Below are 102,912 nucleotides of genomic sequence, written 5' to 3'. Positions count from 1 at the left end.
CACAACACCTTGCCAGATATATGTTAGATTCTTCGGATATTAAATGTCATCATGTTGCCTAGGTTAAAATGACCAATATTTAGCATTTATCACCTATAAGACATTCTAAAAGTGTCAAATCATTTATAGTCATGCTGAAAATTCATGGGGTGGCTGTATCTCAGGGGGAAGCGCAGATCATCTACTAATGATAATGTTGGTGGTTCAGTCCTTGACTGCTCCAGTTTGCAATCCACTAACTATAAGTTGGTCTCTGGCACATCCAGCTAAGTATGAATGTGTGTGAATGTTAATGGATCAAAGTTTGAAGATATCAAAAATTGAATTAAAAATGTTATATTTACAGCAAGATATGTTATGACCATCACCTAAGAATATGCTGAAATAACCCATCTGTAGTGTTTGACTTCCCAACAATAACATCTGCTTCTTTTAGATGTTCCCTTATTCACAAGGTGTCCCCACAGCAGATAGCGCTACATATTTTGTTCCTAATGGGAACAAGGAATTTGGGACTCGTCCCAGGCTTGAACTGAGGATCTTTTACATTTTTGGCAAATGTGTAAACCACAGCACCACAGAGCCACTGACAACAATATCATCTAATTTATGAAATATTGAATTTCTGCCCAAACTGTAACACTCACAGTAAAAATATTACATCGCATAATTAGAAAAAATAACTTATGAAGTCTATTTTACTGTAGTTAAAGGCAGTACTATGTACCGTTATATCATGATTTTGAAATTTTCTAAATCTAAATGAGATATTATTGTTGTAAACTTAAAATTATATACATTTTTATAAGGTATTAGATGTGTAAATATTAAAAATGACTCATATTAGTCTATTGATAGGCATTTGCTAGTCAACATTACATATTATTATTGACCTCAAATTAAAATACAATGCTTTTATAAGGTGCTATTGATACATAACACAACACACACAACAGTAATGTCTCATTTCTATACCCAGAACTTCAGTATTATGGTAAACATGATGTAACCACATTGCCTGGCAACCACCTGTCAATGGACTACAGTAATATTTATATAGTGAAGCATGTACTTCCCCTGCTTTATGTAATGGTATGTTTTTAAATGCCTTGCTGAAAATTTTACACCTTTTAACTGTGAAAGAGTTTTATAATTTTAACTGAACATTTCCACTCCATGCCCCAAACAAAATTCTAAAGTCTTAGAACATGAAACCTTGTCTTCATGGCTTGTTGACATGTAACATCCATCCATTTGCTTCCACTTATCCTTTTCAGGGTCGCGCAGGGCGCTGGAGCCTATCCCAGCTGTCTTAGGGCGAGAGGTGGGGTACACCCTGGACATGTCGCCAATCCGTCGCAGGGCTAACACATAGACATAGACAACCATTCACGCTCAACGTCACTCCCGGATTCACACCTATGGGCAATTTAGAGTTTCCAATTAACCTATCCCCACTAAGTGCATGTCTTTGGACTGCACTGTGCAACCGTGCTGCCGACATGTGACATGAGTGAGAAAATATACTTTTGTTTAACGTTAAATCCTCCCGTTAATATTTCCGTATAATGAATTTGCCCAAAAACCCAAAGCAAAATAAAAAATTGACAACAAACAGAAGATATGTATTACTTAAGAGTAAGCAGTGTTGTCCATAAACACAGTGTCTACTGGCAAAACAGAGGTTGACACAGTTTTTAGAGTTCATGCTGTGGGTTTTACTTTGGCGTTACTACATCGGTCCACTTTCTGCTGAGTGTGAAAAGTCCCACTTTACTTTTCCCAGTTTACCACTTCTATAGCTGAGGAGGCAGTGAGAAGCAGACAGTGTAGAATAAACACATATATTCATCCTGCAAAACTTTTAAAAGATAAAATACATCAACAATGCTGGAGAACAGCAACTTAGAACAACATAAAGAGTGCATGAGCCTGGTTTGTTCTTGCAGAGCGCTATAAAAAACACACAGCCTAGATGCAGAAGTTGAAAATATTTTTATAGTGTAAAAAAAAATTCTTCCAAAAGAAATGTATGTCACACGGTCACACTGACTCTCCCTGTCTCCAAGAAAGCAGACTTGGCAAAGTTTTTTTTCTGTTTTTTTTCTTTTCTTTCTTTTTCTCTTTCTTTTTTTTAACCAAAAGTGAGTCATTGTGGTCTTCCAAAAGCATTCCTCTGTTGCCCTCCATTTCCTGAATTCCTTTTTTTGAGGAGTTTTGGAGCAGTTAAAAGCAGATGAATCCTATTTTTTGGCCTAAATTATTTCATTATGGGAAACGTTGTTTTTGTTGTATTTTCACACAGTTTGTTCCTTTAGGAAACCAGGAACAAACAGTTTCATATCAACTTGCACTATTGCTATTGCTTCTTCATAGTAGTGCAAGTTGATGGGAACCCTGCAGCAGGCATCTGCCTTTACTTAATGAATCAGATTCAATTTTATTTACTCCAAGAGTGGCTGTTGCTTTCAAACAAAACATTGTGTAATATTAAAAGCAGAAGGTTTTAGGTACTCCTGCCTTGAATTATATGATCTTAAGTCTTTCTCACATTTAGAGAAACTATCAAGCATTAGTAGATGTATACTGAAGAATTATTAAAGGAAATGACAGCTGTTATAGCTAAAATATTCACTTTTTGCACTATTTTTGCAAGTGTGGAAGTAGTTCTGTGTGGGCTGCTAGATGTGTTTGTCTGGACAGCATAAGAAACTTGAACTCTGATGCCTCAGCTCTCTATGTTACTCATTTGCCACAGTGACCTTAAGGGTCTGGCCATGAGCGCTAGGGTTCTACCTCCAGAAGATAAAATATGCCACACATTCATTGCTATGATTAAGTTACAGCTACGAAGATGACCTTAAATGCCCTCAGGAAAAGATCAACAAATAAAAATAATTCATATCACGCCAATTACCCATATACACCCATAGATAGCATTCGTTTCTCTAGAAATGGCCTTTAAATAAAGCACTATGCTAAAACTGATACACTGAACTTCAGTTGAACACATGGTTGCATGAGCCCTCGCTTAATATTGCAGTTTCTAATCTCCAACGGGTTTTGTGTATATCTTTTAAACCACCAGAGGGTGAAAAGCAATGAGGGAAAAAAGCGGAACAACTTCTCAGGTGTCATTATGTGATATATGCACGTTTTATGATGGAATATGTAGCCGCTCTCTACGCTGCCTGTCTCCTGGTTATGTTCTCAGGTTACCAGTGATCCACTGGAACGCTAACTGTAACTGAAACCGTTGACAGCCTGTAACACTGAGTGACAGTTCGGGAGGATGAGGCAGTAAAGGTTGGGTGGCTTTGCATAAGCACTAATTTTACCCGGTGTGTGCATGAGTGTCAAAGCAGGTCAAGTCTTTGTCCTCCCACCTCACACACAAACAGTCCTGTTGATTGCAGCTGGGGATTTGAGAGCTTGTAATATTTTTTATTGAGTTAACAACATCACAAACTCTTGCTCTCAGGGACTGAGCCAAACTGTGGATGGAGAGCGGCAGCCTCAGCTGCTCTCCTAAATAAAGATCATCCTCTGGGCATCTAGCTGCCCTGAGGGATGTTTCCTTTGGGTTTGAGAAGGTGCAGGTGTGATGGAAGTTGGAGTGTTTTTCTCTTATCCACCATGAAGCTCCAGGTGCATTTCAGATAAACAAATGCAGGAGGGAATAGTTTCCTCCCCAGCTGAACAGTACGACAGTTATAGCTTTAAGCCCCGTATCTTTACCAGAAGTAAATGAATGAAAATGTTAAAGACACTTCCTCTTTCAGTCTGATCATTTGTATCTGTCTTTAATTAGATGATATGAAAGTGAAAAAAAGTCTTTGATGTTGTGCTGAAACATTTTTTCTCACAGTAGAAGGGATGGAAATTTCACGTGTCAGTTTCTAAAAGGGCTGAATCACAGCACAACATCTGCTTTATAGTATCGCTGGGGCAAAATGTTCTCAGACTTGCCAACGTGTTACCATAGTCCATGAGAGCATAATAAGTGCCTCAGTCTCAGACAGCTGTGCTCTGTGCTGTACCCTGTGTGCTCAAATAGGATATTAATTCTTAGGATTCAAAGCAAAAAGAGATGAATCATCAAAGAGGAAACTAAGTCTGAAGTATTTGATGTCATGTGGCATTAGATCCCAATGCAGTTCACTTTCTTATCATTTATTAATCATCACTGGCTATTTCGTGGTCTTACCACTTGCTGTCCATGATAGATTGAATTGTATTAGGGAGTAAAATTGCTTTGCCAGCCTGGTCGCTTGCTGTAACACTTTTGGCACTTCACACGATGGCCTACATTTTTAGCACTGGATTTTCCACATCTCCCAGGTGCTGAGTCATCAAAACTTCATACATGGAAACCCAGAGCCCACCAACAATCCCCCACTTGACGCAGACCGTTCATAGTTGTAACTCCAACTGACCCAGCTGCTGGGTTGTGGGTGCGGGCAACATGCATGGAGAGAGTTCATCTTTTATGAGAAGGCCCTGCTGCATCATATGGGTAGTCTATTTAGGTCTGGGCTACTGGCAGGGCCCCTGTGGGGCTTAAGAACCAAACTTAGTAGAAGAAGCCACCCCGCTGGGGAAGCTGAACACTAAAAATATATACATTAGACTCACATTTATATTGTTATTTTTCTTCTTCTTCTTTTTATTATTCTTGCACATTGGGAATGCAGGGCAGAGACAGAGGAGGTAGGAAAGAATGTTTTGGTTTCTTCTTCTGATCTGAGGCCAGAAGGGTTTTGGTTCCAGAAACCAAAGGAACTATCTCTTTAAACAAAGAAAATAACAGTTAGTAAGCTGTTTTCACTTAAAAGAATCAGAATTTCAACAAGCAAAAGATGTTCATAGGATCTCTTGCAAAGAGGTTCTTTGATGCTTAGCTGGGAAAACCTATAAATCTCATCTGTAAGTGATATTGTAATTGCATCATCTGGTGCTAATGATGATACTTAATTGATATTCAGTACCTAAAAAATATTAAGAATAAATCCCTGTGGGTGTAGCTTGAAATTGCATACTGTGCCTGACATGTCTTCAAACCTAAACTATAAAACACAGTTTGTTCTGATTCAACATTTTATGTTCTGGTTTTCATTTCAAGCTAGTAACTAACCCCCGACTCCTAATATTTATATTCCACTACAGTTAAAGTGCATTTTCCAGGATTTGATTAGTATGTGATGTTTCCAAATAATGAACATATCTTTGCTATTTATATATTGTTTACATTAAATTCTATTCCTGCCATTACGATATCACAGCCGAAATTGAGACTGAGCAAACCAGACAATGTTTTTCCAATCTTATATTCTCCAATTTTAGTGAGAAAGTCCAATCCAATCCAATCCAATCCAACTTTATTTATAAAGCATTTTCAAACAGCCAACACAAGACCAAAAGTGCTGTACAATAAATAAGTTAAGAACAATAGATAAAACAAAATGGCAAAAATAAAATCTAAATAAAACACATAATACGTAAATATTAAAACAGCCATATATTAAAAAAATATATAAAACAACATACATTCAACTAAAAAACAACTAAAATAAGAATAAACTAAAAAAACAAAACAAAAAAAACAGGCCAGGGTGAAGGTGAAGTGATTTAAAAACAGGCAGAAAAGAGGCTGCCTAATCTCTAGCGGCAGATCGTTCTACAGTTTGGGAGCTGCTACAGCAAAAGCAAGGTCTCCTCTAAGTTTACACTCAGTACATTCAGCTAATCAGCTGACCTGAGAGAGCGGGTGGGTGTATAAGGCTGTAGCATCTCAGAGAGATAAGATGGGGCTCGGCTATGGAGGGCTTTTAAAGCAATTCAAAGAATTTCAAAATGAGCCCTAAAAGGAATGGACAGCCAGTGAAATGAAGGTAAAACAGGGGAAATGTGCTCAAACTTTCAAGTTAAAAGATGAGCTGCAGCATTTTGCACCCTGGAGATGAGTCATGGATGAAGCACTGACCCCTGAATAAAGTGCATTACAGTAATCCAGCCAAATGGTAACAAAGGCATGGATAACTATCTCAAAGTGCTGCAGTGAAAGAATTGGCTTTATTTTAGCCAGCTGCCTCAGCTATAAGAAGCTTGATTTAACGACTGCCCATCTGGCAAACAACAGCCGTCCCACATTCAAAATCACTTAAGTCACCTTTCTTCTCCATTATAACGCTCGGTTAGATATTTGCTTAAACAGGCAGCTGAACAGGTGTGCCTAATGAAATGGCCAGTGGGTAGAGAAGCTTTAAATGTTGAACAGCTTTGTGAAAATATCCAAACTTAGCACAAAAAACAAGGAAATTTGTTTTTGGCTGATTATTTCATTGTTGTAACAATTCTTTTGGCAAAAAATCTGATACTGTTGCCACATTTATAAGCAAAATAAATTCATGGGTTTAGTAGCAGAGTTGAGAATGTGGGCTGTGCCCATGGAAAACTTGCCAAATCTTCTCTAATATATTTCCAAATCTAATGCCATAGAAGAAATAAATAAAGGGAAATTCTGCACTATTTTTCTTTGTCAATCACAACCACCATACTAATCTGTTATTTGCCCCCTATGATATAGTGGTTACAAATAATTACATTTCTTCTCCATGAAAGGAGAAAAAACAACCCAACTGACATGCTGACATGCTTAGCAATGTTATGAACAAACTGATCTTGCCATTTGGTTTACTAAAGCTGTGCAGTGTTTTATGACTTTTTGGCTCATTTTAAACGTCTGTTTTGTTCATAATCAGAGCTTCTATTAAACTCCTCGTGCCAAATATCCATCTTGGGTTCCTACATTTCTTGCCTGCCTAATGCTGACACAGGGTCTAATGGTGTGGAATCGAGCCCGGCAGAAATGGCTAGAAGGTGATAATAGGCTCTGGACGGGGGTCATGGAACCCTCTGGCGGAACGGGCAGCTGTCTTGCCTACGTGCTCATCATCTCAGCCTCAGTTGGGTTGGCTGTGTTCACAACAAAGAGGACAAGAGACATATTCATCTAGGAGAGGTGTCAGATAGCCTGATGTTAACAGTGACGGTAAAGGTAAGCACTGATAGTGGTGTCATAGTGTGTGCGTTTTCACTTTCTGGCCAAATGTAATCATTTATAGGGTGGGAAAGCTGGACGTGAAATGATGGACCGAAGTGGGCATTAAACGCAAAAATAACAAGACTGTAAACACTTGTTGTATTTAACAGCGATATTTGCGTTGAAGGATTTGCAGCTATTGAAAACCAGCCTTACAGTCCATAAAATCTTTTAACACAGAAGATATTTTTTATTAAAAAGTGTTGTAATGTAATTGCTATATTAGCACCTTTACAGTATGTACAACACAATTTTCAGCGTGTTGTGCTTTTACTGTATAACAGATGCAATTATAATCTCCTTACTCAAGCGTATTAATTTGTTAGCTGCAGATACATTTCAGGTTTAGATTTCATATGATGAGCATATGTAGATCATGCTACCAAACAACAGTACATGTATTAGTTGTATTTTAGTTATGTTGGATCTTAAATGTAGAACTTTTTAAGTATTTTTTCTTAAAACTGAACACTTTCATAACCATGAAAACTGACTATATGTTATGCAATTTCCTTTTATATGCTAAAAAAAATCTTCCTCAAATCATCAAGCTTAGCAAGCATTTCTCTCTATTTTTAAAAGCTGACAGTTGCATCTCAGAATTGCCCAGGTTGTGGATTGTGAGAAACTGAGCTGACTCAGAGCCTGGAAGTAATATGTGAACTGGTACAGACTGTGTCAACTTGCTTGAGTCATACTGACACTTTTCCCGACTTTTCACAAGCTGCAGTTTTTTTTTTTATCAGCACAGGGAGTAAACGGTTTGGTTATTTGAATACGGGTATTGTGAAAGACCAAAATAGTTTTTTTTCTCTTTAGAACAATTGAGGCTTTATTGTAACAAAATTGCTACCATGGTGCCCTAAAGATGAATAAGGTGGTGATTCAGCCAGAAAGAGAATTATTAGAGGAGTTTGGCTCTTTACAAGAAGTAACCACAACCAGATGGGTTATATCAAAATACCGTTATGCAAAAAGGCCAGCAAGGAATCATCTAACAGGCTTTTTTTGTCTCTCAGCAATATATTTGTTTACCTGGAACTACTTTGTTAGATTTAAAGACCTTGAAAAATAAATATCTATGCTATATCACATAATATTTGAACTGTGTGTGTATTTTAAAAAAACAAACACACTCCAGCGCAGCCAAATAGACATAGAGATCAGGTCATTTCACATGTGCCATCTGTGTGTAACGTATGGCTTCACAAGCGTTCACAGTACACCTCTGGGGGATTTTAAGTGCAGTTATTAGGAGTAATGTTAAAGCTCTATGTGTTCAGGCATGTCAGCAAGGAGACAGACAGCTCCAACAGGTGGGAAGGATATAAAGTGGGAGGAGTATGAACGCTTTTATCCAGGCGCAGAGCGAGAAAGTGGTGTCAGAGGGATTGCCCAAAATAACCTGCCTGGTGTCTGGACAGTGGTGATATGATGCAGAGCTGCTGAGAGAGATGGCTGAGAAGGGGCCACAGGGCACACTGAGTAGGTGCTAAAGGAAGGCCATCTCAGATAATAACAATGAAAATGTATTCCCTGAAAACCCACTATTTACTTATTTACATATTTTAACATACTGTATCCTGCTTTAGGTTAGCCGGGGGTTTTTTAACGTTAGTTATATTCACGGAAATGGACGTGGAAGTGGAAATATTTGGTCCAAAGTTCATGGCAGGCGGTGTCACTCAAAGCCACAAATGCAATCTTGATTATGGTGCTAGAGGAAAAGTAAGAAGACCACCAAAGTCACTATGATTTCATCCTTTGGGAAACATGAAAGTCTGTGCATAATTTCTGATGAATACTGCTGGCTACAAAGTCAAACAAATCTCTTGTTCATACTAAATCATGAATGTTGGTGCGTTGCTTTTTCCAACTGCAGAAATACCTATGTCACCATTTCATACTGAGTACTGTAATTTTGCAGCAGTTTACTTCCAAAAATTACTGTATAATAAAAAGTGTAATTTGTTGTTAAGTGATATGTTAATGTTGATCTTGCTGTTGCAATTAAGAAAATGTGTGGTTTTCCCTGGAGACTGATAAATTGCAGGATGACCGTCTTAAGTTTGGGTGTAAATAAGGAAGCATAATAAATATCTTTCAGTCACGCTATTAAGATTGGAAAACAGGACAATACTTTTAAAAAAACATGTACACAACTTTTTTGAATACACACTGGTGAACAAATGTAAGCTCCTTTGACTCCTTTGCTTGGCTTATTTAAACAAATACAGTTAGTCTTATCTGCAGGATAAGCACTGGGCTTTGACAAACTCAGTAGTCACTTTTATATCACCACCAAAAAAAACATGCAAACACACCACTTCCTGTATTATCTTCCTCGCATCATCCGATCACGCTGATGTTTAATGATCCCAACTTTACTCGACTATACCGCAACTATTCTGCTGTGTTATTTTCCTGGTAGTCGTATTTTGAATAAGTCAAATAAGCAGGATGTGCAAGGTAATACGTGCATACAGTGGAGCATTAATGGTTGAATTAATTTCCATTGCAAATACACCTTCTCATGAATTGCCATTAAATAGTTAACCTGGATAGATCAGATGAGTATGAATGAGATACTTCTTCGACATCCGCATGCAATTACTGATACAGAAGCAAGTCTTCAAACAGGCAGTGTGTGCTACTGATGACCTGCTGAAATTTGACCCCCCCCCCACAAATGTAACAATAAATCGCATGATAATAGAAAAGAACGCTTTCGTTGGAAACTCAACCCAATATCCCAATATCCCAATATCTGATGAAAAGACAAAGGCAGGGCAAAGGAAAGATTTCTTTAGAAAGCACACTCTGCGTACTTAGATACAATCAGACCAGCAGATCTAGGGATTTGTATTGTACTATTACATAAGTATCAAGCTTCTGTTTACAGTAGTGTTTCTTAGTGAGCCTTTCAAGCATATTATCACCTTGTAAATGTTTGTCTGGTCCTTATTAAGTTGTAGGCTGACTCTTGGAGATCAAAGGTTCAAATCCATGTCTTCACGTTCATGTCCAGAAATCCCTAAATGTACTGCTTTTCCATACAGGCAGAAGGCTATTTGTATATGGAAAGTAGCTGATAGTGATTTTTTTTTATCATGTTTGGTTTATATTATTTCAGCAAGTACAATAATTGGTTATATAGCTCATAAAATGACCAAATAAAGTTACACAGCAGTTGGATGAATTCTGTCCCTTTGCACCGTTTTAGATGTAAAACCTATGTAAAATATGTAAATCACGAATTCTGGGAACAGGTGGAGAAACCCAGAAGACAAAACATCCAACTAATGTGTAGCCTCTAAAAACTGCCTGAAAAATTGATGGGTTGTGTAAATAATTAGTCTGTAATAAAAAAATAAATAAATGCACCCAAGATACTCCCTTAAAACAGCTGACAGTACTATACAGTATGTTACATTATGTGCTAAGGATTTGAGAAATAACACCAAAAGCAAAATGTTATAGATAAAGAGATTAATGTAAGATTTTAAAAGTGTTAATATTAGTGTATATTTTATAATGCTAATGGGAAAAATAGAACATAAAGGCTTGTGGATGTCGGAAATCATCAGTGTTTAAAAAGGAAAACCTGAGAGATCAAGTCCTACATATCATATCAGTATGTTAGTTGTTTACCATTAATTTTATATTTAAACCACAGATCGTCTTTATTTTAAATTGATATGAATAAAATCAGAAACATGTCTTCTATTTAATATTACACAGATGACCTGAAACTCATTAGCATTCAGGGAGCTGAATGGATCCACTGTTCCCAGTGACTTAGTCATACATACAACTGCAATCCATTAGACTTTGTTTCCAATGCCAGTCCCCTTATTTTTCCTCTGTTGTTATGAAACTCACTATGTTGGGCTGACTCAAAACAGCATTTCTTACAGCCGGGTTGATTTCACAATAATCGATTACAAGCCAGGTTATTTAGTAATACTGAATTTGTCCCCTGAAAATAATACGTCACACTTTTATTTTTATTGTTGGCTCACCCTTAGTTTCTTCAGTGGTTGCTTTATGCCAACTACAAATGCATTTGCAGGAATTACTGGTTCCATTTACTGAACAAGTGTATCAAATATGGAGTGAAATTGACCTTATGTGTGTTTCACATACAAAATTTTAATCTTCAGTCGCTCAATTGCTTTTGAATGATCTGGAAAGGACAGGAGGCTTTATTTTTAAACATAAGTGGATACTTAATTGAGCTATCAGCTGATGGTAGCAAACATGTATAGCAAAGTGCATCAATAGATTCTAAGAGTGCAACACAGGTGCACATGTTTGCGGTTTAGTGCTAAGTAGCATAAAAAATATAATTCAACGTTTTCGTTACAAAAGCTCGAGCACAGGCCCTTGGGTGTGTAGTAGTTAGTTTGATTAACCGTGAAGAATCCCATTTTATTTGCCCTGTAAAGAGTATTTTTGCATTCAAAATACTCCGAAGAGTACCACAACCACAATCAAGAGCTCTTATTTCATGGCCAAAATTAGCTACAGGTGCCTGCTTCCGCATCCACTTGTCAGTCAAACTGGCCATGCACCTAACATTCAGTGTTTGAACTAAGCGCCAACCAAGAGAGCTGAAAAATAAGGCCAAAGCCTGCTGTTCCTACAGTGGCCACTTGAGGCGCTCTCCAAAAGACAGCTAAAGTTGGGTTAAGTATCCAAGTGGCCGACTTCATGATCCACCACATCCATCTTTTAAATCATCAGTTATTGCTGCGAAAAGGGTAACCTTTTTTAAGGATTTTTTTCTTTTTAACCAGGGTGATATTAGCAGAGAATTATAAGGTAATTACCGAAATGATAAAGATAAAGGCAGCACACATCACTTCATAGTATTACCTGTTCAGGCTCGCTTGAAAATACAAGCAGTAGAGCAAAAACAGATTTTAGTATTCATGCTGTTAACTAGCTGGTTAGCGCTCAAAACGAGTGATAAGTCCCTAAATGAAGCCCCCCCCCGCTCAAATATAATACCTGCACAGTGGAGTTGTAATAAATTGCACAAATCATCACTGTGTAAGACAGAAGCTGCAGCAGGGACAACTCCGTGTAGGAACACAAGCTTTGTGCAGTGAATTGTAGTCGTGGATTGGGCTTTAGTGAAAAAAATGATTGCATTAAAAGGACAGCAGACATATTAGCCTAATCCTAACCCACTGACTACAGAACTCTAATCTCGTTCACTGCAAGGTAGCGAAGGTGTTTTGACAAATCGTGGCGAGAAGGCGGAAGGAAATATGAACTTCTGAGCAGCACGGAGCTGTCACACACCCTCCCTCTAAACACCGCAGACACACACACACACACACACACACACACACACACTCATACACACATACACACCGTCGGGTACAATAGAAGAGACGAGCTCGCCAAGGAGTAAAAGTCTGCACTCATTTCTACTATATTTTACCAGGGTTCGTGAATGTGACGCGACGACACTGAAATATAACGCCGACCCGGTAAGTCTTAGTCTTTCCTATTTTTTGGCAACAGTTTTTTGAAGAATAGAGGTAATAGAAATATTATGATTTTCAGAGGCAGTGAAGTGTAACACGAGATGTAGCGTACAGTAAGTGAAGGGGAAGTTGAGCAGCGCATGAATCATCTGTCGCAAAAAACAAAAAAACAAAACTATGAATTTCTTTGCCGCGAAGTGAAGTTCCTTCTCGGCCAATATACCGCCATTTCAAACTAGGCTGTAAATATTCATTAAGCAAATAAAACATTAGGGGTCTATTCCTTATCACGATGACTTGTCTTTCTTTTGGTTTAAATGACCAATTTTTCTGCGTATATGAATGTTTTCTAGGCCACAGAAATGCATTCACTGTCTCATTGAGGATATGCACCACTCTGATGCTGCCTCTCACCCCTGTCACTAAATTATTTAAAGATGCATATAGTGGTTGTCACTGTTAGAGCCCTGAAGCCTTTTTTAGTTTCCCAACGTGCGTCCTCAGACCACCATAGATTTAATGGGGACTTCAGTAAAGTGAGCCATTTAATTTCACCAGATGACTGACTGTTGTCTTTGGTGGTTAGCCCAATGAAAGAATGACTTTTGTGATTACACGTTTCTCTAAGCTGTCCCTCCACCTACAGTAAACAGCCCCAAACTGGAATCAAGCCTGCCAAGTCATATATAGCAAAAAGAACTGCGTCTCTAGTTGTCTGTTTGGGGTTTGAGATCCAGCTTGAATCTATTTCTATGGACCACAGAGACAACAAAAAAAAAAAAAAAAAAAAAAAGGTTTAAAATACTACCAAGCCTGTATCCTGCTGTACTGTGGCATCCTCTATGAGGTTAAGCCTTCTTAGCAAACACAAATGTACAAAGCACACAGACACACACACAGACACTGACAACAAAAGGTGTGCCGTGTCCAAATATGCTGTCCGGGAATAACATGACATAACAAGTAATTTAGTTTTCTTTTCGATATTGTGTGAACTCTATCTCTGTGATTGCTATCACTGTGGTGGCTTCTTTTATGTTGTTTTTAATGAGCATAGAAACTACTACTTTTTACAGATTGCTGTAATAACCTTTGCTCAAATAAATTAGAAATGAAAACATTCTACCACTTAATTAACAACAAAAACAAACGCAGAGATTCCAGCCCACAAGAACATAAACAACAGCTGAGTGTATTTTGGAAATATAAGGTAAAAGTATAACTCATGATTTTCCAGGCTGGTCCCAACTTACCAAAATAGAGAGGACCTTTTGCTGATGAGTTCCCCCTTGTATGCGGGAGAGGTCCATTACTGTGGTGATGACAGACAACTGCAAGCATGTGATTGTAAGGATGCCACTGTGACACTCTGCCGTCTGCCATTTTTTTCTGGCAGGAGAAGCCTCATATGTGCCAAAAACGCTATTCAATGGCATTTGTTAGTCTCTAAACTACCGATTGTTGTCATCACAGTATAACTGCATGAAAAAAAATACTTTAAAACAAAATTTCCCCCTCGTGTCACGTCTGGTTAGCACTTTGCAGAAAGCTAGCTAAAGGTGTTGGTGGTAAAGCTCAGTGCCAAGTCGAACAGTGTCCTGATCTGTCGTTGTGGATCATTAGTAAAGAATAATGCTGCAGGAAATCTCGGCAACAAGTCATCATTTGTCTTTCGAGCAGCAACAGTAGCTCCTTAATGACAAACAAATGTCAGACGACTGTTAGAGAAACAGTCTTTTTCTTTTTTTAAGTTATCAATCTCCTAAGAAAGCTTAAATATTAATCCCAATCTTAAATTGTCCTTCCAGTGACTTTGTTATCCATCAAGTGCTCTGTGAAGCGCCTTGAGGGAATACTAAGAGGGACTGCCACACGTCAATAACCAACACTGTGCCAGCGACAGTTGCTGTGGCTTTTTTGGAAATAGAGAGAAGAGTGTCTCGGGGGCACATATAGATAGCAAATGTGATTCCAGCTGCCACTGTGGCATAGTAGTCTTAATGATAGGGCAGATGATTGAGCGTTTCTTCTCATGCTTTGAGCTATGTATCATGTTGCTGTACCATTGTTGGTCGGAGCTACTTTTGCTGTTATATGAAATAAACAGCTGATGAGGATTACACAGCTGTCATTCACTGCTCCAAGGGGAGCCTTAATAGCACGAGTGTTTGTGTGTGTGTGTGTCCACATGAATACCAGCTGGTGTTAAACAGACATTTTAATGTTGTTCATTTTTCGAGCACATCTATTTAGCACATCGTTCTACACGCGCTTCGCCAACATTGTTTCTCTAGCAGTGTGACTGCAGACCTGCTTTTCTAGTTTTGCATGCTGTTCCTGTTGCGTTTGTTACAGAAACCTTGCTATGAAAACACCCCTCAAAACTCTGGATTGAAACCAGTAAGACTCAAGTTAGACTTTAACCTTGGATTTGCTTATGAGCAAACAAATAATGAAAATAATCTAAGTTGTTGACACAAATGTAGTGGGGATGTCAAAAACATAATGATAGATTCATTATTAGGATATGGATGAGGAAGCAGGCACGTAAACATACTGGTAATAACATTTGTGTGGATTTGCATGCATGTGTGTCAGTAAGAGTAATGTTGTTCAGAAATCTAGTAGTTAGTGATTAAAGGCCTACTGCCTACTGCCTTTCCAAGAGGGTGCAATCTCAGTGATTAGACTGTCGACCACACATTGTGGAGCACAGACAGCTGCAGCTGGTTATCAATTGAACTTTCAGGGTGACGCTATTGAAACAGATCTCGTTGTCTTATTCTACCGGCTACAGGGAAGAACAATGTTATGGTCACACATCTAATTTTATGCATACGTGTTGCTGAAATAAGGTTGTGGTGTGATAATAACACAGTCTTAATGCAATGAGTAACCACAGCTTTGTAGAGATCTTTTGTGCATAGTTTCTGCTGAAACTCATTCAAAAGCTAATATGAAAAATGCCCAAAGCACAGATGAGTGTGTTTTAAAAACTTTATTACAGTAAATTAAAAACAAATATCTTCAGTTCAAGTTTTCCTCCACATTTGGTTACACAGCTGACATCTTTTTTATGGTTAAAGCAAAATTAAGAAGGTTGTCACAAGTAATTGATTTTACTGTTTAGCCACCAGATGCTGCAAAGAACCACATCTGTGTGCCTTTGCTGAAATGTGTACATTAGGCTAAACTCAGCATTAACTGTTTGTTTAGGCTGGACGTTCAGGAAATTATTCTCTGAAAGCTAAAAAACAAGCTGCCAGAAATGAGGGAAGTGGGAAGTTCATAGAGCACGTGGAAGAGTTGTGTGGGGGTGGGGGTGGGAGGGATTAGATCTATTTCGATACTCTCCAAAATAGTAGAGGGGATGCACGCTGGGACCACCATGTGATAGCATGCGCTGCTTTTGAAATCCATGTCATGTGTAGCTTGCAATTTCCTCCTTCCTAAATCTCTGAAGATGATTCTCATAATGAAAGATCAATTATTTGATCCCTAGCTTTTACTGTACTCTGAGGATCATATGGCACAGATATTGCCTTGTGGGCCTTGGAAGGGAATAAACTAGACTCCTACTAAACTCCTCCTCTCACTATGAAAGTGCAATTCGGGGAGTTTGCAAGCATAGAGCTGAGTTCAGAAGAGTCACCCTTTGAAGTTTAATGTTCATTGAGGTCGGTGTGCGCAGACCATGCAGTGAGAACATCCAGTGAGAACATCTCTGTGGTGTCAGATTCACAGCAGAGCATTAACCACAAGCAAATTTCTATGTAGCTGCAGACGAAATCAACTGGTTTTAGCTGGGCAAGGTGTAGGTTAAATATTTAACAAAGGACCGGGAAAGGGGCAAGTGTGACATTAATGAGAGCTCTTAATAAGTTATGAAAAGGGGAAAAACAACACTAAGCGAGGCTTGTGTTACTGTGCATTTTATGTGAATAGATTAACACTTGACCACATATGATGCTATGGTGTAAAAATGCAAGTAGCAGCTCTTGCATTTAACATGGTTAGCATGGCTTTTATGACTTCCTCAGAATAATCCCTTGTACGCAGTATCTCTAGCACATCTTTTCACATGTAAATGTCTCTATATTTCTCTATTTTATATGTATATGTAAATCTATACCTATATTTATCGATTTATCTTAATATTTATAAATATCTCTGTTTCTACACTCATTTTATATGAGTGCTTGATGTTTGTTGTATATTTGCTGCCATGACAACTCAATTTCCCTCTGTGATTAATGAAGTCTCTCTGATTCAGATTCTGATATTTCATACACTCATACAACACTATTCATACACTCAGTGAGTTTGGTCAAGAACAGTGGATTTCTCTCTCTCTCATATGAGAGAGAGAGAGAGAGAGAGAGAGAGAGATGTTGTATATGGAGATATTTAGAGATATGTTGGTGCCAAACACTCAATATACTGAATTTAGTGGTTTGTCTTCTTGATTATGTTGCCTTATTAAAAAACTGGCAACTTTTTCTTCTGCATAGTCAACTGAGACAAAACATGTCTGTCGCCACTTTTACATTATTTTATGTTGCTCTGCAGGTCTTCTGTGATAAGGAAATTGAAAAACAATCTATCATACTGATAGCTGTCTATTATATTATTATTTTTTATAATAATATTATATTATCATTTCTGACTAATTATTATATAATATTTTTGGTAGGCTGAAAAGATAACTAGTCAGGTGACTGATAAAAGACAGCCCTCTATGCAAATGATCAGTGAGATAAATAAAACTCCTTCTGTTTAAACCCTACACTATTACAGATTGGCCTCTTCCTTTTTCACAGCTGTTGTTTTTCTTCACGCAGCTTTTTCTTTAAGACTGTTTTTGAAGCTCATTTTGGAGGGTTTATCTCTGTTGGACATTTTCATTTAAGGGATTTTTGACTCCCAGCTTTCCTAAAATTTGTTTATCCTTTCTTGTATAGATCATTCAATTGTTCCTGCAAATGAACAGGTGATGTCATAATTCTTTTTTAAACAGGCGTACCGAATACATATTCAGCAATCCTAACTTGACTGTAAAACACTTTTGTGTCACAGCTAGAGGTAGGCTGAGTGCAGTGATGTCCAGATCCACAAAATCAGCCTCGAGATCTCGGAGCCGCTCGAGGTCCAGGTCAAGATCCCGTTCCACCTCCCGCTCCAGGAGTCGCTCCAGGTCTCGGTCCAGGAAGCACCGTTATAGGTATGAACAATCCTCCGTTCACAAGAGCTTGTTAGCAGATAAGCTGCATTTGCCTTGATTGCTAAAGTTGCCGCCTAGTTGCCAGTTCTGTGTTGTTAAAGTAAAATGTAAAAACTCATTCTTGAGATCACTGTCCACTTTCATCTGTTTTGTGTAGCAAATCTTATTGTGGCTGACTGGAAACACACTGTGTATTTTTGTGTATATTTGATTGCCATATGTAGGATTTAAAGAGTTTGGTTTTCACATGAATAGACAGAGCTGGTGGAGCATATTAGAGCCTTTGAGTCCTACCCAAACTCTTGAGTCAGGCTCTGTATCCACAGGAAATTAATATTTGAGAGTTCAGCTCCCGGTTAGTGAATTTAGTTAAGGTAGTCTAATACAATATTGTACAGTGGCATATGGGAATGTTTTGTACCACATTTCACGGTATTTTGAAAGGCATTTTGTTGATGTGCTTTTATGTCGTGAAGCTCTGACTGAAGGGTTTCCTGCTGACTTTGATGTGCTTTCGTAAGAAACAGTAAGGCTTCAGTCTGATGCCTTTGCCGCTACTGGTAGAGTGACGCCCGAATGGCAATAAAATGACAGGCTAGCTCATTTCCTGGCAGTGTTACAGCTTGTATTAAAATTAGCATAAAGAAGAGTCATGGAAGGAATTTAATGGTTTACTCTTCCTGAAGCCACCTTGCATGTGTGCAAATAGCTTTGTGGGAAGGCAAATCAGGACTGGAAAAGTGTGAATGCACACCTTTGTACAAGTTTGAGAACAACAAAAATTTAAATACAAAAACAGAAAAAAGCATATCCCCACCCACCCTCTACGCACACACAAATAAATAGTTAGTTTCCTGCATGTTTTACATGGGTAGCATGTCGGAACAAGAAACAGTTGTCAGGTTAAAGAGCATTTAAAGGTGCAGGTTTGACAGTCTGCTGGGTGGAAACATGTTGTCAAATGTAGCCAGTGTGAAGCTTAAACTGTTTCTTTCCAACATTACCTGATCTTGGTATAACACACTTAGTAATTAGAGCCACAGTTTACAGAGGTACATGGTCTGAGCTCTCGCTTGGCTAATTTTTTACTCACTGACAAGTCATAGCAGGAGGAAGCTGAAACAAAATAATATCCACAACAATTTGGTGGAACAGATTAGTCATGTGTGACACAATATTCTGTTATTAGTCCTCTCCAACCTTGCTGAAAAGCCCTTTTAACTGGCAGGCATAGAGTCAAACAATTCACGCAGTAGTAGATTTCCCACCCTTATACGGTCCATGTGACTCCCTGTTCCACCAGAGCTGGGCAGAGGAGATGCAGTATTTGTAGCTCGCACTGTGAGTGTGCAGTGCTGCTCATTGCGCTGCCTCTGTATTCCAATGAGAAAGCACACTAGGTGAGTTACATGCTTCTCTTTTTTTCTTTTTTTAAAATTTAAGTTCATTTATCTAGTTTAATATTATGTTTGCATGTACTTTGGCACAGCTTTAATTCATTAATCTAGAATTTCGCTCTGCAGCATTTTTAGGTTTTAATCTATTTGCAAATCACTTAATACTCTTAACATTTTAGGACGCTGTTGGTGAGAAATGCATCCTTTAGAAAAGCTGCTGAAGATGCAGTTAAATACAAGTAGCAGTAGATACTTTGCACTACTACTTTGAAGTCTGAAAGAGTTATACTCTCAAATATGACAGTGAACAGCTGTGGACACAGTGTTGAAATGTACTTTTAAAATAGCATGTTGTTCTGATTAAATTGCTGATTTGAGAGAACTGAAGAACAGACTGTTATAATCTGAAGACTTTGTAAAAAGTCAAGGCTAGCATGCTGTGGAAGGCTTTTTTATTGGAAGTGCAGCAGCGCCACACTGTGGTCTAGTCTGACCTTGCAGCATACTCAGCAGCATGTTGTGTTCACCATGTTTTACCATAATAACATATATTCAAGTTTTATACATCGTCACAGAATTTAAGGATTATTTTCAAAATATTTGTTTCAAAATATTAAGGATTATTATTATTTTGAAAATGGTCCTTAATAATAGGAGTTGTGTGTTTTTTTTCTGTAAATTTCCAAAAATATTGAATAGGTATGAATAGATATGTCATTTCAAATTTTCAGGCCAGTTTTGTATGTCACTGGGCCAAATCAAGTATGCTCCACGTTTTTTTCCCTTTTATATTAACCAAGCATCCATCTGTCTCAGCTCTAAACTGTTAATTGTAGGTGGTTTATAGTTTCTGGTAGTGTTGTTTCACATAAGATCTACTGTTTCTATTTTGAAAGCAAGACATTATTCAGAAAATGTATCCGTGAGCTATATCAACCTCTGTAGAAATAAACGTAATGTTTTCCATGTCTTCTTTATTCATTCACAGCTCTAGATCTCGGTCTCGGTCAAGGTCAAGATCAAGATCAAGATCAAGATCTTATTCTCCATCCTATAACCGGGAGAAGAAATATCCGCGAGGTTACCAGAACAATCGGGAGTTCCGGGGCTATCACCGCGGCTTCCGTAGGCCTTATAACTTCAGGGGTCGAGGACGGGGCTACTTCCCACGTGGACGCTACCAACGAGGGGGACGTGGCTACAATAACAACAACTATCAACAGAACTGGAAGAATTTCAGGCAGCATCCTCAAAAACAGCAACAAAATCATCAGAAACAACAACAACAGCATTGGCAACAGCAACAGCAGCAAAACCATTCACAAGGACGCTCTCAGAAACACTGTGGGAGCTCCCCTCATGGTCACTCTCACCAGTCCGACAAATCCTGTTCTCCTTTATCCAGACACTCGCAGCATTCTTCTGCCTCATCACACTCCTCCTCTCCTAAATGCAGGCCGGCCTCGCTGCTCGCTAACCAAACCTCAAAAGATGTGAAAGATGAGCAGCTGGCTTCCAAGGACGTTCAAAAGGGAGGAGAGGGAGAGGATGAGTCAGGGGAGCGTGTTGAGTTATTGGCAGGAGATGATAGAGAAGGTGCTGGCGGTGGGAAAACTGAGGGGAACTGGAAAGGCCTGACAAACTACAGCAGCAGTCCAAAGAAAAGCAGTCCGCTGGCAGGCTCTGCTGCTACTGTTGGTCAGAGCAGCCAAACGGCTAACCAGTCTAGCCCCACTAAAAACACAGGCATCACACCCAATGGCACCCCCACCTGGCAGATGGTGTGTGGTTCATCCTCGACTAAAAAACCTTCAAATGAGGGTCTAAATCAAATCCTTTCCAGCTTTGACATCTCCAAAGAAGACTACCTGGATAGAGATAAAACAGCAATCTCCATTGCATTCAGGAAGTAAGACCAATTTTATGTTTACACTCATGACAATTTTTAGTAACTTGAAACACAAATTGTTGTTTGGTTCTTCTGCTTGGAGCCTCACAGAATGTAGATTGTGGATTTTTGGGTTTGATTCCATATTAATGGATAGATTAGGTTTTCCAGACACAAATTAGTTAGAAATCTATTACAAATAAGTAGCTTGGCTCGGCTGTGTGTGCAGGACATGTAACAGAGTATGTTGTGCAGACAATAAACAATGAAAAAAAGGCCACATCAGGCAAATGTACCATAAGCCATTACAAATATATATGTGGTAGTTCAATAATGGACAACAGGTTCATTTGAGCCTTACTTTGGGTAAACTACACAACCAGTTCATATTTGCATTTTCTAAACTTCGCAAGCTTCAGATACTGTATCCATTTACAGGAATTCTAAAGGTTTTCCAAGTGAAAACAGCATCCTTCTTCTTCTTCTTTGTTTTCATTCCTTGATAAAAAATGCTTATATTTCACTGTTATTTGAAAAAACAATCATATTTTCATTTTTGCAGCTGTCTCACAATCAGGTTTTCGAGTTAGACAGAGCTTTTTATCTCTTTTTCCTTCTTTAGGTTTTGGGAGGAAGCTAAAGCTAAAGCTAAATCTTCTTCAGAAAATGCCAGGAACGCAGAAGCAAACTGTATGGATATGGAACAAGAGAAAGTAAATGGCAAAGCTTCTGTAGTTGTCTCTGATTCTGTATCAAGAAAATACAAAGAGGATAATGATGCTGGAGTGTCTCTGAACAGCTTTTTCAAAGCCTCACCATTTCTGTCTGCTGATGGGGAAGAAGAGGATGAGATGATCATTAAGCCTCAATTAAAATCACTTCCAAAAAATTGGAATAATGGAGAAGTGTCCTGTAAGCCAAAGACCAAGGTCGCTCCATCAGCCCGAGAACAGTTTGAAGAGTGCTTTGCGAAATGGCAGAAGTTTGCTAATAGTGACAAAGATGCCACGGCAGAGGAGCTTTATCTCAGTGGAAAGCAGGATAAAACAGCAGCCATTGCCGCTGCCAAAAGGGAGTTTACGGGAAAATTCAAAGAACTGTCCCCAGACTTGATTTGTAAAGCCAGGAAGACGGCAGAATCTCCATCTATCCCATCTCCTACACCACCATTGCGGAGGAACTCTGACAGAGACACGTTTGAGGTCAGAGTAGAGGACCCGCCTGTCATGTCCTCAAGAAAACAGGAAGCAAAATGTAATGTTAGAATGGATTTCCTTGGAGATAGCCTGATAAGGTGAGCCTCGTTCAATAGGTTCAATAATTCTTTTTTTAATGTTATGTCATTATTTATTCAAAGGAAATTCACTAAAGAACTTATCATTTCAGTTCTTCAGATATTTTAGCTGAAGAGCGACAGTTGTCTCAGGACCTTGTGCAGTCCTCTAAAAAGGATCAGGAGTTTCGCTCCATTTTTCAGCATGTAAAGGCTGCACAGTCACAAAGAAGTCCCTCTGAGATGTTTGCTCAGCACATTGTCACCATTGTTCATCACATCAAAGGTGAGTCTTCTGTGTCTAAACCATATCGAGAGATTGCAAATCATTACCCTCTATACCCTCTATGATGCAAAATCCATAGAAAAATCAAATATTTTGTCTTGACCGATTTTCAGCATTATTATTCACAATGGCCTCTTGAATAAAACGTGATGTAACCATAGCTTTTGCTTCTTACTTTTTTACCAAATCAGCTCAGCACTTTCCATCTTCTGGCATGACTCTAAATGAGCGATTCACCTTGTACCAAAGACAAGCTGCAGAGAAGGAAATGATGAAGCCAAGAAAAAGTCCAGAGATACACAGGTAGAGTCGCCTATTGAGTGACCCCTCTCACCTTCAGTGTGCTGTGGCTTCACCTCCTCTTTTAACAGCTTTCAGGTATTTTTTTCTCATCTTTCCTCCCTGATAATCTACAGACTATCTTGGCTTATTTGTTCTCATGCTTGGTGGAGGTCAGTTTTATTTTCCCAGCAGTTTTCTTTTTTTCTGTTTTGTGTTGTCTTTCCAGTTCAGTGTTGCTGACTGTTTGTTTGTTGTGGCACACGTCTTGTATTTCTTTTATCCCATCTTGATTTCTTTCTTGCAGGCGAATTGATGTTTCACCAAGTGCTTTTAAGAAACACCCTCAACTTTTTGAGGCGATGAAAAGCTCAGAGGATGGCACTTACAAGGTGACTGAACATTTTGACGTATGAAGTATATTGGAATAAGACAACTTCAAACAAGTGAGAAAGCCAGATGCCTTTAGACGGCACTCTCTAAAAGCCCATGGCTTTCCTTGAAGGGAGACGCTCAAGTCTAAGAAAAGCAAATGCAAAATAAGGCACTTTGACTTTGCTGTTTGTTATATCGCCTCACATGGTGAATGGGTTGTATTGTGGGCACAAGCCTGACCAAGGCTAATGAATCAAATAAGGTCAAAAATGGAAGCCTCAGTGCCAAAGCTGTTCAAGGGACTCTAAGCAATCGTCTTCGTAAGTATTCTTTTAAAAAAATAAGGAACGGAAATAACCAACAGCAAGCACTTCATGTGCCTGTGCTTACGTTTACTTGCTTAACATTCTGAGTAAACCATCATAGTATTTCTTTATTGATGCGCATGGATACATCTGGTCAGCTCTCAAACATGCAGAGCAAATACTAAGTACTGAGTAAACTGAAATTAGCATGAACAATCACATGCCTTGTCTGTCACTGTTGTGAAAGAGCCATACTGGTGGTTTTGCATGTTTTATCCATGTTTACATATCAGCATTTTTCCCAAATGTTTTCCAAATCCAAGGCAAATATTTTTCTGATTTCTTCCTGCCATCCATGTGTTGGTTCATGATAACTATATGATAAGATATGACATGATTTCAACTTGTTATGACCTGAAAAGTTTAACAAACCTTTCTGTTTTGAAAAACACGAGTATATGATGTTGCTGAAGTTCAGGAATTTAAATATGTGAATCTGTTGCTGGATATTTTATTGCTGTTGAATAGATTGGATGGATAAGGTTAGCTAAATTATACTGTGCTGAACTACTTATTCAAAGAAATTATGAAGACTTTTGCGAACAGGAAGTCATGTAAAAAATGATCCTCAAAACATAAGATTTAGAAAAGTAGATGTTTAGGAAACACTAAAAACATGCAAAACTACTGGCTTGGCCTATTAAATGCACTCAAAATTCACTTAAAAATAGCTTGGTTTTGTTCATGCCAGCTGGTTGTCACCTGGGTTTTTGCCCTTTTTCCCTGCACTTCACTATTTAGTTTACAAATCCGCTTAGCTCAGAGAAGACTGATAGCCCTCCACATGCTAATCCAAAGTCTATCCACGACATTGTGTTCTGTTTTGATTTTGCTCAGGATGGAGGGGAAAAAATCAAGGGTGACCCAATGGACCTTCGCTTGGATATTGAACGCCGTAAAAAATATTCCACCCATGAACGATATTATAATGAGGATCAGGGAAGAGATGTGGGAGATTCCCCAGATTCTAGCAGAGAGAGATCTGTGGAAAACTTCTATAAATACCACAAGAAATCAAAGTATGCACAACTGTTTTGTACTTGTATCTACCATTATAAACTATAACTATAAACAGCTGCATGTAAGGAATTTGCTTTCATAATAATCCTTGTGCAGGAAAAGCAAGAAGAAGAAGAAACGTTCTCGCTCCAGTTCATCCTCATCTTCCTCATCCTCCAAATCTAACAAAGATGAAGGTTTACCCCAACAGAAACCTGATTCAAAAAATGGAGACTTTAATAAAAACCGACTGGGCCAAAGGGAATCATCGGGTTCCGCTGAAAGTGGACATCCACATGGAGGATTTGTAAGACCAATAAGAAGCTTGATTTGTTGTAATATCTGCAATATAATGTAAATTTTCCATCATAGAAAGCTTGCTGTGTGTCGCTATGTGTGGCATAATTTGAGCATCTTTTCATTTTCTCCAATTACAGCAAGTAAGAATACGTGGAAGGAACTGGAGCAAAGGGAACTATCAGGGTAACATTTCACACAGTAATCCTGTAAGCACGGTTGTACACCAAAAAAGTGAAGACTGGGACCCAGAATATACTCCCAAGAGCAAAAAATATTACTTGGTAAGGTTTTCTCATTCCTTATCTCTTTCCGTATTTTGTCAACCTTGATTTCCAAAAATGTTTAGATGCTATATTAAATGTAAACAATAAAAGCATGTAATTATTTGCCAAACATTTAAACTGTACATCGAGTGAAAACTGAGGGCCTGATAAATGCTGAACAATACACACAGGTTTTGAGGCAATGTATGGTGCCACCCAGATGACATCTCTATAATTGAAGGGTTGGCTTAATTTAGCAAAACAATGCAGAACCCCATTCTGTTTATTAATAGCAGCATGGCTCCACAGTAAACAAGTCGGGGTGCTAAAGCGGCCTGCCTGCATTCCAGATCTATTCAGCCGACATGTGGAGCATTATGAAGCCGTGAATATGACTAAGGAGGACTAAACTGTTGACCAGCTGGAATTATATATCAAGCAGCTGCCAAATGCTTAGAAGGGTTGTTAAAAGAAGAGGTGGTAAACATGTCCCTGTCATGATTTTACTACATTATTGGCATCAAATTCAAAATGTGAAAATCTATCCATTCAGCCGTCCATCAGCTTAACCACTTATACCTCAGTTACACTGGGTTATAGACCTGCCAGTAACTTCCTGGCAACCACTGGTCACTATGGAAAATTGTGTGTTCCCCAACCAGTTAACAAGTGGTTGCTGGTGGTTGCTGGTATCATTGTGAAATCAGTTGCTAACGACCCAATCATGCAGGCCTAGAGCCCAGTCGTCAACCCCTTAAACTCATCAGAGAAGAAAATGTATATTCTCTGGCTAGCTGGTGAGTGGTTGCATGCGGTCACTCGTTGAAAGTAAAGGTGGTTTCAAAGAAGGCATGGTGCCCTACCAAATAGCCTTAGCATTATGAAGTTGCCATGGTGGCCTGCAATTTGTCTGCCAAAACACAAAGCAACTGCTCGCTGAGCAGTAGTGAAATTGTTAAAAGTGCTACGAAAATCCAGAAACATCTAACCCTTAAAAGGAAAGTTGTTCTTGTTCTTCAGGTTTGCATTGCTCTTTTTCACTACCGTTCAGCAAGTAGTAACAAGTGTTCAGTCTTCAATGCAGCTATGAGAAATTGCAGTAGTCTGCTAGTGACCATAAGGATCACAGGGAGATTTCTGGTGTAGCACCCTCTTTGTGACTGATTTTGCCTAGCGACAGTTAGCAACCATACGCCTACTGATTAGTGAATAAACATTCGTCACCGACTACTCTTTCCTTTGAATGGTATTTAGCTGATCATAGGGCTAACACAGAATTTTTCAAAAAACTGTTTCTCAGTTTCAGCATTTGATGTGTTGAATTTGAGCCTTGACATATGTCTCTCACATTCTCCCAAATTTTTAGCACGATGACAGAGATGAAGAATCAGAATGCAAGTGGACAGACAATCGAGGTCGAGGGAGGGGGAGTTTTACTCGCGGAAAAGCGAGATTCCTTATCCGCAAAGCCACTGGGGGCCCCAATATCATCTATCCAAAATGGGGCCTCGATAAGTTCCAGGTCAATGAGGAGCAAGGTGGCATGCAGAGAGAAGAGACAGAACAGGACCATAAAAGGGCAGAAGTTGGTGGAGAGAACAACTGAGCAGCAAAGGAATCTGCAGAAAATCTCTTTTGTGTTCTCACAAGATCTGACTGAGTGATTTTATCCAATGGATCAATAAATGCAGATTAAATGTTTTAAGCTATTCCTATGAAACATATTACTTTAATTTCACTTCTTCAAACTTGACACAACCATTTCCTACATCAAGACTAGTAAAAGCGCTGTTTAAGAGTGAAATGCAGTTTCTTGTCAAGTTTAAATTTTTATGCTTTTGCTTTATTTTGGTAAATTAAAATCTCTTTCATGCAGCATTATATTAACCTCCTAAGACCCGAACTAAGACTCTTTCATGGCATGCATTTTTTATTTCTCTTTACTATGTGACTTTATAGTGTTCTATCAAACACTATAAAGTCACGATTGAGTAATTATGTGCAAAACTCTTTATTTGGTGTCTGAACACAACAGCATATGTCCTGAGTGCAAAAACAACATGAGAAACAACAATTATGCCACTTTGAGCAATATGGCTCATTTGAAAGAGCAAAATTTAGTATTGTGGTCTAGACACCCCAAAATGTGATGTCCCCATATGTGGACGCCAGGTCCTAGGAGGTTAATATTTACACTTTTTTGGTTAGGATGGTTAGAAAATAAATTAACACAAAAAAGAACTGCACATTTTTGATCAAATCAGCTAGGCAACAAGATAAATTATTGTACTGCAAATATATTAAAATATAATTTAATTTACAAACAGTGACTATATGTTATGTTTTTATGAGCTTTGTCTCAGCAATAAGTATGTTGTTCATGATGACATAAAACACCACAGTCCAGCCAATTTGGCAGAAATAACACTGATCTGACAATGGGACCAAACTGCACAGGGTCATAGATTGTGCCCTGCAGTCTGTCATTATACAGCATACAACTATTTTACAGCACGAGCTAAAAGCCTTTTAACAAGCTTGTGAAACATTTTACTATCCGACTAGTAGCTTTAGCTTGTTTTTGGATACCACTTTAGTGTATAATATTGATAGTGATTTTCTTTCTGCAAAGAGTTTAATTTTGGTTTTTGTACTTGGCCACGCAGGATTTTGACTTCGATTGTAACAGAGAATTTGTTTTTACTGCAATAGATTGTATTTTCATTTTTATGTTTGCAAGCTTTTATTCAGCCAAACAGGTTTTAGCAGTGATGCTAACTGTGTGCAACTGTCAACGCAATGAGAGAAGTAGTTAAACATTTTAGTCTAGAGTTTACAGGAAAAAAGTCTATCCAAGTTTGTAAAACAGAAGAAGAATGTTTATTCTGTGCATATCGATGTTATTTGTTTTTAGGCTCATTTATGCAAGTGCAAGTATACCTTGCTGTGAGTGCACTGGTCTTACTTGCGTATATTATAGGCCTACAGATTAAAATTTTAAGGTTGACTTCTTAGGGAATATTGCATATTTTAAATAGTTGTGGTCACTGTTTGTTTTTGTTTGTTTTTTTCTTAGAGACTGTAAATTAAAGAAACACTGATTACTTTGACATTTGTCTATATGTGTCTTTAATTAAAAAGCATCTTAACAGTCTTTTAGGTTATCTTTATTTACCACTGTCTGTGGAAAGGATGGTGCTCCCAGGGTCCACACACCATGGGGCTCTTAAACATACTTAGGCTGGCTCATGAATCAGTAAGGAGTACCTATTGTCTGTGTGGCCTAAAAAGATTATGTTTGTGTGCTATGAGTGAACCACACTTTGCACTTTACTTTCATAACATTGGTAAGAGCATATCAGGGTGGAGCCGCTCATCTGATTTGGTTACAACCCATTTTTTTTTTTTGACTAAAGGCCAAGATCACCTGCTTCAATCAAAGCAATCAAATCCCTGTAAGTCACTGGGAGTTGAATAAACAACACAGCCTAAAGCTACAGTGTGCCTGTGCACATCCCATTCAACCAAACACCTATCAACCAATTACTGTATCAGACCAGGCTGAAGTCAAAAGTGACTGGATTCACCAAGTAAAATTTAAATTTGTCAGTTTGTACTAATTGATTCATTTTTCGCTACTACAGTGTAATAAAAAATATGAAGGCACTAAATATAACCTAAGGATGCTTTCAAATACTATGGATATTTATCATTCAATGATTAAGTTAATACAAAGTTCTTTAAAAAGAAAGCCTAACTCCATGCTTTCTCTGCCCAGTATCTTCTTGTTGCTCATGGTGTTTTTGTATTACTTGGTTGCATATTAGAGCTCTTTGTCACACTGCTGGATAAAATAGTGACTGATCAGATACCTCCCGGGCTTGACTAGAGTGGGATATTAGTCTTAAAAGTTCCCTAAACATTTGGATAGTGTGCATCTCATACTCCTTATTGTAACTGGTCCAAGTGAAATCTTAAAGATTTGAAATAATGACAACTTGACTTGTTTGGCAACATTCAAAATGGAAACTGAGGAAGTACTGGAGCTCATCTTATCTGTTGACTAAAGCCATTGACCTATTAACTGAGTTAAAGGAAAAGATAAGGGTCTTTGTTACTGCAACTAACTTACATTATATAAAAAGCAATCACAGTATATTTTGGCTGTAACCCTTGTTTGCTGTAAATCTCCTGCCACTTAACCTTAAGGCATAAAAACATTATTATTACTACAAAATTATTACTACAAACACATTTATGGTTGTGGTTCAGTTGAGTTGGCTTCTGGGAAAGCCTGAGACTATTGGGTGGGGCAGTACAAATGACAGTACAGCTGACTGGAAGTAAAATGCACTCGTGAGGCTTATGAAGTCCAACTTACATAGGCAAATATTTTGCTTCCTGCACATTAATTATGCTGTCATTCTCATAAGTCTCACTTATCAAAGTTACTCTTTCACTAGAAACCTGTCCTACCTGTTCTTCTGCCTTATTTTCTCTCTCCTCCTCCTCTCTCTCTTGACTGTCTGACCCACTCCTACTTCTTGCTGCTGATTTAACATGACTAGCCTCAGGAAAAGTTGCTCAATGTTAATGTTTGACAAGTAGGAAGAAGGTCCTTCGTTGCCATATCAAGCAGCGTTAGACACACAGCCACACTCTTTCAGTTCTCCTTCTACTCAGAGTGTTTGTTTGCTGCTAGAGGGATTACATATTCAAATCAAAGGGAGATCGAATGAAGGACAACTATGGGTGAGTCAGCATTATCAGTTTTTTCTTAATAATCCAAGGTCATTTCTGAGTATTTTGACTAACAGTTGCCTTTTTGCTGGGAATTTGTGGCAGTGGTAAAGAAAAGCTGCTAAGTGTTGAGAAAAGTTAATGGATTTGTATCTGCTTGAAATGCTCCTCCAGGAATTTATGTATTGTACCTGACATGTACAGGCATGCAAAAATACGAAACCTTACTCTACAGATACTAGAGTGCGTACGTTCTAGCTCTTGCACAGACTGTATATACAAGATTTGTGTTTGCTAAACAATTAGGGAAATTTTTACATACATCCAACATAACAATGCCACACTTTCAGTTCTTTCAAGAATCTCTAAAGTTCTCTTTATATTCAGGAAAATAGTAACAACATGAATAGTTGTTTCACTTCTCTATGATAAATGAAAACTAAGCGTTTTAACTGTAATGATCCACATTCAAGCTCATATTTGTTTCTAGCCTCCACTGCTTAGGGGTTTGTCTTGGTGTTTTAAGATGTCAGGGCACATCACTTGTGAGACAAGTTACACCAGCCTTTGTGCAAAGAATCTAATTTTCTGCCCCATTTATGGATGCACTGTAGAGGTGCTGGTGCTGATCGACTTTGAGAGCAACTCAGATGACGAGCTCACAGTGAGGGAGGGGGATGTGGTCAAAAATGTCACCAAGGCCAGTGAGGAAGGATGGCTGCAGGGGGAGCTGAGAGGGAAGAAAGGCATCTTCCCTGCCAACTTCGTCCAGGTCTGCCAAGGCTTAACTGTCCACAGTACTGTACTGTTTGCTATGCATATATGTGTGTTCATCTACATCGCATGCAACATGTGTAAAATATGACTTATTTGGTTTTAACAGGAGGTCCCAGTCTATTTGAGAGGCGAGAGCAAGAGGGAACCACGAAGCATTAGAACAAGTAAAATCCAGAGTTTGAATTCTCAGCACTTTCTGTTCTTTACTGTCATAACCTTAAAAAGCAGGAAAGCAGTGGCAGACGCTTTAATCAGAAAGCATTTAAAGCAGTTTTTAAAGATGGTTTAAAATTGACACCCAACAGAATTATGAAATGACTTTGCTGTCCAAAAAAGGGAAAAAAATGATAGAAATCTAATGAATAAATGCAATAATCAGTTCAATCTTAATTCAGTTATACAGCACCAACAGTCGCCTCAAGGTGCTTTATATTGCAAGCACTTTGTCGACAGTGGGAAGGAAAAACTCCCTTTTAACAGGAAGAAACCTCCGGCAGAATCAGGCTCAGGGAGGGGCGGGGCCATCGGCTGCGACCGGTTGGTGTTAGAGAAGAATGCACATTACAAAAAAAATATGAGCAACTGTTTTGTTGTGAAATAAAAGTTCTATAACACTGATATCCCTAACTTAGAATAGTTCCAATGGTGTGCAAAAGATCCAAATTAACCACATTGGTAATGCAGCGTCAGCCACATTTAATACTACTATAAGTAAATTTCCTGCTAAAAAAATAACTCTTTCTACAAAATGAGCCATCACAGCAATACAGTAAAAATAGTTATTACAATAATATTCAAAACAGGCTGCTTTTTACATTTACCACATCCTTGCAATGCAAAGTATATCTAATTCTGCTGTAGAGAAAAAAATGGGACTTTGAGGGAACAGACATGCTCAGAATGTGAATTATTGCTCCAAGCTATGCAATCTTAGCACTTTCCTGTTGAAACTTGACAACGATGCTTTCTAGCCCAAACACATTGTTAAAGAGCTCTGACTTTTTCATTAGAAGAACATTATGAACTTTACTTTGTCTGACAATTCTTTCTTTTTCTTTTAGCGAGAAAGAAACCGACAAGAAAATGTGAGGTACTGTTTCCCTACAGTCCCGTGAATGAAGACGAAATGGAGCTGGTTGCTGGTGACACTATAGAGATCATCAGTGAGGTACAGTTCTTATCACCCTTATGGCTTTAACACTTACATCTGAACTCTAAATTAGCAAACTGTAAGTCACATGTTAGCAGTAGATTAGGGGCTTAAAATAACTAGGTTGTGGCAGGTGAAAAGGAATCTCTGCGATGACATGACAATGAATACCTGACAGCAGCTGCTGAGAAGTGAGGCATTTTCCTGTCACTTCCTGAAGCTGCCCTGTAGTCAGAACCCTGTTTGGGATGATATGTAAATCAGGGTGTTGTCGATGTGTTTGCTCAGCCTGAACCTCTCTGGGTAAATAAACAAAGTTTTGAATATGGCTTTATTTGACCGATCTCTTTTTATTTATAATTAAACTGACAGTTCACAGCAAGCACAAGTTGTCTGAAATCCTCGTGAACTGATCAGACTAGTCCTGGCAGTTCTGAGAATCATTCGTCAGACACCTTAAACAGGCCGATCAAGTGTCTGGAATGCACCACAAGATGATATTTCATGTAAACCTAAGGTGGTAGTGCAGCTATTTACTTGTAATTTCACATATTTTTAGCTTAAGCGATGTTGAGGATAGTCAAGTCAAGTAAAGTCAAGTCATCTTTATTTAAATAGCACATTTAAAAGATATCAAGTGTCAGACAAAGTGCTGAACAGAGGGATAACATAATCAAATAAAAAGAATTAAAACAGATAAGATGGTTGTTGGTCTGATGGCTGACTGTATCCACAATTTACAATAAATCTCAGAGTATTGTACAGATTTCAGTAAAATAAGATTAATTTGTCTCGGTTATGGCTGTTAGTGAGTCTCCTTCACTTCTCAGTAGATTTTAGTTTTCTCATTAATTTGTTTAATAGCACCAACCAATGACAACAGAGATTGTTGAATGTTTTTTTTCCTGTACAATATGCATTATAATCAAATAACCTGTGAATGTTGATGGCTCATGACCTACTTTGCATGACAGATTGAAGATGGATGGTGGATGGGGGTGAAAAATGGCAAAGTAGGAGCATTTCCATCAAACTTTGTCAAAGAAATTTTCATTTCTCCCAAAGGTTGGTGGCAAAGTCAATGAACAGAGTTTTTTATAGTTTCATTTTTCATATATAACTTTTAACATTTTTCATCTAAACAGATGTAAAATACAATGAGGGCAAGGCAAGACCAAAACTCGACGCTGTGTTCAATAAGGAGGTTCGTAACAATGGAAAAGCTTTTCTAAAATATGTATGAGCTGTTTTCCTTTTACTTAACGGTATCTTTGTTCCCATTCAGATAACTCAGAGAGCAAGTGTTAGGAACAAAGCCAAAAAATGTAAGTTCAGAGTTTTAGACATTTACATCACATGCTAGCTTTCTCACATGAAGCACTGGTTCTATTTCTGAGCAGCATTTTAAAAGCTGCTAGACTAGTATACAACGTCAGTGGGACAAGTGGTAAATCCTTGTACTTTTACCTTTATGGGTGGGGTCAAACCAAAATACTTCACAGCAATATTCGTTGATTAACTACTTCACAGAGACATCAAAGTGAGCGATCTTCCAGGGTTAAAGGTTTATAACTTACCTCAAGTATTGCAGTCTTTTGTAATCTTTGCTGTTCTTTGATTTAGTGTTGTTCCAGGGTGGATAGAATTAGTCATCACTAGTGAAACCTCCTCACACGTACGACAGTTTCTGCAAAGTTAATAATCACATTATTTCTTAACACCATATCTCCTCAGCTATGGAGTGTTGCAAAGTCATGTTTGACTACAAGGCCAAAACAGAGGATGAGCTGGAGCTGAAAAAAGGAGATGTTGTTAAGATACTGAACAAGGTTTGAGCACACTTCTTTATTTTTTTATCAGCTGTTTTATGCTGTCACACTTATGACAGACTAATAAATTCCCCTGGATAATTTGCTTTCTTAAAATGTACCATATGGTTCTTCCAGAGAAACCAGTTGTGTCACTTTCAAGACTGACTAGGCTTAAGGACAGAAATGTGGCACTTGTCCAGACATGCTACGGAAAAAACTATTTGAGATAGCTACTTCGTGTTGACACGTCGTGATCTGCTTGACTTTTTGATGACCTTAGGTTCAGAGATTTCAGATCCCTAAGGACAGAAGCTTGTTTTAACCTCTCTCAAATGACTCTTTAATCACTATCTGAAGGAAACGGCAGATGAAGGCTGGTGGGAGGGAGAGCTAAACGGCCGGTGCGGCTTCTTTCCTGATAACTTTGTCATGGTGATTCCACCAATAAACAGCTTGCAAGTGAGTGGACAAAAACACAATTTCAAACATAACCCTGTTGGACTGGAGTTTAACTGCACTGCAATGAAACCATGGGCATGCTTCGGAGTAATTGATGCTATGCATACTTTTTTGTCATTTTGAAATGCCCTTTAAATATAAAATACATTATGTCTATTTTAGCAAGTCTGCAACCAGTATTCAGTGACTCAGTACTGTCTTTAAATACCGTCTGCTTTGGAGTTACTCACTGAAATTTCCCATTTGTGGAAACAGTGTGTAGAATATGGGACAAAGTATAAGGCACATGGAGTACCAGAAAACTTACTTTTTCATTTCTTTTTCCTCCTGTAGACGGGGACCATAAGCCAACCACCTGCACGCAACAACTCCAAGAAACTCTCAGGTAAGAGAACAGCATGAATGTTTCCCTGATCAAATAAAGAAGCACAGGGGTTGAAGCTCTTTGAAAGTATGATGTGGAGCTTGACATATAGAGGTTCACGACCAAGTCGGAATTTCTGACTGCAGCAGTGTTTTGCCTGGCAGTGTGCTGACTGTTTGGCCTGTAATGGGTTAGGCAGGTCAACATTTACACAGTGTGGCTTTACATAATAATTCAATAAAATATGAAAGTTTGTTTTTTTAATTATTGGCCTTTATAGTGATCTATGAGAAAATAAAGACGTAGAGGGAAAAAATTACCCTGAAGTCAGAGGAACTATTTGAACATTTCTTGAGGTTACATGCATTCCACATAACGATTCATCAGACGCAAACAGTGACATGCCCTAGTTACATTTACAGTAGATATGAGACGTTTTCATCTTGTGACCATGCGAAGGAGGTTAAACAGATTTAAACACTCTGTCCTGTAACACACAGCATAAACTCCCTAACCCACAAATGGGGCCACGCAGGGAAAACTCCTCATGAAAAAATGCAAAAGAGCAGCAAATTCTGGCAACCTGAATCCTGATAATATAAGATTTCTAAACTAAATTAAGTATTGATGTTGTATTTAAACCGTTTTTAAGAAGAGAGTGCCCATTAAACCACCCTTTGAATTTCTTAGAGGTAGAAATTTAATCTATGACTCACACAGCAGGATGTGGTTCATGGAAATTTTTTTGTACCATCAAAAGTGTCTGCCCAAACAGCTTTTTAAAAGGATTCAAAATATGCACCCTCACTGAAACTTAAATAGGCAGGTGAAAATAAGGCCAAAGGAAGTGGCACCAGTACTATGAGAATTACAGTGCAGCCTTGTACCAAATTGCACTCATCATTTCCACACAGTATCACTTGAAAGATTTTCACAGGAAGTCTCAGACTGTAGTAAGATGGGGGATGGTTAAACTGGTCATGTGACATAGTTTAGGAGTCTTGGAGGAAACAAGGGGGTGGGGGACAGAGGAGAGCTCTGTCACAGATTTCCACTACCAGCAACAAGCAGCACTTGAGCTTCTTCTGCTCTGTGGATGGTTTCTTTACAGGGGGATTGTTGCACAATGCGTTGCATAACACTCAAGGTAGGCTTCCTCTGTCTTCATCCGATCCGTTATACATGTCTGAGTTTGATGTTAAGACTAAAGCAACATTTTTTTGTCCTATTTATTGAGGTCTTTGCATTGGAGCAGTTTTACTTCTTAGATTGCATTCATTCAGCAGGCCTGTAACCACACAGCTCATCTTATCTGTTTGAGAATAATCACTTCACTTGCTTGACAAACAGAGATCTGTCACATAACTTTAAGGGTTTAACCTCTCTCCAAGGTAAGTCCTCTTACGGGCTGTATTTTTTTCATATGAGATGACCCAGAGTGCCAGTCCGTGATCAGTTTGTTAAGACCTGGGAACTGTAACTGCATCGCTACTAAATCTAGCTGTTACCTGATTTGCTCTAATTACGTGCATATCTTTTTCATAACACGCCACTCGTAAACCTTAAATTTGAACACCATTAGCATTTTTCTAAACCATAATGCTTTTTGGACAGTCTTTTAGTTCTTTGCAAAACAGTCATGCACTTTTGTCATGAACTGAGGGCAGCGTAATCAGAATCAAAATCAGGAGAAACCACACTTGCAAATATTATTTAAACAATGGCACATTTGCTCAGCATGCATGTCCTGCACAGCAACAGCACGCTCATTCACTCATTCGGCTACAGACAAAAACATCTGGGAAATGCTCTGCTGATCAAGAGAACTTTCAGCGAAACTGCAAATGTCTGATAAGACCTTTTTTTCCTGACAAAAGCACAATGTACGACATCACTGCTTTTGTCTGTGCTGCCATTGTTATGGCCGTACTAAATAAAGAGCCTTGAGCATTTTAAATGAGGAGCCGTTATATTTGTGTGACAAATGCAAGTAGTAATCAGCGATAAAATTTAATTTAATGGGTTTTTTTCAGTAAAGACAGAGGAATCAGCAATGGAGAAAGTCGGTCCAACAACAACAAAGACGAGTAGGTAGAGATGGTAGATGCTTTTATTTCCGTACTAATTCATCTTTAAAAAAAATCCTGCTGTGGACTAATGCGATGATTTTGTTTTGCAGATGATAAACCAGAGCCTAAAGACCTAAGAAGCAATCCTCCAACCAAAGTTAAGCTTCCACCCATCAACAAACCCAGCCCGCCTCCAGTCAAAGAGAAGCCGAACAAGGTTTTACCAAAGTGAGTTTTACAGAAGCGTCTGTGATGTTCTCTCTCACTACTTGTAACTCCATGTGAAACCACTTTCTGGAGACCTGACCAGAATAGTTATTCATATGCGGCCTTTCTAAAGCAAATAGGCCCTCAGAAAATGTCAGGAACACTTTCTCCTCTCTGGTCTGGCACCAACAGTGGAGCATTTAGATGTTCAAGGTTTTTGGTTGTAACCACCAGTTGCTATGGTTTCCTTAAAGAAGAATGCCAGGATGCCTGACATTTAGTGGCTCAGTGGAAATTGTGGGATGAGTCAGATCAGGCCGAAACAGACGAGAGCAGCCCATTTCCTGTTTCCTGAGCTATCACTCACAAACAGCCTTACACACACAAAATTGAGAAAACAAAAACAGGCCCGTCTTGAGAAGAAAACACGCTTTTGAAAAGTGTTTCTGTGCAAATTTGCCTTTTTCAGCTTCTTTAAGACTCCTCCTTCATCTAAGCTTATCCCACAAGGCTTTTACAGCCAGGCAGATTTTTCAAAAAACTCATCAGTTATAACCAGCATTTGAAACGTTATAAAACTTAAGTAGTAACTCTGAATACAGAGTTACTATAGAATATTATAGTGATTTTTCAAGACTTCATTTGCCATGCTCTGCACCTGCACCAGCACCAGCACCCAACTGTATTCAGGAAACCGGAAACCACATACAAACTCTCCAACCCTCTGCGTCAGTATTTGTTCACTAAACACATCAATCGATTTCTTTATTTCAGATCTGAAATTCAGATCATTCTGTTTGTCTGTAATTTTAAAAAAGGGCTGTTCATTCGAAGGTATATTGTTGTTTTCTGTAGAACAAATGGTGATGTGGCAACTGTTCCACCGAAACAACCGGAGGAGAAGGAGACCGACGAGTTTGATGGATTGGTACTGCCCACTGAAAAGCTGAGCCATCCCACAGCAAACAGAGCCAAACCTCCACAGAGGAGACCACCGTCAGGACTCCCCATTGCAGCGCAAGTATGTCGCATTAGCGACCAATAGCGATCGATCTGTGTGGCAGTGTGCATAACACGGAAGCGAAGAGCTTCATAAGAAACACTGAAATTAAAACCTGCATACCCACATGAGTAGGGTTGTCAAAACAAGTCATTCTCAATACTAAAAACGACTGTCAGAAGAGATATTCATTTGCAACAGTATCGATACGGACAGCGCCGTCTTTGCTTCCTTCTGCCCACACACTTTTAGACAGTACCTACATGCAGGCGTCCACACAGTCCCTCCCCTTACCAGCAGCTAAAGCGGTTGACATTCACAAGACTACAAGAATAAACACCTGGAGGAATTTTGAGAAGTCGAAAAAGCTTCCATTTTAACAACCCAAACATGGATATTATTGTTGCTCTTCTTCTAATCTTCATTCTTGTTTTGGGGGTTTGAGGGTTTGTTTTGCTCCTGTGGTATCAAAAATGGTATTGGGTATCAAGTATTTTCCTGGGTATTGATATAGTGTTAACCAATATTTCCGCAGATGAATCAAAGGTTTATCAGTTTTCTGTTTAATTTTGTGCAGTCAGTTAAAGCACAATTGTTTGAAATAGTCCTTAATACTTTTAGTGATTCTTATAAATATTGTATCCATGTTGGGATTAGAACCATTATTAGCTAATAATTAATTATTAGCACAAAATTAAATATTAATTTTGTGCCTATGTAGTTCACACTTGTGTTGTTGTCATGTTTTAAGACCATCTTCACACCTGAAGCCCTGAACCTTTACAGACAGTACCCCATGGAGGTGTACATGGGAATGCTAATGATATCTGATATCATTTGATAATACAATAAACAGTCTTTACTCTGCCACCTCCCTGGTTTAAAGTCCATGCTGTGTCCGGTTGCACTGATTTGTGCAGTTGTGACTTTAGGGCGGCTAACTGTTATTGCATTGGCTTCATGTGTTTTGTTTCATTCATGCTCTGCATATTGAGAGTTTCTGAAAGGGACCATCTCCTAATGTATGCTACACACAACCTGATTCTCCCGACGCTGTCAGAAGACAATTTTACAGAAAAGTGACCAGTTTTTATGGACAGCCCTCTTGCTCACTGACCAAGAAGTCATTTGGAAAAATGAAAGAATTAGAAGAAAGAGAAAGCGAGCTTGTACTTGACCGCCCAAAAAACCCACCTAGCTGTTAATCCTGCAAAGCTGAAAACCCAGAAATCCTAAGGCATGCTGTGAAGAATGACTATTAGCAATGATTGACATTTAAACTTGACTGTTCTTCTTTTGTACTGCTAGAGAGACACGGACCAGATAGATGCAGAGCCATCACCAAAAAAGTTCGAAACGGAGATACTGGCTGGCTTGCAAAAGGTTTGTAACACTCTGTGTGTTCTGGGTGAAATATGAATGAAATCACATAAGTTTGAGTTCAAAAAGTTGTTCTATGTAGGAAAATGTGCAGTATGAATTTTACACAATTAAAATCATTTCAGACAACAGAAAATCTTCTGCCCACCCCTCCAAAGCCCGATCTTCGACCCAAGACACCACCTCCAGTTCGACCAACACCACCCAAAGTTCTCGTAGATAACAAAACTGTGACCTTTAAAGACGAGCCAACTGTGGAAAGCCTGCAGGCTGAGATCAAAGAGCTCAGGATGACTTTGGAGCTGCTTGAGAAACGACAGGAGTGAGTTTAATTCACTTGTTTTGTAGCCAAGTTTGAAACCTGAGACATGACAGGTTTATGACAGGCTAAAAGTTACTTTACGAAATTAAGACAATTTTGTAAAGATCTTCATTACATTTCAGCTAACCCTCTTCTAAAATAAAAAAGAAAGATGCCTTGTACCACAAACATACACAGGAAGTGACTAATTCAAACCTAGCAGAGAAATACAAATGAATGTAACTGTGCATGTTCCATCATAGGAAACCCCCCCTCCAAAAAAAACCTGACTCAACAGCTCTTTTCTATCTCTTGATCTGAAACGTTACAGCAGCCTGAGTGATAAACATGTGCGACACTCTGCAGAGCTGTAGACATTTCATTTCCTGATCAGTGAGCTTCTTAAGCCTTTTGAACTCATCAACCATCAGTTTGAAACTCAAATTACTGTTGTTCCCTAGTCAGTAGCTGAATGTTTTGCATTATACCAGTAAAACCTTTGACAGTATATGTTAATTACACAAATACACAAATCCTACTGGGATGTGTGTGAAGACTTCTGTAACTGTATCTCAAGCCGTGTTTGTGTAATCAGTTTTCTAATAGATAAAAAGATTTTCTAAATGCGTACTGATATTTGTGAATGTGTATTCAGGATCAGTGTGTGCATAATGCATGCACAGATCTGTAAATGTCTACACAGTTATTAATAGATGAAACTAAACATTTCGATCCAGCAGCTTCCTGCTTGGCTGCTATGGTAGACCTACAAAGGCATGTGGCGATCTGTCTGTAAATCTGAGGTGTTGTCTGCTCTGAGCTCACACTCACAAGCTCAAACATACCACTAAATATAACACCTGGTGATTTCAAGTATGAAACTGCTGAACGGGGCGGGTCATGGCTGTGGCTGCAGTTGCAAGCTTGACTACAATGAAATCTTAAACTGCTTTAAGTTTAAGATTCACACGTTTGTGTGTTTTCAGAAAGTATAGTGAGTGATATTTGCCAAGGTTTGTGAAAATATAACAGAAGTCATTTATTGCTGAGACGTATGTGTCTAAGTAAACACTTGAGTTAGTCATAAACCTGTGCAGTTTGGATCCTCAAACAGCTGTTGATTTTTTTTAGCGAATAATTGTTTTTATTTATTTATTTATTTACTCATTCTAAACAATCTTTTAACGCTTGTATTAATCCCTGTATGTATTCATTATTTTTGTGGCGTATGGAAGATTGCAATGGTTTTGTGTAGCGTAACCTCAATTTCTCCCAAGGGAGACAAAAAAGAGACTTTCACTTAGACAGCTGCATCTACAAAAACAAAAATTTGAAAACATTTGCATATCTGTGTACCAGATTTTGAGGTTTGTGTGTTGTTGTTGTTTTTTACATAAATTGCACCCACACCAATGCCCTAGCATATCTGCAAAAACTTATACTACCATAATAGTTCAATAAAATTAAACTATAAAAATCAATGTCTTTCCTGTTAGAGCTACAGAAGTAACTTTCTAAATAGATTATTATCTTGACTGGCACTGCACAGTGTTGTTGACCTATTTAGACTTACCAGCATCTCCAACCTCCTCATTTTGTTTTCTTTGTCTCTTTTTATAAGGCGAGACATGCAGGAAGTGAAAGAAGAACTGAGGGATGAAAGAAACAAAAGACTAGCATTGCAGGTCAGTGTCTTGACTTTTGCGAGTGTTAATACTGACTGCCTGCTGCATAATATGGAAATATAAGCAGCAGTTGTGGTTCCAAGATCATGAGCGCGGTATAATCAGTTGTTTAAAAGGGTTCTTTTTGTTGTTGTTTCTTACAGGAGGAAGTGCAGAGTTTGAGGATGAAGCAATAATCCCAACACAGACTGTGACTAAGCTGCTTGTCTGACACTGTGCCATGCGAGCTCTTGGACTGCAAATTTCAGAAAATGAACATTTTTTTCTGTCACTGAGAAAGTAACAAAAAAAAAAACCTCCCTAAACAGTATAGCTGGAGTTAATATCAAGCTACTCCTGTAATGGAGCGAAAGAACCAGATCCTCCAGAAGACTTTTAAGTAACATGCTGTTTGATATTAGAATGCAGGTCCTCAGTTGGGTATGCCTGGAAGCAAATTACTGTTTTACATGTTTTCTTTTTCGATCGTCTTCTTTATTACTTTTATTGTAGATTACAAGTTAGGCTATTTTTAATATCAGAATTTGTAATATATGCAGCTGTACATAGGAGGAAATATTGTTAAGTGTTTTACAAAGAGCTAAAGGATAATTTACATCATCATTATGGGGTTTGTTACCTGAATGTCAAGTGAGATACTACTGTCCAAACTGCCATGTTAGTGAATTCATGCAATGTAATGTAATGTTGCAAAGATCCACTAGAGGGCCCTCTTTGTCTATTTTTTTTCTTTTTTACATAAGGTGTTAAGTTTTGCTGTGATTGCTAGGTTTATGGAAATGACCTGGCAAAGTAACCTCACATTGGAGAAGAAAAAAAAGTATAAAACATACATTCTTCATCCAAAACAGTAACTGTGTTAACGTTTAAGATTTAAGCGAATGGCTCATGTTAATGGATAGTGCCTTAAGAGGGGGAAAAAAAGGAAAAGAAAAGAAATAAAACTGTGATTTAAAGCACCAGGAGTTTGTGGTCAGTTTGTGTCAGAGAAACACTGACTCACTCTTAAAACACCAAAAAGTGACTCATCAGTGGATGCAGAACACATGGGAGGAAAATTATGGAGAAATTATTACACCCATAGCAGGAACAGCTTTAGACAATGCAGTCTTCACAACATGCTAATGGTAGTACCTCTGGAGCTATTTAGGAATCAAGCTCTGAAACTTTGATGGAAACAAAAGAATACTGTGAATCATGCCGATTAATGATGTGTTCCTTTATGGACAAACAGCAAAACAAAGAGTCTGCTGACAGTGCACAAACCTTTCAGAGGATATCTAAAAACAATAATGTCCTCTCTGTGAAGACCTGCACGTGACTTAAATGTTTATTAAAGGCAAGTTCTTCTTACAGCACAGATACACCAATAAAGTGGAATATCTGCACAAATACTTTATTCCTTAGTCTTAGATGGTGACCTCTGCACAGTGTACAGTAACACTGGTGGAATTTAAACTCTGTAGGGAGCACTGAAAATGAAGTAGTGAAAAAGTTTTCAGAGCCCAGAGGTCAGACACACACACACACACACAAATCCCAAGTTAAATTTAGAAATAATGAAAGATGTTGACAAAGAAAGCGAGACAGATACTGAAACAAATCTGGTTTTGTACAGCTTGTACAGATTTGTCATCTAAGCTTAAAAGGAACATTGTATTCTGATTCTTGGCTCAGCTATTTTTACTTTGGAACTGTGAAGCTTTGCACAATTAAAAAGCACTTCATTTCATAATGCCTGCTCTATAGCCCCTTAGTTGAGCCATCGCCTGAAACAGCAGTAACATTAGCTCCAGTAAGTGTCTTTAAACATCCCGTCCTCCCTAAAAGCCCACTTCCTACTGAGTGTCCAGCTTCCAGAAGCCAACTAAGGGGCAGCTCAGTGTTTATGAGCACCACCGCTCTCTCTCTAAGACCAAACTGTAAACCTATTATCATATTTTTCCTCATTGTTTAATCGTAAATTAAATATGTCACCTTTAATGAGATATCCATACAGATATATTTTCTTAATGTTTAAACTTTGAAGTCAAATAAGTTCAGTTATGGCTTTATGGCTTTCCTAACTAGATTTCAATCATGCTGATGTTTACTTAACTTTATTGATGTAAAAACACACACACATATATATATATATATATATATATATATATATATATATATATATATATATATATATATATATATATATATATATGAAAATGACACTGTTTACAATATTCAGTCGTGACTGTAGTAAAAGATATAAGTCCTTAAAAGGACTGCACACAATCAAAGCTGCTAATTTCTCTAAGCCACTGACCACAGGAGAACCTTTTCCAAGACCTCAACACAGAAGATGCTATCAGAAAACGGAGACCCGAAGGCAAACCTGAGCCCTATCTGGCCCTGCAGCACAGTTTGTCCTTTTATGACGACACCAGCAGTAGTTCATCATCTGCCTCTCTCTTGAAGCAAGATCTCTGTGCAATGCTACGCCAGCTGCACAGTACATGAACGCTTTTGGCTTCAGGGTGCCCAACAAAAGGAATGTTGTTGCCTTACAATGATGTGTATTTTAGTGCATACTAACCCTCTCTATGGATTTACAGATGTGTCAAGAATTCATGCTAACATTTATTGTAAATCACCAAACCGCTGAAGAGCGACTTGTGATAATATTCAACACAAACACACCACCAGTGTGGACAATTCATCAATGTTCTGTAAGTCTTTACTGGCAACCAAACATTGTTCCAAGCTACAAACTCACATGGAACAGATTTATTACACTAATACACAGAGTTGATATTGGACATCTAAGCTCTGAAATTCAGAGCAGCTGAGCTGTGGGAGTGATGATAACACGTCTCTGAAGACCACATTAGAAACAGAGTCTGACTTTGGTCATTATGTGGAGCGTTTGGGGCCATTACCCTGCACGAGACCACAGATGGAATTAGGCTGCCAAGTAAGCACCTTGTGTGCATCAGACATGCTAATGGCCTGTGTGGTCAGCTCTAAATAAAACACCTCCAATCCCAGGATATACAACCTAGTTCAGAGAAATTGGGCAATGAGTGCAGCAGAAGGTTGCAAGCGTCATTGTTGCATTAAATTCAATTTCATTTTCACTAATAACTGGCTAACTACTTTGTGTCTAATTAAACTACATCCAGGTTTACAGCATTAGCCTTGCAGTGACCCAGACTTGGGAGACCCTTTCCACCACAGGACGCATCCAAAACCAATTCATCCATTAACACTGTGATTATCTTTCTCTAAATCTGCATCAAAAGCACGAAAAAAAATTCATAATGGGCATATGAAACAGTAAAAACAATTCAGCCATAAGGTCAACAGAATAAGAGAAGAGGTTAGCAGGTTAGCATTTAAGTGGAAAGTAAATAAGGAATGGGGTGCAGGAGCAGAGATTAGCAACGAGCATATCAAAGGTTATCAATCAACAAATGAGCAGTTTTAGCAGATATTAGCAGGCAGAGCCGAAAAAACAACAAGCAAACAAACAAGCAAACAAACAAAACTGCAGGTGAGCAGCCTAACTCTGTGCTGCACTAACAAGCTAGCATGCACACAACATCCTAATGCCCATCTTACATATATGGAATAATTCGAAGTTAAACACGTAAAACCAACAGGTCACGTAAGTCGCTGAACATGTCAAACAAATCTTAGCGCTAGAGGTCTGTGGTGTAGACCAGAGAGTAAATGGAACCTAAACAAGTCCCTTACTCCAACCCTGCTTCAACTTCAACTGCAAAGGCAGCAGCAACAGGTAGCAGAGTTAGCATGTATTAGATTAAAAAGCTAGCAGGCTACTTAGCTTTGTGGAGGGAAGCATTAAGATGTTGTAGGTTGCAGATGTCCGTGGGTGAAGGAAAACTCTGTGTTAAAGTGGCCAAGAACCGAACTGAACATTTGTATCAAGATCAAATGTGCATCAAGCAGCAACTGTGAGGAGCCTTTCTCCCGTTATAAGTTATACTTTTCTCTTTCTTTCTTTCTGAGTCACTCCCTTTACAGATCCGATTAAAACAGGCTGTAAAAAGCAGCAAACATCACAGGATTGTTTGTGATGAAATTCTTTTATTTTCACACTGTATTTGTTTAACTTTTTAAGTCACATAGGAGATACTGAGAAATAAAAGTGGCAAAGGTGATCTTTTCATTATTCAAACAAATTAGGGATTGTTTTTCTTTTTCTCCGTCTTTATTATTATCATGATTATTATTGAAAATATATTTATGGCCCAAAGGTGCAGTGATTCTTCTTGTGTTTGTCTGACATTTTGACATGTGTGCTTATTTTTTTTTATTTTTTTTTACATGATATTGGATTTGTACACACTGATCAGCCACAGCATTAATATATGATTAGCACTGGATATCATGTTACAATACTAATGTTCTTCCTGAAAAACCTTGAGGTCTTGATTTTATTTTAAAATTCAGTGCCTGCTCCTCACATCCCAGCAAGCCTTACAAAGGTGGCATTTATTCTTCCACATTTCAGAGCTGTTTTAGCAGTGCAGGAAGAACATCAACAATATTAGATAGAGAGTTTCATTTTGAAGCTGATCAGTATAAACCTTTGGACTTCAGTATCTGATTGGTGTTGTAGAATACACGTATATATGCTCGTGAAGTGCTTTGATTTATCCTGCAAAGTCATTATCCTATAAGGTCAGAATTGTTAGCGGAAATAGTCTTTGTTTCAACAAACATTTCTTTTTTACTTATTGACACTTTCATTTTTCATTTATTACATACACAAATCTAGTTTTCATTTCTGTAATTAAGCACCAAGTTTAATAGACTGATTACTTCAAGTGTCCCATCATTCCCCACATTCACTCCACACCTCTTCCATATGAATTATTCAGTCTTTAAGACCTCCATTGGTTTGGTTAATCAGTCAGATTTATCGATGCTACATAAGAAGTGCAATATCTCAGTCTGCTCTGTCAGAGCTAAGTATGTCAAATATGACTAATTTCCAGTCACTTTGTATCTAACGCAGGCTCTTGGGCTTGAGGGACTCCAGGCCCACCCAAAAGTCTATGTTTTATCTTCTCAGGGCTCACTTTCCTTAGCCTCATGTTTCTTAGTAGTAATGCACTCTTCCAATAGTTCCCGTTCCTGTCCCCAGGATATCTGGCTGGCCGTTCCTCCAGATCTCTCGGATGATGCGTTCCCTCTCCTCCAGTCGCTGTGCACGCTCCAGCTCTTCGGCTGAAGTAAACACATTCACGCTCAGTGTCCCGTCCGACTGGCTGGTGTGATTGCCAACAGAGATTTCTGTGGTGGGCAACGGAACAGTCGCCTCTACATCGTCCACTTCTTCATCTTCATCATCGTCATCACTGTCCTCATCTTCCTCGTTGATGTCCTTTAAGTTTTTTTTCTCAGGAGTGGAGGGGGTAATGGTGGTGCGTGGCTTGCAGGAGATCCGAATCACCAGTAGGCAGAGTGTGAGTATCAAGCCAAAACACACTCCAAGCACAAAGTAAAGGCCAAAACTCTCTGGATTTGCTAAAGAAGGGACAAAAACAAACTGCATTAGATACATTTAAATGTTGTTACAAAATGAGAGGCAAATTCACACTGTGGCTTACCTTTAATGTGTGCATAGGCAGCTATGCTGTTACTTAGGAGGTCCATTTCCTTTTTCTTCACATCCATAGTGACTCCGGTTTCTTCTTTTACACCTGCAGCAGACATGTGACACACAATATTTAATCTGATTGCTATAAGATACAAGACACTTAATCAATAAGTTCTCTTCCAGATGCTTAAAGTCGCTTTTGAAATATTTGCCAGACTTCTTTTCCTCCAGGTTTATATTCTGTGCAGCGCCTGGATGTCAAACCCACTGACCACAACATTCTTCATATGCCCGGTGGGTGGGATGAGGCCTTCGAGTCCCCAACAAAAGCTCCTTTGTGTCACTATTAAGTACTAGCTTGATGTGGGATCATCATAATGCATTTGGCACATGGCAGTTTGCCTCAGCCATTCTCTCTGAACCATGACAACCCTATATAAATGAGGTCAAGAGTCAATTTTCCAAGTAGCCACAACGGGCTCCTTCGTGTCAGATGGGACTGTCAGATCGATTTGTAAAGCTCAGAGGAAGCAGCCAGTGCACAGTTGACATTTTTCTAATGTTTAGCCATTGTTTCCTTGACATTTAAGCTGCCTTATCCTCCCATATCCTGTCAGTCAAATGAACTTTGTTGTGCTTCTTCTGCTCCTATGTGCAGCCATAACTTCTGTCACTACCCAAGGATGGCATCACAGAGTTGCACCAAGTTACATAAAAGAGTGCTGGTGACAACCGAAAAAAGACCAGTTCGAAATAACACACATACACACGTTAGCACCATCCCTCTTTAGCATGTGCTTTGTGTTGTGGCTGACTGTGGAAAAAAAACATTCTGTTCACGAGAAACAATGACGAGCACTGAAACCATCTCACTCTAACCTGTGTGCGCCCTTCTCTAAGTTAAACCACATGTCACTGTGCCTATAGAAATCATATGGACTCGTTCATATTGCACAAACCACATGTTTATGTTTCCATTTACCTCTAAATTGCACCCAGTGATAATCTGGATGTCTGATCTCTATCATGATGTGACTACCTCAATAATTTATGTAGCATTTGTGCTTACTTGTTGATGGAACTTTTAGTCAAATTCAACATGAAACCACACATGTGTAAACCATATGTAATATGGCCCACTAATGAACTTTAAAACACAGCAAACATTCTCCTGTAAAAGTAGAAGTAAACAGAAAGTGGAGTGCAGATAAAGTATAAAACTTACCACAAAAATGAAACTATGGGGCTTCAGTTCCAGCTCATATTGTTCTGAGAAGTTGGAGAACAGATGCAAAGTTATCACGCTCCTCTTTTGTCTCTGCTGTTGGATCACGGCTTGTGATCTTTGGTCTTCAGGCTAAATAGCTGATTTGGCCACCCTGAAAAAAAGAGCAAATACACACACAGACACGTCAAGCTATGTTAGAGCCAAACTCAGTGAGGCGTCTGCAATGCAAACAAAGACAGACCTATTGCAGGTTACGTGGTCCAGCAGGAGACCAGAGGCAGACTTTTTGCATTTTTTAGTGCTTAAGTTGTTCCAACATAGAGAAAAAAAACACAGGTATGGCCAAGTTGTGCATAGTAGTGTCATAAAATCAACATGAAAAGTAACTTTACATTTAAACTTACTCTGTGATGACACTATTTTTCTTTTTTTGATGTCTTTAAATACATTTGATTAGATCTTGGGAACTAAATTAGTTTGTGATATGAACTTAGTGGGACTTTGTTCTATGACTTGAAGATACTCCATATTTAGACTTTTTTATGCATAGAAAGCTGGGAACAACAACAGATCAAGTGACATGAACTTGAGATTTTTCTTTTTGTTTCTAGCACCTCAAACAATAACAATCAATTTTCTATACTTACTAAAAGCCCTATAACGTCCTGGGGGTTTAGCGGTTTACATGCCAGGTGCAGAGCTGAGTGCTGTGAAAATGCTGAGCTGTGGAGTTTTTTTCACTTGCACCCCTGTTTAGGAAAAAAGATCCTCTGCCAGCAGCAGTTGGTTTAGCAGAGCCTCTGAGCTTTCCAGGGCAGATTTTGATCTTGCTGACTTTTGGCAGATCCTATGCACTCTACACAGTGCCTAACTGAAACAGCACTCGGGGGAGCCAAGTGACAGAGCGGCCGCTGTGGGAGCATGCTTTCCAGGCTGACCACCTTGAGCCATACAGGAGGCAGCTGCTCCACGATGCAGTGATAGATCCTTCCAAACAAGCTTCCTCTCATTATAAAAGTAGATAAACAAATAATGAACAAATTCATCTCCGATCTCCTGCTGAGGCGAATCCCACTGGATGATAGAATCCACATAATGGAATCTATCATCATTATCCAAGCCGAGCAGAAAAGCACAGGCTTTAAATGAAATATTTTGTTTTTGTCCCAGGGGTAATAAAGTAAACGGCTCGGATGACTACAATCTTTTTAAGCCAAGGTCAAAGCTAATGATTGGGTACCTAAAGAACATTAACTGGCCTCTACTCACACTGCTATGCAGCAAAACTGAGCTTTAGGATTTTGGCATCTGTTACTGGTGGCTAATGATAACTGGAGAGCTGTTTAAAACCTATTTAAACACTAATTATCCTGCCTTGTTGTTTTGTTGTGTTTTTGTTTTAGTCAAACAAGGAAATTATTAACAGACCTGCTCCTCTGCAGCAGCATGCACTGTATCGTGACTCAGCTCTCAGTCATGTTCTCAAAGTGACCCAATCTGTTTTTCTTTTGCAGATTTTGCACTACCCCAAAGCTTTAAAAAGGAGACCTTCATTATAAGAAAACAGTCATGCTTTGGGGATTTGATGTATCATTTCTTTCCATCATGTTTTACTCAAACAGTTGTTAAGTTTTAACTGCCTGGAAAATGTTGTGACCTTACTCATCTGGTTGGAGGTGCAGAAAGAGGCATTTCTTTTGAAATTCTGCCTTTTTTTTGGCCTTGTTAAGGCCAAAAAAGGGTCTCATACCCTCAGGTCAAAGACTGAGGTCGTCTTCATGTCTCTGAATATTAAATAATCACTCAAATCATCCTGACATTATTTTCTTTTTTTTCTGTGGGAAACACACAGTCTATATTTTATGTCCTGTTATATCAAAACAACTATTATTCCAGTAACAAATGAAAAGGGCAACAACTAAATTACCATTCATCCCTGTGCATGCGTGTGTGTGTCACTCAGCAATGAGCTGTTTGTGTCAGATCACTGCAGAAGCCAAGATAAACACATCGTGACGTTGTGGCCTGAGAAGAGGTCAGGCGCTATTTTTTGACCAGGCATTGTTTGCTTTGGTTTGGAAGAAATAGCTGAGTGGAGGACCAGCTACGAAATGTTATGCAGTGCGATATTTTTGTTGTTGTGGCGATAACCACAACTGCTCTTCCTTCCCACAAGGTTTATCCCTTTCCACAGAGACAACATCCAGGGCAAAGCCTTTCCTCTGCTTCATTGTCTTAGATAAGTAGGTTGAGACAGAATAGACTGGGCTGTTTACTGTACACAGATGTCAGCTGAGCGATTTATCAGGTGGCTCCTTAGATGGGCAGCTTTCCAAGGCAAAGGTTTGTCACAGAATAGATGCACTTTCCCCCCTGGATAGTTCACCAGTAACAGTAGTTTTATAAACCATCCAACCATATTGCTCCTTTTCCACAATGAAGAAGTCAAAGTTGTAACTCTTCAGTGGAATTTACGCGAGGAGTCAAGCCACATTTGATTTATACACAGAACATGAAAAGGTCAGATTACACAAGAAAGCCTGTCTGTGTTATTTCCCCATTGTAATGACACACACACTGAACCACAGAAGAAAAGAAATATTTTTAATACCTCAAATTTCTTTGCAGCTGCAATGATTCCCAGCACAACAGACAGTGTGTCTGTGGTTTGCCTGGGATGAAACTTCACAAAATGAAAATAGCCAGATTTAGATGCACACACAGACTCTCTCTGGTAGCTAAGATCACAAAAGCTGCTGTTAGGATTTATAGCATCTTTTTTTGGTCTTAATTATGTTGATTAAAGCTTTTTTGGTCTTATTCTGTAGCTGCCAATGAAAAAAAAAACTCTAAATGATCCACAACATCAAACAGACTTATTATTTTCAGCTTTCAGATCTCATTCTGAAACTGTGCAAGTTCCTGTAAAAAGAAAAAAAAGACTTACTGAATCATAGCTTCGTTTTGGCTCACACGCCAAAGAATGTGAAACTGTATCACAAAAATATCTGCTGGATGTATGTGCACGCCATTTATCAGACACCTGTAATCAAGCCAGCGAACCGTCTCCAAGCACTCAAACATAATGGAATTTCAAGTTCTCCACAAAACAGCAGAAGTGCAGTAGATTACTTTCCACTTGGTAAATAGAAACATTGTCCAAACCAAGATCTCTGTCAACTGTGTCTGTGAAAGCATTCATGGATGTCCACAGGGTGAAGGGTAATTTCTTCTGGAAGTGCTAGTAAGTTTTCTTCAAATGGAGGAGGGCTGCACAGGGCTGCATTTCTGGAGAAAGTAAGAGTACATTTCTTCCAAGTTACTCTTGACACCAACATCTTGGATTTCAAGCTGTGATCACTGTCAGTTCTGCTACCCCGTTGTGAAGGCTTGACAGGAAGGTTGTTCCATTTGGAAACAAAAAATTCATAAGGGTACCATCAGGAAAGATGCAGAAAACCAGACAAGGCTGAACATGAGCAGACACAGGTTGGAGAGTTTGAGAGTGTATGATGGAGTGTAGTATTCATCAGCAAAAAACAAGCAAAAAAGCCAAATTTTATGCTAGATAACTTTTAGAAAAATATTGAAAGGACAGAGATATGGTATTCTTTAACCATTAATCCAGCTGAGGGTTGTGGGAGGGCTGGAACCTAGCCTAGCTGTCATGGGCCAAGCGACAAGGTACAAACTGCCAAACTATCACAGGGCTAACATCCAAAGATAGACAGTAATGCTCACAGTCACACCAATTTAGAATAACCAGTTAACAAGCTTGTTTTTGAACTGTAGAAGGAAGCTGGAATACTCAGGGAGAACCCCCAAAGGGAAGGTGCACTCCAGACAGAGGGGTGTAGCTGGCCAGCAGATCTGAACCACTGCTCCACCAGGCTCCCCAACTTCAAGAATCCTGAATAGGGTGCTAGTATATTTCACCAGGTTGGCTAGGTGATCCATATGGCATAAGGCTATTGCAGAGGCCTTTACCGCACGCTTCAGCTTTGTTCGTACTTCCAGTTTTCCACTAACTTATTCTAAAAAAATAAATTATCTGTTCCCCATCTGCCAAACTAGGAAACAAAAACAAGCTAATCATCTCGTTGCACTGACACAGGCAAACAGCAAACAGCTGAGGGATATCATAGTTTAAAATATGTGGGGTCACTCACACCTACTATTTTTTCTTTGGGACACTCGTGTTAGTTACAAGTATTTGTTTAGGAGTATAGGTGCACTAAGCCAGAGACAATATAACCTATGAGGGGGGAAAATGCTTCTTAAAAGCCAAACGATTAGTCAAACAGGTAATAACTAACATTAAGTACATTTTTAAAATTAATGTTATGTTTCTTTTCACCATTTATTTAAACAGAGAGTGGTCAAAGTAACTTCTCAGAAAAAGATGTGTTTTAGGAAGAACTTTAACATGCAAATAAGAAGATAAAAAAGCTTTTGGGGCTGAAAGTGGAAATGAGAGTTGAAAGTATAAAGTATACCTGCTGTCTTGTTCTGGCTCCTTTGCCCATTTAGAATCACACTGATTACAAAAGCAGATGAAGTTTTCGCTGTTATCACAGACCAGCAAGATTTCAAACTTCCCATGAATTTAAATGCCTATGGGGCTTCAAACCACATTTGCAGGTGAAGACTAAGAGCATCGTCCAAAGCGAATGAGAGGTCCTTGAGTGCAGTTTGTCTCATTACCTCAAGTTTCCAACGTCAGCATTTATTTCCAGCCTCAGATCAAGAAAAGTTTGATGAGCACTGTGAAAGCTATGTCTGCTAATATGTCTGTGAAGGTTCTCAGTCATCCAGGTCATCGTAGTCAAAGGAGTTTGCAAAGAAAAGCGTCTGGACTTCTTTAAGTTGCTTGAAGACGTTTCACCTCTCATCCGAGAAGCTACTAGAACTGAAGAAGCTTCTCGGATGAGAGGTGAAACGTCTTCAAGCAACTTAAAGAAGTCCAGACGCTTTTCTTTGCAAACTCCTTTGACTATGTCTGCTAATGACTGAAGGTTTTACCTATATGAACATGAAGACTTTCAGTTTCCAAGAACTACTCCCAACTACTCCCAGTAGTTTGACAGTACATGATTAAATCATCGGAAAAAACATTACCCATGTAACATTCACTGTTGGTAAAAACAAACAGAATTTCAATCATATTTGACCCCATTCTGAACTACTCACCCTAGCTACAGCCAGCTGCAAAGACAAACAGCATAGTGAATTTTAAAGTCAGGACATGCCCAGCTTTTATTAAGTTTCCTCTTGAGACTCTTAGACAGTCTTGAATATCTTTTAGTGTTGGATACGATGCTGAAAAAGACCTTTGGTTTTTATGCGTTGATGGCTCTGGGCACTGGGTACTGTATTTTACATAAACCTAATGAACAACAGCTTTTCTTTCAAGGACAAACGCTTTTCCAGGAGTGAACACAAACTCCTGCAGCATTGTCAGCCAATTATTTTACAACAGATATTTAGCTTTCAACAGCAGTTAGGTTAGGAATTCACTGTCCCAATGTGATGGCAGCTAGACTCAGGGCAAAGCATCTCTTGCCCTGATTAATTCCTTTCCATCTTCATGTCATGAAGAAGTGAACCTCAGTGTACTGCTCGCCCTGTGGAGAATATGTTTTGTGGGTTATAGCAGGTAATGGGAGGGTAATAGAGATGCAGGACTGAGCTTGGGGTTAGAGCAAGTGGTTAATAGCATGCAGATGTGTTCCTGATATGAGGCAGAGAGAGAATGCTTTGCTATGTAAATCAGGAAGAGATTTCCCATGCTCCTTCTTAATACTGACGTCATCAAGGTATAAGTCAAATAGCTGATGGCAGTAGGGAATCCAATTTGTGACAACCATTGTGTGTTGTGCTGAAAAGGTTTATTTATATATTCGTGTGAGTACAGCTTTTTTCTTATAGGTTGTTTGAGTAATTCCTGGATGTTTAGATCGATTCATTTGAGCATTCCTCTACGATTCTCTAAATTACTTCGGGCTTTAGATCAGCACAAATTTAAATCTCCAAAAATAGAGACATGATCTCATCGTTTTCATTGATCTTGGCCACCGTCCAGCAGCAAGCCAGCACCACATACTGTATCAATTACATGGACCCTACGGATTACTCTGTGACACAAAACACGTGTTTGCCCTTTCCATGATTGGGCCCATACAGCTCGCTGTAGGCTATCCACAAATATGTTGCAGTTCCAGTAGATTTAGGAAGTTTCGAAGTGTTGCTCTGGCAGGACTGAGTTTGTGTAGTGAAAGTGAAGGCTGCTTGTATGACTTGAGATATTTTAAGGGCTTTTGAGGTAGTGGCACCTACTGACTTCTTTCAGTAACCAGTAGCAATTAGAAAAACAGCACTGTCATCTGTTATGGTTAACTCTTAGATCATGATAGTGTCATATTTTTACAATAGAGATGTGGAGGAGGTGCTTAGAGCACAGACCATAGCGTAGCTTAAAAATGATAGTTTATAACATGGCATGGTGCTCTAAAACTAATCCTCTCAATTTTCTGGGTTTATTTACAGCAAGACAAAAATAAAAATGTGACATGGCTTGTGCTGACAGTGCTTTTGTTGTCATTGGTGCTAATTTTATGTGCCCTCGTAGGCTGCAAATATTACTTAACATAACAGCCCAGTTATTGTTGATTGTTTTATCTGCCGAATAATGCCTTCAGACTGGGGCTAAATAACGTTCAGTCAGCTCTTTTCATTGTTTCAAACAACAAATGTACCAAATATTGCAGCCTAAGCAAAAATATGCCCACCACACATTTGTGCATGCTCAAGCACATTTTTTCACCGTGTGTCTTTTCCTGCATGCCCCTCTTCTTCCAGTATGTGTAGGTCCAGCTGCAAGTGTGTCTCAGCATACGTGTATCCAAGATAGGAGTGTAAGCTTAGGTAAACCCACTGGACTTAACATGTCAAACATCCACTGAAATCTAAAGACCAGACTGTCTAGGCCAGTGGGGCTCCTGCTAGAAGACAATAAGCCCCGAGTCCTGGAAGGCATCACCGGCTAGTCGAAGCTTTGCTAAACATAGTTTTGGAGACACCTCATTTATCAAACTCATATTTGTCAGTGACCTAAAATATATATTTTTTATGTGTTAGCTATCACCTTTTAACCAAGGCCATATAATTGTTAAACAAAACCGCTGTTAAAAGTGCAGTAATTAAATCTGTACACATATATGAGTGTGTTAAAAAGGCGTTAAGGTGAAACCAGCTGCTGCATGATGAATGACATGATTTTGGAGCTGTGTTTTTACCTGATGAAAAACTAGACAAGAAGGGTTCTCAGTGATAAACACTCACCATTTTTCCCACATTTTCAACCCTGGTAACAACAGTTAGCGGCTATAATAAAACCACCGGCACTAACAGTTAAAAGGAGAAGGCCTGCTGTTTAAATGGAGCACTTTGTTTTGGGGCTGGGTGTTGTTCAGGGAGATCTGCTGATGATCATCTGATCGTGCATGACTTCATATCCTAGCTTAAATATGCCCCATGAAACCATTATCACAGCATCTTCACTGTAAATAAACACATTTTTGGCAAAGCATTTTTTCTCATGCAGTGGTTATCAAAGGCACTCTGACCTTAGGACAAACATATGCTGTGCATCCAGATACAAAACAAACCATTGCAAGTTTAACTTTAAACCCAACTCACCTAAAAAGATGTCAGCGACAATAAATGTGAAATTAAAAGGTGATGCACAAGACAGTTACAGTATTTCCATTTCATGGCATGTTTTTCATGAAAAGTTGGAACAAGCTGAAAATACTCCAAGAAATAAATGTAGGTGAAGTGGTTCATTGGTGTTGGCTGACGTTTTTTCATTTGCTTTCTTTGACATTCCCATCTTTTGTACATTTTTTGGGACAATTTGCAATACTGAGCAACCAACAGTGAACTCCTGATTCAGCATTTTTCCATGTGTCCAAGTTATGTCCAAGGGACATAAGAGGCACACTAAAAACATATGCATTAAGATCTAATTCGCTAAATTCATGCACTGATGGAAAATTACCTCATTGCTCTTACTTCAATTTTAAATATAATACTTCTCTCCCTAAGCGAAGAACTGGAAAGATGAAGTTTGATGCGGTGGTCTACACATGGGACTGGGAGAATGTTTACTGGGATGCTTTTGTGATAACAATGCATTGTTCACATTTGATAAGACAGCACTGTTGTACAAAATGCCTAATTCTGAGTCCTGCTAAATCAGCCAAATGTATGTACAGAGACTCTCACACTATACCTCTGCAGGGCTTCAACAGTATTACATCATTACAGGCTATTTGTTCCTGTGTAAACATTAATTACAAAGAGTAACGATAATATATCTAGCTGCCTATATTAGCCCTTCTCTTGCACTGGGTTTGTTTATGAATGCTATCCATGTGGGCTACGTTCTTTTGACTTATCCTGGCTTTGTGTGGATTGAAACTTTCTGCAAACAGATTGGTACCATGGGACTTTAGACAAGCAAATCAAGTCAGAATCTGACCTTTCACCTCTGAGTAAATGGAGTGAGTTACCAACCATCCTCAGGACAGATAAGACAGGCCAACTGACAAGTGAGTCAACTGGGTTTTGGAAAAAGAAAAGTCTGCTAGTATGAATAGCTTGGAGAGGTCATGCAGAAGTCAACTCTTGATAATCAGGCTCCAAGGGGTCATTTAACCCTGTTACATGCTCTTCCTATGGGAGATTATCTGATTGAATGTGGGAGGCTACAGTGCAAGCAGTCCACTCAGATAGTGTGAATAAAAAGACACTGGAGAGCAGCTCCAGCCCCATCCAGCCTCCACCCATCAGCACTCTTCTCTCTGATAAGAGGTGCTAACCACAATCATCCAGCAGAAAGATAGAACTAATGGAAATGAGGCATATGGTCAGCTGCTGTTGAGCACGATCCTTTCTTAGTGCTTATGCAAAAAAAGGAAAAGAAAAACTGACAGATGAATAGAGCCGTACGCACCATGTGTGCCCTGCTTTTAAAATTCTTTGACATCTCTCACGTCTCTTATTATACTGTAAGAATCTGCTCTTTTGTGGCCTTAAAAACAAACTAAAAAAGCAACAGGATGTTTGCTTTTATTGAACCTTTTATTAGACAACTATCTAGTGACTGTAAGTTTAGAAAATGATGTGCAGAGGCACGGGAAATCCAGCTCTTCTGCCCTGTCTCAACTAGTGCTGCATCAGCTCTTCTCAGATCTGTTACAAGCTAAAAACACTTTAACTCAGCTCTGATGCACTGACACTGCAGATGAGGATCCAGCTTAGTTCGGGACAGTAGATTGTACAATAAGAACATGTGTTTTTTATGTAAAAAAGATGTCAGGTGCTCAAAAGGTTTGAAGAATGTATTCACTCTGCTGTTACTGAAACTCAGTCGCTTCACTCAAGCTTCTCTAAACCTTTGAACACAGTTAATCAAAACAGAAACAACTGCAGATAAGCTGCTTTTTCTTGTAAAAACTTACCAGAGTCGCTGTGATGAAAACCAGAAATCAGACTTTATAGCACAGGAAAGTTTTCCCAAACCCAAGCATCTCTCTAAACTAAAACAAATTAAATCTCAGACTCCCTCTAATACAGGAAAGAGTTAATTGTAAAGAAATAGAGTTCGTGGTTCACAGGAGTTTCTATGATATGAATGTTAAACTCACCCGTCACTCTTGAGAGAAGCTGTTCAGTCCACACAGAAAGCAAACTGCAAATCTTAATCTTCTTTCCCTCCAAATTTTGAATTAGAGAAAAGAAAAAAAAAGAGCACGGCATTAAAAGCAGCCTTGACTGTTGCTCTGTTGCTGCTGTGGTCAAGTCCTGAAGAGAGCGTGTGTTTGCCTGAGTATGTGTACAGGGTCTGGGGAAGAGGTGGTAACTTCCTCTGAAAGTTGGAGACGGAGCGAGTAACAGAGTTCTCTCTCTCCCGGTTCCAATCTACAAGCAGGAAAAGCTGTCACACTATCCCTCTTTCAGATGAAAAAAAAAAAGAAAAAAGAAAGAGGAACAGCCTAAAAAGGGCAAGCTCCAAGAAGAGGGGAGGGAGGAAAGCTGTGGTGTGTGTAGTGTGGTGTGGTGTGGTGTAGTGTGGTGAGGGTGTGTAGGAGCACTGGAGAGCGGGGGTTCCCTCTGTTGTTGAGAAAACAGGCAAAACGCAACTCCAGGAATATTAGCCCAAGTTTTTCCATGCAGAGCCCAGTTTGACAAGAAACGAAACAATATGTTACATGGTGTAAGAACTGCTGTTTTGTGGCTTTGCACTTTTTCACCCACGCATCTAAACGTTTAATGGGTGTTGTGAATAGCTTCGGGAAAATGCTGGATTACAAATCCTAGTCTTCTTTCCCTCCAAACTATTTTTTTTAAGAGAACATTTTCTTTTATGAGGAAGAGATCAGTCCTGCTCTCAAGTGTGTTGATAGAAAACTTTGTGCAAGCCGCCGGTTTGTTTTGTGTAGTTTAAAGACTGTAAGGCAGGGAACAGCAGCTACCTGGATCTGTCACGTCTGAGTAATCTGCTTAATAAGTGACATTTGAAAATGTCAAGTTGCAATGCTATGGAGAGAGTATATGCTGAAATTGTTCATTGCAGTGAATTCTAGTTCTCAATGTATGCTTCTCAATCTGAAGAGAATAACCAAGAATACACAACATTTTGCACATATTAAATAAAACATTTTAATTAGTAACCTTTAGAGGTTTTAGCTGACAGATCCAGGATTCCTAATTCCCCTTGTTTATACTGTTAATGCTCATATAACCTGTAGCTCAATTATATTTAATGAATATACGAGAATGCCCTTGATCTTCTATACTAGAAAGGAAGTAAGTGCATCTTTCAGAATGTTAAAGTCTACTTTGAAAATAAAGTTATAAATAACTTTACATTAATTCTATCCCAGGCTTGTATGGCTGGTATACGCAGCTTAAGTAAAGTAAGCTAAAGCTTCCATTGGCTTTGTCTTGACAAACAATGATGTGGTTCAGTGTATTTACAATGCAATGACGAAGCTTAATGTTGATTTATATTTCAAAATGTGTGTTTTTGATGAACATTTGTAACTTAAAGGAGTCGTGTTACGAGATAGTGTGACTTTAATGAGAAGACAGAACTGGTAAAAGCAGCCTCACACAAAACATAGTAAACATGTAATCACAATAATATGTCAACTGCTACACTGAAGGAGTTGACATACTAATTGAGAACAGCTGCGAGATACTTGAAAAAAGTATCTTGCATCAGTAATTGACCGCACCACTTAGTTAACACTGGTAATAATAATGTTTTTCTCATGTTTGATTGCTGCATATCATGAACAGTATTTCTGTATTCTCAGCATGCACTGAACTTTGCTTGTCATATTTTGCAAACTGTTTAACTACCAACATTTTTAACCAAGCTCTGTGTTTGCCAGGTTTATTGAAGCCATATGATTGCGGGGGCAAAGTGACATTTTTCATTAGTTTTGCCCATAGTCTTCATGGGAAAATAAGGAAGAAAAGCTGAGAAGAGCGAAATCAAGTGTTCATTTTACCCTTCCAGAGGGTCAGTGTCAGAGCTGAGCTGTTATTGTGCTACACCCTTCTGGGGCTTGAAAGAACATCCTGGTCTAGATCCCACATATTTCGCTCGTTAACCCACCGGCTAACCCCAGTAGTTTGGAGGCTCCAAAATCTAAGCATGCACTCACTTCACTTGGAACTGCATTTAATTTTGCACCCACTGGTCTTTCAGGATCATCGTTCCAAATCAAACATCCTCCCACCACCACTTTCTCAAGTTACTGCTTCCCCCTTTTCTCTTTGGTTGCAAGCAAAACAAAAAGAAAGTGGAAGGCATCTCTCCAAAAATCCACCCAGTCATCTGCATCGATGAAGGAGGTGCTGAAGGAGAACCTGTAGGACCTTTTGTGGAAAAGCCGAGTCCCTTTACGCCAGAATTTGAATGTTTCTCTGTGCTGCATCAGCGATCACATTCCTGCCTGAATCTCCTCATAACTGGCAGATGTCCACCTGTCCCTGGGGCTGATTTACACGCCAGTACTGGGTTAGTCTGAGGAGGGTGGATATGTTAAGGGTTGGAAAATGGGGATAAAAACAGGAAGAAACAGAAGAAGAAAGGCAACAGAAGAGGAGGAGGAGGTGAAAATGACTTAAAGATAAATGAGAGCAGTCTAATTACAGGGCACGTATGGCTTTAAGACAGACTTTTCCTGGATCATGTCAGACAAGCCCGAATCTTCCCGTGTGGTGCTCAATATAAATATAAATTCACAGCATTTTTGGAGATGGAAACGGTGATGGGGGAAGGGGGTGTGACTAATGATTGGCAAAGGTCTGTCTGCAGGTAGGGAAGAATGAAACATAAAGTGTGTAATGGTGGGGAGAGTTAAACAAGATAGCACTTGCTCACAAAGCTAACTGCCAGGATCAGGTGAGGCTGTGTGTTCGAGGCAGGTTTCATAGTAACAAAAGCTAACTACAGTATTTAACCTAGATTAATATTTGCAGTACATTTCGTGAGAGAGCCGCCACACCCACTCATTTTCCAAAGGTTGCCATGCACAGCCTTTGTTGGTGATCTGCACCACAGCGAGGCAGCGTGAATGAACAGTAGATGGAAACCTCTGATGAAAGGCTTGGATTCGGGTGGCTGAAACCACAGTAGAGCAAGCGGAATAAAGAGGAGAAGTGCTAAGGCTGTTTGCACTTCTGACATCTGCAATTTTCTTAAAATGTAAATGCAAAACAATCTGTTTAGGGAACGGCTGTGTTTTTTTTTTCCTTAAGTAATGCAATAATGTGATTATGGTCATGAAAGAATAATAAACCTTTGTCTTCCTGTTAGAGAGAGGGAGAGAGAGATAGGGGGAGAAAACACCACCCCTATGACTCAACAGCAAACTGAAATTAATATCCAGGGAGGGCTCCCTGAGAGAATTAGCATCATTCTTTCTTTAATCAAAAACATACAAAGACATCAAACTGCAAAGACATATTGCAACGAAGTAACACTGAAGCAACCATCAGTTTGAGTGAAGACATTTTTAATGTATCCTCGAGTTTTTTAAGGTACAGACACCTTGCCTTTCACAAATGGCTCATTAATACATTCGTGCATTACCTGGATTAACCTCATCAAGGTCTTTTTCTTTCAGGTGCTTTCTGCACCTTTTCCAGTGCGTGAAAGCACATGCTTGTCTTTTTGGCCTCTGTGCCCCCCCGTAAAAAAAATCACACTGGAGGCATCTGCTTGCAGTTGCTTCTTTATGGGACAGATGGGATCCTGAGAAGGCAGCTCCTGTGCACAGGGTTTGTTTTGTCACCAGCCTGATCTCTTTCCTGCTGTGATTTTCCACTCCCTGTTCATAAATAATAAATCACATGCACATACCTGGGTACATAGAAACACACTAGAACACATGAATAGAGATGTATAAGCACATATCGATGACTCAGTATTTCTCCACAGTTACAAACAGATGGGTTAGCTCTGAAGATGTATTAAATCTTACTGTTTTAACTCTGCAGATCATGCAGATATCTTTGGTCAGCAACGCTCTCAAGGAGGCTTACTGACACCAAAAAGTGGAACAGCCAAAATCTTCTGCGCATCTATGGAAATGTTTCCACTATGACTGCAACTGTCAGGAGCCATTTCTTTGGAATTTTACTGTTTTCAGCATGTGTCTTCAGCCGTCTTTGTGGATATTTTTATGAAGTATTTTTACTGGATCTACTTTAAACTATAGAAAGTCTTTAATTGTTAATAATCTGGTATGCAGATTATGTATATAATAGGTACACCTCTAAAAAGGTTTGCTGGTTTGTTTGTTTTTTTGGTTTTTTTTTAATTGTTGTACAGTTCTTATATTATAATAAGAAGACCATGCCAAGAAAACCATGACCTCACTTCCGGCACACCCATGGAGTGGTAAATAGAAAGGATATTAAGGAAGAGGTCTGTTTGGTATTAGGCTGGAAGCTGAGGACAGGAAATGATCCTGGGTAGTTCAGGCGCAGTCTACGCACATACTGCACACTGTTCCCAAGTTCTCAGTGCTCACACTCACCCCTACGCAAGTCAATGGACACAGAAGGGTTGACAGGGGTTAAATGAGTGGGGAAGGAACACAAAGATTCCAAAAATTCAGGGGAGAGATTACATAAACATCTTAACATCTTGGCAACTTGACAGTTGCATAGTTTCCCTTTCTTCCTAAATCTCTTTCACGGTCTCTCTCTTTGGTTTACAGCAGTTAGTTCCCAAAATATGAAGATCTGCTTATCTTATTATGGTGAAGTTTGTGGAGCTTTTAAATAAAATACAAGACAAAATTAAAATAAGAAAATAAAATAACAGGAGCTAAATTTCCTTCCAAAACAGAGAACATGTGTTTTCTTTTTCATGACAGACTATTGCAGTTCATAAGAAAATAATAATCAATGCAAGTCTGCAGTTCTTTGTGTGTGAAATTGATAATGTTGGAATCTAAACCTTTGCTAATATTATGCATCAGTCACTTTTGTAGTCATGCTAGCAGCAGTACTCCTGGGATACTAATGCTGTTTGTTAATCAGTTCAGACCAGACTTCCAAATACTGGACAGAGAACAGACAGAAACATAAACACCTCTAAAACCTTCTCCGAAGGTTTAGTTAGGAACAAAAACGCATGCATGACAATGCATGATATTCCCCGACTGATGCACCAGAATGCCCACTGTGGCATGTTTGCCACACATGAGGCTGTGTGGGGAAAGGCAAATTCACATTTATCCTATGAGCCCCAGGCAGCACACAGGGCCTAGAACAGTTTTGCTCTTTTGGGTACTTATATGGGTTTTCTGTGTGTGAAAACCCATATGAAGCCCATGAGGCCCATATGAGACTAACCCGTTTGGGGTCCATGGCAGTTTTGCCTTTTTGGGTCCCCAAGAAAGAATTCTCTTGGCCCCATATAAGAGCAAAACTGCTTTGGGCCCTGTGTGGGCACACTGATCGTGGTCCCATGTGGGATAAGTGCAGGTTTGCCCTGCATAGATAGCACCACAGGTCACCCACACCTATCCGCACAGGCAGCCCACTGTCAGCCGCACAAAGGACCCAAGGGGGCATGTTTAGTGGGCATGACTCTAACCTCCATTTAGCTTTGTCAAGCTGTCTTCACCAGGCTGATTAATATGAAAAAAATGGGCATAAATAGTTTTCACGTATGTTTAGTAGATCAACACTGCATGTACTGACTCACTGGTAATAATGATTTTGCTTGTATTGTTGTGGGAAGCAGATTGCTGTGACTCTGGCAGTCTGGGCCAATAATTATACAGCATTTATAAGTTCAGAACATACAAACAGGAGTAGATTTAAACAGATGTCCACTCTCTCTGTTCCAGGACAGGGGTAAGGGCTGTGTTTTGGAGTTGCAAAAGCCTTTAAATGTTATCATTAAAAATTATTCTGTTCCTCCAATGTGACTTACCAGATTTGGGTCCTTAATCCATTTTAATACTGTTGTAAGTATGATTCCCTGTTTAGTTTACTTAAATTGGGAAACAACTTGAAACCATACATGAGCACATACATTGATTCAAAAGGACTGTCATTCCTCTTAAACAATGGTCCCATTGGTGTAGCTGTGAACATCTGAATAACATTACAAAGACTATGTAACAGGCCACACAGTTCTTTTATAAACCAGCCTTACTTTGCATATTTAAGAATAGCTCTTTGTGTGCATGCAAGTATGTACTATGTGGAAAATATGTGACTGACAAACCACTACAGAAAGGTTTAAAGTGCTCTATACAGAGGCTATATGGGTAAAAATCTGCGGTGGATCACTGTGAGACCAGTGAGAGGAACATCTAGTAAGAGAGGAAAAGCTGCAGTCCAAGATAATGAATAATTATTTCCACCTCCGTCCACCTCTGCAAGCAGCACCCCTCCTAGCAACACCAAAACTCCCCATCTGCTTGCACATGAGACATAATGATGGGCTTTCTGGTGCAGAGAACTGTAAAAGATGCTAAGTATATACCCCAAAATAAGTATGAACAATGCTGCACTGTGTGTATGGCTTCCTTTAGAGAATTATTAAAAACTTAAACAATGCCACACAGCCAGTGAAATGCTGGTTTCTGATTTAAGAAGTAGAATAAAAACACTGAAGCAAAGTTCATATTCTGCTCCACATGTGTATATAATAACCAACAACAACAAGAAAATGTTAAACATTGTTACACAAAGTCCAGACAGAGATGAAAGCTGGTTTCTTTGTATTTCTCAAAGATGAATCACAACCGTCTTGTTAAAACTTAGAAAATCGTGATAAATTCAACAGATTGATTTAAAATCTATTCAGACTTTCCTTTGCAAAACTTTGCAATTAAAACTTTCATATGATACATCAAGCTCTTTTAGTAGCTCATTTGGATGTCGCTTTAATGAAAAGCCAAGATAGAACAATTGCAGCCAGTGCGTTTTAAAGATACGGCTGTTTATACAGAACAGCAGAGGTTTTGGAGCATACCCATGGCCACCAACACTTACACACTATCAAATTTGAGGCTGACACTAAAAACAGCTAAAGTAGTCATTATGGCTTGATAAAGGCATTAATCCCAGAGCAGGCTGGAGCCAGCTTGCTTGTCTTTCCTGCACACACACACACACACACACATACACACACACACACACACACACGCAGAGGAACGCATACAGACAGTTACACAGATGCAGAGAAAAGGAGAGACCTGATACTGACTGTCAAAATGACAGTGCTGTTGTTTGGCTGCCACACTTAAAATACTCTACTTCTACAGCTTAAGCCAGCTCTGGCCCAAACAATACCCTTGCTGTGGCCTTCTGCCCTGCGTTGACTCCATGTTAGTTCCAGCTTTGCAAAATAGACACTTTCCAAACAAGCTGATGAATGAATTCTTTACGAAAAAACAAACAAATCATTGGTTTCACCGTGCAAGAAAAGCATGTTCACCATTCATCCAATCTGGAAACCTGTCAACTCTTTGTCTTCACATTAACTGTTTACCTGCATGCAAACAAAACCTCCTCAAGAGCGATTTGGTCAATAAAGCTCAACCAAATATAACGATTACTGTTTTCCCTCAAGTATAAAATTCCTTTGCTCATTGGTATCACAGATTAGGAAGTGACAGCTTGAATTTTTTGAAATACCTTTCAAACACAAACCAGTCTATTTTCCAGCCCTCCTTCCCATCCTCGACTACACAGTGAGCACCACACATGTTGCAAGTGGAGGCTCCAACTGCAGTGTAGGTGCCTGAGGGGTTTTCAGAGCTACCAATTTAGTTTACAATTTGGGCCAATTTACAAGAATGCAATTTTCAGCTGGTTTTAACTGTTTATGGTTCACAGTTAACAAGAATATTGGTAATACCTTGAGCCATAACAGTCCAAAAGTCCCTTGTTAACGAAGATAGAAAGGATTCGCTGATGTTAGGAAATATAATTTTAATGCTTCAGAGAGCACTTCTGAATGCCAAACTAGTGCATTTAATTACCTTACACATTTTACAAATCCATTGTAAATGAGATATTAACATATTTCTCAAACATCTGCTTAACATGTGTGCAAATAAAACACTTACTCCTGACTGCATGTTTGCTCAGTTTTAAAGTTGTGTTTTTTATTGTCTTCCAATGGATTGTTCTTGTGTATTGCCAAACCTTTTTTTTTTGTTTGTTTGTTTTTAAGATTTTTAAAGTCTTTTTTGACAGGCTAGCAGTGAAGAGTAGACAGGAAACAGGGGAGAGAGTGCAGGGGAAGAAAAATAGCAAAGGACTCTGCTGCATTTCAGCATACGGGTATCTTCTCAACCTCAGTCACTGAGCTAAACTGGCACCTGAATCAAAGTATTTTAGCAACTCCATTTGAATACCTGTACTTATAATAATGATGCTGAAAATAATTCTGTAGGCTTAATTTTTTTTAAACTGAGAAGATATCTTTTTCTGTTAAATTTAAGTTTAAAACATTTTTCATCCATCCATCCATCTTCTTAGCCGCTTATCCAGTTCAGTGTTGTGGAGGATTGGAGCCTATCCCACCTGATTTGACCGATGGCTTTGTATTTTATTTGGGATTCAAAAAACAGTGCCTCTGTGCAGTGTTAAAAGATAAAGAAGAAAGAAGAAAAAAATTCTTCAAAATTAAAGAGTCGCTTGTTTAAGTGTAACGATCATCCTCAAATCTGGCCTAAAGCCACAGGAGCGTGTTTATTCTGGAAAGAATCTGTGAAGTCACATGAGGATGCTGAACTAATTATACATACGGACTACTTACTTGGATTCTGTTTTTCCACCATAAAGAAAAACTCAGAACTTTTCCTTTTTATATACACAAGGAATCAGCTTATTTTGAAGGAGGATATAACCAAAGCAAAACAGACTATGACAAGACAAAAACAGACAATATGTTTGCCCTCATGCCAAGTGCTTTGCTTTTTGGCAGAAAGTCGCCCTCTTGGGACTTAATCAAACTACCGGATGCCAAATAAATCCACAGGGTGCATCCCTTTTTAAGAATCCTGACATATGACTCAAAGCCACAGTTTTACTTAAGAATTCCCAGCCTTACAGTCATCTCTTACACATATATCCACTTGCATGCACTTGTATTCACATATACAGTGATAGACAGATTTCTAGAGTTGAGCTTGAATTATCCCACATAAAATGGGCTAAAAATACAGGCCCTCTTTGGTATTTATGACTGCTGGGAACAAGCTAAAGTGAAACATCAAGCTGAAATGTGGCAAAGGCTGTTTTTCACTATAAACCACAAGCAATTGTGCAGCCTTTGGAGAATAGCACTCTTAAGAGCTTAAAAGCCCTAGCATATAGCGAAACAGAAATGGTTATAAAAAAAGATGTCAACAAATGATATGTTTCCATTTAGACTTCTCTTACAGTGAAAGGCCACACATACGCAAGGAGAACATTCATGTAAAAGGACAAACATAAGCATGTACTTATGTGCAAATGATGGAGGTCAAAGTCATTAGATGCTGTCTCTTTTTTTTCTCCCTCTCATTAGGGTGGTGCACAGAGGAGTGTGCTAGAGGAGTGTAATCGAGATAATAACACACTTCCACAGCTGTTGAAAGGGACTGTGGAGCTGCGCCAGGTTGAAAGTCACCATGCTGAAAGTCAGAGTGCAGGTTTGCTTGACAGCACATTTTGAGAACAGGATCCAACAGGTCAAAAGAGACAGATGGCAGGGCAGATGTAAAAGGTAGAGCTGCTGGGCCTCTGCAAACCTTGCTGTTAGTACATGTATGGTAGCATAGGCCTACTCTGACAAACCTCCCTAAGTATAATGAGAAAAAGGTAAAAGATTAGTTCATCGCTCTGATAAGTTTGCACTGAAAAATAGAATTTTAAAGGACTCTGTCTTACTGTAAATTAGAAGAAGCAGACAGGCTGTGTTCTTATGCACTCACGCACACCAACATCACATAATTATAACAGTCCACACCCAAATCCTTTGGTACACACAGCTCACTTTTTTGCCTGTGAATCATTCAGGCATCTGCTTCCTGTTTGCCCCCATCCCAGAAGCTTAAGCCCCATGTAATCGTTCAACACCACTGCACTTCCTTTCCTCTGTCCCCCTCCATCCTGCTGTCCCCCTCTGCTGGGAACTGTTGACTCATGGTTGACTAAATCAACAGTGTTGAAACAGAGGCATCCATCTGATCCATCTGGACCGTGGTCACTGCTGTGGGCTGCTGGTCATTTACCTCTGTGGCGGAACAAACCCCTGCAGTTATAGTCAACAAACACTGACACTTGTGATAACAAGCTGGGCTGCTTTTCATATAAAACGCACAAGCACTTTGACACTGGTGCACAGTTGGTAGAGCAAAATGGTGTCAAAAGTGAATGAACAGCTTGTAATTATGCCAGACCGAGTTTGTCATAAACTCAAGGGTCTTGGGGAAAAACCCTTCATCCTCTGTTCTCAGAAAATATCTTTAGCCTGCAGATAAGCCAGCAGGAAATTGGTTTGGTTGCAAGCCAGCAACTGCATGCCAGAGCACAGGAGTTGTCAAAAATGCCCAAGCGTCTTCTGTGAATGCATTCACACCTTTCCAGATAACAGCTGAAGTACTTAATGATTTACTCCTCCCTATGAGAAGCTGGAGCAAGACCTGACATGTACAGGACATATCTCATCTTTTTGACCACCATCAACCCATATCAAAGCACCCTCTTACTGTAATCTATCTCTTCCTTCAGGCACACCTGAGATTATATAACTGTCACTCAAAATGCAGGGCTACTGAGTTCTTGAACTTACTGGGTTCTTTGTTGTTAGCATGAAAGCAGAGTCTAACACCGATACAGTGCTGTGAAGAAGTATTTGCTCCCTTCTGGATTTCCTTCTTTTTTCGTATTTATCACAGTTATATGTCTCAGAGCATCAAACACACACATATATATATATATATATATATATATATATATATATATATATATATATATATATATATATATATATATATATATATATATATATATATATATATACATATTAGAGAAAGGTAATCCAAGTAAATACAAAATCCAGTTCTTGAGTGATGATTTCATTTTTTAAGACAAAAAAGTTACACAAACCTACCTCACCTTATGTGAACACGCAATAGCCTCCCTCCCTGTGGTTAATTGAGATTAACCACATAATTACTGCCAGACCTGTTGAATCAAGAAATCACTTAAATAGAACCAAAGTGAGGTAGACTAAGAGATCTTAGAAAGCAACACATCATGCCACGATCTAAAGAAACAGCCGAGAAACAAAATCTTTGACATCTATCTGCTTACAAAACCATTTCTAAGCCTTTGGGACTCCAGTGAAAAACGGGGGAGCCATTATCCACAAATGGAGGAAACTTGGAGAAGTAATGAACCTTCCCAGGGTCCTATAAAAATTACTCCGGAAGTGCACCGAAAAAAAAGTACTTTCAAGAAAATATCTTGTGTACTGATGAGACAAAAGTGTAACTTTTTGGAAGTGTTTTGTTCCAGAAAGAGAAGAACATTACACCAATAGTCAAACATGCTGGTGGCAGTGTAATGGTCTGGGGCTGCTTTTTTACTTCAGGGCCTGGATGACTGATTGGTTTGGTTTTGCTCTTTACCAGATTATCCTAAAGAAGAATTTCCAGCCATCAGTTTGTGCCCTGAAGCTCAAACACTCGTTGGTTAAGCAACACGACAGTGATCTGAAATGTACCAGCAAGTCCACCTCTGAATGACTCAACAAAAACAAAAACAAAATCAAGAGTAGCCTAGCCACAGTCTGGATTTAAATCAGAATGAAATGCTTTGACATGTGCTTAAGCAGACCGTTCATGCTTGACAACCCTCCACTGTGCCTGAATTAAAACAATTCTGCAGAAAAGAATGAGCCAAAATTCCCCCACAGTGAAAGACTCACTGCCAGTCATCACAGATGTTTGATTGCAGTTAGAATAAAATAGAATACAATAGAATAGAATAGCCCTTTATTGTCATTGCACATGCACAATGAAATTATGGAGTTCTTGCTCCTAAGGGTGGCACAACCAGTTATTATGTTTAGGGGGCAATTACTTTCTCACATGGGGCCCAGTATGTTTGGGTAACTTTTTTTTCTTTTAGTAAATGAAATCCTCATTTAAAAACTGCATTTTGTATTTACGTGGGTTATCAAATATGCAAACAAATAAGAAATCAGGAAGGGTGCAGACGTTTTCACTGCACTGTATGTCAAGAAAAGTCCATTTTGCGAGAGAATTTGTTAGTTTGTCTGATGTTGACTTACTAATTTTGGCCTGAAGCCAGCCATTTTATCCAGTTTGGGCTGCCGACACCTTTTGTTATTACTCAAACTGGTACTGCTAGCGCTAACAGCTCCCACAGTTTCTGTGCTCACTGCAACATATTTTGCATTTAGATGTTACTGTAAGGTTGAAGTGCTTCGGTGGTATGCAAACTCCTTTTTGCACACTTTGCACAAAACCATGCTTTTATTAAGGCTTCCCCTGGATAGTCTTATGAAATGAAATTTGCCTCCAATTAGTCCTAGCAATGCGCTTTCTTCTGATTGTTGCTCTGATGTGTGCATCAGTGTAATCGGTATACCAGGAAATCATGCACTGACAAGAATTCCCCTTGCTTGGAATGAAAGTGTGATAAAATGCATTTTTTTGTTGTTGTCCTGTTTAATTCTTTCACCATCAGAATTATTGTCTGAAGGCCAAGAAAGATGCCCAACGATTTACTTTACCAAATGGATCATCATGGCCTTGCTGTATTGGTCCATTTGATTGACCTTTGTTAGTATTATTTATTTATTTATTTTATTTTATTTTAAGTTATTACAACCGGGACAGACAAGACTGGGGGATAGGAAAGGGAGAGAGAAAGTAAGGGAGAGAAAGAAAAACAGAGGGAAAGAGGGACAGTGAGAGAAGACACTAGAAAAAAAAATCCGCTGGATCACCTTTTGAGAGAGAACAAAAAACCCCCAAAGAAAACAAGGAAAAAGAGAGCATCACAATAAACACGACACCACAGCAATAACCTAGATAACTGTAACTAACAATAAATACTAAATGTTGAATGTTATTGTGTAGCATGCAAGACCAACAGCGCACAATGTGCTTTGAGGTAGCAGCCAAGAAAGGTGTAGTTTGTGTCTGTGAGCACCCGTGTGTACACCTGTGTGCACACCTGTATGCATTAGCGCACTTGTATTCAAAAGGTTTCTCCATGTAACAATCTGCTAGAGGCAGAGCCATAGCCTCCCCCCAGGGCATGAAGCAGGCATGGAGGAGATCCAGGCCCAAGACATCCAGAGGCTCCCAGAGCACGAGAGCCCAAGGAGGACCATCAGAGGGGCCACCGTGCCACCTTCTGGAAAGAGCAGAGGAGAGCCCCAGACATGGGGCCGCCCAGCAGCGTGGCGCAGAAGCCACACGGGGCTATAGTGATGTGCCTGCGGGCTCCTCCGGCAGCCAGCTGTGCCAGAGTGGACCAATCCCCGGGCCCAGAGGCCCGAGGTCTGAGGGCTCCCACCCCCCGAAAAGAGCCCAACTGAGCCATGGGCACCAGGCCCTGCCAAGCAGCCACCGGGAGTGAGCTGGTACATACCTGATTGTTATGTTCTTTTACACAGTATTTTTTTTTAAATTAATTAATTGCAGTTATATATATATATATATATATATATATATATATATATATATATATATATATACATATATGTATATTTTATGTACGTATAGAAATTAATGACCTACAGTTTTCTCAGGATAAAAAATATGGGAGCACTGGAAAATCAGCTAAAAGAAACAAAAACAAATCCACCCTGACAATTTCTGCTGGATGTTTTTCAGAGTTGTTATTTTTTAATAGAGGTTTTGCTCAAGCCTAATATATGAGCGCCTTAAAGATATAATACATCAACCTTGTCTGTTTTTTGTTTATATATCTGTAGATAGATGTGTGATAATATATGTGAGTGAATACGTGTTTGCCTGTGTGCTACATGCATTCTTCAACTCTCTCTTGACAGGGGTATGCAAAAACATGACTCCCTTGGAGTGGAAACCATCTGCCTCACTTGTAATCAGTTTGTGCGGTGTCAGGGTGTTTACATTAAAGTTGCATGCCACAAAGAAGAAGAAAAAAAAAAAGAAGCGGGCAAGACTTCATAAATCAGTTTTCTGTTCAGTCCCCGAGAGTTTACATGGTCTCAGGGTAGTGTGACGCTTATCACTGATGAAATGACTGACTTGCAATCTGGAAACTACCAAACTGCTTTGCCTGCATGCAAACGCTTCACAATTTACTAGTTCTCCTTTGTTGAGTAAACTTGAAATGTTAGAATGTTTATTTAATTGAGCTTCTAATCTTGATTGACATGGAAAAAGAAAAAAAATTGTGAAAAATGGTTGTTTTTCATCTTTGAACGCTGAATCTGACACCATCAAGACACACTCCAAGAATATCTGCTTTTTTTTGACTCCACTGGGTGAAATGTAATAAACATCTCCTCGGAGAGAATGAAATTCCAGGGCTGCAGCTGTGGCATTTGACTACAAAGCAAGCAGATCAAGACTGCCTGGCCCCCTAGTTCACCTCTCACACAGCACACAGTCTCCTACCATTTCTTTTTGACCAGATCTCTTCTGTATCTAATCTGAAGAGCTGCAGCATTAGCTGCAACATGAGGATATCATCAATGAATTCACGGGAAATTAAATAAATGGAGTAAAATGTCCAAGAATAATGTTCCTCATTCCTCTGCATGGATTCCAAACCAAACAGTTCTCTCTAATTACATGGAGCATTAATTAAATATAAAGATGTGTCATTTAATATAGTATTTGTAGAAATTCTCCCATTTCACTCATCTGTTTCTGTTCCAAACGTCAACCTGATGGATTCAAAACACAAGCTTAAAATTAAAGTTGTGTTCTTTGTCAGCATCACTTTATATTTTCAGCATTTTTAGCTGAGGTTGACTCACTATCGTGTCATATTCGGTGTCCAGAAATAGCATCAACAGCTAAGTTTGGCTGGACAGTATAGCACAGAGGGTAATGTTTAGCCTGGAGGCTCTGGGAGACCAGACAAGAATTCTGAGGAGCTTGACTGCTGAGTTCACCCTGGGACATACTGAGAGAAGAAAATAAACTATTACAGCCTCAAAAAGTATTGTGTGTGTGTGTGTATACCATGTTTACATATCTTTGTGGGGACCAAAAATTGGACTTTACTTGCGGGGACCAATAGCCCTTATGGGGACAAAATCCCCGTCTCCACGAGTTTGAAGGCATTTTTGAGATTCAACGTATGGTTTAAGTGTCAGGGTTACAGTTGGTTGGTTAGGTATTAATTTTTCATGGTTAGGGTAAGCAGCTGGGAAAGCATTTTGCCAATTAGGGTTTGGGTTGGGGTCCCCACAAAGACATGAAAACACGACTCTGTGTGTGTGTGTGTGTGTGTGTGTGTGTGCGCATTTAACAGAGAGAGAGAAATCATGCATGCAAGTGTCTTTTTAACAGCAAAAAGTTAATCAAAATAGAAAAGTAAAATTGACTTATTTGCCAGCACATCATACACATTTTGGGTAGAAACATGTTTGTGAAAGGAAACAGTTTAGCAGTTTTTGTTCTCATATAAAATCAGCTACATGTGTACATCAAAAACCGATCTAAATGATCGTACCTTACACATTTTCCCCTGTAAATGAACCTTTACTTTCCCAGGACATTCTGGCTTTTTCCATCTGCTGTCTGGATCTCTGCTGCTGCTTCTGATGGACCAGGTGTTTGAAATAAAACTCTCTTAACGTGCAGCTCAGAGATGGAGGATTGAGATTGGTAAGAGCTTAATAAATAACAGCCAAGCCCATTTATAACCTATTTTAAAGTAAAGGGGATAGCTCACAACAGGAAGCCCCTGTAAAATTGGGAGTCAAAGTTTCATTTGGATGGGATGGAGGCACAGGCTGCCTGTCAACAAAGAGTTAATTTGGAGTGATAAAAAAGCATGAAACCTATAGAGATATACAGTCAAGATAAACAGTAATAGAAGCTCAAGGCAGCAATAAAAAGTTAATTTGATTTAAATTTAAAACATCTTTCTAATAAATGAAGGAATCATTAACTTTATCCCAATTCAGGAGATCCTTTGAAGGTGCGATCCACCAAGCCTTTGTACAACTAAGTTGTTAAATGCAGTTGCCTAGATTACAGAGCACTTTCTGTTTGCATCACCAGCTGTTAACGCATGTGCACTGCAGGGCAACTGGGATACAGCAGATGAAGTATGATCATTTGCTCTAGAGTCTCTGTAGTTTTTGGAAAACCACGGGTGCTGTGTCTATTCAGTTATCAGCACACAGTTCAATGCTGGCATCCTCAGTAGTATAGGGCTGCATAACTGCTAGTGGCATGAGAAACTTCCTTCTTCTGTGAAATCATGATTAATGATAAAAAAAAATATATGCAGGTTCCTGAGTAACAGATATTTGTCTTTAGAAGGGGCTGTGCCATTTTCTAAAACATATTGCCTAAACCACATCCTGCATCTCCTTCAGCAGTTTTTATTTAAATGCAGGACTTCAGTGATTCGTGACTCATTGGATTCATTCTTTGCTTTGAGCATCCAAACTTCTTTGGAAACTGTTTTATTTTGCAGCTGACTGTTATTGCAATTGATGAAAGCCAAGGCATAAGATTTTTTTCTTGGTTTGTGATCTTAAACATTACTAACTGTATTTGAAGGTGGAGCTGTGACTTTTTGAAAGTTACACAGCAATAGTTTCTGCTCTGTGAGATGGTAATTTATCTTGAGGAAATTTCAGTGAGCTTACTCGTGCTCACTAACTGGATGGAAGAATAGCCACTTAGTGATCTCAAATTGATGATTATAATATAAAACTGACTGCATCCATATCAAGCATAAGAAAGGGCACAAGGTTAAAGTGTTCCCAGAGCTGTAATGACTTTGGTATCTTAAATTAATTAACACAGGAAGAGATGTTATCTGTGTAATATTCAGGCCTCTGAAACTTTTCTTTATCCATGTTATTTCAGTGTACTTCACACAGAGCACTCTGCGTCACTTCAAAAAAAAAAAAAAAAATTATAGAGGCTTGCTGCCATATTTTTAAAATACATTCATTTTCTCAGGGGAAATGATAGCCTGTCAGGACCTCGAGCTGCCTGCTGCCTTTAAAAACAATGTGCAAAAGGAAGCCCAGGCCTGAAAAAATGGGCCTTAATGTTCTCAGTCAAAACAGTTTTTTTAACTGTACACCCTGTGCCTGCATAAATGAAATCTATTCTGTCAAATTATTAATTTCTTAATTTTAGAAACAGTGTATTCCTTTTTTTCTATGAAAGATAAAGAAATTTAAAAAAATGTAAGAGAAGTGTCAACAAGCACTAACAGCAAATTTGACAAAGAAACATATTTTGTTATAATTCCAGATAAAGCGGAAGATAAACACATTGCAAACTTTCTGATGACTCATATACGATAAAACGATGCGAAAAAGCCAAAACAGAGCAAGAAGCAGCAGCTCCAAACATGGATATAGTGTGTGCAGATGACAGACCTCTTTAGACTTAAGCCCCAGTTCTAACGTGCTGCTTCTATTACAGTTTCACACAAAAATATGTAGCTGCAAAGCAAAACAGCTGCCAAAAATTTCCCATGTGGACTGGGATCTAGCCACAGACTGGTCCAGACATGTTTCCTTTCTATGGGTGCCTGGCACCACTTGGGAAATCTTGGTTTGGTTTTAGTAAGTGGTACTCCACCCATGCCTCATTGGGGCTGAAGACACAACCGCAAGAATTACACCCTATATGAATGTCTGTCACCCTGTTTCCACTATAAGAACCGCTGTGCACCAACTTTACCCTAACCGACCGAGAATAGACCAGGGTACTTGGTGAAGCATCGCCCTGGGAAGCCACCAGTAATGACCACCTCTGGCTCTATTTGGCTTTCTGTGGGATGGCTTGGAGACAAAGAGTCAGTTAAAAAAATATGATCTGTGTTACTATGTGGGTTGCTTGCCTTCCTGTTTTCTTTTTCTCAATCAACACAGTGGGTATTTTTAGATAACAGTAGGCATGTTTAAAATAAAAGCTTTACAATTAATCAAAGTATTGACACATGCATCTTTTCATGCATACTTTCAGTTATTGCCAGTTGTTTAAAATTCTTGCAGTGTTTCCTCATAATCAGTCAAGAATTTGTTTTTTTTCTTCTAATTAACAGCTTTTATTATTGAGTAGCAATGTAGCTGCATATGACTAATTTTCAAAGGTCTGCCCTTCTGACCAGATCTTATACTGTGAGTGAAATTTAAGCTCATACCTGGAACATCTGGGTAGGGATGGAAAAGGATAGTATTATTTTATGTTTTTCCAAAATAGTATCTTTGGCAACAGTGGGAAGGAAAAACTCCCTTTTAACAGGAAGAAACCTCCGGCAGAACCAGGCTCAGGGAGGGGGCGGCCATCGGCCGCGACCGGTTGGGGTGAGAGAAGGAATAGACTCTGTGTTTCTCTCCAACGTGTGATAATTTAAACTAAAAATAAAATCCTTCTTCATGAAGAAACACTTAGCTGAGTAGAAGTGGCGTGCACTCTTGACTAAGAGAGTGCTTCATCCTGTGCTTTGATGTCGGTCCTGGTGATGGACTTCCAGAGATTACACCGAGCTCTGAAGTTTGAAACTCTTTGATTGGAGAAAATATTTACAGCACACACAAAGAGACGGAGACGCGCATCGACCGCCCACACCAGAGTTCACTACTGAAGGGGCAGTGAGAGGAAACACAGGGGCTGTTTGCCATCATCAGATACAGGATGAAGGAGTGGGATGCACTTGAGAGGAAGAAGAGGAGGATGTGAGAGTCAGAGTTTATTCAGCATTTTGATGAATCTGGTTTCTTTACTGGAATAATGTTGAACATGAAACCTTCTGGTTTCTGAACATACTGCTGATGACAGCAGTGTCATATGTCAAGAAAAAACACTGATGCCAAAACCTAATATCAGTTGTCTGTTTTTACCGGTTTTACTATACTGAATACATCCGTGGCCTTGTATAGTGATGTTTAGTTGAAAAGACGTGTTGTATGCTTAGGTGCTCAAAGCAGCGGACAAGGCAGAAACGGACATTTTTTAAAGACTTCAGCTCCTCTGTGCTCTGGTTAACAGCTATCCAGCAATTCATGAGCCACAAATGTTAAGAAACTTTAAGTTCAGTCAGCACAGAATACACTTACAGAAATAAATAAAACCTTAAAAAGACAAAGCTAAAAAAAAAACCCTACACACACAAAAAGCTGTGATGGTGAATAGTACATATAAGTAAGAACACTTCAAATATAAAACAAATGCCAAGTTTTGAGTATCCCAGAGCACACTATAGAGGTAACCTTCATTTTCCTAATATGGTCTTTATGTCTGTTAAAGCTAAAACATCACCCTGAACTCTTGAGCATATGCAGAAAAATCCAGTATGAGATTTAACGATGTGTCTCTACTGTTTACATCTCTGGATGTGAGGGAGTCTGTGGTATGAGGCCAAACGTCATTAGGGAAGGAGAGGTGCAGACAGACAGCTGAGTTCTCTGAGTTGTTCATTTAACATTAGCAGAGCTCCTGGAGTTCTGGCTGCACTGAGTGAAGACAGCTGCAGGAGTCATAATCACCATCAACCGTTTCCCAAGCTAATACCACCTCTGCTCACCACCGATTATCGTTTTGAGGATTGCGCTCATTCACATTTTGTTGAGTCTGTTTTTTGGCTCTGTTTTTGGACAGCAGGTACAGTTTTCCCTTGCAAAATGATCCCAGAGGCCAGGACCCAGTTCTGTCATACATACAACATGTGGCTTTTACATCAAACAAAGCAACATCTTTGCTGGGTTCATCTCAAGCCGACTGTTAATCTCATTTGATTGAGTCTTGTTTATTTAATCAAAGAAAAATACTTTATCTCAAGAGGCTTCATCACACAGAGAAGAATCCCATTGCACTTAATAGTACATTTATCAAATTACGTGATCAAATGTTGCTCTCTGGCATGAAATCATGCTGCACGGGGAGTAACACATGAAGATTTTTCAATCATGACAACATTATGAACTCATGAACTGCTTAATAAAATATTTTTATAGCCACCTTGTAAGACACAAAGAGGAAGGCATTTCAATATCAGGTACAAAGTTTATATTTCATAATATTATGCACATCATTTCACATTTTCAACTATAATTTGCAACTGCTGCTGTAAGTATTGAAAATGAAATAGAATTGCGGTAAAGAAAAATGTGATTGTATGAAAGTTTTGCTTTTGGCAACTAAAACTTGTATGAAAAACACATTAGGTAAACAGATCTTTTGGGAAACATTCCCCTTGAGCTTGATTAATGTCAGACACAGCTTCACAAACAGGTGGCAGCAATAAGACACTGAATTAATTAACTAAAAAAGATCCATCTGGTGGCATAAACAACCACAAGATCAGGAGAAAATAAAAAGAAGAGCACGTCTGCTGACAGAAACTTTAGCGAGTCTTTTTTTTGGAGTTTACTCTAAAGTACTGAAGTGGTCATATAATCTTGCCAATTTGAGTAAAAACAAAAGGCAATCGCTGAAATTAAAACAGGACTTTGTACTAAGGGTATAAATTTTCCAGCTCCGGGGAATTTTAATTAATGGGATTTATTTCATTTCAAATGGTGTTTTCCAAAATAGCACACTTTTATGTGTTTCCAACTTTCCATAAATCTTTTCAGTGGTAATTTTAGGATATCTTAAACACATTAAGTATTGTTTTCTTGAAACTCAGTCCTAAAATCTTTCTCCAATTTCCTGATTTTGCTTTTGGTTGTAGCATCAGATGGTTTTTCTTGACTGAGACTACGTTTTATTGACGCCATCTGTGTGTGGCCTAAAGAAAGGCTCCAGTGATAAAAACCCCCCCCAAAACATATGATGTTCCCATATTATTTTGCAAACCTTTCTGCACTACACCTAAAAAAGAAAAAAATCCTTCTAAAGCCACCAACGCATTTTGCTTTTAAAAAAAATGTTGTAGACTACTAATCCAAAGCAACACATGGTAATTTTTATTTAGTCTATTTAGTTTATTTCAAGGCAAATTGAGGAAAAGAACATCCATTCATATTACTGTAGCTCTTTCCAAAAATACACAGTATTCATGAGTCTAACTGGTGCCTGTTAAAGATCATTACAGTATGAACTGTGCACACACACGCCTCCTTGTTCGCCTCGCGGTGTGCTGTTCTCATGGTGTTGACAGGGGACACAAGGGCTCCCTTTGACAGAGCTGCCCTCCTCCCCTCCCCGGACCAGATGTTCAGAGTTAGCGGGCAGTTTGAAAATGACACTCATTCTTGAGCCATGTTGGATTTCCCATTCATCTGCTGATGGACGGGTTCAGGAGGTGAAGACAGGCAAAAGTAATTCATTGAAATGTGAATGTGCTACCTTAGTAGTAAAGGTTTTTCTTAGAAAATATATAAATGTTATCTGAAATAACGGAGTGAACAAAAAATGATCAAGAGCGTCTCCACCTACAGCTGGCCTGGCTCTTCTCTTGAGTTTTTATGTCGAGCATTCTCAACTCTGAATAAACCCATGTGTAGGCTAAATGTGCGAGGAACGTCAAACACATGCACTCAAAAGAGTAATTTAAAGAATGTCTCAAGATGCCGTCCTGAAAGAGATGAGAGGCAGAGGTGTTTCTCTCTGAGAACTGGACAAGGTCATGGAGAGAAACAGAGAGGCTGTAAACAACCTTCTGACCACATGCACACTGATAGGTTTCAGATGATTGTGAGTAAGAGGGGTTATGCCCCGGGTGTGTGTGAAGCTTTAGAAATACCTTGTGGTACGATTCATACCACATTACATACCAGACTGATGAGAGCCCATGAAAAAAAGTAACAATAGTGATCAAAAACAATACATTTAGGGGAATGTGCCCTCTAGAAAGCTGAGGCATGATTCGGTGCAGGACCAGCAGCGAGTTACCGTCAACCCTACCAAAGCTCAGCAACACAACACATCTCAATCTCTCAAAAGAAAAACCTAAGGCGCTTGTTGTTTTCGAACCCAAAACAGAAGTTTGCATACTTGCAAATGCATTTAAAATTTAGGTGGTGTTAGCAAGTGTGCACAGTGTCCAGCTCCGACACTTAACACAGGTATAAAAATGACAGCAGTGAATCCCCCGGTCTAAGTCTTTTTCCCAAAAATGTATCGCTTTGTGAGTACTCAAAAGCAGTCAAATGAAATCAAGGTCTGGTCTCAGCTCTAACTGTAGTTACGTCTGTGTATGGGATTTTTACATGAAAAACAAATGCATTTCAAATCATTTTTGTAGTTTTGTAGAGGTGTCACACAAAAAAGTGGTTTATTACTGGAAAACTATTTTATTTGTTAGCATTATTAGATTTGGTCTGTTCTGTTGGCAGTACTGTACCATGTGTACGGTACCACAAAAAAGTCTCTTCCTGCTGGCACCAGTTTTATAGCCTCTTCTAAGCCTGTCTGTGACTGAATTAAGTTGATCCTTTAATGTGGGACGAATATGAGTACAAGTGGTTTTGTTACCTCGTTTGTTTTATCGTCATATGAGAGTGGAAAATTAACAGTGCGTTCTAGGTTCAAACATGGGAACTTGTTTTAAACAGTATAGCTTACAGTAGTACAAAATATGTCCAAAATAAATAAAGACAAGAATGAAACAAAGAATTTTAGATATTTAAAAAAGGAGGTGTTTGCTTTTGTTGCTACAGTGGCTATTAGTACCATGATTATGTCAGACGTTCTGCTTATCATGCGTTTTAAGACCGAACAAGACTGAAGACAAAACTTAAAATAATTAAAGTAAAACCTATTCCAGATGTTTTCACTCCTTGCTCCTCATATGGGTACCATGTGCATATTCTGTTTTGAGGCCAGTTTTGTGCTTTTCTCCCCCAAAATGAACTTTGTTAACAATACTGGTCTCTTCAGATCCTGGATTTTACTTTTACAGTATTAGGAGCTAGGGATCAATATTGGGTTGCTGTTTAGTCAAAAATGAACTTGTATTCATATTTAAAACATATTTAAAGCATAGATACACCAATCAGGCATAACATTACTACCTGCCTCAAATTTTGCTGGCCCCCCCCTTTTGCTGCCAAAACAGTCCAGACCCACTGAAGCATGCACTCCACTAGAGCCCTGAAGGTGTGCTGTGGTGTCCGGCACCAAGATGTTAGGAAAAGATCCTTTAAGTCCTGTTAGTTACAAGGTGGAGCCTCCATGGATTGGACTTGTTTGTACAGCACATCCCAATTGGATTATGATCTGGGGAATTTGGTGGCCAAGTCAACACATTGCCACAATGTGGCAGGACACAGTGTCCTCTTGAAAGAGGCCACAGCTATCAATGAATACCATTTCCATGAAAGGGTGTACATGGTCTCCAACATTGACATGTACCGCCTACCTAAGCAAAGTAACATTCATATCGATGGCAGGGCCCAAGGTTTCCAAGCGTAACATTGCCTAAAGCATCACACTGCTTTCTACCCATAGTGCATCCTGGTACCAGGTGTTCCCCAGGTAAGCAAGGCACCCGGCCATCCATGTGATGTAAAAGAAAACATGATTCATAAGAGCAGACCATCTTCTTCCATTGCTCCATGCTTGCATACTCATTGTTGCTGCTTTTGACGGTAGACAGGGGTCAGCACAAACACCCCGACCCGTCTGGAGCTTTGTAGCCCTGTACGCAATAAACTGTGATGCACTGTGTATTCTGACACCTTTCTATTAGAAACAGCATTACATTTTTCAGGAATCTCAGCTACAGGCGCTTGTCTGTTGGATTGTCTGTTGCTCCCCAAGTGCATCAGTGACTTCCTATGACCCCGTTGCTTGTTCACCACTGTTCCTTTCCAAGCTTCCAGATAGTTACTGACCACTGAGGACAAAGAGCTGCAGTTCTGATGATGCTCCGACCCAGTTGTCTACTCATCACAATTTAGCTGCTCAGACTTGCTCAAATCCTTACACTTGCCCATTTTTTCTGTTTCTAATATATCAGCTTTAAGGACAAAATATTTACTTGCTCCCTAATATATCCCACCCCACATACAGGCCAAACCAACAAACTGGTCAAGAGGGCCAGCTCTGTCCTGGACTGTCCGCTGAAGTCCATCGAACAGGTTGGGGAGGAGAGGATGTTGTCTAAGCTAACATCCATCATGGACAACACCTCCCACCCCCTGCATGAGACTGTACAAGCACTGAGCTGCTCGTTCAGCAGTAGTCTTTTACACCCTCAGTGTAGGAAGGAGCGCTACCGCAGGTCACTCTTACCAGCAGCTGTTAGCCATGTTAAACTGTGTTATAGAGTCTCTTACTCATCACCTGTTTAATTGACATATGTTTTTAGTTGCTGCTACTCATTTGCATCTTGTTCGTACACTGTATACGTCTCACACATATTCACCTTACTTGTTCAGTTCCTAGGAGAGCGAGTTAGAGATCATTTTGCCTTTGCAACAATAGCAGATATGGACTGGGCCATGAAGTAGAGCCACATATTCAGCATTCCATGAACTTCCATGAGCTTCCATGAGCTTGGAAGCATTTATGGTTTAAAATCATGTTTTGTTTTAATTCCAATGCTATATATTTTTTTTTAGTGTGTTTTGCTTAAATGTCTTGCCAGAAGCCATAAAGCCTCCGTGCTTGATAGAGACACATTCACAGTCCCCACAAGACATAAACAGTAATGACTACAATGCTGATGCAGCTGGGAACTTAAATCAGTTATTTCCAAAACACTTAAATAAATTCACTGCTACCACTAAAACAGATACAAAGTTATGACAACACTGCAACATCCACACATCTGGAAATGTGGATACTCGCTTGCCCTTTGCTATCCACATCCAGCTGCATAAACCCCACTCTTGCACTTTTCTAGAGGAATCAGATACATAACGCTCTCCAAGGTAATTAAGCAAGAACATTGCAGATGTCTGATGTTGTCTTTAATGCACACTTGTTTGTGACACATGAATCTATGGGCCGTCCTCAAGGCCAGCTGCATGTAGTTTACAGGGAATGAAAAGCATCAGCAGAGCTTAGTCCCTTGAAAGTTCTGGACTTTCCTATCCAGCTTGACGTTCTGTGAATGTACCAAAAGACAACAAATATTGGGAAGGTTAAAGCTAAGGCATTCTTGTCAGTGAGTCAGCACACCATTTGTGTCTTTGCTCACTACTTATTGAGTTTTTAGACCATTAGAATAAAGCAAATTCCAAACCATTATCAAGTTCTGGGTTTTGGCTGCTAAAGACAATCCCAGCTGTCACAGGGTGAGAGATACACTCTTGACAGCTTGCCAACCTGTCAGCGGGCTAATATTTAGACAACCACTCACATGTGGTTAATTTATAATTGCCAATTAACTTAGTCCTGCACGTCTTTGGACTGTGGGAAGAAGCCAGAGTATCCAGAGAACGCATGCAAACTCCACAACAACTGGCCTGCTGTAAAAGTCATTCTTGTAAAATGTAGGTTATAAGTATACATTTAATAATAACAAAAAATATATATTTGTCAGTATCACATTAAATGTGTATGGTTTGCTTAAAATAGGCTTTCCGTGTGTAGCATTTTTGGCCTGAGTGACATGAGGGTGTGCCTCCAGTTCAAAAACCTGAGGTGAGGTGGAAGGCCAGCAGAGCAGCCCCACAGGGTACTGTAATGCTGTCAGAGCCAGCAGGAGGCTTCCTTTCTGAGAAAGTCTACCTCAGTGTGGTCCAAAACCACAGTCACTGCAAGAGCGAGATAGTACAAAGGGAGTCATTTATAACACGGGTAGCGCACTGAAAACGCACATCTAGGGACGTCAAACACAGTTGTACAAGTTTTCTGTAGATTCTTTTGTCCAAATCTGGTAGAATATATATAGGAGAGTTCTTAGGTAGTCTTTCTAGAGTCTACCTAGAATACAATACTCCTTCTGCAGTCTTCTTTTTTGTTTTAAGTGCTCCACCTAGTGGGAAAGAATGAGACAGCTTGATGTTTCCATATCAAAGTTTATTGCTGACATGCATGTAGAGATCTGATGAAGTAGAAAAATATGTTTTTATACAAACGTGTTTTCATCTGTACAATTACGCAGTATTCTGTATTTAGATGCCCATGTCCAACCAAGCAGCTTACAACACATTTTCCCATTGGGTTTAAACTACGCCACACATCCTACACCAAGTTTCCAGTTGAAACAGTCAGCTATACATCAGTTATATACTGACAACTTTAAAACTAGGGTAAAATTAAATTTGAGAAAAAAAATATATGTATAAAATTTTTTACTTTCAGTTGGGGAGGTTGATTTTCAATTTAGATTGACCTTTTCTGAAACCCAATTATCTACAACTTGTAGTTTTACTGGCAAGTCCAAATATCATGCAATAGTCACGTGTTTTTATACAGAGTTAAAGCATGGAAATTATGAGGTTCAGTCCACAACGCAATCTACCAATACAACTCTGTAAAACACACTGAATGTGGTAAAAACCACTAGCTAGAAAGTGAAACACTGATTCAGGGGACATAACATCAACTCTTGAGTTACTAAACTGTAGATGTGTCACTGGAGATGGTGTTAAGACACTTTCCACAGTATCAATGTAAAAATCCAGCAGTAGTTATGGTGCTAAGAAAACCCCCACAGCCACTACTGAACCTATGCTACTACTACAATACTGCTGTATAACCCATGGAATTCACATTGAGGTGGGAGAAAGCCAACAGCTCTCTTTACATATTTCAGCCTCCAGATGTGGTACTTGAAGGCCAACGTGAGCAAAAGCACACATCAATCCCATGTGTTGAAGCAGAGCTGGTATCTCACTGGGGTGGAATAGATACAATGACTGGAGCAGTCATGATGGTGCATTATTTACATACTGACCAGCAAGTGTAGGGAGTTTTTTGGGGGGTAAATACAAGAAAAGGAACAAAAACAAAACAAAAACACTACAAAACAACCCCTCCTATAAAATAAGGAAAACATGCAAGTATCATTTTGTTTTCTTTAAAAAATAGAACTATGCAAAAGTCAGTCTCATTAGTGTAGCTTAAGGTGATCACAGACATTATGGCAAAATGGAAAGAGACTTAGTAATACAAAGAATGGAAACAAAATAAAAATGCTACCATTTCATGAACGGGCAGAAAAGATCAAAGTAACAGAGCTAAAGTAGAACCACTGTTGGAGCTGACGCTTAAAGCAAAGATGTGGGGTCTGCTTCACTGGTCTAAATCAATGAAACAGACCCCAAGTTAAGTGACACTGTCTGAAATGTCACTTAATTTTTTTGGGACCATCTATAATCAGCGTCTGTGATGCAAGCTCCAGTGGGGACGTTTGGGAGAAAGTCTACACAAGTGAATAAAAGTATGAAATTACAAGGGGAAGTAGTAAAGATTTGAAAGTATTCAAGAGCCTAAGTTCATGCAATCAGTTTGAATATAAATAAGCCTAGAAAGCAGGTACCAATATGCAAAGGCAAGTTGCAGTGTACAAATGCCTAACAGTCACTGGTTAGTAGCTTTGCCATGGTTTGAAGAAACACTTAAGAATGCCAAGAAAACCCAGCAACTAAACTTAAAATCTGAGTCTGTATTTGAATTTTTCTATGACTTATAGTATTCATTACCAGCCAGGAGTCTACGCCATAAGATAATACAAGCATGTACAAGAGAGAGGCCTGAGAATGGCAACAGATATGTGATCATTTCCAATCTTAAAGCATTAATGTCATCCCCTAAAACATTCAGTCAAGCCCGGTTTTAGCAAAGCCTGCACTAGTTTTCACAGTGTCTGCCACTGAGGCAGGCCAGATAACAGAACACAATGATTGGAGGATAGCTTAAAGGGTCTGAGACAGTTAACAGCCCCAGACCATCATTTCGCCTGGCCCGAAAGACAACATACACTCATGGACACTGCAGACACGTCAAACATTCACATTCATACTGAAACACTTATCCCAAATCCGTCTTTATAAAGAGAAACAGGGAAGTCAAATACCTGGAAGCCATTTGATTCTGAATGAGCCTGTGGGTACCGGTTTCCTTGGCTAAAAGTAAATTTAAAGTGCCCCTATTAGATTTATTTACAGGCCTTAAAGAGGGAGAACAGGTTTACATGGTCCACACACGCACACATGCATGAGTGTGGGGTGGGGGTGGTAAATCTCACACTGTACATTACTTGCACTGAAACCCCTTTTTTGCCCCCTTTCCTTAAGCCTGCTCATTGGTCAGTTGGCCTGACAAATGCCCGTTCTGAGTGGTAACAAACCTTTAGCCACATTTTTGCTTCTTTTCCATGAAAGCTTGGAAAAAGTATATGCAACCATCACATGCATGCCTAACTTGCGTAAAGGGGATTTTGGTCAGATGACATTGCGCTTATAGAAACTGTAGTACAGCGCAGCAGAGGCCAGAAAATGGCTTTAAAGTGACAGCTCATTTGCACACAGGGGTTGTGTTTGTGCCACCATTTATACTCAGTCCATTTTGTGGCAACAGAAACATGTTCACATGACAACATGTTTACTGGGAAATCAGCTGCATTAAAATACAGTTTAGTGTGACCAGAGTGCTAGAGAAGAAAATGGATAGTACAGTTAGCCGGGCACCATGCCAACACCAAACACATAAACGGCTTCCTAACCGTTATGGTGTGTGAACATTAAAAAGAAAAGTTCATATTTCTGCAGATGCTGGGAGTAGACAAAGAAAGCAGTTTTCACGCTTGCAGCGAACAACTGAACTTTTGTTGTGCTTTGCTTATAGCTGTGACATTTTAGTTAGCAGGAGCGACTCTGGCAAGGAAGTAATGACTGAGGCAGCTGGCTGCGTCTGCGTGTAGCTGAGACAGCTGCTCGACCTTTGAGGTCATGCCAAACCTTTGCCACAATGCCAGTGTGTTACATAGTAATGCAGATGAGGGGGGAAAGGGGAATATACGCAAGGAGTTTCAGGCATTTCAAGAGCACCATTTTCCACAGTTGAGAATAATTCCACTTGAACTGCACTTGGCTCCAACTTTTCAGACATTTCACATGTATGGAAATAGTCATGCAAGACTAAAAAGACAGGGAAACCTACAAAGGGTAATAGGGGCACTTTAAGGCAAGATTTTTGGCAATAGAAACAAGACCGTGCCTGATCGTCACTATACTGGCACTGTGGAAGCGTTATCAATATGCCTTGGCAGGGAGGAGCCAACAGTTTTTCCCCCATTCAGTTCTTGGCATTGTAACTTCCAGGTACCTCACACTAGCTGCCTAGATGCTAAAAATAGATTTCCACAGGGATGAGCAAAAGCGGGAGACAATGCATTCTGCAAATACCAAAGGATGCTTGCACATACTTTGATCTTCAGTTCTTTCTTCAACGCAAATATAGGGATAAATGCTACTTAATTATGATTTAAAAAAGCTTATTTGAATTTTTCGAAACCACTGACAAGGTTTCGAAGCATTATCACTGACAGAAAACATTAATGCTATGTCACTGGTGGCATCAAGATTCAATTGTTACAATCCCTTGTCTCAGAACAGTGAGCATGGTTTACCAACAGAAGAGAGACAGAGAGGTAGATTGATTTGAAGTCAAAGTTACAGACAGGAACTTTACAGGAAAACAGACAGAGAGGAAGGAGTGAGGGAAGGAGGTTGGAATGGAGGTATACAGAAGTGACATCTGTGATCAAGTGATCCGACTTGAGGCAATACCATTACCACTAGGAAGAAAGGGGGTTGCTACATGATTCTGGTCCCGTATTGCTCAGGGGATCCAGAATTGGTTGGGAGAGGAAGTGTTACAGTAGGGCAACCTCAACGGAGGAGGAACACAGGGTTGATAGTTTCTTCAACACTCCAGGCAGAGCCTTGTGTTGGGGCCATGTGAGACTATGCAATCACGTTTGCTGCACAGTGAGATCTGACTGTGGGCAACTTGAAGACAGGAACCTTTGGTTCAGATCTTCCTGCAGGCCTTGCCATGTTTCACAAGAGGATTCAGACAGGGGGAGTGAAGTTCTGGGTTGGCAGTTTGTTCTGGTACCCACTTTCTATCTGTTCCACCTAGACTGCCAAAACCCCACCTACATACAAGGCCGTCTGTACATCAGCTCAGGCCTCCTGTATGCAAGTTCAGTTTTGTGGGTGAGCGGGGTGAAGGGAATTGGTTTATGCCAGTCCTCTCTGGAGTCTGCAGGTTTCTTTACTTCCTGGGAGGGCAGAGTCTGGAATAGGTCATTGAGGGATTACTTCCGCAGAAAACGTTGTGCCAAGATGGCAGCATCTAGTGGGCTGACAGGCTGGGCATCGTGTCCAAGACGCCTTACAGGTGGGATGCTGCCAAACTGACGGTTTGTGAGAAAGCTCTTGGCTTCATGGATAGTGTTCTTCTCTTCAGCTAGCAGCAACTGCTGCCGCATGTAGTTCTCAAACTCGTACTGCGAAGACTCTTCTATCACCTTGGCCTGAGGAAAGAAAGCATCCAGTTCAATATGCTGCAGTTACTGTGGTAGCAAAAAGTCAACATTGTGTAAAGAGATCTTTTTTGCAACTAAATTTTAATATTCAACTCATTTCGATAGTTGCATTTGCTAGCATCAAGGATGCTCACAGTTGTCTGTGTCCACACTGGAAGTGATTCGTCATTTTTGGGTCACGCAAATTCCCTACGGTCTAAGGCTGAAATTTTGTCACGACCCACTTTCAGTATGTAGTTCTTGCTCCACATGTATGCTTTAAGCCTAAATGTAATTTTCCTCCAAGATCTTACCTCTTGTTCCGGGTGATTGACCTGATCATCAATATCCGGAACCACCTGCAAAGGGCCACTCATTGCTGAAACTGACTGCCTGTGATTAAACATAACACATTAATAGTTAGGAACTGTGTCTGCACATGGCTTATAGCCAATACCAGGAAATGTGCAAATAAAGCAGTGCAATTCAAAAAATTTTTTAGTTTCTCTGCAAACAAAATGCAAAACATCTGATTCACTCAAACATCCAGCAGGTGGCGCAATTACCATGAGGCAATGATGGCGCTGAGTGACTCCAGCACCTCTGCTGCAGTCAGCCTTTCCTGAGGGTCCAGCACCAGTAGCTTTCGGATGAGGCACACCGTGTTCTCTGACACACGGCCGTCCCTATAAATGGTGGTGTAAGGGAAAAGGACAAGATTTTTTTAAAGCAAAAAAACAAAACAAAACAAAAGTGGAACATTTACAAGGTCAGGTTTTAAATAAATATCAAAATGCAGTCGAGAGCAAATGCATTTAAATCCATGATTTTACTGCAGTACAGCAAAAGCGTCTAATGCAAGATTGATTCAAATCTGTTCTGATACAAAGAATAATAGAGCAAAATGTCATTTTAATGTGATCACTTTAATTAAATCTCTAAAGATAAATGCTCACTCTGGGATGGAGTACTCGGCAGCCTTGATCTTGCGGAAGAGTTCTTGAGGCATGCTGTCATAAAAGGGGAACTGGCCATACAGCATTGTGAATAAAACAACACCAAGCGCCCACATGTCACTAGGTTTTCCACGATATGGTCGACCTGGAAGCAGGAAGGAGGGGATAAAGGTCTATTTAGCATGCATGACAAACAGAAAACAGGTTGACATTTGGTGCAATGTGAGTTTTTGGCCTGTGAGGAGGACCCAACCCTTCAGCAAGTTAAATTCCCATCAAATCACGAGGTTTAATGATTAACAATATAAGCAAACACTCCACATCTGTTATACTTCAAAGAAATTTCCAATAGAAGCGCCTTAAAAAAACAAAACAAAAAACACTCAAATGTTTTAAAAGCCAGACAAGACATTAAATCAGAAGAACACCAATGAGGAGCTGATGCTGGCGAGGGTGGAGTGTCATGGCTGTGCATGACCATAGGCAGTGTTGTTGTTAGAGCCAGGGAGTCGGCAGCAACAGCAGCAGGCAATTATGTTAAAGCTTGTGACACACAGGCAGGGGATGGGAGGGGAAAGGGTAGATGGGAGTAGTTTCCCTCTAGTGAGTCATCACTGTATGAGTCACTGAAGCTCTGTTTAATTGTGTGCCTGTCACGTTATGCTGATATACACGCTGGGGTTTTTTTTTTATCTACAGTTTGACTGGTTGGACATGAAAGAACTGCGCTTGAAATTATACTTCTCTTGTTTTCTGTCCTAGAGTTTGCATTGGAAATCAGTAATTAAAGTTCTTTTTGAAGACAGTGCTCGAGGAATTGGCGTTAATAGTGGCACTTGGGTGTGCAATTTTAACAGAAGCACCATCAAGCTGGGGAAAAAGGAAAAAGAAAAAAAAAAAAAAAAAAAAAAAAGCAGGGCAACAAGAGTAAAGCAGCAGCTTCCCCTTGCAGATGCATACCATACAGCAGTAGGATGCAACATCACTGCGATTACTCAAATAAAAGCAAAAAAGGCTATTTCTTGCTTTTGCCAGTCCAGGATTGCAACATACCTCTGGGTTGCTTAATAACCGGAAAATCCAACACAAGACCTGACTGCTAAGCATTATGAAACCAAAAACAACCAACAACACAAAAACAAAGTTCCTATCTGGCTTCAGAGAAGGAATCACGACTCCATAATTTTACCCAGAAATTTCTAGTCTGCATTTGGAGGGAGGAGGGAAAAAAGGAAAACAAACCAAAAACCAACAAACAGACCAAAAAACCCTATACACTTGTTTCACCCGCACTAAGCAAACCCATTTCACTTCTGATAGTTTTGTACAATGGGTCAAAGAACAAAAAAAGCCATGCCTGAAACCCTCACTCACCACTTAGTACATCAGGACTGATGTAAGCTGGACTTCCTCTCTGGTCTTTCAGAAGGTCATCCTCACTCACCAGGTGCTTTCCCAGGCAGAAGTTTGTGATGGTGATTCGATGAGTCCTGTGAGGACATGCAAAACAAACTTGTTAATGCTTTCAAACGGTGAACACAATATTCCCATTGATAGGGTTCCTTTTATGTTCTCAACTTCAGTCAATCTTGCTCAAAACACAGTTCAGACTTAACACAACACATTCAGTTGACAGAATAAAGACTTGTCTTGACCCTAAGGCTTGATTTAAAAAAAAAAAATAAGTTAAAAAACAACAAATGATAAAGTTGGCTTCAAGCTCTGCAAAAGTTGTTGAAAGCTTTTACATGCAGCATTGACATCTTAACAAAAAAAACTTTATGCTCAGAGCAACAGGGCTTATTAACTGCAGAACACTTTGAGATTTGGCTACAGTTTGTCTTTGATGCAATTTTGAAAACATGCATAAAGCTAATACAAATAAGCACCAATGGTATGGTGTTAATTATTGGCCTACAGCCTTAATGAGAACAACATCAGTCCAGATACAGTGGTGCTTCAAAAAAATCATTCAAATATGACTTGTAAAAAGAGTAACTTTGTTTCCCTGGTAGTACTAGGATTCCTCCAATGAGACTTGGATTCAGTGCAGTTAATTTTGTCATGAGCAAACTGAGGGACTGTGCACCATGTTCCTTTAGCAGAGAGGGAAGGGAAAAAGAAAAAAAGCCAAGCTGCACTTTGACAAACATGAGTCAACCTGTGGTTTAGAATAATTGTTTCGATGACTAAGCCTGCATGGTGATGGGCTGTTAAATGAATATATAAAGCTCAAGTTTAAAATATGTACACAAACAACTTCAAACCCACACGATCACTCCCAGGGCTAACACGCTAAGGGGGGGGGGCACTCACACACAAAAGCAGCCATCGTGTACTAGCTTGGGTCCTTTGGATCATGCACTTCACCCACATCCGCTTTCTAAAAAGCCTAAGGTCAACAGCTTCCCCTATTCTCTCTCACTTTCACACCCTGCCTCATTTTTCATTCACTATTCCCATTACAGCATCTGAAGACAATTCTGGCTAAACGCTGACTAAAATCCTCCAATCTCAATCTTCCCATGAAATAGTCGCAATTTGATTTTCAGAATTTTATGTTATCAATACCCTTTAACAGCTTTTGTAATTCAAGTCACTGTAACCGCACAGCAGCCTTGTGATCTGCACAAGGATAGGCCAAAGGAACAGAGGGCAATGCTTCAAGGACCCTCAACATAAAAGCTTCCTTCATGGAGAGATCTGTCCTTTTGTCTGTGTGCATCACGACACAGGCTTCTATTCTTGCACCGGAGATTGGGTAAATGAAATTGCATGTTTGCTTCGTGAGGCAAGGGTCCCTGAGGACACAAGAGAGACCACATCATCTCTGCTTCCTGGTCATGTGACCCAGGGTAAGTCAGGAAACCAGAAACCTAAATAACTCCCATGACTTCTCCTTCCCCACAATGTTCTGATCATAATACACCAGCTGACAAGAAGAGAGGTTAAACGCTGGGCAACTTTTTCAGAGACTTTCGTTTCGCAGATTATGGGAACCACTGATTTGAATGGTCTTACCAAGTTCCAGGTTTTTGTGTAACAAATGTTTTCAATGCAAAAGCCACTACATGTCCAATACAACTCTATTTTAATTTTATTATATCAATTACAGTAGGAGTTTGTCAGCTTTTACGGAATTAAAAAAAAAAAATACATTTATGTAGTTCATATCCACATACGCCTATGGATTCTAAAATTAGGAATTCCTATAGTTCTAAATATAGTGACCCTGAATACGGATTCATAATATACTGTTAACAGCTGGCACTGAAATCTCACACTGACATTACAGTCATACACATTCAGGGTGGGGTCATGAGGAAACATGTCAACCGACAAGTATGATGCACTTGTATGCTATGAAGTCTATTGTTTGTAAATACGAGTGGTGACTCTACTGCAAAGAGGAAAAAAGCCAACCTACAGGTATAAATAAAAACATTAACCTAAAATAGGGAAAAAATGATGGACAAAAAAAAAAAAAAAAAAAAAAAAAATATGATATAACAAAAGGGCATAGATCAGACAATAGATGCAGAAAAGGGATTGTAGTGTAAATAATGAAATAAATGATGACTGTGTGCAGTACATGGTGGTGTGAGTCAGCTCTGAGCTATGGGCCTTTGGCAGGCCTCTCCTTTGTCTCCAGCTGGGACGGAGTGTTCCACTCGTCTGCTCCTCTCCCCACCACCCTCCTCCCCTGGTCTAAACATCGTTTCATCACTACTACTGCAGGTTGTTATGGGTGCTGATGCAGTAGATGAAAAAGTGTGCAATAAAGCAGATAAACCAAGTACATGACATCTCAATACAAGTAGCTGCAGATCATGGCAGAACAATACTATGTCAGCTTTAGTCATTCAGTCCTTAATTAAAAGGGGTTTCGTGTCCTCTTCATCTTTAACTTTTTTCTGACACAACTTTATGCATCTTTAACATTTTGCAATTCTCTAAAATCTAAAAATAGCACTTCCGTTGTGGGGGGGCGGGGGCAGTTTTACCCCTCAATACACTTTCTTTTACTCATTCTAAATACAGTTGAATGGTTTACAGATGAGTAGTTTTCCCATTCTGCATAGCAAATCTGACCTGAGGTGCACCTATGGTTCTGCATGCTACATAACAATGCCCCATTTCCTACCAGTGCCCAGTTTGCCTTTTATTTTTAAGAAAGGGGAAAAAAAAAAATACAAATAGAAATCCAGCAATAGGAAGTCACACACATGGGTGAAGTGTTAAGCACAAAAGAGTGAGGCTTTCGTTTCCTGATACTGATGTTGCCCTTAATCTAAGAACACGACCTAACACGAGCCAGTTTAGACCTAATGCACATGTGAGCTGAGAGAATGAAGCCTGGCACACTAAAGTAACTCACCCACTATAATGGGAGGAATTACTGGCCAACTAACATACTGTGCTGAAATAAAAGCTGCACATCTTACCGCTTGTTCAGCACCATATTTCCCAGCTTGAGGTCTCTGTGAACAATGTTTTTCTGCAAGCAGGAAAAAGTAGGGGGAAAAAAGGGTTATGTTGTGCTTTGTGAATCATTGGTATCACAACAATCTGTTCTAGGAGTGGCACAGGAGCATGGGAAATGAGTAATCAGAAATGATGATAGAGGGGAAAAAAAAAAAAAAAAAAAAAAAAAAAAAAACGCAATTTCTAAACAGTTGACAAAACATTGCAGTATCCAAACTGTTTGCTCAGAAAATTGCACAATCATAGTTTCATTTAGACACACTGGAGTGGTGCAACGGGAAATATGCTTTAGAATGCTAGCTTTTCTTCGACGAGTCGAGCACAATCCATTTAGATTTACCTTGTGAAGAGCCTCCACCACACGCACCACATCATAGAAGATGACAATGGCTTCCCGCTCACTCAAGCGCTTCTCCTTTATGACGTAATGCTGGAGATTTATTAGATCTGCCGTCTTGTCACTGAAGTCATGTGCACACAAGCAGTCCAGCACGAGGCAGAGCCGCTTTTTCATCTTGCGCATTTTGTTAGCATCTGTGTCCTCCACAATCTCATAGGCTCGATCCTGGAGGATAAGAGGGTAATGCGTTTTATATGCAGCATATCCAGTCAAAAAGGGGTGACAAAACCACATGCAAACAAAAGGGCTCTCTGCTATCAGCTGATCAAATAGATTTAACAGATTGATTGGACATAAAGATTGCAGGGCAGGAACCATTAACAGCCTGCCCGTATCCAAGATAAAGACAACATCTACCCTGAAACACTGGGTGCTATAGACCAGCATAGGTGACTCCCGTCTTCCAGTACCACCTAGCAGAGACACCACTTTATTGATTTTTGTATCAGATTGTCTTTGTTTTTTTAGATTCAGTCAGCACCTCTTAAACAGTACATTAAACCCAGCCTCTCACAGCACAGATGCACTATAATAATCCAATCAATATCGCAAGCCTAAATGAATCAGAGTGCATGGCTCAATGGAGCTATTCTGAGAACACAGGCAGAATGAAAGAGACAGGATGTGAAAGAGAGACAAGGGGAAACAGAGAAAGAGAGATTTAACAATAACAAAGTTAGGAGGATGCCAACGGGAAGACAGGTGAAAAGGTGGGTGGGCGGTGGGGGTCATTATGAATAAATGTAACTGTAAAGAGAAGATGACTGCAGATAAATATAGTTTCAATGGCTCTCCCACTTCTCTTTTGAAACCACTTGGATAAGAGAATAACAGCAGCTGGCTGACAAGCTTACTGCTGCCACTGAGCTGATAAGTGCATGCCGTTACTTGTACTTGCATAATGAAACCATATTCTAAAATGAATAGAAAGTGATAGAAACCTCTCCACATATAGAATGCCTGCCCACCGAGTGCTGAGTAATGCACAGCTTGTGAGTTTCTAGGCCAGTGCAATGTTTAAAATAACATTTTGGCAGAAAGTTTTCATAGTTTTGGATATTAGACACTTCTTTGCCAGCCAAACAAACTTCACTGTAGATAAATCAAAGCGTTTTAAATTCTTAGACCTCTTTACAATGAGGACAAATTCAGCCATAACTGGATGCCAAATAAGGACCAATCAATAAGTGGTTCAAAATAGATGACACAGGTTGATGCCGTTAGCATATCATCTTATTTGCCCAGCAGCAGATGGCAGTTAAAGCAAATATTGACTGAAAAAAGAAAAAAAAAGAAAAAAAAGAAAACAAAACAAACAAAAAAACCCTTTATATTCCTAACATTAACTAAGAAACATTTTATCCCTCCACACTCACAAAAGTAAAACAAAAAAGCAACTCAACTCAAGTCTCAGCCTACCTGAAAGAGGCCATGGTGGTGGACCACACCATCTTGGTTGTGCAGCAGGGAAAGAAGTGAGTATTCTGTGTGCAGCAGCATCTTCCCCTGCCTCTCCTCTTGGGTCTCCTTAGCAGAGTCTACTCGTTCCTCCAGCGTCAAAATCTGCAGTAACCACACACAGAGCAGACATTAGGCCCCAAGACGAGAGTTTATAAAAGCCCCTTTTCCATTAGCATTTACTTGGATCAACCCGACAGGTTTTTCCATTCGATTCCAGTAGCACCTACTGTGGGTGGTTGTCATTATAGCAACACAGCCAAGTGTCCTGTGACGCTATGCGATACCAACGTTACAAGAAAGATGGACGTCGAAGCAAAGATATATCTGCTGCTTGGTCTGTGGCTTTTCGTCAGACTCTAGGATCATGGCAATGGTTTTTTTGTAACCTTTTCCCTGATTTCCAGGTTTAAAAAGGCAGTTGTGATTTTCGTGCACGAGACGTTCTCATGACTCATCAAGTGACGCCACTGATCAGCCAATCGGTGACGGCGTCACATTTTTTTCACCTGCTCTGATCACTTTGGCGCCCTGGCCGAGCAGGTACTACTTTAGTACCTGGTACCAGGTACTATGACATAATGGAAAACCTTGAAAACCATGGCAAGTGATCCGAGTACATACTAATGGAAAGGGGCTAAAGGCACAGGTAGCGCCCCCACCTCCCCCCAAAAAAGGCGCACTTTAATCGCTTACTCTTAAGTCCTAAAACAAAACATTTAACGACTTAAGTCACCAAGTTCTGGAGTAAACAGGGTAGAGCTGGACTCAAGTCAATAAAGTAAACAAGCTCTGTGTGTGTCATACGAATGACGGAGGGTTGTGAGGTTTAAAAGTTGACATTACAGGTGGCGCAAACCCTCATTCCCCTCAACTGTAAAGCTCCCCACTTGTTTAACAAACATTGAACAGTCCGAGTAAACTGACTGCTAGACTTAAACAGGGCAATAAAATGAACAACAACAAAAAGAAGGTCAAGAGTTCAGGTGTCTACAGGTGACGTAGCTTTGTTTTGAACAAGATGCCCAAATCTTAACTGAGCCATATGTTTATAAGAAACTCAAAACACCACAAAACAACAAACATTTCTACCCAGACAGACTTACTTTGAGTTGATAGAAGTCATCGGTGCCGTCTTTTCTGGCCAGACACTGCACTATGCTCGGCACTGGTGAGTTGCCCAGGCGAGGCCCTGCAAGGACACGAAAGGGAACAGCTGCATGACCAAAAGGCAGGCTACACGCTGGAGTGTGTGCTCTCACTGCCACTCATTAAAGGCTGCATTTACCCATTAACACCTCAAGTGTAATGTTTTCTTTGGAAGTCTGTATTGCAAAGCGTGGAGGAGTTGTGTCGAATGGGAAAGAAATGAATTTTCCAATGGGAGGAAATAAAGTTGCTCAAACAGACTAAGACCTTTCTAGTCAAGGTCATGACGAGCTGCAAAAATTCTTTAAATTCTTGTCTTAGGCCCTTCATACACAGACAGACACCTCCCCCCCAATTTCCTGTATTCATGTGGAGCATATTTACAATGCAGACTAGGTGAAATTTCATCCAACCAAACATTTCAACCTTTTTCAGAACTGAGCAAACACTAGTAGTGTCCTTACCAAGAATGAAGGGCCCAGCTCTCTTGGCATTACTACCGGATATCCCGGGACACTGCAGCTTGCTGGCTCTACCTGATGTCTCACCAGCCCCCCTCTCCGACGAGCGCCGCTTAGACATACTGGAGCTCTACAGGGGAATAAATCTGATTAGTACATGAGATAAAGACAGTCAAGTTAAAGGGAAAGTGCATGCATCTGACTGAAAAAAAAAAAGAAAAAAAAAACCCACACAAATGAACAGATGTCAAGTACTATTCATCTATAAACAAGTCTGTATTTTTATAACTAGTGACACATGTTTAAAGTATATACTACAGACTTAGCAATAGCTTTGCAGACTGTGGTAGAAAGAACAATTGGGGGGGGGGGGGGCTTTGTAGCACCTCCACCTCTAAATATTCCACACTCCGTTACCGACACCTCAGTGTCAATCCGAGGCCATTACAGCACCATTCAGACTAATAGCTGCTCGTGGCAAGGGTAACACCTCAGATTCAATCTCCAACAGCCTATGTTAATGTGCCAAGATCTGCAATTTAAACAGCTAGCACTTTCACATAAATTAGAGCCACTTGCACAAGACTGTTTAAAACGGAAGCTTTTCCGATTAATACTTTAATCTTTAGCTTTTCCTGCTGCAGTGGACTTGATTCAGAAAATCCTTCAGCTCTAAATCTGTTGTACAGCCAGGACTATCTGAACGGACATATTATAACTACAGGCCAAAAAAAAAGAAAAAAGAAAAAAAAAAAAAAAAAAGTGTCCTGATAGGAACTTTATTCAGATGCCAGAAAAAACAGAGAGTGTGACACATCATTGCATAAACTACATTAACTGACACAGCAGATCTGATCTGCCTCCCAGAATTCAGAGAGCAAGAGGTATGCAGCATGTTTTGTTTACTGATACCGAGTTCCTATGTAATGAAACCCCATCCGTTTCCCATAACAGGGAAGTAGTGCCCTGAACCGAGAGGAATGATTCACCCAGCTGTCGTCCAGAGAGCCTTAAAAGTCGAGGCGATGACACCGATAAGAGTCTGCACAAGCCTCTGGCAGGTGCAGCTTAGAGATAGAAAAGCTCACACAAAATGTCCACATACAAGTGATATATCTGAGTGTGGAATCTCTACGTTAAACGTCACTGATAAGTAGTATGCATATTTGAGCCACAGCAGAGATTCCTACACACAAAAACATTATATTACACAACATCTTTTAAAGTTTAAACGAGACCCAAAAAGCTTTATATCTCAATCTTGCATCCCACGAACTCCAGAAAATTCTCTTTAATGAATGTGCCCATCTTCCTGTTTCAAAACTAATCGTGCACCACTGCCAGTTGGTGATTTTTTTTTTGGGCAGAGAGGAGGCAGGACAGTTGGCAGTCAGTAGAGCTGGTATGAATTCTCACTTCCATGAGGCTTTTTGTGATCCCAGACAGCAGACAGTGTCATCATCATGTCTCTCGCCCATCTGTCTCCATCTCCACTAGTCATCACCCACTGAGTCTGATGAGCTGAGGTTTTCTGACTGCATTTATGGCACAAGCCAGAGTGACACCAAGTCATGCTGCCAGTAGTAAGAAAGCATCTTACACTAGAGGACACAAAGCAACAGATAATCAGGCGTTACAATTTATGAGACTTGCGGGCAGGAAATTAATTTTTCAGGCAGCCACCAAAGAAGCTGACAGAACGAACAGTGTACACAGGGCTTCCAGTGTTTCCAGAAAATAAATTAAATTGTGGATGGGTGCTAAAGTTAAATAAGTACATGGAGCAACTCTCTCTTCCAACCGAATAAGCCGAAACGCTTATGCACCTTGAACTACAACACTAAAATGACTCATAGGCAGCTACCACATACCACACACAAATGAACCCAAAGCTATTCATGTACTTACTAAAAACTAGCTGCAGTGCTGTAGAGCCAACCTGAGAGACATCAAAGAAAGCAAAGGTCAATTTAACCAACTTATCCACACTGACCTAAATTACTTCAGCATGATGACAACACACGGCTCGTTTTCTGACACTGCTGTGTCTCTCTGCACAGCCTATGATCTAGTAAGCAAGGCTGCCTCTGCCTGTATCAGAGGGAGGACAAGAACAGATAAAGCCTCTGAATCATATCACACAAAAGGAGGAGAGACACGCTGCCAGTGCCCACGAGAAATGTGGGCTCCTTAAATAGTATCAGAACAAAACAACCACGTAGGTGTCTCAAGATCCACCCACCCAGACTCCAAGCCACTCGTCTGGCCTGCAAGAAAAGCTGAACTGCAACAGCAAGGTAGTACAGAGATGGAGAAAAAGCAAAACGGCACTTAAGTAGTAAACATTACAAAGTAAAACCGTGCAGAAAGGTATGTTATAAGTCAACGTATCCACAGATGCAAAGCCAGCTACAGACCGAGTAACTCCAAGGTCAGATCTCCAGTCCTTATGCTTAAATGCAATGCTACTTATATCCGTTCACACGCTGTCCCTGCTCCTAGCTGCAGCCGACTAGATTCTGGCAAAAACAACGCCCTTGACCATACACCAACGACGTGGACACAAGGTCACATTGCAAATCACCTGACGAAAATAACTACAAACACACACACACACACACACGCACACACGCACACACGCAGACTGCCACACGTCGTTTGGTGCCATTTTGCAACCACAAGGTCTGGACTGGACACCGTTCAGTCCTGGCAGCAAGCACTGTAAACGAGACGGGTCGTAGAGTAAAGCGCTGACGTTATGCTTTGCAACTTGGACAAATTCACTCTACAGGCAGCTCAGTACTCCAGCAGCCAGACGCTGATGTCTGGCTCTTCTATAGATCTCTCTGAACAAAAACTACCTGAACGATCTCAGACGTTTAGGTACACGCATCTACACCAGACTGCAAAGCGCGAATAAATGAACGCTTGATTGTGGCAATTGCTAAACACCACAAGGCACGTTATTTTTACATTGTACACTTATCGACAGGGACATAAAACCAATCTTAGGCACGCATACAAACTTAGTACGGTAGCGAATATGACCGATTTACTCGGCTAAATACGGATCTACCGGCCACACAAAGGGGGCACACAGCACAACAAGGAGTTAGTCTTTCGGTGACAACTACACTGAGCAGTTGTTAGCTGAAATACGGCTGCTTTGCGTGTCTTCTCGCGTACCCGAGAGGTTTAAATATGGTTGCTCCTGGCGAGCGATGTGAGCTAACGCCAAGCTCGAGGCTACAGAGCAGCCGGGAGGCCATTTAAACAAAGTAGGTAACATTACAGCTGGCTAGCCGTGCCAGAAAGCTAGATAGCAACGTAGTCACCAGCTCACTCACCTCGAGCCTAAACCGCCGGGTTAAATCTGCGTCGCCTCCTTAAAACATGGACATTTCTTCGGTGAACGCTGTGGTAGATGTGAGGCGCTTCTCGCTTTAAACAGCAGACACCACAGAGGTTTGCTTTCGGCTTATTTAGCCTCTATTACCGAAATGAGCAATTAAGGAAAAGCCTCCGCTCTTCGCTGATCGCATCTTTCCACAGCGACAGCGCCACCTGACAACGGAAATGACGCACACAATTTATTTGATTGACAGCCGCGCTCGACCAATGCAGACAGTTTTTTCAGAGCCCTTTCAGAGTGATGATGAAATTCTATGCAAATAGGAGAAGTTTAGCTACAAGACTGTCTGCCAGACAGTCTAAGATTTGATTAGCGTTCTTTCAAGCATTTTAAAAAATATTATCTTTGCATGATAAAAGTTGCAAAGTGAAAATTATTACATAAGAGTTGAAGAGGCTTATTGTAAATCATACTGAAGGATGTTGCTTGCAATGTCCTGTTTTGCTGGCAACTTAATTACAGATAAATATGATAAATCATACGTTTATTCCTTGTTTATTTGAGCAAGATTGTACTCGCAATGAAGAGGAATTAATAGGGGTGAAGCTTTTACATTAAACAACTTGTATTTGTTAAATCTTCCATTAAAGGGAATTCCGTATAATTTATAATTTTACATTAAACACAGCAGTCTTTAACTTTACTCACTGACTTTACTTTTCGTTTAACTGTTTCGTGCACAATTACGTAATGGGATCTCTGAATTGTTGCTTCCTGAGGCTTTACCTTGCAGATTCTCTTTAATGACCTACATAGTACACTTAATTTAGGTTAACCATATGACTCAGTGAAACTGTGTATCACTGAATTCATTCAGATCTTCATCTGATAAATACATAAAATATTTACGATATCTGGTCCCTCTCCTCCAGATCAATTTGGAGAAGTGTCTTCTTGACAAGGGCTCTCTGTGTTATTCAGCAAACAGCCAACCAGTAGAGCCCACTCAAAAGTAAAAGTCTTAGTCATTTACTCAGTAAAAACACTCTTGAATGACAGTGGCATTTAGGAGAGCCCACCTATCCCAATTTAGACTTACCTTAACCTTAAATTCCACCCACGTGTACCAGTTTCAAACCAGTGGGAAGATGTGACAGACACAGAGAGGGCAACCTAAATATCAGATCCTTATTTGAGTTGCACTAGTCTTCCTGCCTTGACTCAGCGGAGCATATACCCCCAGCCACATGAAACGCATGTCAGCCTGTGGCTTTACAATGTCCTGCCCACAGTTTTTAAAGAGGAAACTGAATCATAACTCAAATACGGGGTCTATGGGAAAAACCTGTTAGAGGGTTGTTGTTATCATGCTTAGGGCAAGGCTGCATGGACATTAATAATTCAAAATCATCCCCCTTTTTACATTACTGCGTGCACCAATTTAACAAGAAATGCAGTTTTTGTTTGCAAAGCTTTATGGTGAAGCATTGTTTCTTCTGAAGTGCTGCTGATTCTAATAGAGTCTTGCAGGATGACTGGTATGAGCTTAAGTTTCTGTTTGTTTTGGAAGTAGGCTGTATCCTTAGGGCATACAGTGTTTCTTGTCTCCCTTTTGCCAAGATTATCGGGAAGACCTCACCAGAATCCTCCTCCCCAAGATCAATTTGGAGAAGTGTCTCAGCATGTTTTGCTTGCGTGGTATGCTCCATTTTCATGTGTGTGTGAGACAATCCCAGTCTGACTGCAGACATAACATATACAAGAGACAACTGTTTCAGTAGCAGTTCTCATTAGGTGTCTGTACTGCAGAAGAGAAGTTTTGTTGTGATACTGAAGCATGGTGATTGTAGTTTTCAAATGTGCTGGTAAATGCTTAAGCATACAAAGCCTTAATTGCTCTGACTTTTAAAATAGACTTCATTGAGTCCTCCACAGTGATCACATCTCTTTTTTTTTTTTTTGCAGGATTTTAACTAAGTGGAGTCCAATGGTGATACATTGCAACACAGTGTGTATTGTTAAGAAAAGTCAGATCGCGCCACCTACTGCTTGAAATTGTTAACTACAACAAGCTGTTTCAAGGTTCATGCCAGTGTTAACACTTTGTTGCATCAGAACTCAAACTGGTGATGCATTTAATACAATAATCTGTTTAAGAGATTTCGGTTTTTTATTTAAAAAAACAAAACAAAAAACAACCCAAAAAACAAAACCCCCAAACACTACACTGCACATTCAACAAAAGCAGCAATATGGACTCACCTACACAGAAAAGAAAGTATATGCAATAAACATATTTACATATTACACAGTCATATTGCATTATGTTAAACTATAACAATGTACTTATTTCTATAAGCACATTTCTATACTTTACATACATACACATCACAGGATAATGGAATATGTCTTACAAGTTG

General features: G+C 39.6%; 5 protein-coding genes across 9 annotated transcripts in view; 2 read left to right on the top strand and 3 right to left on the bottom strand.

Moving 5' to 3' along the window:
• Window positions 1-12,436: 12,436 nt before the first annotated feature.
• Window positions 12,437-28,356, top strand: thrap3a (thyroid hormone receptor associated protein 3a). 3 transcript variants are annotated; one of them, XM_039619109.1, is made up of 12 exons: window positions 12,437-12,603; window positions 17,562-17,590; window positions 17,677-17,821; window positions 20,207-21,127; window positions 21,729-22,400; window positions 22,493-22,665; window positions 22,857-22,968; window positions 23,252-23,336; window positions 24,522-24,703; window positions 24,801-24,990; window positions 25,121-25,264; window positions 26,613-28,356. In XM_039619109.1, exons 3-12 carry the CDS (start codon window positions 17,700-17,702, stop codon window positions 26,850-26,852), a joined length of 2,841 nt encoding a protein of 946 aa, XP_039475043.1. In that variant the 5' UTR covers window positions 12,437-12,603; window positions 17,562-17,590; window positions 17,677-17,699; the 3' UTR covers window positions 26,853-28,356. The 3 variants fall into 3 exon arrangements, with proteins under 3 accessions (XP_039475043.1, XP_031596527.1, XP_031596529.1); XM_031740667.2 differs by lacking the exon at window positions 17,562-17,590 and having other exon boundaries at window positions 12,438-12,603; XM_031740669.2 differs by lacking the exons at window positions 12,437-12,603; window positions 17,562-17,590; window positions 17,677-17,821 and adding an exon at window positions 19,117-19,221.
• Window positions 28,357-29,809: 1,453 nt separating this feature from the next.
• On the top strand, window positions 29,810-42,148 carry sh3d21 (SH3 domain containing 21). The gene is made up of 17 exons (XM_031740677.2): window positions 29,810-29,998; window positions 30,601-30,758; window positions 30,870-30,927; window positions 31,825-31,931; window positions 32,888-32,978; window positions 33,059-33,117; window positions 33,199-33,238; window positions 33,648-33,742; window positions 34,082-34,183; window positions 34,517-34,568; window positions 36,581-36,634; window positions 36,727-36,844; window positions 37,679-37,844; window positions 39,132-39,206; window positions 39,329-39,525; window positions 41,126-41,189; window positions 41,333-42,148. Exons 1-17 carry the CDS (start codon window positions 29,995-29,997, stop codon window positions 41,363-41,365), a joined length of 1,473 nt encoding a protein of 490 aa, XP_031596537.1. The 5' UTR covers window positions 29,810-29,994; the 3' UTR covers window positions 41,366-42,148.
• Window positions 42,149-43,884: 1,736 nt separating this feature from the next.
• Window positions 43,885-58,020, bottom strand: eva1ba (eva-1 homolog Ba (C. elegans)). Its single transcript, XM_031740684.2, has 4 exons — window positions 57,733-58,020; window positions 48,020-48,173; window positions 46,805-46,897; window positions 43,885-46,721 (listed from the first exon to the last, which is right to left on the bottom strand). Exons 3-4 carry the CDS (start codon window positions 46,869-46,871, stop codon window positions 46,294-46,296), a joined length of 495 nt encoding a protein of 164 aa, XP_031596544.1. The 5' UTR covers window positions 46,872-46,897; window positions 48,020-48,173; window positions 57,733-58,020; the 3' UTR covers window positions 43,885-46,293.
• Window positions 58,021-83,751: 25,731 nt separating this feature from the next.
• stk40 (serine/threonine kinase 40) lies at window positions 83,752-100,704 on the bottom strand. Of its 3 annotated transcripts, none has more exons than XM_039619498.1 (11): window positions 98,557-99,118; window positions 97,144-97,270; window positions 96,637-96,722; window positions 95,492-95,635; window positions 94,013-94,237; window positions 93,633-93,685; window positions 90,562-90,677; window positions 89,188-89,332; window positions 88,798-88,917; window positions 88,546-88,624; window positions 83,752-88,240 (listed from the first exon to the last, which is right to left on the bottom strand). In XM_039619498.1, the coding sequence occupies exons 1-11, from the start codon at window positions 98,560-98,562 to the stop codon at window positions 88,022-88,024; spliced, it is 1,320 nt and encodes a 439-aa protein (XP_039475432.1). In that variant the 5' UTR covers window positions 98,563-99,118; the 3' UTR covers window positions 83,752-88,021. The 3 variants fall into 3 exon arrangements, with proteins under 3 accessions (XP_039475432.1, XP_031596491.1, XP_039475433.1); XM_031740631.2 differs by lacking the exon at window positions 98,557-99,118 and adding an exon at window positions 100,488-100,704 and having other exon boundaries at window positions 88,022-88,240; XM_039619499.1 differs by lacking the exon at window positions 98,557-99,118 and adding an exon at window positions 99,558-99,642 and having other exon boundaries at window positions 88,022-88,240.
• Window positions 100,705-102,671: 1,967 nt separating this feature from the next.
• The window catches only part of oscp1b (organic solute carrier partner 1b), a 9,766-nt gene continuing 9,525 nt past the window's right edge, over window positions 102,672-102,912 (bottom strand). Inside the window, exon 10 of the mRNA XM_031740705.2 lies at window positions 102,672-102,912. This exon is cut by the window's right edge and continues 819 nt beyond it. The gene's annotated coding sequence lies outside the window, so the exon portion shown is untranslated.

The sequence above is a fragment of the Oreochromis aureus genome, linkage group 11 (assembly GCF_013358895.1).
Source record: "Oreochromis aureus strain Israel breed Guangdong linkage group 11, ZZ_aureus, whole genome shotgun sequence".
Classification (NCBI taxonomy): domain Eukaryota; kingdom Metazoa; phylum Chordata; class Actinopteri; order Cichliformes; family Cichlidae; genus Oreochromis; species Oreochromis aureus.
This window is presented reverse-complemented; position numbering and strand designations above follow the sequence as displayed.

Coding starts and splice junctions, on each gene's coding strand:
- sh3d21 (XM_031740677.2), top strand. Junction 30,759..30,869: donor TCCCTGCCAACTTCGTCCAG/GTCTGCCAAGGC, acceptor TGGTTTTAACAG/GAGGTCCCAGTCTATTTGAG. Junction 34,569..36,580: donor CAACTCCAAGAAACTCTCAG/GTAAGAGAACAG, acceptor GGTTTTTTTCAG/TAAAGACAGAGGAATCAGCA.
- stk40 (XM_039619498.1), bottom strand. Junction 90,678..93,632: donor AATATGGTGCTGAACAAGCG/GTAAGATGTGCA, acceptor ATGTCCTCACAG/GACTCATCGAATCACCATCA. Junction 88,625..88,797: donor AGCGCCATCATTGCCTCATG/GTAATTGCGCCA, acceptor GTTTAATCACAG/GCAGTCAGTTTCAGCAATGA.
- thrap3a (XM_039619109.1), top strand. CDS start 17,700: ATGTCCAGATCCACAAAATCAGCCTCGAGATCTCGGAGCCGCTCGAGG. Junction 24,991..25,120: donor GACATCCACATGGAGGATTT/GTAAGACCAATA, acceptor CTCCAATTACAG/CAAGTAAGAATACGTGGAAG. Junction 25,265..26,612: donor AGAGCAAAAAATATTACTTG/GTAAGGTTTTCT, acceptor CCAAATTTTTAG/CACGATGACAGAGATGAAGA.
- eva1ba (XM_031740684.2), bottom strand. CDS start 46,871: ATGGATGTGAAGAAAAAGGAAATGGACCTCCTAAGTAACAGCATAGCT. Junction 46,722..46,804: donor TGCCTATGCACACATTAAAG/GTAAGCCACAGT, acceptor TCCCTTCTTTAG/CAAATCCAGAGAGTTTTGGC.